This window comes from Amblyomma americanum, chromosome 6, assembly GCF_052857255.1.
Source record: "Amblyomma americanum isolate KBUSLIRL-KWMA chromosome 6, ASM5285725v1, whole genome shotgun sequence".
Lineage (NCBI taxonomy): Eukaryota > Metazoa > Arthropoda > Arachnida > Ixodida > Ixodidae > Amblyomma > Amblyomma americanum.
The window spans coordinates 88,871,795-89,015,973 of NC_135502.1; the positions used below are offsets into that span (position 1 = coordinate 88,871,795).

General features: G+C 45.9%; 1 protein-coding gene across 1 annotated transcript; it reads left to right on the forward strand.

Moving 5' to 3' along the window:
• The first annotated feature begins 22,423 nt into the window (after window positions 1-22,423).
• LOC144093832 (uncharacterized) lies at window positions 22,424-93,462 on the forward strand. Its single transcript, XM_077627549.1, has 3 exons — window positions 22,424-23,371; window positions 89,936-90,013; window positions 91,975-93,462. Exons 1-3 carry the CDS (start codon window positions 22,930-22,932, stop codon window positions 92,520-92,522), a joined length of 1,068 nt encoding a protein of 355 aa, XP_077483675.1. The 5' UTR covers window positions 22,424-22,929; the 3' UTR covers window positions 92,523-93,462.
• Window positions 93,463-144,179: the final 50,717 nt, after the last annotated feature.

A 144,179-nucleotide genomic window follows, 5' to 3' on the forward strand; every position in this document is an offset into this window, starting at 1 on the left:
CAGTACATCTGGCCTCCTTTTGACCCAGTAGCATTTTTTTTCGTTTGACGAAGGATTCCACACTAATTACGCAATTGCAGAAGTGGTAATTATACTTATGCTCATGACGCTGCAAATGCAACCCATTAGAAAACAATGTTATTATTCACTCCATTTTAGTGTCATTAACATTATTTAATTATATTTTACAATTATACAAATTTTTACCAGCAAACTTGAGGAGAAACGAGAGGTAGTGATATATTAGTTGGTGCAGATTTTTACTAGCTCCCCTGAAAGCGCAACGAAGTAGTAAAGAATAATCGAAGTCGGGAAGCAGCTGCAATAACTAACTTCTCACTTTTTACAGAGATGCAGTTTTCTTCATCCTGTTCGAAACACGTGTTGAACACAAACGAAAACAGTGGAAATCATGGCGAACACGCAAGAAACTTCAATGGTGTACATTTTTATTCGCTGCGCTCACCTCTGAATTTGGGTATCCATTAGCAGGTCACTCCACGAAACGTGGTACTTCCATGAGCAAACACAAACCGCACACCACAAGCACATTTGCACGCGCGAACACCAACGACAGGACAGAGCGGCTGGTTGTGTTCCCCACCTGCACAAAAAAAAAAAAAAAGATATCAGAGACAACATTCATCCCCTCCCGAAGCTTTTTTGACTGCGCGTAGTGGCCACAATTTAGTTCTCAGCCATGCAATTGCTGGTATGCTTGCATCAGGAGCCGCTACAAATTTATCATTGCTGTTTTTTAACTCTTCTCATAGTCAATGACATCGTATGTAATGGTCACTTTACTAAGCAAGGAAATAATTTTAAATGTTGATCTGATAATTGGTGCGTTAAGCTTATGTGCTTATCTTGTAATTTCCCATATCGTTATTGACCTTTTCGCATTCGATCTGAATGGCAGCGCAACTTTTTTTATTGTGCATTATTATACGCACTTTTTCGTTGAAACAGAACTGATGGGGCATTTTATTTTGGGGTACTAAATTTTTGCGTTGTATATTTTTACTGCCTTCATGGCACAGTGCCTTCCTGGAAGCCTATAAGGCACATCGAAATGGATAAGCGCAGAATTGCACGTGTATTGCCTCAATACTTAAAGTATCAATCCCATAAAAATCCGTTTAGTTCGAGTAGATGTTTTTACTGATGAATGTTGTGCTAAGAAAAACTATTTCTGATGTATTGCTACATCCACGTCGCATGCCCTAGTAAGCATAAGGACGCAACTAATAGCTTGTTTTCTTCCCATTTTCAATGACATCTCAAACTAATATCTCCGTAAACGTGGTCACGGAACTATCTCTTTTTAATATCTCGTTTTCCTAACGCAAGTAAAGAATTTGTTTAACTAGTGTAAGTTCTTCCACGCATGATATTTCCGTTCACAACAATGTATCTCAGCGGTGAAGCAATTAAACTCGATCAACTAGCGCCAAACTGACATATTTAAGAATACTTGTCGGGGCTAGTTGGTTGATCATAATGCAAAAAAGACGAACTGCGCAACAAGAACACGGACGAAAGGGAGGCAGACGTTAGTGTGTGTCTGCCTCCCTTTCGTCCGTGTTCTTGTTGCGCAGTTCGTCTTTTTTGCATTAAGAATGGGACTTTTTTCCATTGTTTTTGCCATTTCTCCTCTCCAGGACACTTTATTTTACTACCCCTTTTCAGTACGGGGGAGAATAAGAAATGGGGTTAAGAAACGTCTGGTGGTGCAATTTCTTTTCTTCAACTGCCGAGCGCCGGTGACAAATTGTGGCTAGTTAGGACTCTCGGAAGGACTTGAAACACGCCACCAATCATTTTCTTATCTCCGGGCTATCACTTCTGTGATACCTGAAAGGAAACTCCAACAGATTGCCAAAAGTAAGAATTCAGTGAAGATGTGTATTTAAGCTCGAAGCTAGATGAGAACCAACCATCTGGCAAGTTCGTTGCTCAGTTTGTTTTACTCGCTTTAGTTTTGCGAAACTGGTACCTGGGAGCCTTGACATCAATGTTTATTATTCTCTTTATCTACCAAACGTCTAAAGAGTTGGAGGCTGTCATTTCGTAATATTCTTGCACGCTTTCTGGCTTCGGAATTCTGGTGCCGGCACTCTTAACGGTGTACAGCCGCTCCATTCACTACCTCGCATCAAGTTCAGGCCGCCACCGCAAGGGGCGCGCCGGCATACCGGTCTCTCCACCCACCCCTCTTTCCTGTTGCAGTTCAGGAGTTCTCCGCTGCTGCCGCCAGCGCTGCTGCAGCGTTTACCCGGCCCAGACCGCTGACGTTTCCGGGATGCGGTGGCGCGCGATATTCAAGTGCTCCTTTCCTGTGCTGCGGCCTACCTTTCCTGCCATCAGAGACAAGCCGCCGTGAGCTAGGTAAGCCGATAATTGAACATCATGCGAGAATTTCGCAACGATTTACAAACTTTTTTTTACTATAAAACAAGCAATTGTTTCCAGAGTCTAATATTTAGCGGGTGAATTTTGCAAACGTTGAAGAATTAATTTTTGTTTTCAACGCGAACGCGAGCGAGTGTAATCGTGCTTTTGAAAAAAATATGTTTTGTTTATGCTGGATATACGAAGGGCCAAGCAAGGTCGTTTAAACTGCACGTTTCTTCAAATGACAAGAATGAAAGAAGGGGGTACTTTTTTTGCCTAATTTACAATCAAATATATGATTTTGGTCCTCTCATATAACGGGGTAATAATTACTACCTTTTCGACAAGGCGTCGGAAAGATAAGCTTCCCGAAGCTGGACACGTTGTCATAGTATTAATCATTGTAATAGTAGCAGCAGCAGCAACAGCAATACTAGAGCTAGTAGCGTCAGTATATGGAATGTATCTCGCAACACAAAGCTCACCGACGTCAGCTTGTCGGAAACTCGTCACTTGTTGGCCAATCAAAACGTGTCATCTGTGGGCAATTGATCATGCAGGTCTGTGATCCTTAGAATGGCCCTTCCCGGAATGAATGTTCCATAGAGTTGTTTGCTTAAATTCGTTGCGCTTGGCCGGTAAAAGTTTTGTACTTTGTTTATTTGCTTTTCTTTTTAAGTTTTGAAAACGTACTCTCAACTTTGTGTGTGAACGGAAAATTGCAAAGAAGGTTAACTTACGATACTCGGGAAGAACAGGCACGGATTTATGGGTCATTCCTAGAGGGTTTGGAAGGAGAGAGAGGGGGTTTAATTTTAACCTTGTAAATCTTAGGCTGTTCTCGTTGAAAACAAGGTGTTCGATATGGTTTGTATTATCCCAAATTTTCTCTCTTGATGGAAGGCGGGTTGCGTCCTCTGGACCACAATGTCTCAGTGAGTAGTTACCGCATTCAAAGGGGCTGTCACAATAAAATTTACACTCAAATCCCTTTTAATGTGCTGAACAGTACCAAGTGATTCTTGTAACGCTTTCATATCTTGTTTGTGAACGAGTAGTAGTAAGCTACTCTATTCAAGGTGGTTAAGTTTACGTCGATGTAGATGTCGGGAATGACTCAATTATAAAACATGACTCTCATGAGGTAGCTGCTGTCTTTTACTGGTATCGATGAAATTGTTGTTACGGTTTACATTATTTTCTCTTGCTGAAATGGATGCCACTATCTGCCTTTATTTTGACTGGCCTGAACATCGAAGATAAGCAACTTCAGCAAACGGTGGAGGATGGTCCGTGAAATGTTTATTTCCAGCAATGAAGTTCGCGGTCCCCCTGCACAAGGCAAACCATTTAAAACTGACAGAAGGCTTTTGGTGATAGTTTTATTTCGCGTATGTCAACGTTCGAGTGGAATGCAATCTATCAAGGTGGACTCTCTTGACACTATGCAAGGCGTCCTGCGTGCAAGGCACCTGTCACGTCTCCAACAAAAGAAAACGACAGCACAATTTAGACTGTAATAAGCGTAAATCCACAAGAACAGCGGGAGAACAGAAGATCACCGATACAATGCAGTTTTCCTGTGATTCCTCAAGAAATTGTTTGAAAACTAGCTAGGTTGCAGCAAAGTGGTAACTCAGTAGCTATGGCGCTCGGCTGCTGACCCGAAAGACCCGGGTTTCGATCCCCGCCGCGGCGGTCGAATTTCAATGGAGGCGAAATTCTAGAGACCCGTGTTCTGTGCGATGTCCGTGCACGTTAAAGAAACCCCGGTGGTCGAAATTTCCGGAGACCTTCACTACGGCGTCCCTCATAGCATGAGTCGCTTTGGGACGTTAAACCCCCATAAGCCAAACCAAGCCTTAGTCTTCCTTCATTAGTTGCCAACATAACTAAATGCCTTCAAATGCACTTCAGTGAACATCTCGTTCACCACAGCACGTAAGAGTTTTCGTGAAGTTTTCACCAATACTGCTCGCGACGCTTGCATTACGTATGTCAAAAACAGAGAGACTGACAAAACCTTCCATGTGAATGCTGAGCTTTACGCCCTTTTAGATCGTAAAAGCTGGATGCCTATTTGAGCTGAAGTCGCAAACAATGTAGCAATACGACCCTCAGCCCGCGTCATTTGAGCCCATGTTACATTATCGTATTTTCCTTCATAACAGGTGTGGAAGTCCCTGGAAAAGGGGAAGTCCTCGATCCATATTCACCGCATCTCCTTGCCGAGCCAAAGCCCCATGCTCTGCCACGGGAGCCACGTACTGGAAGTTACTGGAGGGGAGGCAGCGGCTTCTACACGCGTTCTCTGCTCACGAAGTCGCAGGCAACCTGACATGCCTTCGCGTTGTCTCTTGAGGGTAAGCAAATGCCCCTTGAAGCCTTGCAGCCAAAACATTTTGCTGATCTTCTCAGGCACCAATCAATTATTTTTTGTTTTCACCTTAACGCTACGTTTGCTGCTGCCGCTTCTGTTTCCGCGTAATATTAGAAGATCGTATTTCGAAGAACGGGCACTGAGGGATAGACCAAGGAGCAGCTTTAGCTAGCGGTATGTAGTGGTAGACATTTGCCGATTGCTATCTCTGTTAGTCTCCTTCCAGCATGTTTTCATAGCATTACAGTGATATAACATCACACTTTACAATTATTAGCGGCGTGAGGGATTTTCTCCGATGTATTTGATGTTGCAGTACATAATGAAAAAGTGGGCCCGCTTACCTTTTGCCTAAGGAGAATGTAAATTTAAACAGCTTACTCAGTGGATAACTGCGAGTCATCGGAAGCGGGGGGGGGGGGGGGGGGGGTGGCGAGGAGGATGGAGATTAGGATTCGTGCTTTATACGTATTATAAAAGATATCATGTCCATTATATGAACGGGATAGAAGCTGCGGACAGCACTGAGATGCTTCAGAACGCTATGAGCCCAGAAAAAGCAACGAAAGGTGGCTTGAGCAGTGCAGTGGAAACGAGTGGAACAGGTGGACAATTAGCATGTGAAAATAGAGCGCCTATTATCATACACTCTCCGTATGCGACAAATTTTGAAGTTACATTCAGCCAGTGTTAGACATCGTCCTGCTGTACCATAAAAGAACTTACACAGTGAAGAGTCAAAATATATGCTAAAATACCCCTCCCAGTCCTTGCCTCGTTTCCTGTTTTGGCATTCAGTGCAAGCTTCAGGCAATCAGCTTCAACACTCTCTTAAGTCGAGGAAGGGCGTATGATGGGTTTCAGGTCACAAATTATGCCTTGTGATGGCGCTGATGGCTTAGAGTTTATTTCGGGCTTGTCTTACTACACTGAAGTTTTATTCTCATGTGGCTTAGATGAAACCAGTCCACTGTACCAAGGGTGATGTATTCTTGTAAGTCATATGAGCCTTAATGGAGCTATCATCACCAAAATTCCTATTTTTGATTTCCAATTTCTCTCTCGAAGGTATTTTGATCATTACAGTACCAATGTCTCCTTAGAATATCCCCTCGCAATGTCACTCGGTGGAGGAAGCACTTTTAAACTACATGAACTTCAAAAATTGTGTAATTGTGTGTTTTTGGATGCATATTGAGTACACTGCTGAATGATGATAATTTTCTATTGCCTTTCATGTGCGTCGTACGGTTGTTTCCTCGATCTTATATTTATAGCACGCCCTTTTGCGCGCTTCATAGACACCATGTTTTTAACGGATCTCTGTTTTGTCTGTCACGAGTAGTCTCATGCAAGATTTGTTGTTCTGCTTGTTTCTGTTCCAACTTGGTCAGGTTAAAGCAATGGATTTTCTCATTTCACAAATTCGTCTTGAATTTATAAGTACCCATACACATGTAGTTTATATGTTTCGAATAATCAAATAATTTTGGCAGTTACAAAGGACTCATTGAATATGTGACAAAACAGCCACTAGCTCTTTCCTATTAATTTCCACACAGAATTAAACTAGGTGGTTGGTAAATATTGAAAACACTTCCTGACATGGTGTATGACACTTCCTAAGTAATTCGTGAAGGTTGCAGGACATGTTAAAACACTCATTGCATGAGTATCTTCATGTCAATAAATAACAACTTTTATTAGTGCTAAAGTCTCAGCCGTAGACACCACCATGCGTCAGGGACGCTAAGTAGTTGGCAGTTCCCATGCACATGTTTACGCAAGTCACCATGCTGCTCGCAGAGAACAATATTTCTGCGCTCGTTCATGTCTGTTTAGCTCATATTGCTTAAAGAAAATATTTTTGTGCTACCTGGTCAGATTTGCCACCTTTATATAAGACATAATTTGACAAGCGAGGCAGTATAACCTGCACTAAAGATCTCTTTCCTTGCCATTTGTTTGTAATGTATTGCACTTTATTCCCATTTGAAAAAAAAAAATGGTGCAATTTGAAGTAACAGTTGCATTGAGCAGCTAGAAAGTCCTCAACCCCAGGAAAGCGACAGCAGAGCAGAGCATATATGTACCAATGTGTTCCAGTTTTTACACACTCCGTGATACAAAAATAGATAGATCAGCTATTAAATACTCGTATTAAAATAAGTGCACTTAGTGTAAATTCTTCTATTTACACAAATATTCGAACATGTCACACTTCTGAAGATTTGCACAGAGGTCATGAACGTCTAAGATAGCACATTATTAACTACACGACTCATGGGAAAGATTATGGTTATTGACAAGAAATAACGGATTTTTTTAATCCTGCAGTTGTAAGGTCCATAACATATAACATTTAAGCCTTGTGTGAGGTATGAATTCAATAATCAAGGAAAGGTATTCAAGAGCACCTGATAGCCTTTGTTATTCGGGAATGAGGGACACCATACAATACACGAGAACGAGTTCCATACCCTGCAGCATTTTCCCGCAGATTTGCTGTTTAAGGTGGGCATAGGGAATGTTCGACGCACAATTATTTACCGCTCGTTTGTATACTTGGCCTATGAGGCCTCTTTCCCTACCACAATCACACAGGACCCCTAGATGGTGCGAATCTGCCACCATTTTTTATTATTATTTTCTGCAGCCGCTGCAACAAAAGAAACATTATTTCACATATAATTCTCTCTCCTTAATAGTCCGTCATAAGCATCCGCGATGCTGAACTGGTCATTTTCGGAAGGAAAGCCTCAAATTTTTGGTTTGACTTTGGGTGCCCGTATTATTAGGCCACTGTGTAGGGTGGCATTGCTATAAGATGAGCACGAAAAGAGCACAATATGTTTCGGCGATTTTCCAAGATTATGTGGGAGGTTCTTTTCTCCATATGTGCGTGCTTGTGTGCGATTTCGACATGAAAATACTCACTCAGCGTTCTATTTTGTCGACAGAAGCTGAGCATACAGCAACAAAAGACACCTACCCAAAGGCAAGCTGCGTGGAACTCTGAATCAAAGGTGAGTAGTGAAGCGAAAGTTTTCCACCATTACCGGGGCTTGTAATGTTGTTTGCTACCCCCCCCCCCCCCCCCCCCCACCCGGTGCGTCGGGCCAGGCACTAGTATTGTGAGGGTCCACTCAAAAAGAGAGAAAGATGAAATTAGTGTTAACATAGTTTGTGTGCTGGCTGATATGCTTTGTGTCTATAACTAGTGTGTGAAGAAAAAGATGGCAACGACAAAGTAGATGACTTGTGACAACGAAGAAGAAGGTCCTGAAGCAAGCCTTCAGCACCTTTTGACCTGCCTCTCTGACGCTGGCCTGCAGCTCAACTTGAAGAAATGCCATTTTGCTGCGCGTCAACTGACAATTTTAGGCCACGTTGTCCCTAAGCAAGTCGTTTGTCCCGACCCAGCCAAACTTCACGCTGTCGCTGCCTTTCCCAAACCTACTTCCATCAAAGACCTGCGCAGCTTCTTAGCTCTGTGCTCTTACTTTCGGAGGTTTATTCGCAACTTTGCTTCTATTGCTGCGCCTTTAACACAACTGTCCGGCAGTTCCGACTTATCGATGTGGTCTCCGGCGTGCGACGATCCGTATAACACCTTGCGCCGCCTCCTCACAGCGCCGCCCATACTGCGCCATTTCGACTCGACCGCTCCTATCGAGGTCCACACGGACGCCAGTGGTGTCGGCCTCGGCGCCGTACTCGCCCAGCACATCTGCGGTTTTGATGAATACGTTGTTGCCTACGCAAGCCGCACACTTACGAAGGCTGAAACTAATTACTCCGTCAGTGAAGAAGAGTGTTTGGCCATCGTATGGGCCCTTGCCAAATTCCGCCCGAACCTCTATGGCCGCTCTTTTGACGTTGTGACGGACCACCATGCGCTTTATTGGCTTTCCTCCTTGAAAGAACCATCCGGCCGCCTTGCCAGGTGGGCTCTTCGTCTGCAAGAATATGACATCCGCGTGGTCTATCGCTCTGGCCGCAAGCATCAAGACGCTGATGCCCTGTCCCGCTGCCCACTTCCAGCTAAAATCGCCAGCCTTTCCGCCTCTGACGTCTCCCCGTCGTCGCTTCACATCAGCGACATGCCCTCAGCGCAAGGTAGCGACCCCTGGATCGCTCCTCTTCTCGACTTTCTCTCGAACCCCACGGCTGCTTCTCCATCCCGTGCTCTCCGCCGCCATGCTTCCGACTTCGTGATTCGCGATAACCTCCTCTATCGCCGGAACTCCAGCCCGGACGGCCGCAAGTGGTTACTCGTTATTCCTCGCCACCTGCGCACGCACATATGCGCCTATTTCCACGCTGACCGACAATGCGGTCACGTGGGAGTTTTCAAGACATACACCCGCATCCGGCTGCGCTATTACTGGCTCGGCATGTACTCGTTCGTACTTAAATGCGTACGCTCCTGTCTCGCCTGTCAACGTCCCAAGGCATCTCCTCATCGTTCTGCTGGAGAGTTGCAGCCGATCCCTTGCTCAGCACGCCTTTTCGACCGTATCGGAATTGATTTCTACGGCCCGCTTCCGTACACTGCGGCCGGCAACCGTTGGGCTATCGTTGGGGGTGATCATCTCACGAGGTATGCCGAAACTGTCGCCCTTCCGTCTGCCACAGCGACAGACGTTGCCTCCTCTTTTTTTTTGCAACGTTTCGTCCTCCGTCACGGTGCACCTCGTGAACTGCTTAGCGACCGCGGACGCGCCTTTTTGTCCGATGTCGTGACAGCCCTGCTCCGCCAGTGCAACATAATACATCGAACCACCTCAGCTTATCATCCGCAGACCAACGGCCTCACCGAGCGATTTAACCGCACCCTCGGGGACATGCGCTCTATGTATGTCGCATCCAACCACTCGAATTGGGATCTCGTCCTTCCTTATGTGACTTTTGCCTACAACACAGCCCAGCAGTCCACCACTGGCTTCTCTCTCTTCTTTCTTCTTTACGGCCGTCATCCATCTGCTACAATAGACACCATTCTGCCTTACCACCCAGTTAACTTCTTGCCCTCCTACTGATGGCATGGCCGGATTGGGCTAGTAGGTTGCTTCTCGCGAGCGGTGAATGATGATGGCACGCTGGCCGGTGATCGAATATACGGCGGTTAGCGGTACGAAGAGCACTTCGGGTCTTCGTCCGCTCGTCCGGCGACACGTTGCCGGTTGGGGCAGCAATTCCAGCTTCTTAAGACAAAACTTATTTATTAAAGACGGCACTGACATAAAAAGGCAGGTGAGCAAAAAGGGAGTTTAAACAGGGCAGTTTAAAAAAGGCTGTTTTAAAAAACGGCTGTTAAAAACGGCCCAGCTTGAGACTCGGCGCGCTCGTCCAGTCATTGTTTCCCTCTGGTTTTAACCCCTTCGATAATTGGGCGGAGCTTTAGTAAACCAGCTCTCGACCAATTTGAACCAATAGCAATGCAATAGCACCGTATGTACAAGTAGGCGAGCCCAGGGCTCACCAGTCCGAGCCCAGTGGACGAGTGCAGGTCGCATGACTCCGCGTACGCAGCTCGCTGCATGCGCATTCCATCGATTGCCACGCATCGGATTTTGCCGTCTCCGTTGACAGCAAAGGAATGTCTTCCGCGGGACAAGGTTGACTCGGCGCCAGAACAGAAAAGGATTAGTTCCGTAGCTGGCATCGAGGCACCCTAAGCGCGGGTGTCACGCCTCAACATACATTCCTCTATTTCTCCCGGGCATGACCGCTCCTGGGAACCGGGGGGGGGGGGGGGGGGACCATCGACGCCGTGGACTTCCAACACACCCTGACGCCTGCAAATATACCCCTGCTTCCGAAGCCGTGCAACACGCAGAAGATTGCCGCCAAATCGCCCGGTCAGACACCAAGTGTCGCCAGAAATTCCGCCACGACAACGCTCACACCACATCGCACTCCTCTCCTGGTACGCTTGTGCGGCAGTAGATACCGTAAAGTACTCCTGGACTGTCCTCGAAATTTCTCGCCAAGTATCACGGCCCCTACCTCGTCCTGGAGCGCACATCTCCTGTTAATTACGTCGTCGAACCCCTCATGCCATCTCCCGATCTCCGCCGCCGCGGCCGCGAGGCAGTTCACATTCAGCGTCTCAAGCCTTACTACAACCCCTCCATATTGCAGTCGCCGTAAGTCGCCAGGATGGCTCCTCTTCGCCCTGGGGTGATTGTGAAGAAGATGATGACAACGACAAAGCAGATGACTCGTGAAAACGAAGAAGATGGCCCTGCGCATCAGCCGCATTGCTATCGCCACAAGTGTGTCTGTGCCCTACATGGTTGCCCTCGGATTGTTCCCGCCGCTGCTCCCTTCCTCCCAGCTTTTTTCGATAAACCCCCGCCTTACAAGTGTAGAACCCAGCATATTTTGTATTTCGTCCAAGATATACGGATAGGTGTCCACTGCAGCACATTTCAAGAGTAGAATGTTTTTTAGCTTGCGAATGTCGGGAATGTATGCTGCAATGTTCAGTGAAAAACTCTTTTCATACTTTATTTCGAAACACGCGTAAGTATTACATCCGCTTTTTCATTAAACCAGCTTTGAGCTTCGTGTTTGAAACCGTTCTGTACGTCAGGGCGATATGTCTTAGGTCTTGATAACCACTTTACACATTTTCTAATGAGTAAAACGGCGTATAAACGGACCGATAGTTCGTAGAAGCTAGCAGAAGCCAGTTTCTCCGAATTTTTCGAAGCATGTATCGTCGTATGCAATTTCCTAAATCAACGAGAGAACTTAATATCGTTGCGTGCTCGTTGAGACACACACAAAAAAAAAATGCCATTATTCGGATAGAAAGACAACGAGTGAGGTGATGTATACATCACCTCACCTCACCTCAGCGTAAAGTACCACCGCTGAGGGACGTCAGTGATGGAAAGTATGTCAGTGGTGCAGTATGATCGTCATAGCAGCCAGCGAACAATCATGCCCAGTGTTCCTGAACTTTACCAACTAGCGCCACCTGTCTGCCATCACTTGCGAACATCGCTTACCTCAATGACAATATTTAATTTTTAATCAAAAGAAAATTAGAGAGTGTGAGATCGTGCGCGAAGGTGCTCATACCGATGCCCTACACTCTTTCTGTGCGCTGCACAATCTGTCTTGTAAATTGGTTCCTGCGTTCGCATCGACTATAGTTCTCGCCATCATAGGAAATCAATGGACTGTACCAAGGATTCGAAATTCCCGTGGTAATTTTTTATCTTTATTTCCATGCAGCACGTGTTGGCAGCCGCGAAAACTCAAAGGCTTTGTCCTGACTTAGGTGTGCTTGGATCCACATGAAACTCACATGGCCCTCTATACGTAACTCCATTCTCTAAGTGCGCTGCGTTCTAGTAGACAAGATTTCGATCAGAATTGTCCCGATGAGACCCCCACGGGGAGATTTATAGGAACTAGGGACGACCACCCCCCATCCTCCCAACCAATAGAAAAAATTTACATAAGCAAACCAAAGTGATCCCCATTTTCTCGTACATGGTTCCAACCTGAACTTCCCAGCCAAGAGTGGCCCTTAAATCCGTCCCTGGGGCCACCATGCCGTGTTGCCTTTGTACAGTGATCTGCAGCGGGTTGGGTAATGTCTTAGCAAGCGTTTTCAATTCCTGAGCTTTTCTGACGGCAATACAGGTGTGTGTTAGGCGTTAATCGGGCCGGGTCGCTTTTAGGTCACCCTCAACTGCGTACAACAAAAATTTTCCTCGGGGAGGTTGGGGGGGGGGGGGGATGATGCTATAGGGCTACAATGCTTCTGCTCGCAGGCGCATGTGTATGTTCTTGTTCCGCATACGAATACTGGAAAATAAAAATTTATAAGCCCAAGTTTATTAAATCTCACGATAAATAAGTTTCGCATCAAGCATCCATCCTGATTCGGTAAGGACAGTGAGGTGTGAAATAAAACAACGTTGCTATTTATTGCGCGAAAGAAAAAAATGAAAGAACTTTCCTTCAGCCTCATGCGTAATACGCTAAAACATTATTTCATTTAAAAGTCGTGAGACAGGGTCCTTTTATAGGGAAGAACTTTGACAATGACGTAACACAATAAACTCGTCGTTTCATGGCATTAGTCGCCGTCAGGAAGTGCTTGCTGAAAAGAAATAAACGTCTGCCGAACGACGCTGCGGACAACGCAAGCGTAGAAAAAGCCTCGGAGATCCGCGCGCTGTGCTGAGCTCACGTCTCGGTTCTGATGGCATTCTGGCCAGGGTGATGCGGCGTTTCGTCACTGCGGAGGCCATTGCGTGGAGGAGCAACAAACGAGGAACGCCCTTTCGGGAGAGGGGCGCCGCGTTTGGTTTTAATGCGCGACGCTTATCGCAACGCACTCCCCGGCGTCGCCGAGTGGTGTCCTGCGCAATACCGGGGGGCTGAATGCCGCCGAAATGTGTACGTGAAACCATGCGCCGTATATATAAGCGGCGTGAGCCGGAAAACAAGCTAAAGGAAAAAAAATGATATTAAGAAGCACAAATCTCCTTCTCGGTCCCAAAATGGAAATGCAACATCTTTTTTATGGTGTGCAATGCGAGGAATTCATATTTGGCTAGTTGAAAAAATTATTCAGTCACATGGATGTAATTAAGCTACTTCTTTATTTTTTTTTGCTCAAATTGTGGCTGTGTGATGCAGATAAGTTGCATACGACAAAATTGTACTATAGAACAGACACATGTTTATAAAGCCCATAACTACAAAGAATACCTGCCAATAGCATCTGTTCTTGCGCGAATTTCAAGTTGGACGTAATGTTATTATATTATCATGGACGACTTATTGATCGCGTTAGCTACAGTATACTGATGTTGCCAAATATATAGCTGCCATCCTGCTCGCTAAGGCTAACTTGGCGGATTTTGGCGAAGCGATACTGCCTTTATCGCCACCTGGAACTCGCCCAGCATCATTATGACATCACAAATCTCGTAAAAGTGAAGAAATTTTTTTTTGATACTCACAAGATAAAGGAAACCTGCTGTTATTGATGTTATAGCGTACAATATAAACTTATTGGTAGCACCCTATCTAACGTCGCTTGATTATACAAGTGCAGTGATGTGCTTGCCTGACGTCGGAGAAATCAGTGCCTTGTACACCGAAAGAAATAAAAAAGAGGAGATACAAGCTTAATTTATGCCGGAAATGGTCGATTTTGCAGGACATTTATTGCTCCCGCAAAACTGGTAATGTTCGGTATTTAAAAAAAAAAAAGCTGAAAGTGGAAAGTAATTAATTATTCCTCTTATTTTGAACTGCAGGTTTTTATTGTAAGGAAGCCCTGAAAACGGAAGTCCAGGCCTGCCGTACCGACTGGTTGTGCAGAATAGTCTTGAGGTAAGCCACGCTCCGGCAGTGACCGCATACTACGAAATTAGCCTCCTGCCATATCACTATGAAATCATTTGTTTTTGTTTTTTTTTGCACTATATTACGAAAATGTTCGAGTACTGTAATCACCAGTTAAAGTGTAGTCAGCTCTGCAATACGCATGTCAGATATGTCATGTGAATTCTGACACGATAATTCTTCATTGAGAACGAAGAAATTTTGGCGGACTGCAAAGTTCAATCTCCAAGCACCATCACTAGACATAAAGAAGGAAAAAAATATAGCGAACTTAACATTGTTTTCTTGCATTCGATTGTTTTATTAACATGTATATTGATCCCTCCGGGCCTTTTTATCTCAGCTATAACGCTGTGAGAATACTCCTTGCACGAACTGTGCTCACTCTTAGCAATATGCGGTAAGTCTCCTGGCATACACTTGAAGAACGTGAGAGCTTGTCAACAGTTAGTAACTTAGTAACGCCACGGTTTTTGCGGGTCTTGAGATTCAACATCTAATTAGATCGAAGTTGCAGTAATGAAGTGACTGTTTGAACCTGGTTTTTGGCCACGGCCGTACAAGAGGCGGCGAAGAATTTTGAGGCACCATGACCTTCTCCTTTTGGCTCATGGTGAACGGTAGCGCGAAAAGAACAAGGACCAAAGGAAAAAGCAAGACACGACACGAGCGCGTTTTCGCAACTAAAACTTTATTGGAAAGAACACAAAACATATACCCACCTCGTAAAAAGATAACCAAAAGGATAACATCATGAAAAGCGCAGGGCAAAAAAATTCAAAAGCGTTAATCAGCATTGCTATCTTTTGAAATTTTTGCCCTGCGTTTTTCATGGTGTTATCCTTTTGGTTATCTTTTTACCAGGTATATATAGGTCTACATTCAAAGGTAGGGAGAAGACAGGAAGATGGGATTCTTGACAGCATAAAACAAAATGAACAAGAGCCGAGGGAAAACCCCTTTTGTAGCGATAGCTACATTACGGTAGCATTCCGAGCCTTCGGCGTGACGGCGCCGTGGCGGTGGTGGCGCCGCCACCCTGTGGCTGCGCGGCCACGCTTTCACGTGGTTGGTCACGGGATGCGGAGCAGCTGCCGCGGCGCGGCGCCGTGGCTGATCACATGGTTCGCCACGTGGTTGGTCACGTGACCAAATTCCACTCCGCCAGCTGTAGCTATCGCGTCACTCCAGGTTTAACCAGAGCTAAACCACCGCCAATTTTTTTGCTAGCCAACGTTTCGACATGAGGATTTTTTTTTTGCCTGTCTTTCAAATATAGCCCAACGACCCACCGCGGTGGCTTAGTCGCGGTTTCAGTCCTGTTCGCAGCTGCAGTATTTCGATGCAGACGAAATACAAGTTCGCCTGCGTGCTGTATGGTGTAAGTGCACGTTTAAGAGCCCCGGGTGGTCTAAATTAATTCAGAGCCCTCCCATGCATCGTGACTTCTAGCCTCAGTGTTGTTTCTGGACGTTAAACCATATAATTTCATGTGGCTCTTTCGTTGCTATTTTCATTTGAAACTAGAAATAGTTTAAAGGAACCGAAGTTCGTAAAAGGAAATTAGACAATAAAAAAAACGTATCCTGTAACTTTAAGCCAAAGCTTGCCAACATTTCGGCTAAATTTTACAACATGAAAAAAAAAGCCCTTGTGAAGGACCTTCCTAATTTCTGTCTTGTGATGCTAACCAGAGCCGAATGCTATATAAAATAGAAGACCATTCTACGTATATTTTATGACCTTGGCTGCGCAGTTATCGTCTGAATTTCAAACTCAGCTTTCGTTTGCAGCAAGTACATACAGAGTTATCATTTCCATAAGGTGAAACTGTGAAATCGGTTTACCCAAAAAGAGCAGCTTCATGAAAAAGCAGGAAAAGCACTCAGTATCCTCCAGTGCAAGCAAAACATGGACTTCAGAAAGCAATACACAGGACCGATTATCTTTAGGTAGGCTGCTAAGTCCAATGCCTTTTCACTACACTTCAGTAAGGTGCTACACTAATGTTGTAACCAGCCGCGCGCGGTGACAAGTGTCTCATCGCTAAGTCATGTAAGGGCCTAATTAGGCTTACAGTATGCTTAAATAAATAAAAATAAAATAAATACACATGTTTAGTACATCGAACTTTGCTTGAACGTTGTGGTGACGAATTTTCTTTTTTCTCTGTGTCAAAAATTGTGCAAATTTACTTAACGAAAGGACTAGTCGCCTTACAGTATATTCGGGCCCACCCCTTGACGGCAGAGGCGCATGTCTTTAAGAGTGCTGAAAACTGAACAGGATCATGTAATTAAATGCGCATGACACATGCAACAGAAAAGTTGAGGCCACATAGTTGTTACGTGGCCTGACGCTGCAGTGAACATGATGGAAATTCATGTAGCGAAACATTATAAGAAATACAAAAACAATCGGGGATGGCTGCATTATTCGTACGTTAAAATTTTAGTCGATGGCCTGCGTACGCGTTGTGCCCCTCTTCCTTTCTACCAGGTTTAAGCCTTAACTCACTCATGGTCTTTCATTTAGGGCAACGTACACCACTTTATGTATTTTACCACTCGTTGCTGTTCACTGGATGCGACCTTTTGGAGCACAGTAAGATTAACATTACAAAGAAATTAGTCGTAGATGTGGCTTTTAATCAACGAATGGCTCTGACCTTCGGTCTTGTTGCACTAACTCTTAAAGGTGCAGTTTAATTTTTTTTTCGGAACTTTTGTAAGCGGTCATGACCTTGGACATAAATTGCGAAGGGAAATTATGACCGCTTTTTTTCTGGTAATCCTGCAAACTGAAGGTCCTAGCAAAATTAAGTCAAGCACTCGCCTTGAAGACAGAGTTATGTTTAATATAATGAAAGGTAACACATTATTTAGACATGCTTCTTCGTTCAATTCTACGCGGACATAGTGTTTTGTCATAAAATTTTGCAGAGACACTGCCCAAGCCGAATTGCTATTCAACTTCTTCACAAGGATGCCATGTTCGCATAAAATGTAAAAAAAAGAAAAGCACTTTAATCACGTACAAATTTCACTCGAGAATCTTCCTTCTTTCTTCGTTTGCCTTTATGGGATTTGTTTCTATGAGTCCCGCACATTCTGCAGCACTAGAGAAGCGTTATGCCTTGTTGGTTCTATGCAAACGTTGTATTTTTGCGCGCATGGATGCATGCAAAGGCCTCATCCAGACAGATAAAAGTCGTCATCAGCGCACCATACATAGTACCCATGAACGAAGTAAACATGCTTTATGCTGTCTGTATGGGCCTCTCAAGCGTACATTGACTCGAAACTGTTGCTTCGCTATTCCTAGAAAAACAAAAATAATTGGATACCTGAGAGTGCAATGGACCTCTATAATTACTTGTCAAGGAACATTATACAGTCACCCGAAATCTATTTTATACAGCTGAACATTGTGGCTCAAAGGTTAACGAACCAATTCGCGTCAGCTATTATGTGCTACAAAACAAGTGACTCATCATGACGACATTTCGATAGAACACATACATTGCGCTGCGGGTGAAAAGTACTGTACCGGTCACTGTAATATTGAATTGAAACTTAGTATTTTATCACACTGTTGGATTGATCATTCGCAAGGTGTGATTTGAAAATATTTTGTGAGGTCAGAATCAGTCAAAGTTTTGTGCCTGACGGAAGCATTCAAAGCATGTTAATAACACATGGAGACTATGCTATCTACCGATTCGATGTGTATACTCTTTCCCTTTCCACTACGCTAAGAGGAAAAAAATGGGAGGGTGGGGCGTAACTTTTCATTTCAGTGCATCATCACAGTTAACTAGAGAAATTAACGAAAAGCTAAAATTTTTCGGATAAGTGGAGCAGTGCCCACATTGGTATTAGAAATCTTTTTCCCCCGCATATTTTCAGGGGAACAGAACATGTTGTGTACATATTTCTACATACTCTGCTTCAAGAGTCGTAGTTAGAAAAGTTTCTTGTATTTCCTTCATGTCATTCATTCACCCCTTGCTTTCAAATAACTATACGTGACGAGTTATGCGCCGATTACTTGCGAAACTTCCAGGAGAACGGATTGGCTTGCAAGAAATACAAGCTTGAAAACATGTCCCCAGTTCATGTGCTCAACCCTTTCCAGTTTTTGCATCAGACATCGAGAATAACAGGGCTAAGCCTCGACTAAACCGGCGTTGACAATTGCGCCTAGGCATATAAGGATGCTAATCTTTCTCGTGTTTCAGAGTCCCCTCCCCCTGTTCAGGCGCAAATTTGATATTAGTTCATGACCTGCGTTTTTCCTTGTGTCGCAACTTTGCATACGATGTTTCATCAAGTTTTCAGCGATTATCAAGGAGCGATTTTATTCCTTTAAGACGCGCATGGCGGACAAGTTCAAGCAGTGGCGCAATCATTAGCCATCTGAGTTCTCTCCTTTTTCCTTCTTTCCGGCGCAACCGGAGATTTTAGCTTTCACCAGGTCGATAGTTTGTGAGCATTTCAATTTTTACCTGCTGAGAAAAAAAAGTATTGTACATCTATTTCAACGAACATGAGCTGTATATAGGCGTAGTTAAAAGGTTTTTCTTGAAAATAAGGGATAACTAGGTTGATTTCTCTTGTTTACACGAACACTTCCTGTTTCAAACACACTTGCTTCTTTCATACATGAAAACAATTCGGATGTATCCAAGCCACCTAAGGTGTAATTTGAATATTTTTTTTTGCTTGTAACAAGGAGAAAGAAGAACGCTTCAGCAGAACTTAGGAACCTTAGCAGGAGCCTAAGCTCTGTTTAAGCGTTCGTCTTTCTCCTTGTTGTGTAACGTCTTGGGCTAATGTTCTTAGATCCTTCTATGTTATTTTGATTCAAACTGCATTTCCGCATGTGTGCTAAAAACGTCGTTGACCTTTTTATCGTTTATGAAACAATTCTGTTTCGAAATATCACCTAGAAACTCTAGAATATGCACCGGTGTCATATGGGATGCAAATTCAGATAAAAAGTAGGGCGAATGTGTCATTAGTTTTTCTGGACAACCGCAGCAGCGCTAATACTGGCACATCTTGTTTAACTTAAAACAAGCAAACCAAATTAATTGAATAAAATTTTTGGAAGCAGAAACGTGAGCGTAGATTGATTAAAACGCCTTAAATTTGGAGTTGAAGGAAATAACTATACGTTGATATTTGGAACTCTACCTGTGCACACCCATCAGGTTGCGTCTTGTTTTGCTGGCATGCTGTATGTTTCGCAATTCACCAAGCAGTATAGGTGTCCATCTGCATTTTTTTTTTCTGCGGTCTACACCTTCAAGACAATTCCACACAATCAGGTCATTTATGTGCTGCATGAATAATATTTCTTGTTCATGATAGATTCGTGGTACCTCTGTACAAGCGCTAATTCAGTTATCTGCAGCGGACATGCTGTTTATTGAGAAGACTGAACCAAAAAGTATATATTCAGAAAACAACAGCCGGACAGGTGAATGCATTGCCAGAGCGAATAGAACGACGCTACGGCTGGCCACGGGCACTTGGCGACAGCCATGCATGCGTTTCAAATAGTCGACCTCCGACAGTGTGCGACATTGTCTCTCGCAACGGTGGAACGCCGGACTGTGTGTTATAGTGTTACATATTTCGTACATACGTGAAGAACGCACACTACGCCTCCACCGTCCATTGACAGACGTATATTCATAGTATGATAATAAACTATCCATACGACTGCGGTTTAATGAAGGAATGGTTTCAGGCCACGCTGGAAGGTGTCAAAGCTGGTTTGTGCACACTGAGAATTCCGTTGCAATGAAACAATAAAAGAAGTTGTTTGGGATGTATTGCTAGTGTCTACTCTGCTCAAGGTGTCGTTAAATATCAGGCGTTTTCTGTCATTTTATCAGCAGGAATCATTATGAAACATGATGCTACACAGAAAGGTAGAGAACACTGATGCAACAAATTGAACGGGCTGTGTTTGCTTTGATGACATGTAGTGACCAAATGATACAACTAGCGAACCAGTTATTTTTGGGCACGCACATAATAAGAAGATGGCGGGCACAAGCCACCCACATGGTAAAGTCACACCATGAACTTGCTCTCTGTAGAAATAATTTACGTATTTGGGGGAGCACCCGTGCTCAAGCAGAGGTTACTTTAACTGTCATTTCCATATAGCACCGCATGATTCAAACTGCATCGAAAGATTGGACTGGTGCCGCATGACCAAAAAAAAAAACAGCATATTAATGCAATAACATCCTATTTTTTTAATTACACTTAGCGAATGCGGAACCCCACCGTTGAGGACAGTTATTTTTTTGTTTAGATACATGAGCGCGTGGTGCATTTTTGGAAACTCCCACACATCAACTGCACTTGACCAAGCTTTTGCTTGCGTGGCCTACAGCGTTTAAAAGGCTTTTCCTTCCGTGCATATCAAGCATGTCCAACCTCTCTGTTCACATCTGCGGTTCTCCAGATTAAGAAGGTAAAATATATCCCCGTGACCGCTATATAGTAGCCCATCTCTTTCAGCACTCTGATATTGTGTTCAGGAAATTAAAAGAAAGTGTAAGACCCATCTACCATGATGCAGCATTTATAACTGTAAAGCCAAAACGAAAACAGCGATAGATAAAAGAAATAGGAACGAAAATAAGTGTGCTTATTATGGACGCTGCTGTAAATCTGAAAAGCATGGTGCAATTGAAGTGTACTTAAGTGTTGTTTCATCTTAGTGCTGCATTTCGTGTGGTATAGGAACTTTCCATGGAAGGCCGTAAATGGAAGCACCATTGGTGAGCAGCTGATCATCTCCCGTAAGTCTGTAAACATGAAAAATTGAATGCAAAATGAAGTACGCAAAAAAAAAAATCTAGACAGTCATACCTTTTGTTTCTAGAGAGAGGAAAAGAAAAACGTGTTGTTTTATGGATACTTGAACCAGTAATGCTCTTACTCAAACTCGTGTTTATTTTTTATTATTTAAAGCTTAACTCGATGATATTTGACCGAAACAAATCGCTAATCATTATATCTGAGTAAGAACACGATTTTTTCTCGGTTTTCGTGATAACGTAACGAACTCAACGTTGCGCAAACAAAAAGTCCCCTTACTTATGAAACCCCAGAAACAAGAGAAACAAATAAAGAATGCACAGATACCACCTCGAATTTTCACGAAACCGCCGTGGAGTCCTTCAATCCACAATAATGAGCTCAAAATTTTCACCGCGGAACATCATTTATGCTTTTGCCAAAGCATAACTTTGACACAGTCGTTTCGTTACGGACGTCACTACCTGCCAAGAAGCTTCGAGAAAAGAAGGCACAATAAAACCACGAGCAGAAGCAAGTTGAAAGCTCCGAGCCAAATCAGGGTTTCTTGTGTTATAGGCACGCAGACCTACAGAATCCCGCTTGCACCTTAAACAGCTCCTGAAGGGTACGCAATCACCTGCGACTCAGATAAGAAAAGGGTAAAACAAGCTCTCCGGCACTTTTCACATTACGTTCATATAGAACAGGAAGCTACTGAGCGTTCGAATCCTTGGGTGCAGCGAGATGCTGATTTCGTTTATTCAGTTGTGCTCCTTTTTTTAGCTATGACGTAAGTGTGTCTCCCCAGGGAAAAGAAAGAGGGGGATATGCAGATAATGCGAGGAGCGAAAAAAAAGGGTAAGAGTAAATCCTTATAAGAGGAAAGAAGGATGGAAGAAAGAAGGAGCTGTTCACTTCGCCTACAGGGGGCGCCAGTAAAGAACCAGTGACGGACAGTTGTTTGGCTGCCGGTTAAGCGGGCCCTATCGACTTAGCCAGCGATGGCAAACAAGGCTGCGGACGGGATCGACAGCAGGTAGGGGGTGGGCGTAAATCAGGCCCCGCTGGAGGCGATCAATTTGCGAGACATGAGCGCGCTCGCTCGCCGAGCGACAGATTGGCGCGCCTTTTTCCCGCTAAAGAAACGCGCGCGCAGGAGGAGCGGAGAGCGCGCCAAGCTATCGTGATGGCGCGCCCGCGCTCGCTCCCTTTCGACCAGCAGCTGCTAACGCGATCGAACGCCGATGGCAGCGCTCCGATCATTCTCGCGCATTAGGCGCGTCAGAATAAAGACTAATGAGGCATTCAGGCGAGGTGTTGCTCTCGCCACAAACTTTCTCTCCACCCTTCCTTCGTTCGCTCGCGGGGAAAAGACGACGTCTTTGGAGGCGAGTGAGAGCGGGTGAAAGAGGTGGGTCGGTCGAGATCTGGCGCGCCTCGACGGAGAGGCAGGCATATACGCGCGCGCACACGCTCGCATGACGAAGAGCGCGTAATTAACGAGCGGCGCGCGCGGAAGGCAACCGAACAGCCGCGGGCAGCCTGGTGCAGGCAGCGGCAGCGGAACGGGCTGTCACGTGACCACGCGATTCCCCGCCGAGCGCTCGGGCGCGCGCGCGTGTCTGTGTGTCGCGCTTGTTTCACGTCCGGCGTGAATGGGCGGCCCATTGGCTGCCGTGGAAAGCGGGACCTGGCCGGTTTCTGCCATTGGCGTGCCTTGTTTACCCTCGCACAGCTGATGCCTGCCTGCCCGGCTGCGAGGAGGGGGCGAGGGTAGCCCGTCGCCGCGAGGGGGCGATCCCGCGAGTGCGAGCACGCTGGCGGCGGCGACGGCGGCGGGTTTTTTTTCATCGCGCGCGCGTGTGCGTGCGTGTGCGTGTGCCGGGGCGACGAGGACGACGACGACGGGGAACGGCGAGCCTACCGCTGCCAACATAATGAGCCATGAGCGTCAATTTTATGGACGGCCTGTTGGGGAGTGGTAGTAAGCCGCCGGACCCGGCGGCGGCGACGGCCGCTCCGGTGCCCTTCCGTCCGTACCAGACGAGCCGCGCCGCGGACATGTACCCGTTCGTGCACGCCCCGCAGCCGGCGACGTCCTCGGCGTCGCCTCTGGGCTACTTCGCCGCCTCGGTGGACTTGGCCAAGTCGGACGCGATGGCAGCTGCCGCGGCGGGCTACGCGGCAGCCGCGTTGGGACTGAGTCCGCACGCGGCGGCGGCCGCCGGAGGCGCGGCCGCGGGGTCGCCCACCACGGCTTCGCTGATGGCCTCGCAGCAGTTCCTGGCCGCGGCCGAGCTCGCCTACCCGCTGCCCAGGCTGGGAATGATGAGGCCCGAGGACGCACTGGCCGACGTGCCGCGCTACCCGTGGATGGCGCTCGCAGGTGAGGATCTGTCTGTCACTGAGAGTCGCCTTCCCCGCACGCTGCGCGGCGACGCCAGAGGACGTGTCCCAGGCTGCCACTGCGCCGCTCATAGGGGACAGCGTAAAGGGGGAAGCACTGTGACGCGCAAAGAGGCGAGGTGCCTGAAGCCTTGGCCATATAGAAGGCTTGATTCGCGACTGTATACTGGGAGATTGTGTTTGGGGCGAAAAGAAGCCCTCAGCAATAGGGACAGGGACTGGCTCTTGACTGGACGCGTTAAAGGATGCTGAAGGAAAAAGAAAGAAGCAATGCTGGGTGAAAATTGTTGGCTGAACTGACGTTAAACGTGAACTAAAGGTGCATAACACAGTCACAACTATTGCTTTGCGATTGGTGAAGGTAAGTCTGAAGAAGACAGTGTTGCTTGCAGCTGAACTGACCTGTACTGAAGCAGGTAAAGTTGAGCTCCCTATTACGCTTGTCTAGCCGTCTTTGTTCTTGATTAGTGTAAGCATGACACCCATCCTATGTAACCAACTGTATATATCTGGTCTTACTAGTTATCATGCATACTCCCTATCCCTGTCCTGCTTGAATATACACGTCGGCAGTATCTCATAAATAAATATAAATAATACAGAGATTTGAACCCCTCTTGTCCTGTTCAGCAAGAAACAATGTGTCGGGACTGCAGTGGGAACAAGCCACCTCATGTCATTCCTGATATGCGTATGTCTTTGAAACTCTTCTCAGCTTATCCCTACAGCGGAGACAACACATGGCCAAATTCTTTCAAAATTAACTCGCATATAGATGTCGTCAGAGGTAGGTCTAAGACATTTTAGTTGTTTAACAGCACTGAGATGTTTATAGCATACAATTCCTAAACCTAGAGTTTTGCAATTTTTTTTACGCCCGTTTTGCATAAAAGTGTTGCTACTCTATCAAAAGTATTTCAGATATCTCGAACCAATGATTACCTGTCGTATTTTCATCTATGTATTTGCTATGCTCTAAAGAACATGCGAAAATAAATGTAAGCGAAGTGCGAAAAATTTCCTTCTAATCATACTCCTCGAAATCATCTCGCAATGCAAACGCTACAAAATACAGAGTGCTAAATTACTGCTTCGTGGATTACACGCTTCTATTACTATTTCCATGCAGCCTTCACTGTAGTACTTTAAGTTGAGCTGGCATCTAGTGTGGCATTCTCATCTATTCACAGTAAACTAACCTCTCATCGCACGTTGCGATGGCTCCCTGAGTGATACACGGCTTCGCTATCTTCTCGATCTGTGTCACCCGTTGTGCCGGCTTAGTAAGTGAGTCTGTCGTTCCAGTAGCTTCCTTCAAAGCTCTCCAACTACAATTAAACTGAATAGGCAGCTTATAACATTTGGCTTGCGCTTTTTCTGTGTTGAGTGTGCAACATGTTGCCACCATGTTGAAGGTGACTAAACGACATAACGTGTGTGCATTTCGCGCCTTTATTTGCATCAGCTTGAGGGACATAAACAAGCGGAGTCCTTCGTCTTTTACCTGCTTAAGTCTCCTTATCTTCCTCACGCACTAAAATAAACTGCACATGTCAGTATGCATGTGCACTTGTATAATGCGTGCTGTTCTAGATCCTGACCGCACGATAGAGACTTTCGTGCACGTAAGGGACCCCTCTTTTAGTGCTAATAAATTTATATGGCTTCATATTAGTATAAATTGCACGTAAGTTAATTTTGCGATTCAGTTAGCCATTACTGCAATGCACTAATAAAGTAAATTTATTGAGGTTATTTCGCTCCACGAACAAATGAGAGGCAGCTATTTTATTACGATGATGGAATTAAAGGGGATTTTTCGAGAGTATATACCTTGAGCAGTAATCGCTTTTCGGTTCTATGTATATCTGCGTACACAGAGCACAGGTTACACACAGTTGTCATGCTTATCGAACTCGCTTAGCCTTTTCCTCTTTTTGCTCTTTAAAGACAACCTGATTTGTTTCAGTCATGTGGTCCATAAAATGTATGCAAGTTCATCTTGACCTCGTGGAAGAGAAATTCCATACTGCTAGAGTGCACCGTGTGCCTGTGGGACACATGTGCATTGAATGCATAGCTCCATCTGCCGAAGTATTTATGTGGACTCGAGAGTACTGAGTGAGGTGCTGCTCGCGAAGATACATGTAACTCATGAGCAGTGAAAAGCGGAGTTTAAAGAGCCCTTATTTGCCTTACTTCTGTAAATGATTTAACTAATAATATTATGCATGCACTGACATTTTCGAACAGTTGAAGCAGAAAGATGTAATGAGGGATTAATTACGCGTTAGCATCCTCCCATGCAGAGCAATAAGGCTACAAACGAAACCCATGTTGCTTGCACAGAAACTCCGTAGTTGAGTGAAAATTCGCCCTGGTCCGAGCTTCGAACCCCGCACCACTGCCTCACCGGAGAAGTCGCTCTATCCACTTTGTTACCCGGGCGGCAAAGAGCCCTACAAATTTCCACCTTGGGCGCTTCCTTAAACCTTAGACAAACCAGGAAGATGGAAAACATTCTCTCGATACAGCAAGATGTTGCCTTTAGCTGTGCCCCTGAGCCATAGTTCAGTCTTTAAACGATCGTTGCAGGCATTTGGAAGTGCCTTATAAAGCATTTGTCGCGCATTTGTTTCCCATCGTATCGGCGCGATCAGCGGGGTTAATAATTTCACCAAGCTTTTTTCTACACGCAGCACTTTATTTTAAAGGCTGTCAGCTTGCCCTTGGTGGCTGTCGTTTGGTTGAGTGCATTTTATTCAAAACGTTGAGACACACGCAACCTCCCATCTGAAACCTTGAATAATAATATTAAAAAAAACATTATATAAAAGAACCATGGGGCGCAATTCAATAGACGCACTCACAAAGGCTAAACGTGCTCGAGGCAACTACTGCAAGCGCGCTTGAGGTGAAGGACGCTCTGCGCATGCACGAGCCCCGCTTCCGGCCTGCAATCATTCTACGCGCGAGATCCTAAAATGCTCGCTGTATACATGCTCATAATTTACGATCCTTTGTTTCAACGATTACCGCGTAAGCCGAAACCCATCATGTAAAAAAAAACGACTAAAGTTACCTATAATCATTTTGATTATTTTAATTGCCCACCTATTTCTCGCCATAAACCGCCATAAAATGTCGGCGTTGTTGCTCGGAAGGCCCATTGCGGGGTTTTGCACCGAGGGGTGAATGGCACGAAATAAATGTGCCCGTAACTTGATACACTTTGGAAACTTCCTTCTTGAACGTAATTAGAATTCTTGACCCAGCAATTAGCGGTAGCATATTTGAATATCCGTGGCTGGAACAAAGCAACGTGCCTTCAGCGAATGAAAGACGCTGTAATGTGGTTTAATAAACTCCGCGTGGCCCCTTTCTTTCTTTCTTTTTTCTTCTTGCTTTATATGGCAGTAATAGAGCGAAACAATCGCGCTCCGTTTACTGTCGGCGCTGCCATCTTTCAGATCTCTGCCTTGCAACCTGCAGCGGAACTGTCGTGCTTTTCGGTCGAGCCGAATGACAAAGGGCGCAAAATATGTCCAATAGCCGGCTGCCAGTAATATATTGAATTGAGTGCATAGTGGCAGTTGATGTCTTATCTGATCGTGACAGCGTTTCGAAGAATGCACTACACGTGCACATTTTCCGTTTTTCTTCTCGCTGCGCCGAATACTTTGGCAGAAGCAGACCCTCTGCAAACACGCATACATGGAGGGTAGTGAGGGCAGTGACCTTTCATGACTTATCGTTTTTCGCCATCGACATGGCTCCGCGAACGGACACTATACACAGAGAACGATCAATGAACTCGGGCCGGGTTTGTGGCAGCCGAATACCACAGCATCACGTTTGACGTACAAGTTCCAGTTAAGCTGCTTGTCAGTTTGGATACTCCCAAGAGCACACGCAGACTAAGCGGCAGTTAATTTAGGTGGACATTTCGCGCAGCCCGGGTGTTTTGACGGCGCGCATGAGTCAGCGCCCAGACGGCGTTTTAATCATGTCCTTCGTTTAATTCCACTGCCATCGTTTTTAGCTGAGTTGGTTACAATAACCCGCGAAACGAGGCTCTACGGAGGTAGAAAAATCAACATTCTTGTCTAAATCGCACGGCATAACTTATTTCTTTTTGTACGAGAGCAGAAGTAAAATTTGTCGGGACACTTGTTCACGAACCGTCGTGGCTCGTTAGATCTCAAACGTTCCCATCATGGCGCGCAGGTGGGTTCCGAGCCTTCAAATAGGTTTTAATATGATGCGAGCTTTTGCTTTCATTTAAGATTTTTTTCATGCCTCCCCCTCCCAAATGCGTTTGTGCCCATTTGCGTCAGTGCACGTGAAGAATTCCAGAACTGAATTTTTCCGAGCAAAGTCAACGACAGTACCGTTAGGTAGCTCTAACAGCGATATTGCTTGTTCAGGCCCGAGCCATTCGGTTAACAGCAGGAAACAGCCTGGAAGCCTGGGGCTCTCGTAATAATAATTGGTTAATAATTGGTTTTTTGGGGGGAAAGGAAATGGCGCAGTATCTGTCTCATATATCGTTGGACACCTGAACCGCGCCGTAAGGGAAGGGATAAGGGAGGGAGTGATAGAAGAAAGGAAGAGAGAGGTGCCGTAGTGGAGGGCTCCGGAATAATTTCGACCACCTGGGGATCTTTAATGTGCACTGACATCGCACAGCACACGGGCGCCTTAGCGTTTTTCCTCCATAAAAACGCAGCCGCCGCGGTCGGGTTCGAACCCGGGAACTCCGGATCAGTAGTCGAGCGCCCTAACCACTGAGCCACCGCGGCGGGGCGGCTCTCGTAGTGCATCTCCATTTTCCGGAGTATTTTGTTCACGTGGTTACCTCTGCATCAGAACACGTGGTGACTGTAAGGATATCCCCTCAAAAGCAAAAAAGGCTCGTATCGTGCTGTTTACACGTGAACGTCAGTGCAGTGTGTTCTAACCGTTCGGCTGCGGCACGTGGCTGCATGGATGTGAGCATATGGCGCAGAAAATGCTTTCTCTTCCAGACTCTCGCTCCGGACAGACACCGTTAGAGTGCGACTTCCTGTCGTTGCTACAGGGGCGAGGTTATAATACTTCAGACGTGCAACAATAATAAAAAAAAAATGACGGTAGATTTGCGTATACTCCAGTTAGGCCAAATGCGAATGAGGTGTGCAAGTACTTCGATTTACACTTCGGTTCAGGTTTTCAGACTGCGATAATGGGTTAATGTCCATATATGCGGAATTGGTCATTCTCTACTTTGAATTCATACATCCTTGGGACTCCTCATACCGCTCCTGGAGCAGTGGTGCAGCGGTTAAGCAATGTGCCACGGCCCTGCGATGGCAGGTGCTGCTACCGGTGGGGCTTGTGAGACCCAAGTTGCTCTTCTCGAGCAGTCTCTCGTGATCAATCATTAATTGAACTGCCACGGTGGACATGTTGTGATGACGCCACGGGGAGGTTGTCAGGTGTGTATACACACACACACGCCCAGCGCCCGGTGGGCAGCCTGCCACAAAGCGAGCTTCAGACAAACAAACACACAACAGCTAAATGAGGGGAATGGCCAGTATATAAGCGCTAACGCACTAAAGAACGGTGCCTTGCTCTCTGGGATAATCGATCGGTCAATATTTCATTGGATTTATTGCTTCGTTCTAACAATACGCCTGAAGATTACACTGCCTGGTTGGAAAGAACCTAGCAACATGTTTTCGTACCGGCATCCCTTGCTCAGGATTCCTACGGCAGCTGAGCGCATTCTCCGAGGGAAGCCTTTGAAAGCAGTTGACAGAGTGGGCTGTAAACTGATATTTTCCCTTTACGTGTTAGGCGCAGAATTCCTGAGCGGACGAGGAGACTTAACGCTAAATTTGATTTTACGTTGGGATGACACAAAAACAACAAAAATATCTTTTTCAGTGGGAAAGACAAGCAGGGGTCTTTTACTGTGAATTTTTTTTATATGGCAGCCCCAAACCAATTAATGTCTTAGTTTGCTTTGGTACTGACAGAGAGTAAGAGAGAGAAGTGGCAGAGGAAAGGCAGGGAGGTTAACCATGCAGTAAAATGCTCCGGTTGGCTACCCTGCACTAAGGGAGAGGGATGAAAGGGGCGTAAAAGAATAAGAAGTATAGCAATGCGGTCCGTAGCACGCACGACAGACAATGACACACGCACTGTAAGTCGCAGGCCACCGCAGCTGTAGCCTGCACACCTTGAGGGCGGCGACCTGAGTAGAAGAGGTCGAGGGCCCTCCGTCACAAGACAGCGCAGACATTCCAGTGTCAAGAAAGGCTGCTTGCCGCTGCGGCTGATAATGTTGATGACAACGTTAGCATCGAACTTCTTCTCGGAAGGATGAGGCTGGAGGATGCGTTGTACCAGCTATTGGGCAGCTGCAAGCACTGGATTCAACAAATCCAGCCTCTGCAGTGCATTCTGTGTAGCTCGCGCGTGCAAGCTGAAAAGCAGCACACGAAATGCATTCACGATTGGCTTAAGCATTGCGATCACTTGCTAGTCTGTGACCTGGGCCGGTTTCTGACCTACTACCCGACCAGCAGTAGGCTCGACACACTGGGTGCGCGGTGACTGTTCTATCACTGAGGGTGTGCAGTGCTTCGGGAGCGATGGCCAAGTCACTTGCCGGTCCCGGTTTTGGACCGGAGTTGGGCCATGTGCTTGATTAGCAATGGGCTCAGGACTTTGAGTACGCAATACCTGCTTGGTCACTGCTGTTGTGTGTAGTTCAGGCAGGGATGGCCAAGGCCCGTCCGCGACAACGTCAGGTACTGACAGCGCATACACTAGATGCAGGTGAACGGGCCGCTCAAGTGAGAATGTTGCGACTTTATCTCTGTTTTAGTGCGTTGTCGGAAAACAAGAAAAGGAGGTTGAAGAGCGTACCGATCGTCACCTGTCATCAAAATTTAGAAATCACCGCTGAACATGCTCATGAGCTTCCTGGGAAGAAATGTGCGGTTATCCTTGATTCCATGGGCATTCATATCGCAAACGCAGAAGTATGCCGCTCTGTAAACATATACAATATAGCAGCAATTATTTAGCCCATGACATTTCCACGTTTCATAGGACATCGTGCCGCCTACGTCACCAAGGAACCATCATGAATCCGTTACTCAGAACATCTTTGGATCGCAATGACGCAGCAGGTATTATGATGCATGCGGTATTGTAAAGAGAGGCAGAGGAAGGCGAAATACCCGTATCTTGATCACTCTTCGCCTGATCCTCATTCATGCACGGTTTGACAAGAAATTCTAGGCTGATTGCATACGGTACGCAGGCGATGCGGTACAAACACTGCAGCTTCAGGAATAGGGAATTAGCCGAACACAGCTTGCATGTCCACAGCAGTATAAGACACCACAGTCGCTTGAAATTTTATACGTAACGCACTAAACATTTATGAAATATAGCCTGGTTCAAAGGCGTAACCAATGATGTTCCAGAAGTGGGAACAGTATTTCTGGAACTTGCGAACACATCGTGTAGCTGTTTAGGATGTTAAGCCCTTCTAACTGCAAATCTCTTTCGAGCTCCCAGTGTTTTCCCCTTAATCAGCAATTCCCAAACTATTGATTTTGTTTCAAGACAGTGCACAGAAGTCTATAGCCCAACAGCGTTATGCGTATCACGCGTTTAAGCGCGCGCAAACGAATGGGTGTCGACTGCATTTCGTTTGAGGTGTGTATAGCATCGTAAAGCTACTTTGACGCCAGTTCTCAAATTTATAAGCGCATTAACGAGAAGCGTACGCAGCTGAGGCGAGTCTTTACGACTCCGTTCGTGGCACCGTTTCATTTCGCGGATAACTATCCTGCGCGTAATGAGGAAATTCGCAGTTTACGCCACGCCTCGATGTGAACGCGAAGGCGGAAAATAAAACCTCGTCTCGGCGGAAAAATGGCGGTTTTCCCATTAGAGGCACTTAAGCTGAGTTTTGCCGCTACGTTCGCAAACATGACGAGTTTGATCGGTGACGTTATCGCGTCGGCACTCAACTCAGCGCCGATATCTTCGTAATAATAAGTGGGCTGCCTGGAAAAGACGCCAATGCGCTGAGCGCAGGGCAATCAAACGGCGTAAATGCATCGAAGAAGGCGGTGTGCGTCGTATCATTCTCGAGGACTTTTCTCACTCGAAATTGATTGCTTTTCAGCGCTATCCTTCGGACTTCTACTATAAGGCGGTTTGAGCGGGATCTGATCGGACTTTCGAGCAGTTTGAGGGGACGAAATGAAGTAATAACGTTGATTTTTAAATATTGAATTTACTATCTCACCTGGATTTAAATTTACGTGCCCGAGAACCGTCAACGATATTTTTTTTGTAGGGAGCAATATGAAACTATGCATTATAATATCGTCCAGCGCATTATAAATCAAGGGGTCAACGCAGTCAGATACAAAACACAGCGAAGCATAAATCAGTAATGAATTTATTTCAGAAAGCAAGGGAATGAAAGAAGAATGGCAAAAAAAATCAGTAGCATTCGAGGTGCAGCCACATGAACTGTGGCAGCAAGACCTTGGATGCAGATGTTATAAAAAAAATGCAGCCTTGTTCCTATTTTCTTTTTTTACTCGACAAGAGACAAAATACAAAAAAGGTGCAGCTCTGCTTAGGTGCTCATTTTCCTCCCATTTTAAACAGCCAATGTTCTTTGCACAAAATTCGCAAGCAAAATTCTTCCCCCTGTGTTGGAAAACAGAGCGGGGAAAACTGCGTTTGTGAATTGTCTGTGTACAATTTTGCCTGCTTAAAATGGTTAACGAAATGAGTACTGACTAGAAAATTCACCCACCTTATCAGGACATATTTTTGGCGAAATTTCCTTTTTGGCCAATCTCTCCCTTTCAGTTCATTGATTTAGATGAAACAAAACGACAGGAAAGAAGCAATAACATGTTTGTTTTAGTCGTTTTCTATGACGAGCAGTTTATGTATAATAGCCTCGTTTTGTTACAGGTAGTTCTAGAACACTCTAAGTACTCTCTTTAACCACTATGAACGCGATGTTTGCCGATCATGCTCAGCGACTGATGCTATTGATGCTTAACTTCATGTCGTACCGAATAAGAAAGTAACGTGCCACTTTGATTTTGCAAAACGATGGGCTTTTTTTTTTTAGTTATCCAAACATGTCCGATCACTTGGACCTCCATATTTAGCTACAATTACACACAACTAGAAACGAACGAAGAATATGAAGCCAACGAAGAATCTTAAATATTCTCGTCTAGAGCTCTTGTGGGCATAACTTTAACTGCGCTACAACAGGTGTCGTCATTATATTTCGAGCATTGCATCTACCGGGCTTCGTACAGGTTCGCACAGATGTGCACAAATTCTAGTCTCTATGCATGAATCTGAAAATTCGTGCTATCTTGTGCCCCTACGCCCCCTGAGGTGTCAGATACTTGTGGTACGAGGTTAAGGTTTTGGTCACTGACAACTCAAGACTTAACTGCTTAACGACATTATTTTCGGAATAAGAGCCACAAGGCCACGTGTAATACATTTAAGTGTAATCAATCAATGAATGGATCAATCAATCAATCAATCAATCAATCAATCAATCAATCAATCAATATTTTTTATTTTGCAGACACAAAAAAAAGGTGGCGGGAGAAAAATCTGGTTTGTTTGCAGCTTAATCAGGCTCCAGACACCCGCGATGATAAGCCATGCATTTTTAAGATTGAATGCATTCTCTGTAATACAAAAATCGTGAACGGAGACATTTGCCACTTGGGCTATGCAACAAATGGCTGCTGCATTGATGGGGTAGCTTCTTGAACGGGCGCAGCCTGTAGGGCAGTGCTCATGTTTCATTTCACAAGTCGCTATCTTTTCATGAGTGCCGACACGAGGAAGGGCCCGTCTACACACTAAATAGCACCTATCTGCATTAAGCATTGAAGTGGCGCTTGAGATATGGAGAGATACTTCACCGATACCGGAGTCTTGACATCGCTTGATGACAAACGAGTTCGCAGCTACTTTGGTCGGAATATATAAAGCACAATCGCATCGAATTTACATCTTTAGCAGCAATAAAAACGCCTTAATGGCTTTAATTTTGAATGTGTGGCACAGTTATTACATTATATTTCCTTTACATCAGCGCACCTCTTGGCGCCACAAGTTTGTAGATGCTTTTACTGTACAGGTGTGTTGTCTCAGGAGTGATGCTTTGCATGTTCAGCTTAACTACCGTGGCTGACCGCTAATGCGGGCGTTTTTTCGTCTTTCCAACATTTGAATTGTGAGGACTGCAGCTACGAATTCTAGACATTAATTTCTCTTTTCGCCTTTTTTTTTTGTACACTAACTGTTGGGTTCGATGCCGAATGCTTGACTCCGTACGCAGGCGTCACTATGTCGAACGGCTCAAGAGCACTAGCGTGAAAGATTTACCTCTCATGTCTCTCTTTCCGTGAACTTAGCCTAAGCTCATGTATTTATGTTTAAAAACTGCCGTCACTGCTGTGCGCTCGTGATGCATAAGAAAGCTCCGCAGCGTATATTAACGAAGCAATCCCAATACGCGCTACAGCTATAAGTTTCTAGAGCTACTATTTATGCGCACAACGCATTTAGCAATAAACACTGGGCACTGTTTGGAATTACTGATACTCCGAGTGTTTTTTTTTTCTTTCTAAAGAAATATCCATATATTGTTGTGGAAGAGAAAAGGAGAAGCTGCTTGTGTTCCGTACCTTTTGTTTTGACCTCCCATTTCAAATTGTCCTGCAGGGAACGTAACGAGAACACGGGACAAAGCTTCTCTGTTTGTAATAAGCAACGAACAAAACTAAAACAAAAAGTTATAATCAAAACGATAACTGTTATGATCAAAGTGAACAAAAAAAAGACAACAGAAGGGTAGTCGCCGTGTTCTCGAACCTCCCGCTGCACTGCGTATAGGTGCGCAAAGGTTCATTTCGGGCCGCTCGCTCGCAATATCGCGGCGGACCGCCCGTTGGGACCTCATTTGCCGCGCCGTTTCGCAGCGAATGGCTGGCGCATGACTCTTTTCTATATCCCCATTCTTTGTCTCTTTTATTTGTCACTCCGCGCACATCGTCCCCGCTGAGTCTAGCGTCAGACACCGTGGCCTGAAACGTCACGGACCGCCACCGCGTGTTTCTCACACCCGCTTCACAAGCCGCCAACCTGCGACGCCCCCTCTCCTTCTTTCATCCTTGCAGCCACCCCCACTCGCTGTAGGGGCTCAGTCTAGAGCGAGAGAGAGAGAGACGTTCGGCGTTTTCAAGTGACTCATTACGGGTGCACTATACTAATACGCAGAAAGACAAACGTCTACACGCCGCCTCCCTCCGCCCCGATATTGGGTTTGTATTTTATTCGAGCATCCCTGCATAGTCTAGCCTATGTGCTGCTGCTATGGCCTGCGGCCACATGGGAACACCTTTAGCCTTTTTTTCCGGGGGATTTATGCCCGTTCGGCGCGTCAGGCTGGCTGAAGAACCAGGAACGCTCGGGAGCTGTATGTCATAAATCACGCGCGACTTAACCCCCCCCCCCCTTTCAATTCTCTTACTTCCCCCAACGCCCCCTCCCGGCGCCCTCGCACACACACGACACCTCCTTTATCCCTCCATTTTTTATTTATCTTCTTAACGGCGACCTTGAAATTCCTGGCCACGCCGTTCCCTCTGCTGTACTCAGTACTCGAGGCGTGTGCAGCCCTGGTGGCCGCATGCCGCGAAACAACCTCGAACTCTTTTGTCCCACGACGCCGTTTCGGGAACGAACGACGCACAGTGTTCGTGTTCGTCGCTGCGTATGTGCGCGCGGACGCCAGCAGAGCAGTGCGTCCCGCCTGCTATGCGTGCTCCGTGGACCGAGCGGTGGCGAATGCAGTGAAACCATTGTCTCCTTTAGCCAGACGGGGGCTTGTTTTATGCCTGCAGCTACGCCCCCCCCCCTTCATCCACCCGCTGTTTTTTTCGCGCCATCTCAATTCCAGTACACGCGCGAAACCTGCCGCAACGCGCACGCAACGTGAAGAAGCCGACCGTTGCTCCTGCCGCTTAGTCGGCGCCGCGTTGGAGAAAGGATAACAAGAGGCTTTTTTTTTTTTTGATGGCCGCACTTTATCGAATTTTTGTTTAGTGCACGCAAGGCCGGTTTCGTGCGTCGCGTGAGCTGCTTTTTTGTTGTGGCCTGTGGAAGGCTGAAAGCCAGAACGGCATTCTCGATATATTTACACTCTGTATGTGTATACACATACTGAGATATATCGATAAGGTGTCGTTGCGACAAGCTAACGTCCTTACTGGGATTCTTTTTTTCGTGGCTGTCATTCGGTCCTGATTTTGTTTTATGTAAAGGCCGTGACGTGCGGAGCCCATGATTTTGATTTGATTTACGATTTGAATTCTACAGCGTACAGATTCTTTTTTATTTATCTAAACAGCGTCAGCTTAATGCAAGGGGCTGGCGCTTGCTGGTACTGATTGCGCCGCGTAGGTGTTTTACTGCGTCGCTTTGCTTAGTTCCGGCATAGTCTCGTTTAATTTGTCCCTATTCGAGGCTTAAAAGTGTTCCCATTGTTGGACGGAGCGTATGCCGGTGTTGTCACGAGCAGTATTTACGATTTGAGATAAGCCAGTAGCGCGCAAAGTATGAACACAAGTAGATCCGAAATTTTATGACCGCGCTATGCAACGCTTTCGGGATCTACAGGTGTCTGTACAGTCGCGAAAATACCTTTGCGAAATGCATCCAGTTAAATTCCCCTTTGTTTGTTTGTCCTCCTCCTCTTATAAATTTTCTTTTTCGTTATTGGCTGAGCGCAAAGAAGTCTGGTTTGTCCGTGTTCTGTTATTACCCGGGAATCGTTTCGCGGCGTTTCGCGGAGTCGGGGCTTCGCTGTGCAGGGGCGACTGGAATGCGCCCCAAAAGCAACTCGGGCATGACGACTAAGAGCTCAGCGCTTGTCGTTACCTGTGCGCTGCTTCGGGTGCGGCCATTAGAGCAGCTGTGTACCACGGCCTAAAACGGCCTGACAAGCGCGAGACAAAAAAACTGCTTGCGCAGAGACGCATCGAGCACGTATAAATTTTCCCGAACAACGGCAGCCATTCGATAGCAGCACTGGTCGTTCGCACGATTTCCTGATTGGAAAGTTAATTACCCGAGACGATCGATATATTCCACTGCCTCTACGACCACCTGGAAGCATTGAAGTGAAAAATTTTTGTGCGGCGTACAAGCTGTCTACAGCGGGACATCACTATGATTACAAAACCACTATCATGGGCCGGTTTCACGGTAGCTCACCGAGTCACCTGTTGTGGATCCTGATTTCTCAGCTCGTGCAGGTTTGTTTGGGGACGGTGTTAGTGTTTCCTTCTTTAAGCGACTATCAAAGCCATTAGGCCTAACATAGGCTTAGTTGGACGGTGCCAGGCCTTGTAATCAGACATAGCATCCCCTAAACCCGTTCCAAGGCAATGCATTCAATTACTAACCGGACACAAATTTCTACAGAAGCAAAAGCACATCCACCAAAGATTAATTATGTGCTCTTAGTGTATTACGAAGGAGCAGTGTAATGCTACGCTGGTTTTAACCTATTTCTATCTTCAATTTACGCGTTCTTTCACCTCTTTGCTCGCTCAGACATGTAACACATGGTAAGGGAGTCACCTTTGATGCCAAGCTTAATTACTTATACCATGGCCATGTCCATGGAATTAATAACAACCACAAAGCACCACCCAAGCGACCTCGCCGAATCGATTTGGTTGTTCCTGCAGTCATCACTGCACTTTTTTCTTATTTTCTTATCTTGTCGTTCTCACGTTACTGACAATTTTACCGATTGAAATCCGTAAATTACATTACCAGAATTTCTGGGCAGGTGCATTTTCAGCCGGAAATAATTTATGGGCGCAATTTTTTTCATATATCGTAAGATTTCATTATAGCAGTAAATACATTTTTATATTTATATATAAACAGTAATATAAACAATTAATATACCCGCAGATCTTCGCTCGGCACGCTTGCGTTTTTTAGCCATTCGCGTTTTTCCTATCGTTAAAAAAATGTTCCGCATTGGTTTTCTCTGGCAGTCTTAACTGCTTGATGCGAGCGATGAACAAACTAGAAACGAAAGATTTTGCTACCTATTGGAAGAATGGACGATTAAGTACTTTCATAACAGCAGCTAACGATATCGCAATGTTCAAAATAGATTTCCAAGATTCCTGGACTACGTGAGTTCAGTGGATTTTCCACTAACATATGTATTTGGCATCTCTGTATGCCTTATAAAATTTTTATGGTTTGCGCTTTTGATACTCAATATTTGTGACTGGTCTGTAACGCTCAACTCATCTAAAAACAAAAAAGAAAGTAAACCTGCTTCTGTGCTTCCGTCTATGTGGCTATATTTGTGGCGCTACAAAAAAGTAAATGTGGTCTTGGCCCTCTATTCTCCGTAGGCTACTGATTCTTCTTTTTTTCTTCCACCCCGAAATTTACTTCTCGAATATAAGCATTCTGTAGTTACACTCAAACAAGAATAAAATGGAGTAAAATAAGGCATTATATAGCTCAATATTAATCTCTTCTTACAACCAGCCTTATAATCAGGGACCGAGTTCTCTTGTACCAGGTATTTGCTGCGTTTTCTGACATTTTTTTTTCAAGATTTCGATGGCTTATCGAAACATTACCTATAGGTATGCAACGGAGGTCATTCCAGACACGCTGTATACCCTCCGTTCTTGCTCGTCGTACGTTCGACAGTAGCTGCTACAGGAGCATATATACGCCCTCTGGACATTCGTGCACGGTTCCAACTTCGCGCAGCCTGTATCTGCTCACTGCCATCGACTCGTAATCCCGAGCAAAGCAGGGCGCGTCTGAGTGCCTATATAGCCGCTCCGTGCCGCCTGTACATGCACAGCCGCACAATGCCTCGCATCACTGCGTGTATGCATTCCGTGCTCGCGAGCGCTACTGAAACAGTGGCGCGGCGACACGTAATCCAACCCCCCCCCCCCTTCCCCTTTCTCATCCTCTCCACCCTTATTCTCCAGCACTGTTGGCGTCGGGGAACTCCCACCCTCCTCTATACAGCTGCTCAAGGAATTATTCCGCGGCCCGAGATTCCAGCGCCAGATTAAAAAGCGAAAAATAAGACAAATAAATTCTCCAAAGCCACCCCATTCCAGTGCGCGTTAAGCGTGCCTTTTCTGCTTCTCTTTATTCCGTGCAGATTCCTGCTTTTAGCGTTTATTTCCTTCTATAATCCCAACTGGCGTGTATACGTGAGCTCCCTTATTTCGGCGACTAATCTCCGCCTATTTATTGGGAACCGCAGATACGTATATACCTGCTTCTTTATGGCTTTCGCGATTGCCGATGCCTCGCGGCTACAATAAGTCTATAGCGTGTGTATACACTCCTCTCTTTTCCAAACTTTTCTCGCGTCGAACGTCTTCTTACTCGCCGAAGGCAGTTCGCCTCTGTCTATGGCAGGCATTGCGCTCAAGTCTTCGTCTCCGGGAGTATATATAAATTCGGGGAGTCGCGGCAACGACGGCGGCAACGCATACGCAGCGAGCGTGCGCGCGCTGGCTATCGGCGACGTCGATCGCGCGGCGCGCAGCTTGACGTTGCGTAATCCGCAGTGCGGCCCGGCCCGACGATAGCGGCGCGAAAACGAGGCGCTCGCTCCTCACATGAAAGGATAAATGGCGCCACGGACCGCTAATGTGACTCTTTGTAAGGTAATCACGGCCACCGACACGTTGCACGCGAGATCGCTCGACGCAGCGGCTTCTATATACCGTGGCATCTGAGTGCTGCTCCATGCCGGCCCGCCGCCGATCGCTCCGCTCGCTCGGTCGGTCGCTCGGCTTGCGATCGCCGTCGCGCCAACTAAGTGGATGCCCCGTGTGGTCGCAAACATACGCACGCACGCACGCACGAACTTAGTCGCTGCTACATAGCGGCCGCGCGAATGTGTGTTCTTTATTTCTCCCGCAAACGAGCGATAAAGCACGCTTTACAAACGTTATGTGTTTCGCGGAGGATAACCGGAGCGCTCCCTTGCGGCGTCCTCTGTTCATTATTGGTCCCTTTTTTATGTGCGTGCGTGCGTGCCTGCGAGATCTCTCTCGTCTTCGACGTCGTGCTTTCCGCTGAGAGCGGGTTCCCGCGTTGGGGCCGCAAGCTGTCGCGCGGGAGCGTGAAGATACCACGCGGCACAACCGCCGCCGTCGCCACCAGCGCCACCGGGCGACCTCCGGGCGCTTCGGTTCGTTTCTTTGTGTTTTTTTTTTCTGCGTGCGTCCTCCGAGCCGTCGTCTTTAGCAGCTCGGTCACGCGTCTTGTATGGCGGCTGGGCGCGCACGTATTGTACGAATAACCTGACCCGTACACGGCGCGCCAGGCGGAAATGGGAGGACTTTTATGTTATCTTATTTTTTTTCCTATTCCTAATGGCGGGGTTCCTCCTGCTCTGGTGGCTCTCTTACGCGGCACTTAATTGCCAACGAAGACACCACGCTGAGAGAGAGAGACAGAGAGACCTCAATTCCGGCTTTTCTTCTTCTTGTTCTCTTTCTTTCTGTTAGCTTCGCATCTCTTTTTTATTCTTTTTTATTATAATGGCGGAAATTGCGCCCGTCCTTCGTCGGGGGACGAAAAATCGCGACACTGGCGTTTTTTCCTGTCCCCCCCGAGCTTCGTTCGGGACGAAAGCGACGCGTGTGCAGCTCAGGTTACACGAACGCGGAGTGGTGCCTCCGGCTGATCCGTCTTGCTTCAATTTTACATGATTTTAATTCCTCTTCGATGCAGCTGCTGACAGTCTTGTATCTCTTTTCGTATCATTGCCTTATAAACTCTTAATTTCTACTGAATTTATCTGCAAGTAGTTTTCTGTTAGTTCACGGATCAAATGACGTCAAAAGGTGGCGCTTCATTTGGTGTCTGCAGCGCTTTTACATGCTCCTTGTACTTGTATATGTGAAGAGAAACGGCAAGGTTTGGCAATTTGATCTTGTACCGCAAGAAGCAGAACCACTGAGGGCCGAGAGAGACAAAGGAATGGAAAGTGTAGTAAATCGGAAGAGCAGGAAGAGAGATTTGAGTTCCACTGCGATGACCTCCTGTGGAAAGCCCCTTCGCCATGTTTTTTTTTCTTTGAATGACGTTCTTTTCGCGCGATCTACAGAAGTGCCCTTTCAGACTGCTACCTCACAGAAGTAATGTTGAAAGAGAAGGTTATAACTGTTCAGCCATTAAACCAGAATCGCGATCTCGTTGCCGTCTTTTTTTTTTTTTTCGACTTGTGATTGTTTGGCTTTGATTGGACACCTATTCGAGGAACAGATCTAGGTGCAAATAGAAATGCTCTCAGACGTAGCTGTATCTGCTGCCATAATTTACTTCAGCATATTGTACTAGTAAAACTGGTTTGCGTAATGCAGCGAGGGGCGCCATCAATGCAGCTACACGGTTAAAGCACACACGTGGAATCTGTTCGTGCAGCCTATAATTATTCTTCGCTCAGGCCTGCTCTTTATATAGCGTTGCGCTCTAATTTAAGGGCATATCAGGCGTAAGGGGGCGATCACATCTTATATGCCGAGTAGCCGAATGAGGTAAGCGATACTTTACGGTTCTTTAATAAGGGTCCCTTTGACCCCGACGTCACGACACTGTTTTCTTCCGTGAACGATGCTTTCAAAGCAGCCTATTTTTCACATCGTATACTGAAACGCTTGATGGCGCAAGAAACTTACCTTGACAAGCCAGCATCAACACTTTCCGCAGTGATATACAACCCACTCATGCAGATGGCGACGGCTGTTTGCGCTTATTTTTTTTTCTCGTTTCTTTATTGAGAAAACTGGGTGCGCCATATGGTTTTACACACCTGCGTCGCCGGCGCTTCCCGTTCGTGCGTTTTATTGTGCGGATGTCACATGTACGCCAGGTCCTCCACGCAGTCGAGTCCGCAACCGTTTCGAGTCGTGTTCGAACCTGGAGGGTGCTCGAAGATAGAGAACACCTTCTCTATCGTAGCGTATATCGGGCAATCGAACGCCGGAGCTCAACTGCTCCGGAGTTCAGAAAAGACAGCAGTGCATGCAAAAGCTGCAAGTGTTCAAACGTGGAAGCCTGTGCTGTGGCGTCGGGAAGGCTTCAATCAAGCTACGGCAGAGTAAGTGAAGTATGTCTCATAAATGGTATGTCACAGGCCAGGCAGAGATGATGGTGTTGACGGTGACTGTAGTGTTGACGATGATGCACAGAAATTTATTACGTCTCAAGGCGACAAAAGAGGCTGGTTGGTATTGCATTCCACTCAGCGCATTCAAGCAAGAGAGCAAGATATCTCACTGATATATTTTTGCGAATAGCTGAATGCACGGATATGTTAGCAGGAGAGACATACACTGGCCAAATCGGCGACCATCCTCAGAGATATGCAGGGGTGATCAAATGACAAATGGTGAGTTGGGTCAGAGTGAGCGCGAAGCACATTTTCGGCCTTTCGGGTAAGTAATGATTCTGTTTCTTTTTATTTAGTCGTTAGCAGCGAAAAGCAACGCACTAGTAAATCGCACATGCATTGCGGAATGTAATAACAAGGCAGTCTTAAGGAAGTTTTTCTTCGGCAGATCGGCCAGAGCTGAACTGCGCGTGTAACCACGGCGGAAACGTTGATCACCGCTGATTAATTTATTCGTTGCAGAGAAACCTTCCAAGTTTTCTTTTATACGCATTTTTATAACACCACAATGTTAATGCTGCCAAGGAAGGAAACATCAAATTCTGAAAGTTTGTTGGTCATTATCCTGTAATATGTGTGTTTGTTCATGCTCATTGTGTGCTCGATTCTTTCTTTGCTTTGTAACATCCCAATTTACAAAGATGTATCCCTGTACCACTGCTACCTTGGCTACCAAAAGGTGGCTCACAGTATTAAATGAATGATTAAATAAATAAATAAATAAATAAATAAATAAATAAATAAATAAATAAATAAATAAATAAATAAATAAATAAATGAAATGAAACTTGAGCTAGCTAAGTCAGCCAGAGCTTGTGTTGCCGGTGTGCAGCCACACCGTGTAATTTTACCGTCGTCCTGATAGTTGCTGTCAAGAGATGTTTACGCTTGATGCAGCATGCACGTCAATGGTGCCTACTGACGCCGTCATCGCTCCCTGTGAACTGTATTTGTTCGAAAATCCATTATCAGTTTATTTCATTCATCATTTCTATGTCCTGAGGCAATAACAACTGCTAAATAAAAGAAATAAAGAAAAAAATGAGCCAATTCGGCTTTTGAACAGAGCGGCTGGCATCAGTAGGATTGAATGGAAGAAGAACTACGGCAGAGGGCAAGTGTGGAGTAGTTCGCGTGCGTACACGTAATACGCACTCGGGCCGGTGGTCTGCGGGCTGCTTTCAAGCACGCTTTAGCACCTCTCGGAGGCCATCGTCATCATCGGCGCCGTTTATGCGGCCGCAGGAGGGCCTCCGAAACACATGGTCTCCAGAAAGTATCCGCCGACGATGGACCCCAGAATAGGGGGGGGGGGGGGGGGGGAGGGGTCGCCCCGTCGCCCCTTCCGGTGTTTATGGAAGGCGGCTCCTCTCTAACGAACGTGCGGCACCGCGAACTCGCTCGCTGATGCCGCTCGGAGCCCGCGCGGCTCTTCTTGCCAAAACGGGAAGAGGCAAACCTGACGAGCGCCATTCATTACAAACGCCGCGCCGCCTTGGCTGCCTCCGCCCCAGGAGCAAGAGCAGGAGCAGCGGGGGCTGTTGCGAACGCCCCTCGTCGCATCTTTCCTCCTCCCTTATTATTTGTTTATTTACTCGCGCTCCTTTATGGGGGCGAAAGTTCGTCGTCGCCGCCACTCGTGCCGAGGGCTTCCCAAACGGAGACCGAATGGTTGGGCGGCTGCCGCGATGCTGCGCAGCCTTCGTGCGTCGCCTGCACAGGGGAAGACCCTCCGTGCTCGAGGCTTGAGACAAAGTATAAGAGGAGAGGCGGAAGATGCGGGGAGGAGGAGGGCACTGGGGGGAAAAGGAGCAATAGTTGGCGTGCACGGCGAGGGGCAATCTGACACCGCGGTGTGAGCAGCCGAGTGAGCGGCCGATCCGGGCGCTCAGCCGACTCGCGAGGATCGCGCTGGCTTGCCCGGCGCAGCCAGCCCAGGGGCCGTAACTCGTCGCCGCTATTTGATACCCAGATGAGGCTTCGCAGCTGCCTGCTCGGTCCCCCCCTCTTCTTCATCTACTCTGCCTCTCCGGCCTAGGAGCCCAGCCAAGCGGTTTGGCGTGCTTTGCTCGTCTCTCTTTCAAGCACGTCGTCTCGCCGTGGCGTCTATGGGTCCCGGCAGACTTCGACGACGGCCTTCCGCCGGAGTACGACGGCCGTGGTCGTTCCAGAAGCCGGGCGGGTAGGCGAAGGTTAGAAGAATGTCTTTTCAACACGCCTGTGCCTTCTCTGCAATTATTTTATTTCTTCTTTCCTGCTCGGTCGTCCTTCTTACCCTCACACTCGTCCCTCTCCTGGCGTCGACTAGGCAGGGCCTTCTTCGCTGGGAGAGGAATGGCCGCAGTTGCTGCCGATGTAGCAGCGGCAGCTGGCCTCGGTACGCGTGCGAGCCCAGCCGCCGCGAGGTACGTGGCACGCCTTTGGAGAGAGAGAGAGAGGGGGGGGGGGGGGGGGGGGGGGGACGAGTCTGCCTTCGTGAGCTGTTTATGAGGGGCGAAATGCGGCGTGACTCTTCCGCTGGACGGCTGAACTCGGCTTCCGCGTGCATGGGATTTCAGGCGGTGGGCTTTGGTGGTGCCAGCTAGATCACAGCTCCTGCCTTTTCTCGCTCTGGGAGAAAATCATCGCTTCTGGAGGACATCCACTGGACTTCCTTTTTTTTTTATTAGACCATTATTTTGTTTTCTCAGAAGTGGCCTTTTTATTTGTTTCTAATGGACACATTTTTCGACAGAAACTAGGATTTCGAAAAAATATTTTTCCCCGGAATTTTGCTATTCGCTTTACTGACGGGGTTGTTCCTCTTTTTGAAGAGATAGGCCAGTGTTCTCCGAATAATTCTCTTTGTTTCCAGGGCCCGCATTAATTTTACTTCAACAGCGAAGATTCCGAGAGACATGTGTAGCGTTCCTTTTGTAGCCGCTTGGCTGCGCTCACGTTACTGTTAACTAGTAGCCATTCCTTTAATTAGTAAAGGCGTATCTGCTCCTATTAACGGTTTCAGTCCTGAATTTATTGTGGAATACTCGAATCTTTGCATTTGCTTAATTGTCCTCTTTACCACTCATGTAACTGATAACGATGAAGATAGCACTCACATGCGCGGGACATGTCACATGTGACAATGTGACAAGTGACTATATGGGGACGCCACAGAGCCTAGTGGTCGCAATAGACGTGAATTCGGCACATGACCTTTTACGCATGACCCTCGGCGCGCACATATTTTTATGTGATAAAAATATCGTTTTATCCAGCTGAGCATAACCGAAGCTTAGGACAGAAATTAGCGTTCACGAAAGTCTTTGAAGCAGTTTTTTTATATATATCAGTCACTCAAGCATTTATCTCTACGTTGCCTCCGCCTGATCCTGGGTACTCGGGTACAACCTCCTAGCTTGCACCGTTTCTGTTTCGGGGCCGCAAATACAAATACACAAGGCAACATGGCCGCCTTCCACTTATTCTGATTTGACAAATGCGGCTAATTGTTTCTAATTTGTCTGCTACACTCTAGTTGAATATAAACAAGACCAGCTTTCGAATGTTCCCTGTTATACCACTTCTACCTTTGAGTCTTATTCTTCTCTTACCCCTGCTTCCTCTTCTCTATCTACAACTTCTACGAATCCTCCATGCATGCTCTGCAACTTCTGCTTTCGCAAAACCGCTGTACAACATTTTTAAACAGAGAAAGAGATCTGAGGAGCAGTTTCAGTGCAATAAAAAAAATTGGTAAAGGAATTTCTTGCGCAACCTTTTCCGCGGTAACCAACCAGCTCTGACGTCCTCGTATGAGGACATTGGTGGACGTGTACAGAATTGAGCATGGCATTCACTGCTATTCTCAAGGCAAAAAGGCTGTATTTGGATTATTCTATTTGTTTAAGGTGAAAAAAAATGTGCAAAGTTATCAGCGCCGCCAAGCAACAAAGAATATGAGAACTTGCACATCCCATGACGTCCTTGATTTATGTTGGGCGTCCTCTTGCACCTCATTTTCAAGCCTAACGGAGGGCACGCAATTGTGTTAAGTGGAGCCCATATCAATACGCGGACTTTCGCGTGGCAGTTTCACTTTCGGTCCCAATGAATTTAATAAACATATTGCTTAAAAATACTGTATATTTGTCCTATTTTGAGGACACCAGGGTTGAAAGGGTTAAAGGTCTCACTACTTACTCCTTCATTCGGTCCATAAAAGTGACATTCATTTCTCTCCTTACTGTACAGGCATATGTAGTGTAAGGCACTTTAATGCTCGCTATTTAGAGGTTGTGCAGTACGGCTGTGATAGTTAATGCGGCGAAGTGGGAGTGAACACAGTTTAAGAAAAATCACACAGCGCCAAAAAAAAAAATGAAAACTAGATGACGAACCAAGAGACAAGGACAAGAACTGAATTTTCGATTCTTTGCCTGCCAACCTATTTTTCGCGTTGCTGTAATATTCATGTGAGGGTCCATATCGTACTGGAATATGCATGCCTAAATGCAGTAAATTCTACGGTATTAAATCCTATATTTCCATCGTCCTAAAGGTATACACTTCTCTGTGCATGCGATAAAAATTATTAAGGAACGAGAAATACAACAATATCGATCCTGATACCTCTTCTCCGCGCCTAATGCGCCACGTCGCCTTGTCGAAATAATAATAATAAAAAACAAAACAAAATCTACCATCGCCGCGATGGCCGTCCTTCGATACTTGGCTATTCTGCGCGCGAGATACGAGTATCCCCGATTTTTATGTCCGCCCCGTTACACGAATAAAAACTCGGCGAATACCCTTGCCCCGTTCCTTGCGGAAGCCTTATCTGGCGAGCGCTAAAACGCACGCAATATCCACACTTGTCCGCAAGCAGGTACATTAACGGAACAGATTGTGTCGTGCGTGCGTACTGTGTGCGTACTACGTACGCCCTTTAGGCTGCAGCGCTGTCGCAGCTTCCTCGTTGGGCTCGCTATCAAAAACGCTGTTTGCATACATTCAGAGAGAATGTCGCGCGGGGTGTCCGGGTGGCGGCTACGAGGTGCTCAAATGTAGGGCGACTGCCTGCAATCGCGCTCGCTCTACACTACACGCTCTTCTATACGCATTACCTCTCCCTCGCATCCTCCCCGGCTCTCTTTTTTTACCGCCGCCGTCGGCGGCTGTAGCGCCGCAGAAGCAGCAACGTCGGCCGCCAGCGCAGTTTGCGACGCAATAACAGCCGCGTCGAACATCGCAGATCGCTGTTCGACAAGCGGGCATACACGGGAGGCGCTCCGCGGCACCCGGCGACGGAGAGACCGACGCGTGCGACGAATCAATAACGCGACCAGAAAATCGGAAATTCGCCCCTGTATATATATACCGGCACAGGTATACAACGGCAGCACCTTGCGTGGCCTGCACCTTGTACGAACCGATCTGAACGCACATACAGACACGCGATGGGAGTCGCGTATAGATGGGCCCTTTATCGGGACCTCTTCGTGCTTTTATATCGGGTGCGCGAAAGCGCGCGAAGTTGAACACGATTGGAGGCGAGGAGGACTGAGGAAAAGGGAGAGAGAGAGGCAGAACCTTGGGTGCTGTCCAAAGATCGTCTTCGTCTCACGTCGTCACGCGGGCGACGAACGCTCGCCTTGCGCGGGCGTATTTTATGTACTTGGCCCCGGCAATTCACGGCTCTTTCTCTGCTCTTGGCCGCTGCTCTTCCTCGTTTCTTTGCCGTCCGCGCGAAAAAAAAAAAAGGAAGAACGACGTGTGTAAGGGAAGCTCCGAGACGGAGACGAGACCGCGCGCACGGGCCGCCGCTAGGCTTCATTCGACGGCGAGAAAAGGAGTTGGAAGGCAACATCTCAATGGAAACGCCATCTGTCGGGAGGCGCTACCGCTAGCGCCACGGACGCAGCTGAGCAGTATTTTGCTTCCGCCGGGGTGAAAAGAACGGCGGGGGGGGGGGGGCGGTAGAGAGAGAGTGACAACGTTCCTTTATGCCCCGATGCTGCCTCTTCACGAACGCCTCCGTTTACGCGCGCGCGCGGCCGTCGTCGGTCGTGAGCTCGGGCGCTGGTTTTTCGTGAGGAACGATCGCGCCGCTTCTTTAATGCACCTCCGAATGAGCATCGCGCTGGTCTGAAGGCCGATATTAATTCGCTTGTACATACTGTCGCGCCACATTATTTGTGTCGTTGAGCAAACTGGGCCTTTATGATTGAAAACGCAGGGACGAGTGCTATTGGTTAGTTCTGCGCAGACGCGCCGCTGAAATGGTTCTTCACGCGTGCATACAGGCGCGGACATAGAGAAGGAGCTCTTCGTGCGAGAGATATGTAAATGCTCGGCAGGTGCTGTATCGGTGTGTCTGCGCCCGTAAGAGCCATTCACGGCACGAACACGCCGATGGCTATTGAGGCCAGAATGAAAACGCCGTTGGGAGCACCATATGGACAGGGCGCTATTTCGATTGATCTTTTCGCTCTGACAGGAATTCGCCGAAAGGTATTCGAAAACTTGGTCTCGCAGAGGTTTTCGGAATTCAGCACCCCGCGCGATGTGTAGAGTACTAAATATTTCACCTTCTCCGTTTGTATGTGATCGTCCTTCGTGCGGCAGCAATTGAAGCTTTTATATCGTCGAGCTCGCCCTTGGGCTGTTTTAAAAAAAAAATGCACGTTATTTACGCGGGCGCTAAACTGCAAATGGAGAGCACATGTGTGCTGCTGACATGCTTTTGGGTTTGGGCGCCGTCGTGAACGATAAGGAAGCACGTGTATGTACAGCGCGACCTTTTGTGCTTGCGAAATGCTGGCTGTGTACACCTGTGCACAATAACGACGGCTGCCTCGCGGAAATTAAACACGCCGCGAGAACCATGCTTCACAATATGCGAGCAGGTATGGGCGGACAGATTGCTCTTTGCGGTGATTACTTTCTCGAAGTATTACTTTATCCGTAGTAGCTCTGCTGAACGGTCGCTGGAACATTGAATTCTGCTTGGTCTAGAGAAGCTCCTCATTAGCTGCGTTTACATGAATGCGACAGAAGTCGACTTCAGTCCACTTTTTGAGGGAAAGTGCAAAAACATCGAGGAAGAGAGTAGAGGACAGTATCGCTCTTCCTTCTCAATGCCTGCTCTTTCCGTCAAAAAGTTGGAGTCGACTTCTGTCGCATTCACGTAACCGAGGCTTTTTTTGTACGTAAGGTTGAAAGTTATAGCGTCACGGGCCGACCTGATCAAATGAAAGTTTGTCTCACTTTGCATTTATGTTTGTGCGGGGACAAATGGCATCTTCGCCCCTACTATAAAAAAAAAAGAAGAAAAATCGAGCTTAGGAAAACGAGGAAGTCATGTGGTTTTCTTTATCGTTCAGGAAGCCACGTTGCCTTGACAGTGCATTGCAATGGTCTTGCACTAATAGACAGGGCGGGGGTACTTGAAGCGCAGGTAAGCAGAACTAGAAAATTTCAGGCGCGATAACACGCTGACTGCGGAAGGCGGCGGCTCGGCGGCTTCCATCTGCGTACGAAGTGACGTCTCGGACTGTTTGTAGCTTGGAGGAAAGATAAACAGTGAGAGAAGTTTACTAAACGGTAGCGATAGCTGGTCGCGAAAAGCAAGGGCAAGCATGGCCGCCTGATTCCTGACTGCGTCACATGGGAGAGAGAGTGACGATGAACGTGCAGCCTGCAATCTGCCGCTAGCCCCATAGAGTCGTGGGAAGCGTTGGCAGGGTCACGTTCTGGACAGTATTCGGAGCCACAAGAAGGACAACCAAGAAAGGCTTTTAACAATGGTTGCCTTGCGAGGGTTGAGTGTTCGTCAGCTTGCTTCCTTCAAGTTTCTTTTTTTTTCTTTCATGAATGATCCTAACCTCTGTATGTATCCTCTCTGCTCGGGTCGTGAGGTTTACTTGGAGTGGGACAGCCATGTTACACGCCGAGAAATACGGGCTAAAATAGAAAAGAATAACTCAGTGATACAGATTGACCAAAGCTGGTACCCTAAACTATGTAATAATCTGCACTGTACATCCTTGCTTATTGCTCTACACTGTTCATCCTCTTATTTTTGCGCTAACATTTGTACATAGAACTATGCACCAACTAGCGCCGCAACAAGTGTTACTTGAGTACATTTCCTTGCCCAAGGCAGACAAGCCCAGAAAGGAACTGTCTAAAGTTGTCTTGAGTGGTCTGGGTGTACCCCCCCCCCCCCCCCCCCCCGCCCCCTGTCTATCTCAAATAGCAGCCATGTTGTTAAACGGGTTCCAGGACATATATGGAGCTCCACTTTGCTGCTACGGCATTCTGAGTCGTCCTCCAACCAAGTGTCCGAAGCAGTCAGTGAGACACAGGACAAGGAAAGGTCCACCAGATGGTGGCCGGTTGGCTATACCGCATACAAGTGACCAGTGAAGTTTTACGCACCAATGCGGCACCATTGCAACGAGACAGGCTTTCGTAGTGAAAGAGTCGATGCTAATTTTGATCGCAGATGCTGTCTGCTAGCCCTCAGATATGTTCTTGACTCGTGCGAGCAAGTCCATAGTGTAATCACGTACGTGTACAGCGAAAGCCGCAGTTCCGCACATCTGCCACGGCCATTGGCCTGGGAACGTGACGTGTAAATGTGGACTGTGCCTACCATGTATCTTTCTGCCGGTAACTAAGTGTGTGAAAATGTTCCTATCGCAGGTATAGTTCCGACAAACTTCCTGGCCAGCGTTGTCTCGGCAGAAGGGGATGAGGTGGTGGCGGGATTGCGAAGATAGTTATAGCGCCTATCAGAAGTAACTAAGTACTGTTTATGCTCGCTTATCTACAGGGAACGCCATTTGTTGCTACCACGAAAACGCGATTTAGCCAAGGGACCAGGGCTTGTGAAGGAACCGTGTGCGTTAACTTTGCCTCGAAAAATAACGGCTTGCTAACGTTACGTGAGCAGAGCGGGTTTTTCGCGCGTTCCCATGGCTCACAGTTCGTAAGCTATCTGCGGCCTTTCTTCAACCTCCCGTCCCCCGTTCTCCAGCCACCTTTGTTTAACTAGAACTGGCCAAAAAAATAACAAAAACTGTCGCGGAAATGAGATAATCGCGACCATTGCCACAGCATACCCGAAGAAGCAATGCAAAAAGGAGGGCAAAGTGTCTGAAAAGACACGTCGAAAGATGGAGGACGTGCCGAGATTAACGTTAAACGTGCCTGATAAGCGGCTCCGAGCAACAGGGACAGCAGAGAGAGATAAGGGGGTAAACGTTCCTTTCTATATTACTCTTTTGTCCTCCGTTTTGTCGCAAACGTAACTAACTACCTGTCTCCGGTGCGTCTATCACGAAGCGCAGGGTAGAGGAACAGATATAGGAAGGGCTGTGCAAGGTACACAGAGAAGAGATTCGTGCAACAAGAACGAGCGGGCTCTCTTGTCTCTCTGCATGCATCGTGGCATGTTGCTGCGGAGGGACAGCGGACTTGGCGCGCTCGCAGTCACGTCCGGAGAGCGGAAGTTGTTTCACTCTCCCCTACGGCGCTCGACAGCGGGGGGTCCCCAGCGGCGGCGGCAATTGAAACCACCATTGTCGCCGCGGCCGCCGGACCAGCGTCGGATATAAGCGGCCCTCCTCATTCGCGCCGTATCGCACATACATTGTTTCGGCGGCGACAACCTTGCGAGTGGTGGTCCATAGAAACCAGCGGGGGGTGCCCGCGGTGCGTGGCGCTACGGACGGTGCGTGTGTGAGTCTACGCGTCGCCTAGACAGAGTACGCGGCGTCACGCGACGCGTTTGTGAGTCGTCGTCGTTCCTATGCGCGGTCTAAGCGTGTATAGGTGTCTGTGTGTTCTGCGAGGTTGCGGCAGCTGAACCGGCGGCGGCGCCAAAGTCGGATACGCAGCGACGCGTGGTCTGCGTGACCGTTTTCGACAATTTGCGCGGTGTTTAATCTCGCGGCGTCGTTTTGCGGCGCTCGTTAAGGCACTGGAAAAAGATCTGTTAACGAGCGGCTGCCGGTTCTACCCCGCTTCCACCCCCCCTCCTACTCCGCTCTCACTCCATACTCGTGTTTGTATTGGCAGCCAAGGTTTCTGTTGCGGATAGGAAGGAATCCGGCGGTCTGTTTCTGCGGCGTGCATGCATGGTTGTACGCTGCTAAGGACGAACCTTTTCGTCGTCATACCACGTGGAAGAAGCTGTTGCGGGTGAAAGGGGCCAGTTGCGCGTTTTATGTTTCCGCTTGTGTATTTGCGGGTTCAGCCTTGAGAAGGCGGAAGTATGGGAATTTCAATAAACCTAGTTTTGGTTTTGAGTGATGACTGCCGGCCGCGGCAGACGCAAACGGGGAACTGGTTCTCGACGGTTAACGAAAACTGTACACAAACTCTCGAGCCGTACGGGTTAACAGCCTTCAAAAGCGTCTTCCGTGTAAGACTAACAAAAACGACGCTTCGTTTATGTTCTCTCCATTGCCAATTAATTTCGTGCTATTGCAGCCTAGTACCGGCATTTTAGTTTCAAGTCTATCATGTCGGTCTGCGCCAAAGTTCTGGAGTTGAGAAGGCTAGAACTTTCTTTTTTACTTTTTATCTGTTCTTCTACTTCTCTCTTTTGATTCTTATCAATTACTTCTCAGACATAGCGTGATTACGCTACTAATTGGCCATTAATCAACACTAAAATTAAAAAAAAAACACGTTTACTTATGCTTTTCTTTGTTTCGATTATTGCTGGCTGCAGGCGAAAGTTTGTTAGGCGAGGAGAAAGTCTTTCCTTCTCCATATTCGCGTTTCCATCTTCACCAAGCTTCAGTCAGCGTGTATGCTCACGTATACCAAGCGGAGTTGAATACCATTCAACGTCGTCACCAATGGCATCTTGCTTAAAGAAGAGACCATTTTCTACGCTTGATTAGTGCAGCGCCTAATTAATTACCCCCGCAGAGGCGAAATGGAAGCGAGTGGTATGGCTGCGATGAAAGGTTCGTCAAAGGAACGCTCCTATTTGCCTGTCTGAGCGAGAAGTGTTCACAAAGGGACGTCTTCATCAGGGCGTAAGCATATATGACGCGGGTCACGCCAGCCAGGATATAAATCTGGCAAAGCAAAAGCACCATTAGGTTCTTTCGCAGAGGCTTCTCAGCCCTGCAGTGAGGACAAGATGGTCCTCTGGCGAATGTATACGTAGCTTCTAATGAAATTCAGAAGCCCGAATCACGCAAACTAGCTCTGCGAATACCCTGCTTCCCCCTTCATTCCCGTCGTTTCTGTAACCTAAGCAAGCGAATTGCCATAAAAGAGGTGAAGAATAGAGCTCAAGAAAAAAAAAAACTCTTCCACTAAGTGTTCCACATGGCCAATGATACTTGTGGCACGTTTATTAGGAACCGAAACGTGAGTTGTTAGATTATAGACGTCCTTTACAAAAAGTTACCGAGTCGGTTCCTAAAGCTAAGTTTTAAAAATGATTTCACAGTCTGCTCTGCATGCTAAACATGCTTGCATTACACGCAATGTATAGGTGCAATTTTCGTAGCCCAATAAACCGACAACTGCAGTCTATCCCGCGTCGTCGGAAATAGTATGAGGTATTTGTCTACGGAGATATTTGGCTGGCGGAGATTTTGCATTTCTACGTAGAAATCGTCTACAGTGCTCTCACTGCTCTCATCATCGACTCTTCGTCGGTAACCGAACCGAACAACTTCCTCGTACCTGGAATTTTACTGCCCGCTTCGGCAGCAGATTACGTATACGCCATGCTATGGCCGTCGCGGTTTCAATGGCCAGATTTTTTTTGGCATGAAGGCTTTGGTGGCTCGACTGCCGACCCAATCAGCGGTTCAGGATTTTCTTCACTACTTATTTAGTGACAGACTGCGTTTCACCAAATATCTCTAAGACTATGCAGCGGTTCAGGATTTCCTTGACTATACTTCAGTGATAGGCGGCGTTTCAGAGAAGATTTGTGAGACTGCAGAAGCATAGCCAAGAGGCCGGCATAAGATGGAATTTCAGATTTTTTTTTTGTCGTTCCTGTCAGCTCATGATGACTCCGAAAGATTGCTAGTGAAAAGATGGCGTTTTGTTTTGCCGAAAAGAAAAGCGAATGATATTTTTTTTTTATTCCTAGTGCTCACTGATCGTGCTGCGATAGCTCCAGTGATGCGGGGTGAAGTGCCCCACCCTAATTCCCGACGCCCTTACGCGTAATTCTGCACCTCTGTGAAAGCCGTGCACTCCAAACAGAAAGGAGTCAAAAGGGAGTGAGCTTTGTTCTAACGCACCCCCTCAAGCTCAAGGGAGTAAGCTTGAAGACAGCCGACCCCCTTTTTATGTATGCAGTGTATTATGTATGTAGTGCATTAGTGCTTAGATTGTGGCTGCTTTCGCGGCCGCAAATGATTTCCGAACGCCTGCTTTAATAAAACTGCGCGATCACCATTCCCTGCGTCAGAGCCTTCGCTTTAAAACCCGACTTTAAGCTTGCGCTTAAAAGTGTTTCCTGGATTATTTTTATGTGCAAATGAGTGCAGCATTGCTGTTAATGCCGCTAACTAACTCTGCTCGGTGAGTCTCTATGGATTCTGCTCTTCCCATTTGAGCGCTTAAGTATTTCGCACAAGATCTCAGCAATGACATTTTATCAAGGGCTTCTTCCGGAAACTGCAGAGAAATAGCGTATTCACCAGGACGCCCGTATAGAGGTTTTTGCGGTTTAGAAAGCAGACATGAGTTGCCTATATTTGGCTCTTACACGCTATATAGATTTAAATAGAATGCACTGCAAACAGACGCATATTTCATATGAAAGGCAGGTCAGAGCAGCATGGGTTGCCAATAAATTTGTATTCTAGCCGCCTGCGAGAAGTGAAAATTTTTTTTATTTAAACGCCAATTATGGCTCCTGCCAGGACAGAAATCGTAATTAAGAGTACGTGGTAAGCTCCTCAGCGTTACGACTTTTCACACACTATTGTCACGTAGTGGTGACGGCAGTCCGGAAGTCAGGGGCACGGCGAAAGGGGCTTCCAAAAGAAACTATTTATGGGGCTAGCCTGCGCCCACCAAAACTGAATGGCTCTGTGGCGGCGTAGCATCAAGCGTGCTCGTCGCTCGTCGGACAGAACGCCTGTCGCTCTCTGCCGCTTTCATTATAAAGCTGGCAAGCCAGCATCGATATAATGTCACCGAGCAACTACAACAATCTGGAACACAGTGGAAGCAGTTGCCCGTGTCTGCGATCATTCGAGACAAGTCTGGTCGCATCTTGCGTCACGAGTAAACGGTAGAGCCGAGTGCGGGCGGCTTTGAGCGTGAACAAACAATGTACAAAGATTCGTGGCAATAGCAAGGTCTCTTGTCATTTTAAAAATCGAAACCTAATTAGCATAGCATCTAACTAGACCCGACGGTCGTATCGCATGAAATGAAATATCATCTTACGTAGACGAGGCAATGTCATAGTGTACGAGTATATGTTTAAGAACCAATACTCACAGCCTGTGTTGATGCTCCGAATTGTGCCCTTTTTATTTGTATGTGTGTCGAAAAGCAATTCCCGTTTTAGAGACTAGATTTCAGGTAGGTTGAAAAGTGACCTAAATCAGTGGCAGCGTTGCACGAAGTTGCACCAGCACGCCAATTGGTGGCTTATATCTAGGCTGCATACCGGCAATAACATGTGTCTCTGTCGGGCGTTTTAATTGCCGAGTCAAAAAGCTTCGATGCGGGGAATTGAGCAGGCCATTTGCGCGCTTGTGTCAACCTGAATGCGCTATTAAAGCAGGCTGTCACTCAACGTTGTTTCATTGCGGCAGGACACTTCCCCGTCACGCTTATAATTGTACTTTCCCTTTCCTCTGTTCTTGTTCTTTTTAAATGTTCGCTGTCGAGCGAAGAGGCAAGCGGGCGTATGTGCACAAATGTGTACACCCTTTTCGCACACGTGGAATGATAACGAAGGCATGCGTATTTTGACATGAAAACGGAGAACCAGATTGGTGCAAGGCTTCCACAAGTGCAAAAAGAAAGGGAAGAAAAAGTAAGGGCAATAAAAGAAACGAGAACACCGTAGAAGACGGGTCGCGTACAACTCCGCGGCGCCCATATAGCACATCCGGCTCCTCTGTGGCGCGAATGGAAAGCCAATCAGCCCCCTTTCCATCCTGCTCTTACGGCGCTTAGAATCCATAAAACATGGCGTGATGCTCGGCTCTCCAACGGCAGCTGCTGTGATGCGTGTCTACATAGCCAGATGAGACCAGTTCTGAGGCGCGACCTAAATGCTTGCGAGCCTCGGCTTTCGCACCTCGTTTCCCGCCTGAACGGCTTGTTTCGGTTCTCGCGCATGCGCACTAGGTTTTCGCGTACGCATCCCGCCCCTGGTGTTCCGTTGTTATCGGGGCGTTGCCTTTCGTTCAACCCTGCTCACTTTTCTTTCTGTTAGCATTGTCTGACTTAATGGGGAACCTGCTCTGCCAAGGTGGCACTGCAGTTGTTCCATTCTGTGACTCAAAACTGCTTTTGTCAGCTGCTTGGGCCGCTGCATTTACCTGCATTTGGCTGACAGCATTCATTGCCTAGCTTCTCTCGTCGTAGCCGAGGTAGCTGACGCACGGCACGTGCGCCTTCGAAAGAGCGCGGAGGCTCACGCCAATAAGCGCCTGAAGGTGGCGCGGAAAAGTACTAATAGTACTACCCAAAACTGCTTGCTCTTCTCGCTAGGCAGTGTGTTATGGCGCTGTAATCGGCACCGAAAACTTCAGCGCAAGTTCCCCATATCTGCTATTTCGGTATTCGCCCTTTACAAGTTCGTAAGGGAATTCGATATCTCGTCTTTTACTTTCCGAACGTCGTGCAAGAGTTTGGACAATTACAACAAAAGAGCGAAAAGATTACGGGAATCGAGATTCGGATTCCTTATCTGAGCGAAGCTGCGTAACGGTTCCTATAGTGGTTCCGTCGAATGTTTCATTACTCTTTTTTCGTATACGTATGTGTGTCGGAAGCTTTTCCCGCGCAATTCCTGCAGCCTGCCAACAAACGCCACTTAGTGCAGCTTAGTAGCAGTTCAGGTCTAACACCGTGGACTTGTCTTTGATGATGATTTGTACAAAAGGCATCGCTTTACTTCTGTTTGCAATTTCGTGCCTTATGGTGATGATAGCTTGCTGTATGTGGCATAGGGCAGCCATTCATTCGGTAGTATAGCCGCGAGACGTGTTTTTTTAACAAACATTAATGTGTTAATTTTACTTGCGATTTGTTGCTATGCAGCAGTTGTGTGCAATAAAAACCGTTGCCTGTTGCAGTCTAATTTCAGCGCAGATTTGAATCCTTGAAGTTATGCAGGACATCTGATAACAGCAGATAACTGCTGCACCTGATGACGTGAAAGGAAACACTTGAACTGACTCACACGGCTAGTAGCCATGTAGCGCGCTATAAAGTGCTCGAAAGTGAGGCAAAGAGCTGTTTTATATTACTGCAAACGCAGATAAAGCCATAAACGCACTTGTAGCTAGTAGAATTTTTATGTTTTTGTTGTGTTTCTATCGTGATTTGTTTTCATATTTCCCATTGCAAGTGCATGGCATAGTGCATGACAGTGAGCCAACTGTACACGATCTATGCTTTAACACTGCCATCTTTGCATGTAGTGGCATGCGAAGCATGGAATTCTACTTTCGAGTGGGTCGCCGCTTGACGCCGTAATACTAGTCAGTCTAGTACTAAATGCACATGCTTCACAATTCGTTCCCACATATCTATGTTCTTTACATGTTGTTTTTGTTCACACCAAAGAAAAGTCCGTAGACGCGATGGAAGTGTTACCGTGCGAGCAAATACCACGATGACTCTGCGCACTTTGACGAAACTTTAAGATCATTTCAGGCTTAAAAAACTCAATCCAAAATGACTTAGCGCAGTTTATTTTTTCCTATATGGCTAAGCACAGTAATGAGCTTAGGTAACCACTTGTTTCCTTTGTACCGCGCCGTCACTTCTATTCGACTGTAAGCATGCATCATGCCGGGAAAACATTGCTTATAGGCTAAGTTTACGCGAGAGTGCTCCGGCGCAACGGTTGTGTTGGCATTCGTCAGCTATTTCAAGCTGTAACTAGTGGTCACGAAGTTTCGCCATGTTTGCCGACCACTGTAGGGTAAGGGTTCTCAGTAACGGACCATGCATTTTCCTATTCTTATGTGCGAGCTGGGCATAAGATATCCTGGTTGCTAAGTGCTCAAGAAACGAATACTGCCGCGTCTCAATCGGTTTCAGAGATTTTTTTGTGACATGTAAATTTATGTCTTCACCATTTTTTTTTATTTTTTTCCGGGGGCGGTGCTTTCGTTAGTACTTCACGCCGCACTCTTGTTGAAATCACGGCTTACCGAGCGTAAACATCTTTCGCGTAATAACGGTCGTGACAGATTCGTAGATGATGGCACAGTGTTTCCAATTTCAAACCAACCGACCCCAATATTGCTTCATTTGCTTGTTAACTGCAGGGCTACCTGTTTCGTTGTAATAATTGGTTTTGGGGGGAAAGGAAATGGCGCAGTATCTGTCTCATATCGTTGGACACCTGAACCGCGCCGTAAGGGAAGGGTAAAGGAGGGAGTGAAAGAAGAAAGGAAGGGAGAGGTGCCGTAGTGGAGGGCTCCGGAATAATTTCGACCACCTGGGGATCTTTAACGTGCACTGACATCGCACAGCACACGGGCGCTTAGCGTTTTTCCTCCATAAAAACGCAGCCGCCGCGGTCGGGTTCGACTGCGTTTTTATGGAGGAAAAACGCTAAGGCGCCCGTGTGCTGTGCGATGTTAGTGCACGTTAAAGATCCCCAGGGGGTCGAAATTATTCCGGAGCCCTCCACTACGGCACCTCTCCCTTCCTTTCTTCTTTCACTCCCTCCTTTACCCTTCCCTTACGGCGCGGTTCAGGTGTCCAACGATATATGAGACAGATACTGCGCCATTTCCTTTCCTTTACGACTTTAGGTTTGGAAATCAGGTGTCCAGAGTCGCTCAGGGCTGCCTCCATTAGACATTCGAAGGCGCCGGCTAAAACATCTCTCTTTGTGAGGCAGAGATGAAGCGGGGAAGTAATTTGGTAAACTGGTCCCTGTGCATCGCATCGCCTCTTTTATAGATTGTAATTATAATGGTGTTAATTGCATAGTAGTAGTAGTAGTGGTGGCTTATTTAAAGATACGAGTAAATAAATACAAAAGAGGAGTTCCCGGGTTCGAACCCGACCGTGGCGGCTGCGTTTCGATGGAGGTGAAACGCTGTGGCGCCCGTGTGCTGTGCGATGTCAGTGCACGTTAAAGATTCCCAGATGGTCGAAATAATTCCGGAGCCCACCACCGCGACACATCTTTCTTCCTTTCTTCTCTTAATTCCTCCTTTATCACTTTCCTTACGGAGCGGTTCAGGCGTCCGCCGATATGCGAGACAGATACTGCGCCATTTCCTTTCCCTAAAAACCAATTTTCGGTTTTCAAGGGAAGGATAAGAATATTGCCGGCCGCGGCAATTGCTATCTAATATATTAAGCAACCGAGCTGCAGCAGGCGGAGGTGAAAGGGAAAGGGAGAGAATAGCGAGAAGTATAGAGGGAAGCGATAGCAAGACAGGAAAGGGGATAACTGTGTACACTATTTACAAAATACATAAAGCAATCAAATTCGCGCCGCTCGCACCCTAAAGCGGGGGCTACATGGGGCGTTTTTCTCCTGCGATTATCGCACGTAGACAAAAAAACGCGCCAGAGGGACGCTGGCCAGGCTACATGAGGCGTACAAGCGGCGAACGCCGCCGCAGTATGGCCATTCAAGGCAAAAATGTTTTGACCACCACTAAATGAACGATCAATGCTTATATGTTGTTTGCTTGTGTTATAATTATTAAATTAGGCAACAAATATCCTACAGTTATGTCTATACACATTTTCAGGTATGTTTAGTATTGTCTCGATATTTTTGTGGATGTTCAGCGGAGAGAGTTGGCCAGAACTGTTTCGTCTGGCGACCCTGTGCGACTGAAATGGCGGTGCGGATTGGGCAGACACTATATGTGAGCTTTGTTCTGTGCACTGCTTGTAGCTCTCGTTGCTGAAAACCAGTTTTGAAAAGAGTTTTCATTTACTTCGAGCGGACGGCAAGCAGGGAGATAACTGCGAGGGAGAACACGCCGCTTCTATTCTTGTGACCAAGGCCAGTGTCCATGGGGGCACATCGGCGTCTTCTGTTGTTAAAGAAAAGATTATTGCTCATGAAGATGAGGGACATAGAAGACAAGCAGAAAATAAAGAGGAAAATCTAGGTGCACCCCATCTGGCAAGTAAGAAAGGAGGAGGGTGAATAACGCGCGCGAAGTGCTCAAGGGACGCTGAGACGGCTGGCCGCTGCCGCCGAATACAGACGGAAGTAAGTCCGGCAGGCACTTCCGGTAGCGTCTGACGCGCGCACGCCGCGTCAAAATCTAGCCGTTCCTGATCGGCGGCGGCGGGCGTTTTTCTTGACGCCGGGCGTCAAATCTGCGCCGTCGGGCGAAAATCGCCTCAAAAACGCTCCATGTATTCCGGGCTTAATGTCCAGGCTCTGTTCGAAAATAAGTGCGCGCGATAGGCCATTGTGCACAATTCATTGTATGCCACCGTGCAGTTCTGGAAAGACGTTCAACTGCCTCGAACGGCACAGTATACTATGCAGCTGGAAAGTACGTTTCCCAGATTACGAATAAAATGCTTCGGTCCCTAAATTACGAGACGTGCTATACTATGCCGCAGAAAATGCACATGCTGATCTCTCTACAGCTTCTCAGGGCCGCTTCACTTTACCGATTCTCACGAATGTATGTAGCCTGTAAGCCCATGGAGGAGCATTAGGAACTAGCCGGGAGGCTCGACGGAGTGCACCTCTTTATTAGTTACTGCGCAGGTATCGAGGCTGATACACCATAAAGTATTAGCAGACAATCAACGAAATGACAGGATGCCTATAGTTTACCGCCTGTTTTGCATTTTCTCGGCTTTTGCTATCGCTGTCTTCCAAATTAAAGTGGTCCCGACCTGTGGACGTGTCATTTTTCAGAACATTTCTCCTGCCATTTAAAGCGCACGCGCTCCCTTTGCGAAGGCTTAAACCGCTGCAGCAGAGTGTGTATTTAGTGCTCTAAATGTTCAGTGATAAAAAGCTTAGATGGCGAGTGCTTTAATTCTGCCGATACTTTGTAGTCGGTGGACGTGGAGCCGCAGTTAAATGCAGTCAGGAATGTATTCAAGAAAGGGAACCGTTACGCGGAAGCCATGCGACTGGCGCAGTTGCAGCATTGCGGCGCTGCAAATGTCAAGAGATGAACGCACGAACTAGCTTAAACTTCGCGTTTCGTAACCTTGACCACTAACTTTTAATAAAATGTAAGCTGCGGCGCTGCAAATGTCAAGAGATGAACGCACGAACTAGCTTAAACATCGCGTTTCGTAACCTTGACCACTAACTTTTAATAAAATGTAAGCTACCCATAGAATACCATCTCAGAAATTTGCAAGGTCGCACGCAAGTTTGCTTATGCATAGATCACGAATACTGCTGCGAAGCCTTACACGGCATGCACAACTAGGAAAAAAAATTGTAAATAATTTGAGAACTGTTCTTTTTAAATGACAGTTCCGCTCCATTGGGTGGCCATTGAATGTTAAGGACAGATTCAAACTTATATATCGCTTAAAAGGCGTGTTGCGATTGGCGAAATAAACAATATCTGTGACTATATGCCAAGCGTACGTAGCTTATGCACCGGCGATATCTTACGGTGTCGTCGCTACTGCAGAATATCTTATCAAATTTCGTGAAATCAGCTTTACAGCTATGCACGCAATGTTCATATTTTTGAAAGCCGGCAGTCTTTAAACCTCCGATAAAAAAAATGTCTATAGAGAGTCTATACACTTCTTATAGACTCTATTGCCTTTCTATGGATATTTCTTTTTGTCGATTCATACTCTATACACTGCGTATAGACAAAAGTCTAGTAAAAGTGTATGACCATAAGTCTATAAACAGTCTATAGGATTTGTATTGCCTATAGACTGCTGTCTGAGGTTTGTCTGTGGAATGTCTATAGACATTATAGACAGAAGTCTATGGACAGTGTATAGACTGTCTAAAGGAAATTTTTGTAAGTGCTATATATGCTTGCACATGCCTGACCCAGGATGCTGCGTTCAGCAAGAGGCCGAAGAAATTAATATTTTCTGCGTGCTTCAACCCGCACAGTTATTCTGCGGTCGCGGCATACCATGCAGGGCGTGCGCACTAACATACGAACGTGTCCCTTATTGTTTACGATGTTTTGCGCGCCTGAAGCTATGGAATGAGGGAGGCGAGCATACAATAGCGGGGTTTTAAGCGCACAGTGGGCGACACAAAAGTTCGGAATTAGCGCCAGGCTTTCTCAGAATCTTCGAAATCTGGAGCGCTATACTGCTCACCGAAAAGGTACCAGAGCGCGAGCACTGAGCGAAGCGCGCACCCTCGCTTGCAATGTTCAACATGACCTGGAGGCACACAATGTCTCATCAAGACGGCTTCTTATGTAAGGCGCGGTGCCCTGATTGCGTACGCTTGCCTTGTTTTTCAAGGTGATTTTTTTTTTATCCGCTTCCGCCTCCCCCATCCCACCTCCGCTTTCCTTTTATTTCTTGCCTAACGCTTTGTTTGTGTTGCCATGCTTGGTGGAGCTTCCTCAGCATGTTCCAGGTGTTTCTGGACATAGACTTGTTATGGCAAAGTAGCACGATGTGAAAACCACGAGACATAATGTGCAGATAAGGGAATAGAAATGAGTGGCTCGTTATGGCACGCACATGAAGGAAGCCAACAACCATCGAAACCAAGTGTCAAAGTACGTTCCACCCTTGATTGTCTCTGAGCGTATACGTATTCGTGTCCGCGACCGTCCTTATTGACCGATATTTCCAAACGCATATGATGAGAACATGACGTCTGAAGGCAGAAAGGCAATGGTATGGAAACAGAATGACGCACAAGCGTTGCGCACAGCCTTTCACTAGACACTACACTGAAATTCAGCAATTGCGTTTTGAGAATCAAAATGCACTTTGATGAATTTTCCTGACGCTGCTACAAAACGACAAGAGAAAGACGAGCAAGAGAGTTGCCACCGTGAGATCTCATAGCTGAAAGGTGGTCAAAGGGTAGGTGTGCAACACGTCCGGGAGTAAATATGCCACCCTTGGCCTTTCTGTCCCGTGAACGGCACAAGTAACAAATATAGGCTACTTATACTAAGCCCGTTTGTGACAGTTTTTTTTTTTTTCACTTATAGCGTACTGAAGTCCATGCATGCATTCTTGCGCATTACCTAAACATTTTAGGGCATGGAGGTAGCGGCAATAACGTTCAAACGGCTAGCGAACATGCTCACCCGCTCTCAGAAATTTATGTATACGTAGAGCTCTTAAGATGTTTTTGCGTCACTCAAATGATGCGGCAAAAAAAGGATGGCCTTCTTAATCACTATGGTAAATTTAAGAAGCTCATACACAGGCTCTGGGCAAGCCCATTTTCCAATGGGAAGTTGTTTAGGAATGTATATCGTAAGAATGCTCCATAACAATCAATATATGTGCAGATCCTCCTTCGGGACCCCTGTATTTTCTCCTATTTATTGCCAAAAAGGCATCCCATCGATTTTCTACGTTAGTCTTAGCTACTCGGTGCAAAGGCAAGACAAACTTCAAAAGCAAAATTTTGCCATCAATGTTCAGTACGTTCATAGCAGTATATTACAATATTACACAGTTGCCTAACAGTTAAAAGTGGTGTCCAAGAAGGCTTGACTTGTATCTGGCGCACAAAAAGAAAAGCTACTTTTCGCCACTTTAGGCAACAATGAGATTTTAGCTAAAAATGAGAGTAGATGGAACTTTGGAAAACATATCATGCGCAGAGCTAGCAACCAGTGTTCTGTTGGGTAACGGAATTTACTTCAAAGGAAAAGGAGAACTGTATTGGCTGTCAAATAATTAACGGCAGTTATCAAGCAAAGAAATCTAGCTGTGCGGTATATTTGATAGCCGCTACTGTCCACAAACAAGCCTTGCCCTGGACCAGACTGAAGTAAAAGGGACTATGGTGCTATTCTGCTGCTACAACCACCGCCGCTTTGCTGTCAAAAAATGTAGAACAAAAATTCCGATATACTTCGTTACTCATGTGGCTGTAAATTGTAAAGCTTTTGCTCTGAGGCGTGTATGTATACTCCGGCACATAGTATAACATACACACAACCTTCACGCATTTAGTGGGGCCAAGACAAGGGCCCAATGGGTCGGCCACATTTCTGCACTTGGTCGATAGGGCCATATGAGGAATAACACTCGGCGTAACCGTCAGCATATATTTACATAATGCCGTCATTTCTACTGCGTAGCGGTCAGATCGTATTCGAGCGGACCGTCTCACTTTCTGCGTTTTGTCATTCTGTGCTCTTAATGCTTTCTTTTAGTCTCTTGAACCGCTTCCAAACTGAGGAAATGCGCTGAACTAAAGAAACAATCGAAGGCGCAATATTACCTTTTCGTGAAACAAGTTTTCGAGTTCCCAACAAGACTTGTGTTGGTAACTTTGATATCCTTTAATAGAAAACTTGGGCTCACATTAGCACGAGTTCCCCTTTGCGTAAGGTCGAATTCAGCCGGGTATAGTTAACCACCGTGCAGTTGATAACTTGGTATAAAAATGTTGCCCTTGCCTGTGAGCAACTTAAGATCATTATTTTTCGACTGTGGCTAACGGAATTCGGTGCAAACTTCTTCTTAGCTTCCATTCTCTAAGAGCGGGTGTTTTATGCTACAGGTGGATAGCTCTCCGCAATGCACAGAACTGCTGCTTTTCACGCTTAACACTGCGCATGATTTCGAGAAGACTCCGCTTTCGAAAAATCAAACCAGCGCGCACGCAGAGACGCGCCGTTTTCGTGGCATTCTGCCGCGACTCCCCGCGGCTGAAAATCTCCTTGTTCCCCCTTCAGTTACTCGAATCGGAACCTATTAAAAGTCCGGCCTTGCGCACAGTTCGAACGCGCGTCCCCCGATCCCTTCGCGCCTGACTGGCTCTGCCGAAACCTGGCGCGCGGGCTGCCTCCGTGTACAGCGCCCGCGAAGGGCCCTTTAGAAATAATAATCCGCCGCGGCGTTTGCCTTTGAACTGGCGGCCCGCTGAGACAAAAAGCTCCGGGCAGTGTGCGTGCGCAAGGCTGGCCACAATAGGGGCTGCCTTGTGCATCGCCAAGTATCGTGTCCGTGCTCGGCTTGACGCCGATGTGCGCGGTTTATTTTGGCCTGGCCCCGATTTCGGTCGGGACGCCGCTGGACGCCCGGAGAAAACGCGGCCCCGGCCGAAAAACGCCACTGTGCTGAGGACGGCCCCCTCTTGTTTCCACGAAATGTGCTTGATAGTTGGACGCAAATAGGAAGAGTGCGAGAGGGGGAACTCGATGTGCAGCGCGGCCTTATTTGCCGTGGACAACTTTCTTGCTGCCATTTACCGGCTGGATATTTATGTTTGCAGTCAGATTTTACAATCTCTTATTTTCTTCTGCGTATGGTTCCCTGTAGTAACCAAGGTGATTTGAGCTGCAGGTATTGTCTGACTCTAGAGTGTCCACACCAGTTCGAGGTTACGGGGCTTCATGCTGAAGGGGTACTAAGACCGAAAAAAAAAAGCTTTTTCAGAACGCCTCGTATGATCTATATGCCATAACTTTTTTTTTTTTCTGAATGTGCTGTTTCTTTTCCCACTTTTGTCGTGCGTTGCTTCTTTGATATATCAACTACTGTACGTTTTGTGACGTATTCCCCCACATAATTTCTAAACAGAGGGGAGGTCTTCTGTTAACTGCGCAAAATATTCTAGATGAACTCTCTCAAGGATTAATAGCAGCCTGCAATGCTCTATGTAAATACTTTGTTGAAGGCAATGTTGCCTCCCCAACTTGTAAAACTGTTATCAAAACAATGAATCTAACGATGCCTGCTTAAGGCTGACTGCACGGCATCCGTCTCTTTACCAATTAGGTAATTTTCGAACTGATTCATTGAATTATTTTTTCATTATGTTTTTCCCAAAGTTTTACTGCTTTCTCAAGTCGATGATGATTTTATTCATTAGCTGTACTTAGCTTATATCTCTTAGCGCAATGTTTTTTTGCATGCAGTTTAGAAATCTGATGTGTGTGTTTTAGTTCCACCCATAATGTCACTCATAGCTACGGTTGCAAACTTCCTCTGTGTTAAAATAACAGTGTCATTTTACGTTCGACGTTGTCAACGTCAAGATTTTCCTCCAAGTTAGTTGAGACCAGTTGACAACATGATTGGGTCCCTGATATTGTGGTTTTATACTATGGCTGAGATGCGGATAAAGAATACACATACAAAAATAGCAGTTGGCGTGAGTAAATATGTTATCTATTAGGGGAACTGCATGTAGATACGCGGTGAAAGTTGATCTACATTAACATTGATTAGCAAAATGATAAAATTCAAGAAAAACGTTTTCAGGATCATATATCAAGGACAGTGACTTGAAGAGCACTGGGAGAATAAATCAAGAACGCTGAGCTAATTTCTCGTAAGGGGCTGAAGATGTAAAATTAACGGTGTCCGCTTCTTTTGTGTTTTTTGGTTGCATTGTGACAAATGGGAAATAGAGATAAGTTCTTCGAATTCGGTCGACAGCGTGGTGTTCGTAAAACTGTGCAGTGAATCAAGAACGATGTGTCGATTGAATGCAGAATCAAATTAGGTTGTTTTTTTTTGTGAGCCAAATGCACATGCTTAAACTAAGTGACACTGAGCTGTAATGTTGGGTGGATCTATAGATCATTCGTTTGCAAAAACTATCTTAACGAAATAGACCAAATAACTTCCATTTTAAAGCAGAGCATAGAGCGGCTTGAATAGCTTTACGGTCCCTGCGGATAATAAACGTTCATGTGTTTACCGGTATCTCTCAAGGTGAACTTGACTCATTAAACAAAATCTCTTATCACGCTGCGTTTCTTGGAAAATTTTCTGAATAAATGTTTTCTCATGGAATTTGTTAGTAGCCGATAATCTTCAAAAATTAAAACTACGAAGGGGGCGGGAGTACGGCCGTTGTAACTGGAAGCAATAGGTCTCGAGTGAGTACTCTGAGTGCAGTTTTGACAGTAACACTCGTGTTTTGACAGTAACCGTGTAGTTTTGACAATAACACTGTTGATTGGGTGAGATGCAAACACGTCCACATTATGCAGCGCTTACTGCAAGCACCCGTGGTGTCAACTATGACACACAAATATCCCTCACAGTCATGGCTGATGGCAAGATAATATGCTTAAGCTCGGCGATTATGGTGTTCCGCTGATAACTGAACGCAAATTTTTTAATTAATATCCAGCCGTGGCGACCGCGTTTCGATGGCATTGAAATATTAAAGTGGTTGTATATTTGGACCTATTCCTGCAAGCAGCGAAAAAACACCATATTGGCGCCCAACGAAAGAATACCCTGCGAGTACAACTGAGAGGCACATTATTGTTCTTGTTTCTTCCAAATGAGTTTCTCCCATGCGAATGAACCCCTATCACATACGTTAGGATCTATTCAAAAGTAAGAATGAATAGGGCTCTTGAGTAAAAACTAACGTTTTTTTTTTTTTAAAATATTGCTTGCACCTACCTGTTCAGAGGGAAATACGTTTGTCTAGAACACGTTCTGGGCTTGTTTTCGGCTGAACACACGATATCTGGCGAATACATTTGGTTAAAAATGGTGTAGATGTAAGCTTGTGCAGTTAAACTCATAGGAGTTCATCGCCATTTCTTGCCTTCCTGATCGCAGTTGCTTTGAGAGCTGCGGAACACACAGTTCGTTTATTTTAGACATGTTTTGCCCTCTGCACATGCGCTTAAATGGAATTTGTGGGATCGCACTTATTCCGCGGACTTCGGACGTAAAACTGATTTTTTTTTTTACATTTTCTTTCATAACACACTTTGTGACTCTAGCTGGATGTCTCAGAGGATGGGTTTTTCAGTTTGGCATTTAACTGGTCCCATGTCCCTGTTAGCACGAGCTATAATTGTGGCAATAATTAGAATAAACCTTTGTAACATGTGTCAATTAAAATGTTAACGATGCCGCTGCTTTTTGCACCTGTGTCAGATTAGAGGTGCTATACTAGCAGAATCACTGTGAAATACGTTCTAATTGTTATTTTTCTACGTCTGTTTAAATGTACCCAGCCTTCTATTTTCGGAGCCTCTCGACTAGTTTGATAAGGACTATACGGGACATCACGACGGTGTGGTCGGCATTTTGTATCACTCGTCTGTTTCGCTTAGCCCATCACGGCGAGCACTATTTCAGTCGCGTTCTATGCTGCATACCTAGCCCACATGCTGTTCGCCGCATTGGAAACGGGCTGGTTATTTCTGCCCTCAGACGCGTACAGTAGAGGCTCGTGACAGGCCGCCAAGGTAATGTGAACAGCGGTAAAACGCATTGCTGGAACGTTTTCTGTATAGGCAATTTGATTTCAATCTCGCGTCCTTGCACATGTGTGACAGCAAACTGCCATCGTTAAGCGCAGGGCACGTTGAGCAAACGCACATTGTTCCGGCCAGCTGAGCTACGGTGTCTCTAGTTAGTCGTTCCGGGAATTTGGTCTGGCGTTCCGCGCAACTACGTTTCCAATTAGGTCATGTCTCGGCACTCGGAAACAGCGCTGTTGTTGGAACGTTGCGCTGTATTTTCTTGCTATCGCATTTCTCAGTGTTCGGCGCTCGCGCCGCCTGTCCCGGTGCGATTTATATTTCAGCCGTGATAGTTTTATCCGACGCATTAAAACCTTGGTGGAGTGATAACCATGCAGGAAACATCTGGCAAGCAGAATAGCAGTGTTCTTGCAACCCGCCCGAACAGGACATTGAATGTGACTATTACACTCGGCACAAGATAGGTGTTTGCATGTGGTATGATACCGTTCTTGTGCTTAATTGTCGACCATCTTATATGAACTGCATACGGCTATGCTCCATGTAGCGAACTGTTGTGCACTGTGCGCAACGCATTGCGAGGGCGAACCGTGTCCATGTGGTAACTAGCCTATTGTCGCTTCCGGGTTTTGAGATGCCGACTCCCCGCTTGGACCATCTTTCCTGAAATGATGCTTCGTATTGCCACAAGTATCGGTCTTTGTACTCATGTTGAAACATGCGGGTATCTTTTTGCTCGTCTCCATTTACGCAGAAATGTATGCTTCTATTACAACGCGCACAAAACCTTTGCCACCATAACGAAAAAGAAAAGGGAAAAAATGAGCGCTGTGGTGGCAAGCAGCCAGGACGGTATAAAACAGAACGATTCATTATGTGATACTGTCATCTCCTCTAATTTCGCGTGGCCGATCCCAGCGATAGCAGAGGTGCAGGGGGGACGTAGCGGTACTTGTACCACTGCAGTAATAAATGATTTTGCAATGGAAGCGCTGCATTATTCCGGCCCATGTGAGATGTGTTTCATAGACTTTGTAACTAGATATAAAGGACGCTATCCCGAAGCACGTCATATGCTAGAAACGGCAACAACGCAGGATGAGTGCCTGCCTTTATAAATAACTTGTGTGTGACAAGTAAAAATATTTTAAGTCTTCCTTGTGACAAATTTCAGATCTGAGATTTCGTTGTAGTACAGATGAAAGTGATTATATCGGCGTTATGATTTAAGGCATGGTGTAGACTACTGTAATTAGTAGAACGTTCGTTTATTACAGGTAGCGGCGGCAGAATTTCGAAAGGGACGAAAAGCGAAAATGCGAAAATGCCTGTGTACTGAAATTTTGGTACATTTTAAAAAGCATGAGGTGGTTAAAGTCCTCCACCACCAGGCCAAGGCCCAGAAGGCTCGTTAGGGGAGTAAAAAAATCACAAATAATGATTGTTATTATAACTTGCATTACATCTGATGGATGGACGTACTCGTAGTTTGAGTGAACGCAACCATGCAACCTTGAAGGCACATCACGGTTGCATCTTTGCACTTGCTGCCTTGCTACTTTCCGTTCCACCATGGGCATCTTTCACTATATCTAATAAACAACTTTGATGTAAATCACCTTAAATTTGTGGTACTAACAGGTGTTAGTCGCAGCCGATGTGAGTGTCGAAGCCAGGTCTTGCAATTGCTTAAGAGTTATACGAAATTGCAATAAATTCTTGGGAAAATTTGCTCATAAGTTTCCGTGTTAAAGGCTCCAGCTGTGGAAGATAGTGTGAGACGTTCCAATACCATGTGACGGCTTTACTTGCGCTGTCGCCTTTATCTAATACTAGCAGTTGTGGACTCCCCCTGGCTTTCACTTTGAATAAACTCTTTTTCTCTTTCCAATGCTTTGTCTTAGTTTCCAGAGAAGGTTCTGTTTTCAAATAGAAGCGTTGACCACGAAGTCACGTTTATAAGTGCCTAAGCGCTCTGATATGCCATTCTAACCACGACGAGTTTTGGCTAGCTGACAAGAACTTTGGTTATTTCACCTTTTTTTACGCGTTCCACTCATTTACATTCGAAAATGTTGTTCAACACCTTCAAAATCACCGTTTCCTTGCTTTTTCACATTACGAAGTATCACATTCCGAGGAACTCGAGCGGTGGAAATAAAAATGTTATACGCAGAGTTGCGAAATAGAAATGAAGCAAAGTTTAACTAACACAAAGCTTACAGTTTTAAACCTAATATATACAGAGAGGCTCAGATTTTGGCAGAATATGTAAATCACAAAGCAGGAAGTTGTTGGCGCATTCGAGTATCAGCAAGGATACTAAGGGAGAAATATTTTTTGGAAGACAGAGAGTTAGGTCAAAGCCATGAGGTTAGGAAATTTGCAGGTACATGTTGATGTATTTATTGCAAGGCGTGGCTAATACACTTTTCGCTTGTCTCTGCCTCGGCGTGGGCTTCATACGGTTACTGGCGTTATTGTGAACGTTAGTGGTGATGCGTGTCATCATATTCTTACTTTCTGTCGTTAAGCAATTTAGCTCGAGAACAATGTTTCTTTCAGTTCCTACAACGGCCATATATTGTAACCTGTACTTCTACACCAGCATGTACTGATTTTTGCATATCTTTTCGTTAAACTAGAAGTGGAAATAATATGTGCAGCACTATCTGCAGCCTCACTGAAAGCAGTGTTCTAATGTGCTGTCTGTACCAAAAGTAACCGTGCTGTACGGCTCGCTTCTGACTCGAATAGCGGAGCCCTTTCGTCAACCCTAAAAGTTAAAAGGTCTTGAAAGGTGAAAATGAAGATTTTTCTTTCCTTACAGAGACTTAGAGCTTGATGAGTGGCGTAACTGCTCCACTATAGGACTGAGAAATACACCGTGTAGCCTAGCTACTTTTCGCAAAGACAGTACATGCGTTCATGGCTAACATATCCAATGGCGGCTCGAGTGGTATAGCACTGCAACGACTCTTGCGGCTGACATATGTAGAGGTATTAAGCGCCCATACGATGCATTTTGATGGCTGCCCTAAATTCTTTCCACGTGTCCTCGCGCAGCTTTTATCCGCCTTCCTCCCGCAGCAAAATGGCTTTTACACAATATACATAACAAACGATTCGCGGAGCAGGCCCAACTTGAAACACTCATTTCCCCTGTCGCATGGAGAGTGAAATAAAGAAAGCAGCATTTGTAACCTGTACCCGCGATGTTTCACTTTATTTCCCTTTGGCCTCGCAGTTAGGAATTAATAGTTGTCCCAACGACCTTACTCGGAGCCCCCCATCACCTGCGCACGCCAATCTACGGGGCGATGCTTTTCATCCGATGTTGCCATGTGCTGTTCCGCGCGGAGAAATTGGCTTCAAATGGACTCGTTAGAGTCCCGTCATTTGCGAAACCCGTCGTGCCTCAGGAGGCCCTATAAAATAGCGCTATAAAACAAGAGCTCCAACCTGTTGTGCACGCAGCGAGCTGTATACGGCGGCGGCCGTCATTTTCACCGTGACACGCGCGCGCGTTTGATTAGTTCTCGCAGGAATCCGCGCCGTCGTTTCGAAATCGGGCGGGCCTGAGATTCTCGGACGACTGCTTGTGGTACTGACTCACACACCTGTACATACAGACGGCTTCCGGTTAAGTGCCGAGTATGCTAACCGGGGTGATACGGCATCCGTGGTATGTGGACAGTCGAAAGAAGTGGGAATGTTAGTCACGCAAGCTTTCTTTTGCGCGCTTGTTCTTCTGACGTTGAGAGCGAGGATCTTGGTTCGAAACCCAACCGCAGCGGCGTTCGTATCGATCGAAGCGAAAATTGAAACTCGCCCGTCTTTACTGTGATCGAGTGAAAAGCAGCTTGAACAACGCCGGGAAGTTCAGAGCGGTCACAGTGTTGCCTTCGATGCTCTTTGTTCCCCATAGATTTCGTGTGTTAAACATACTTTTTTTCCTTTTCATGAACTATACAGTTATGTGGCCGCTTTTTAAATAAACAACATCACTAACACATCTGACAGGACTCAGTTCTACGTGCAGCTTAATTTTGGTGTCCTAGTTCTTCAATCGTCACTGAAAGTCAGGTTTCTGGTATAAGTGCAGATCGGCTTCTAAATGTGTCGTCGGTTATTTCAAAGAAAATAAGAGCGATTTCTGCTGGACGAGCTGTTGAGAATGCCAGAGCTAGTGTTACTAAAAAAAATTGCAAACTTACTACTAAAGGATCGTAGCTCCGAGGTTGCAATAGAAACGAAACTAGGAACCGTATTCAATGGCAATCCTTTCATTTTTTCCCTGAAAAGTTGCTCCGAAAACGTAGCACTGAATTCTCGCGACAAATCGCTTCGTGTGATTTGGTCGTCGACAAAAAAAGCGACTTCTGGGGGAAGACCTCATTTGCCTTTATTATTTAGTTCCTTATTGTCATTCTGACTGCAATATGCATCTAACGGCGTACTCGCTGCGTGATGTCCGACTTTCTGCCTGAAATTATTTCTGATTAGGAAGGAAAATGCAAACTTATTTTTATTTTATTCCTTTTCGGCTTTCCTCGGCGAATCTATGTTCAAGCAGTTATAATGATCGTTCAGGGCTCAATTTTTTAAAACTACAACCATTTACGCATGCAAAGTTATCTTGTGTTGGCGGAACGCAGTAATCTGTAGCATCATCGTCAAGGTGGCCACTGTTACAGGGCGCATATCTTGTCGGTTTTTAGATTGTGGCTAGCGGCCAGTTCCGTGGCTATATCACAGTCAGTCGAAATTTCTACCTGAGTTCGGCTGAGACCAATGCCATGCATCGATCGCTTATATGCTGCCCGGAGCAGGAGGTTTTCATTTCCTTCAGGGCATAAACAGCGTAGAATTGCATCAAGAATAATAATCCGAAATGCTTACGCTGGCTATGCTTTCCTCTCTTATCTATCATAAATAAACAAGAATTTTTAGGAATTCGATAGTTGAAAAGGGTTTTAGCGGAATGTGCGCTTCCGATTTCATTCGAAGGCATCACTGTTCCCAATTATTACATTACATAGAAAAAAAAATAACTTTCCCGACGTACACGGAATTGAATTCTGGGTGACTGACCTAACTGAAGAAATATGGGACTGCGTCACGGCAGCTTATTGTCCTGAAGGCTCTTCTGCGCGACCTTTGCCACTGTTTACCCTGGAATGTCCCGCTTACCACGTTACGGTGCACACGGTACACATGTTTGAATTTTTTCGCTTCTATTTGCGGAAAATTGCGCAAAATTCTCGCGGTATTACACAAATCTTGCTTCACAACATATTCCTCAAACCGAAGTGGCAGCCACCAGGTATTCTGAAGGCTTGCTTGTATTTGTGCAAACATTTATTGTTTTTAAAGTTTAGAAATTGATTTGATTTGCTCATTTTACTTACACTTAATACTTATCGGAATAAAGCTACCTGTTTTGTATTTCGGCATTACTGGGATCAGTGACAACGAACGTAAGAGGTTTAAGGATGTTGATCTGGCATTCTTATTGCCTAAACGCGACAGCGATTTCACGAGAGCATTGCGTCACTGAAGGAATGCATGGAGAATAAGTTACTTGCAATATTTTCTTTACGATTTGTATTTTTTAGCCTCTAACGAAGCCCGGCAGCTAATATCAAGTTTCGATCTTGGAATTAGCCTCACACCCACTCGGGGAACATGAAGGTTGCTCTCGATGATACCCGAAACAAGCCGCTTTGACGAGTAGTTAGTGTACGCAGTGCATCGAATGCGAAACTTGCAGCTGCATGCCAGTAAAACACATGGTAATAGCGCAGTGTGTTATATGAGAACACTGCATTAGGTATTAATGCATATCGAAAAATCATATCGCAATCTGTCGACTACAGGCATAATCAGTCTTTGCAAGGTATTGAAACACGCTTTGCAATCCCGTGCCACAGTCGTGAGGCATATGGTAATCGTGCTGCATAGATGCGCGCGTTGCACATCGTACCATGTCGCATCGCAGTCATGCAGCAGCTGGTCGATCATTTCGAAGTGCGTATGGTTAGCCTGTTGAAGGTATTGAGACACGCCTTGCACTCACGGCGCCACGATCGCACGACACATTACATGGCGTGTTGCATATCATAAGCATACGCTGCATACCGTAACCATATCGCACGGTATAGCGGCATTGCAATCGCTAGGCAATCGTTGTACAGGTGCGCGCCAATTCCTCGAGGCGTAGAGCAGCGAATCACATGTATAAAATCATAATTGATAATAGTGGATTGTTAATAGTTCAGTGGTTAGTATGAAGGTTAATAGAATTTCACGGCTCCGTAATGTAAAATTTCACACCTAGAAGCGTAACATGAAGGCGTAGGTTATTACGTGTTATAAACGCTATTTGCTTATTGCATAACTAGACAATGCGTATTTATGCATGTCAACCAGTTGCTGCTGTTTATTGAAGATTAGAAGTATCGTAGTTATAATTTTATATATACACGGTGTGCTGTATTTATCTGTTCGGGTTTAAAAAGTATTCCTGCGCAATCTACTAGCCTATTAGTGCTCAACTACAGACCACAAGGTAGTTTAAGATAGTCTGTTTTTTTTTTATAAGTAATTTGCTATTTGTAGTTGCCTGGATTGTTCGCGATCGGCGAATAACTGCAGTAGTCTGCGCGCAAAAGTTTCGTCGAGGCTAGCAGAGTAGCAGATTTGACAGACTGCGCCATCTGGGGTACTGCGATACCTACCCAAGCTCCAAGCAGTTTTTTCCCTGATTCCGTGCAGTCCAGGCAAGTTTCGATGTTAAATTATTTGAAAAAAAACGCAGAAGAAATAAGCAACCCTGTGGTCTGTGCTTCAGCCGAAATAGACGACTGGTTTGCGCAGGAAAATTTTTTAGAACCCGGACAGATAAATGCGGACCATCCTGTATGCACACTAGCCTATTAGGCATCACCAACGTTTTAAAAAGTGTAAAAATGAGCAGTTCCAACAAAGAAAAAGCATGTGCAGATGGGAGGGAGCGAATGTCGATATCCACGTACGCAGCATAAACCGGATCGTAAAGCTCCCGTAATACGAAGAACGGCGAGCAAATGAAACAAAGCACATCTTCGTGAGCGCATTTGCCGTGTTCGCGTACGACGCTCACGCAGGCGGCAGCAGCTTTTTCTGCTGCTGCTGCTGTCGCGAGTGTTAACGGCGTCACAGGCCATTAGCGCGGCTTCAGGGCACGCATTTATGCAAGCTTTTTCTCCCTTCGGCTGCCGCGTCATGATCACTAACAAGGGCATTCGCTGTCGATGTCGCAATCACGGAACCCGCTACGCGCGCTTGTCCCGAGCCCGCTTCGAGAATGGAGGGGAAATTTCGCACTGTCATTCGAGCCGCACCGGCTTTCGTTGTACACATGCATCGTACAGCCGCGGTACGCGGGTTTTTTCTTCGGGCCATATTCGTTTGGCTGGAGCGCGTGTCTAGCGCAGATAACGATCATTTTTACGCCGATAAAGATTTGTTTGTTTTTAATTGTGTTCTTTCTTTTTCAGGACGTGGTACAGGAATGTAGCACCCCCTGAATTTTAATTACTTGATACTAAGTGAGTTTAGTGATTGGGTGCTGTAATGCTCAAACTCGTTTTTATGCCTTCGAGATGCCGTTTACCCAAATGGCGACTTATGTGGAAATTCTGCTTCATTTTTAAAACGAAGCCTGCAAAGTGCGCATCTATTTGTTTTTCAGCAATATTATGTATATACTTTACAATCACCATGTCTATAAAATCGTGCGCCCTTTCAGTCGCCCGAAGGTGAAACAAACCTGAGAGTAACCCAGAACTACACACCAAAACAAAGCTTCCGCATGAGCAAAACACATTTCCTTGCAAAGCCCTTCGGACAACGACATGTCGGAAACATGGGCGGAAAACACTCATGCTATATTAGCTGAGTTGGTGGCTTCCACAGCGGTGATAGGTGCAGAAACAACAGCACTGTGGAACGTGCGGATTTGGTCGCGATTACGTTTTCAGACCATCCGAACGATAACTCTGGCGTCTCATGCATTTACCTTTACCATACGGTGTACGAAATACAAAAATACATGGCTCGCTAAATTTCAACGCACATACCTCCCAACACGACGCCTTCAGTCCGCCGGGGTCCGCTGTCTTGAGTAACCGCGAGCTCCGTCACTACAGGCGCTAGTACCGTACGTAGCGCGTAGGTTACCGGCTTCAGGGAACGGACTCAGCGCGAGCAGGAGAGGCGAAAGACACATCACAGAGCGTCGTGCTATAACTTTCTATCGCGGATCGACTTCGGAAGGAGCGAGCTACTACATCGACAAACACGCCGCCGTGGAGCAGCTCGTACAAGTGAACGTACATGTGGCTTTTGGAAATGCAGCGGTAGGCTGCAGTAAATGGCTGACCTCTGAACTCATTGGCTTTCGATGTTGGCAGAGAAGGCAGCCTTCGGCGCCATTATTGGGCTTGCTGGCCTACTGCGTGTAAATCACTCGCCCTTGGTGTGTTCGCTGCAAAGCCCTCTCTCCACGCGTGGATCTCCTTAGCGCCTGCTTTTGCTGCGTGCGAGGTTGACTTGTCCAGAAGGAAGGAACAGAATGGCCAGCTGTAAATGGGCAGAGAGTGAGGGGGAGAGGCGACCCGACAAAAAGGCACTTTCGCTCTTACTCGTCCGATTCGTCGCCTTTCACTATCTCGTTTTCGAATTTTCTTGCTTGCTTTGCTGTCGAGCAAGAAGCAACGTGTGTGTGTGCTACCGCGCCGAAAGGAACGTCACTTTGCAGAAAGCACTTCGCTTTCTGCTTTTGACGACCAATGGGCTCACTAGACGTTCCTTTGGTCCTGGTCCTGGCTAGTGCTGCTCGCTAGTATGACTGTTCCTGCCCTGAACTCTCTCTCTCTCTTTCCCTTTACTGCTCATCGCCTCACTTCGCAGCAGCTTTCAAGAACTATAAACTGGCCAAGGGAGACGATATTAGCGAAGCCCTTATTAAGCTGTGTCAGAGCGTCTTGCAGCTCTTCCTGAGTTCGAAACTGATTTACTCGGCATATGAACGTGCTTGTAGGAACGTTATGTACTGTTTGTGCATATTTTTCCGCTTCTTTTAGTACGATACGAAATTAATTTATCAAGCATATGCACCGGTCGGGCTATGAATAATACTGTTCTGTTTAAAAGTCGAAACTGCTACACTGGATGCCATCCGGAGAACCTAGCTAAGTATTGTTTTGAAAGACGTCTTAGTCCCTTGTTGGCTACCTTACGCAAGCAAGTGGCGTTAGTAATAGTGTAAAATGTTTTAGATTTGCGCCGATGGTCTATATTACTTCGCACTTGTTCTTTACAGCTTCGGCCCATAATACTCAATGGAGTTACAATGTCGCGTCTCGCGTAAATGTGAGGAGAGCTGCTACTCCGTTGCCGACAAAGCTGAAGAGCAGTGCCCGGAACCACCTGAAGAAAAGGCAGAGCAGAAAAAAACATGGGTTAAAACATTCTTGCACGATTTGGTGGAACCAGTTGTGCAGGCATATTGTGGCGGACAACTGTTTCGAAAGGATGAATTTGTTTGTGCTGAGCGACGGTCGTTATGGGTAACAGTCTTCAAATTGAGTTCATGTACCATCTTACAACCGCGGAAATCATTTACGTCTTGGTCCCATTTTTATACGATATCTCTGATCCTGGTGAATACGACCAAGGATATTAATAGTGGTGATACTAGCCAAAGACTGCCCGCCGGGAATGACTATAAGAGCAAGTAAGGGACCCCTGAACAAAGCACGCAGATTAACAAATTATAAGAACGCGTATATAAGCTAATCAGAAGCGACAGCTGCAATGACCTTCTCGGGCACCCTCAGGGTGTTCACGTTGAGCCTTTGCGAGCCTTGCAATGTCCCCGTCAATTAGCAGCAGTGGCCTCAGCTCCCGCCCGTTATGGCGCCGTAGCTGCTTTCCGTTCTCGGGGCGCATATAACGAGTACCACATGGCGGCGCCATCGCAGCTGGTGTTCCCCTTTATTTTCCGCCCGAGCTCTGCAAGTCACCAGAGACAATGAGCTTCACGCAGAGTCCGCCGGGGGCCACCAGCTGCGATATGTCAGGAATACGGAGTAACGCGGCGCATACGCGGATAATAAGGCTGGCCTGCCCGCTATGGCAGTGGTTGCTACCTGCCAAGGCCTGGCGCAGGCAAAAGAGTGGATGCAATTAAAGCAGCTGTGCGCCCTGCTAACAATGCTTGAGGCTGTTTGCATGTGCCGGTATACTCTGCCTGAGGCCACGGATAATGCGAGAGTGTTAGTGGTCGTATAGTTATAAACCATCGCATTGTTTTGTCCCCTGCGATGATAGCTTTGTTTTAGATTTGTCGCTCGCTTAAGACATTTAATGAACAGGAAGAACAGATAAACGAAGATTAGGAGCATCCTTGTATGTTATGGTAATTTTTCTCTCTCTCTCTCACTTTTGAAGTGAGTTTATGTATTTTGTACAAGTTATTCTTGTTGCGAGAGATAAAAGTGAAATTTCTTTAGCTCGGAAGAGCCATCTGCATATCTCTAAATCTGCACCGCTTAACAATGACGTCGGCGAGGAAAGAAACCTTCTGTGCTCCTCCCTTCCCCTCAGTCGTGTCGTTCTCAGTCCAGGAAATGAGCCGCTCTAGAGAGCGTTATTTCAAACAGGCGCAAAGTGTTTCTATACATATACTTGTATGGTCACTTGAAACAACTGGGGAACTAAATGAGGAAGAATATATTAATGATAAACTAGATAATGAGCTTAGCACAGTGAGATATCACACGTTTCAAGACCTGCTTTTAATATTTGCCGCCATGAAAAGTTCTTAAATGTTTTCGCTTTCCATGATTTTTCCGTTGTCCCGAGCCATGGCAGACTCAACAAGTATAAGCATATATGTTATTTGGCAGTGCAAGGTAATCTGTCCTCGCTTCAGCTTATTAAGGATTACACTTCAAATCCTGGCCGAAATTCAATCGCCGTTTATGAAAAAAACTGCCCTTCAGCTGCTCGTACAAAGCTTTGGGCGATAGGTTAATAAAGATGAAAAAAAAAAGTAGCCCTCGGTTCACATCACCTGTGTTTCCCCACAGCTCCACGTGTTCCAGCTTCGGATCAGCACAATGAAAGGCGCGTCGTTCAATTTCTTTTGAATCGCTTCATCGCCTAATGAACCTGAGCGCGTCTCGAAGTGTGCGATCTGGCGACTCGACTTGTTCCCCTGAAAAAGCGATTTCTGTGAAACACCTTTCTATGCCAGAAAAACAGCGGCGACGGGTGTAAGGCGGTTGACAAGGCGAACAACTAGTACCCCCTTCCCCAGCCCCTCGTCGAAGGCCCTCCGGCAGCTTAGCTTCGCTGGCACCACGTGTACTAGTAGTACACCCGCGCGCACTTATAACGGGTCTTGACACCTGAAAAGGAAACAAGAAGACAGCGAGTTACTCAACGTTTGCTCGCTCGCGCGCTGTTTCTTCGGGCAAGTGAGCTGTATAAAGCATAGGCTACACGGCGTGAGCAAAAAAAAAAAAAACCGCCGATTCCGGTAATCGCTCACGTGGGAACAATCACTCACTAAGGGCGCGGTCACAAAGAAACGCCAGCAGCGCGTGTATATGGGCTCCGTGAATGCTTATTAGATTGACAGGCGCGCCTATATACGCGAGCGTGGATTGTACGCCGGAAACCGGTCCCGGCCTCGGCTCGGATCGAGTACACATTACACCCGCTGTCAGCCTCATTAGGAGTAGCTTCATTGCAAACGTGATTCATATAAGCGGTTGTTTCGAGCTTGTGCGCGCCGGGCACAACCCGCGTTGAATAAGGATTGAGGGGCTAAGAAAGAAAAAGAAAGGCGGTAGAAAAAAAAAATAAGTCCTCGCTGAAACAGAAACAGGCAGCAACAGGCGAGTATCTGGCAGAGGAAGACGGCTGCGGGCAGGCTTCCCGATGGCTGTGTGTATGCCGGCGTGAGCACACGTACACACACGGAGAGAAGCGTGTGCTGCAAGCGACGTGTGTGTTCAGCGAAGCGTGTATCACAATGCGGGCGGATACATGCACATTTGATTGGGTTCTATGCTAATAGAGACGCCGCGGCGGCGGTGATCGGCGGCGACGTCTCTGACTTACATGCAATTCGCAGCTGGAAGTGGCTGCGATGAATTCTCGGCAGTCACAAGCTCGTGACGCGTGGCGTCCTCTTCTTCCAGGCATCTTCGGGACGTCCGTCAGGCGCCGCGGTGGCTGCGAGGAATGAGGAAAAGAAATGAGAGCTGAACGAGAGGGTTATAGACGGGGTTGCGGTGGGTACGCGTTGTATGCGCAGTCTGGGCGCTTCTGGCTCTTTTATGGCGGACGCTAATGTCGAATCAGAATGAAGAAACTAATCAGCTTATTGCCAGCGATTGTATAGGAAGATCGGGTTGATTAAAATCTTCCTACGAAGCTTCACAGTCCCCAAATGGAAGCGAAGACACGTGTTGCCTGTGACGTGTCTATACCATCGAAAGCTTTAAAATTTTTCTCATGATACTTCTGACGGTATATATTTGTCATTACCACATCGAAAACAAACCGGAATTAGTTATTTCTGCGCTGCTGAATCTCTGTGCGAGTGATGGTTGAGCGCTTATTTGTGTGCAGAGAATTCATACATTTGTATGGAACATTGATTTAACTGTTGATGTAAAGCAAACAAATGCATATTTACGGGAAAACATGGCGGTGAATGCTTTTTGCTTTAGGCGTGCAGAGTACATTTGCCCGACTTTAAGCGGTCAGTGGCCTTAATTAAGTCTTAACGTAGTTTGCTATTCTGCCTGCAGAATGCGCTGGCACTTGGACGTAACCTTGACTGCGTCTAAGCTAACACACAGTGCGGAACGAGACTCGCCGAATATTTACCTGACGTCTCATTTTAAGACAGGCAGCCCTGAAACTTCTGTTTTGAAATCTGACAGAACCGGGAATACATTGGCATGTGCTTTTTGTACCCAGAAGGCGAATGTTTGCTCAGTTCATTCATGCAATTTGATGCAACGTGTACACGATGATTTTATTCAGGAGAAAGTATGCTCGAAGTAGGACGAGGTAAAGCTGCATGTCTCTGCAATTGCTAGAGGATAGTGGGATTAACTGGTTACGAATACTGAAAATATAAAGACATCTTAATTTGACTAAGAGTTTCAGAGATTTGTTTTTTCCACGGAATGTATAAAAATCTACTTCGGAAGAGACTTTCAATTCACAGTGACAATTTGTGTCCTGTGCCCTTTTTTATTCTGTCGAAGTTTCATAAAAAAGCGCGAACATGCAAGAGTGTTCAAATAACCAACTAGCGCAATTTGAAGCGCAATTACAAATAAAAAAGATGCCGCCACCGTCTGCAAGACGTTGAAATAACGAGCGTTAGCTGTTTGGTTTACTAGAATTGATATGAATGAGATTAAAGTGAGGTCCGCCAATGAAAATATGAATTTGACATCTTGGATTTATAATTGACGTCACCAATCAATCACCAATTGGATATATCAGTGACTTCAGGAATCAGTCACCAATTGGGTTGCTATATCGATTTACTATGGGGGCCGCAATATTGAATTCCTCGGAAAATTTCACACCGAAGGAAGGTGGCAGCAGACCCCAAGAAATCGAGAAACATAATGAGTAAGATCTAGCGCTCTTAAAACTGGTGGATGACGTATGTAGATTGATGCGCATGATCTGTGCATGCAACGAGAGCAAATAATCAAGAATCTGGAAAACTGACTTTTTTTTTTCTAATAGGCACGAATACCACAAGTGGTTCAAAGCCACGTCCGCCGACGACAGCCTTCCTCTTGCTTAATCGCCTCAGCAAAGATTAGTGCGTGGCTTCCTGTTACCTGTTTCACAGGTGCTTTCAAAAAACAGCAGTGTACGTAGAACTTAACGAACTCAATTTGTCGCCCGCACGTCGCGTCTCTTATATTTTTGTTGTATACGAGCAGGTGCTCTGAGAGATTTCTTCTGCCGTGTGTACAGATGGGGCAGGTTAACGGCACCGCTCTTGCATGTGCCCTGCCGGGCTTCCTTTTGTTTTTGTCTCTTCCTTTTTCCGCTTGTGTATACGTATCTTATTTTTAACTCGCGCATCACGCTGTTCCTGTTTTTTTCATGTCAAACCGATAGCCATCTTCACGCTGTGCGATTTCCGGTCTCCGCAGGCGGTCTCCGCGAAATTCGGAATGCAGACGGGCCCTCTATATGCTTGAGTTGAGGTGTGTATAGATAGGATGAAAATACCCGGATGAGAGCTCACGCGATCGTCCCGCCGTATCTGAACTGCCAGTGAGACGCCAAACGCGCGCGTGTATTTCCACAGTTGCTTTGATATAGCGCACATCTTACTCGCGAGCAGTCTCGTTAGTGCGCAGACAACTCAGCGCGACTCTACGACGCCTTGCGCAGCCCATGTTGGTAGCGGCATAAAGACAAAGTTGACGGATTTTATGATGACATGAAAAGTGTAGCGTTTTCTGTCTGTAATCATGTCTTACTCATTCACGTAGATGGAATGAGGTGTCATCGTGGAAGTATATAGCAGTTAGAAAAGTGGAAGCTTTTGGTGGCAGTGTGTTTTGACGGGTACACCATGTATGAGTGACCCCCCCCCCCCCCCCCCTTTTTTTTCAGTGTGGAGTGGAAGTTAAGTACTCGGAAAAAAGTATAGCAAAACTTGAAATTATACCACTGTAACAAATTAAATGACATTTCACATGTCCGTTACTGTCTTGATAGCGCAAATATATTAAGGACGCCAAATGCCATCAAAACCAAGGACAGCATAGGAGATTGTTTCTTTTTTAAATTTTTGTGGTTGATCATTTGGAAATTAGCATCGCAACAAAACCAAGGACAGCATAGGAGATTGTTTCTTTTTTAAATTTTTGTGGTTGATCATTTGGAGATTAGCATCGTAATCATTTTATGGCTGAAAAATAATTGATTACAAAGAAGGAATTCGAAACACTACATGCCGCCAGTGGGATACGAACCCACGACCTCCCTATGTCGCGTATGGGGCTCTACCAACTGAGCTAAGGCGGCGGCTGTCTAGTCGGAGTATCTATGTGGCGTTTAACCTGACCTTGAAAGTGCTCACCAGCGCCACCCTCGTCCATAGTGGCGTATATTGAACGTCCTGTATTAACGCGAGTGCCACATGGAACGTGATCGAGCGGTGTGGGCTGCAACTGTGCGAGAACCCTTTTATACTGCCTAAAGCATCAAAGAGTGCCAGAACCGTGTCCCTCGTTAAGCTGTTGAGCAGACAAGGCTAGTGAAATAAAGGCTTCGTTATGGCATACTTATTAAGGAAGCCAACAGTCACAGCTGCATTAAAACACTATTTCCGGCATACGTTTCCGAAGTTATCCCCTTTTTTATCCACTATTAAAGTATTGACAGGGGCTCTGAAAAGAAAACCCATAATTGAACTTCACCTTCCGCCATAATTTATTATTTCTGGGCTTGTTATTAAATTGCTGTGATTTTTTATATATCATTTCGTTTTAAGCGGTGTTTCTGGCTATATTAACGCGCAGTTTACGTTTATTTGGTACTAAATATAACCTGCTTCTGAAAGTAATATTTATTTTGACTTTTTTTTTCGCTGTTATAATATTAATTTATTTGATGCTGTCCACCACTATAAGGATCATAGCAGAGCACAGCTAGAAAATGATGTAATGACATATAATGACAGAATGAGTGAAGCATTAAAATGCATATCATAACAAAATAAACAATACGTTAGTAATGTAGGAGGTAACTGAGGTAACAACGGCTAACAGTTAGGCACGATCCAAAAACTCAGATCCAGACATTCATCAAAACATAGTGCTAACAATAAAAATTTGGAGATAAAAATTATTTCTGGAATTTATAACACAAATTATAACACAAGAAGGCCAGCTTTCTTGGACGCCACTTTTAATTGTGAAGCAACGGTGAAATATTGTAAGATATTGCTATGAACGTATTCATGGGAATTTTATCTTTTCGATGAGTAGCAAAATTTTGTTTTTAAAGCTTGTGCAGTGCTCGCACTGGGTAGTAAAGACTGCCATAGAAAACCAATATGTCCCGTTTTTTTTTGCAATAAATATCAGAAAACTGCTAACGTTTCAAGTGGGATCTGCGCATATTTTGAATCTGACGGTAGGATCTTAGGATGTGCGAAAAAATTGCGTTCATAAAGAAATTCCAGCTGAGAAATTGCGCTTGCCCAGGATTTGGGGGTATGTGACATTCACATATCCCTTTTTTATGGAATGGGTAGGAGTCAGGCATTCAGTGATGAATTTCAAGCAACAATTTCGTTGCTTGCATTGCGTAATCAGGGTGTAGAAGAGTCTTATGACAAAATACTGGAAGATATATAAGGCAACTGCACAGCTACCATAGTCCTCCGTAAAGTCAGCAATACGATTCCAATAAAGAAGGGTGTCAGGCAAGGAGACGCGATCTCGCCAATGCTGTTCACTGCCTGTTTACAGGAGGTATTCCGAGGCCTGAAATTTCTGAATAGTTGTGGGTAAGAGGAAATTGAGAATACCTAAATAATTTGCGATTTGCTGATGACATTGTCTTGCTGAGTCACTCAGAGGAGGTGAACTACAAGTCATGATCAATGAGTTAGACAGACAGAGCTGAACGCTGGGTCTAAAAATTAACATGCAGAAAACCAAAGTAATGTTCGACAGTCTAGCAAGGGAACAGCAGTTCATAATTGGAAGCGAGGTGCTGGAAGGGGTTCTACTTAGGGCAGGTAGTGACAGCTAATCCGGGTCATGAGAGGGAAATAACTAGAAGGATAGAATGGGGTGGAGCGCATATGACAGGTTCTCTCAGATCATGAATAGCAGGTTACCAATATCCCCTCAAGAGAAAAGTGTACAACAGCTGTATCTTACCGGCACTCACCTACGCGGAAGAAACGTGGAGGCTAACGAAAAGGTTTCAGCTTAAACTGAGGACAACGCAGCGATCTATGGAAGGGAAAACGATAGGTGTAACGTTAAGAGACCGGAAGCGGGCAGAGTGGGTGAGGGAACAAACGCGGATTAATGATATCCTAGTGGAAACCAAGAGGAAGAAATGGGCTTGGGCAGGGCATGTAATGCGAAGGCAAGATAACCGCTGGTCCTGAAGGGTAACGGAGTGAATTCCAAGAGAAAAGTAAGCGTAGCAGGGGGCGGCAGAAGGTTAGGTGTGAGGATGAGATTGGGAAGTTTGCAGGCATAGGGTGGGCGCAGCTGGCAAAGGACAGGGTTAATTGGAGAGAGATGAGAGAGGCTTTTGCCCTGCAGTGGGTGTAGTCAGGCTGATAATGATGATGACGATGAGATTTAATTGAATTTACGCAAGTTTATACAGCATTATAATTTGCCGAAGCGTGGGGCTTAACAGCAGGGTGAGGATTCGACCGTATTTCAGTCATTCTGTAGATGAGTCAAATGGCGTTTGCTAAGTTTGCATTAGAGTGGCTTTCTGTATATCTAAGTTCTCAAGAAAATTGTTTGTAAAAGGAAATGAAATGGCATTAAGGTACTTAAGGACAAGTTTGACAAAAGTTTTGCAAGGAAAGAATTTTGGTTCAGGTGGTTTTAGTCAGAAGTTGACATTATGTTCTGGTGCTTGTGCTTACGATTACATTTAAGTGGAATATTTTTAGGGCAGACCATGTTTATTTCTTGTTACAGATGAAAATAGGTTTTTTTTTTCACGTTAAGATTCATGTTCCATTCTTTGCACCACCTGGAGACTGTTGTAGCTTTATTTGAAAGCTACATGAACATGGGAAAAATGTTTTAATTATAGGGCGCTCATTTTCAGGTGAAAAGTGCAATGTTGGCGGAAATTAGCAGGGAATTTTCAAAAAATTTTCAAATTACACGGGGCTAGGGCAGCTCTTTGTGGTACACCCAGTGTAGCTTTAGCTGTCACGTACTCCTCGTTGTCTGTTTCCACACGCTGAGTGCGGTTAGGAAGGTAGTCGGATTCACTCTGCAGAGGGTCATTATTTTTAATCGCCTTCTTACACGTCAAGTGGTAGAGGGCTTTTGAAAAATCCAAAAATACGACGTCTACCTTTTTTGGTTGAGTGGCAGTGGAGAAAATTTCGCTGAACCTGTGCCTCGAAAGTGCTGGTATTCTGTTTTTCTCCCAGATTCCTGGATAGATTGCTTTGTTGTAGTTAGTTAGACAATGCACTGACTTTGTTTGCATAATCTGCTGGTTGGTGAGATTGGTCTCACGTAAAGGGTCGTTAATTAATTCCTGATTAGGGTTTAGATATTACTTCAGCTCTTCATTATCTTGCAAGGGCGCAGGACATTGAGGAGTCGTTCAAGACTTATTCTTAGAACATTACTTCCCTTTCTCCTTAGTATCGCAGAAATATGTAAGGTATATTATCAGGCCCAGGTCTCTTATTTGCGTCCTAATCAAGAAAGAGGCTCAATGGTCCTGCAATGTACGTTAGCATGTTCTTATCTTGGCATACTTTTGGATCTTTTAGTGTTTTTGTTTCCTCATCTCTCGAGTCCTGATAGGCGCGCAATATTGTCGGTTTACACGCATAAAGCGTCTTCACTACTAACTATATCTCATTTAGGTTGGTCGCCCCTCGTGTGGATACTGAGTGCAGTGTCGAAAAGAGAAAATGATACATTCAATATAAGGATATCGTTGGGAATCTCTGGAATGGAGGAGACACTATTTGATGTCTTCCTGTTGCCGTGCGCAAAATACACCATGTGTATTGTAAGTTGTCTTCCAGTGTGGTCACCGAAGTGAGTTGCCGGATCGTTTACCCATCTGTTGCTCGAGTTGCCCCTATTGTATACCCATACGCGCTACACTTAACGTAAGGTGATATGCACAGATCTTCGCTTTTCCGCTTGTATCGTAGGCTATATATATGCTACACATATATTGCTTAAGTAGTACATGCACAGTGATGAAAAATTATGAATATAGAATATCGGTTGGTCGGTAAAGTACTGCCTTTTTAGTTAACATAGAATGAAGTTTGTGCCCCCTTCATTTCTCTCCTCATGTCCGGCTTCCTCGGGCAAATAAGACACTGTTATGGAAATATTGAAGGTAATAGTGCATTATTCTGAAATGTAGAAAAATCTTCCTTTGACGGAGTTTCTATCGAACGCATCGAACAGTTAAGACTGCCATAGAAAACCAATGGGGAACGCTTTTGACGACAGCAAAAACGTGAATAGAAAAAGAAACACAAGACTGCCGTCGGTTGATTTGCAGATATATTGACTGTGGTAGTGAAAGCCTACATTGTACGAAAAAATTGCGTTCCTAAACGGTTTCCCGCTCAAAAACGTTTTTGCCCAGAATTGCTGGGTATGTCCGTCTTCTTTGAAAGTGGGCTAACTTATTGATAGATTGCAATATGTGAAGCTCTACGTTTCAGTGGCAGTATCCTGTTCATCATATTCTTCTGATGCTATTAGTAATGGCTCTTCATTCCTGTCGGCTTCAGGCAATTGCTTTTAAAAATGCTTACAGCATCTCTCTGGCGAGTCAGTAATTTTTGTAGCGACAAAGGAAAAGACCACTGTAGACGTATTGTATCTCTCTTTATGATTTCAATTTGTGCCCTTACCGGTATTTTTAACCGGAATGCTCGAAAAAAAAAACTAATTGCCTTCAGGTATTAAAATTTGCAATTTGTCGCGCGCCGCCTAGGTATAAAAAAAAGGAAATCAATTTAGAAGACACCAGCACTGAAACTGTTTTTATAGCTCTCCTTTAAAGAGAGTAGTATCCTTTATAAATTGTGATAAATTAAACGTCTCTTGGTCCCTACGCATTTGAAATTCTCAGTTATGACCACCAATCAGAAATTTGCTGGACAGAAAGCTCTGAGAAACAGAGGGAATAAAATAAAGGGGACTACGCGGCACGCAATATATGCAGCCGCGTCATGTGCGACTGTACTGAATAAAAGTTTTACGACTGACAGCGGTATATCGCATCATCAAAACAAAAAAAAAGAGCCCACACGTAATGAAAATAGTTGTGCCGGCCACAGGGAACCGCTATCGAAGGACTTCGAAAAGAAAATATATTCACATCTCGAAAAGGCAAAATGATAGCTAACTACTACCTTCTTGTTATGAGTCCACTTGTGATTAGATGCTCAAAAGCGTTCAAGGACTCCTACTTCCGTGCACACCAAGATATATTTATTTCTAATTCATTTTTTTTGTGAAAGGACTTCACGCATCAAAACAAGGGTGCGGTAATGAAATTCTTGTCTGATAAACTGACATTACGAAGTGTGGCCATGTTTGCTGGTTAAGCACTTCTAACTTTTGCTCACAGCTCACTTGGTACGCGCTGCTAAGTGCTTTATAGCGCCAAGGATGCTTGTGCAGCATGAAAACCGCTAATAGGAGCAAATATAAAATCTCTAGGACAATAACGTAGCTCATGCCAATGATGAGGTTGCCTTCTTTATTCATTATACTCTGAACTATGACTCAACCGCACCACGAAATTATCATCTCTGCACGTAATAATTGATCAAAGTTGAAAACCAGTCAGTCGCGAACACAGAAAGTATATGAATCGAATACAAAAAGAAAAAGAGTAAAGGCTCGAATCATGCTCAAAACTTAGATCTTTGGTACAAACATCCCTAATCTATAAGTTGATGTCCGATAAGCTGTGGGAAAGCTATTGAATGTCAAGGCCTAATCAGCCGTGGTGTAATTAGTAATAGTGGCTATGACCCTGGCGACCGAATTTCATAGGAGGCAGAATGAAAAAAAAAAAAAAACTCCCGTGTGCTTGTGCGATATTAGTGCAGTTTAAAGTGCCCCACGTGATTTAGATTAATCTGGAGCATTCCACTACGTCGGCTCTCATAACTCATGAGCAGATTTTTGGAGTTCAAACTCCACATACCATTTAAATTCACTGTCTGCGTGCATATAGTGCAGCCGCCTGAAACAACTTGTATTGCCCTCTTTGACGCGCTTTCATTAGAAAGCCACAATGTAGCCTGTGTTTACCTTAGTGGCGCTTGATGCGTACTTCCTTTACGTTGATATCCTATGGCATACTTTTATTTAAGATAACGTTTGAAACCTTGAAGCAGAACGATTGCTCTCAATCCGCAGTCGCTAGAAACATCAAGCTTTTCCATTCAAATTCAAGATTCTACTGCTCGGACTTTATATTCGTATTTGCAGTTCACGCATATGCAAAAAAAAAATTGACAGAATCCACGTGGAAGCTTTCGGTTGGGATTCTGTTTTTTTTTTAAATGACGTCTGAAAAAATGAAAATTGTTTTTTTAGGAAAGGAAATGGCGCAGTAACTGTCTCGCATATCTCGGTGGACACCCGAACCGCGCCGCAATGGAAGGGGTAAAGAAGGGACTGTCTGCAAAATTTTCTTCCAGCATTGTTCTTTTCTATTGTTTTCATCTCGACTCTGTGCACCCGAAGTTATGTGACATTATAAACTAATCACGCAGACCCTTCTGTGAAGATTTCTTTCCCCCCAAATGTTCTTATTTTGCCTATCGCAGGATCAGCGTTCCGTGCGGCCGCCCACAAGCTGCATCACCGGGTGGAAGAATACCCGCACTCGTTCCACCTGTTCTCAGGTACTGAATGCCTTCTTTCACTCCTCGTTGTGGGTCACTGATGCATTCTTTGAACACGAGGCCACACTCCATTGAAAGGGTGCACGCAAGAGCAACGAAACCTCGCAAGAACTTATGGCCCATAAACATGGGCGAAGAATTGGTGCCGTTGCGTTGAAGAGGTGGCGAACAAACGTTCCCCTTCCATGTATAATTCTATCCGCGTGAACGGAGTCATGCTGGTATGTAGAGCGCCTACACAAAGCGCGTGCGGGTATAAATGCGCGTTATACCCGACGAATGACCGCATTTTATTTCGTTATTAATTTCGGGTCACACAAGCGTCGTACCTATGTGCGCATGCTGAACGATGTGTGCATGCGTGTCCCTATGTATACATATAATACATGCACGCTTTCGCGTTCCATTTTCAGGTCGCAATGTAAGCACTTGCGAGCGCGCTCATCAGCCTGAGAACGGTTGCCATTAATGCTCAAGCGAGCTAACGACCCGGAGCGCTCCCTTTCATTAGAATAACGAACCGTAGTTGTTATTTACGGCCCTTTCGTGAATGGAAAGCGCCGATTGCTTCGCGGAACCGACGATTGCCTCGCTGAATGCGGAATTGTTCTTACAGTGGCGGCAAGTGCTCGGTTTAAATATTCGCGTGCATGCCGGATTGTCCGCGAAACCGAACGCTCGAATGTACGAGCGAAACGCGCATTCACTCTATAGCAGTTTGTATCACGGGCCCTGAATGCTGGGCAGTTCCGCGCAAGTAATGGTAATGTCGATTGTGTGTAAAAAATGCGCTTACGATAAAGAAGCGCGGACAAGAATTTTGCACGGAGCACAAAAGCTTGTGTGAGACGAAAGTTCGGGTGCTTGGAGAAAACGCTGTTAGTTATAGGACTGCAGATGAAAGTTTTACGTAATGTTTTCGGTGCATGGTGCTTTCAAAGAGAAATAAATATTTATAAGCAGAACTCCAACATCTTTCTATGGCGGCAATTATGGAGGCGTTAATCTAAAGGCAGCCGGAAAGTAGTCACAGGGGCTAATATTTTTGCAAAATTTGGAAAAAATCTTAGGTTATTCATTTTATAACCTTGCTGATGCGCGATTGACTGGGAGATGCATCGAATATGCTGACTTGGTGAGAAGTATGATTATGGCGAGGAGAAATGTGATCGTAGGAGGTGAAATACATTCCAAAAACAACTAACAACCTGGTATGCGATTTCTCTTTCATGCTGCATATTTTTGGAGGCGTGCAGACGAGAGCCCACGACATCAGGGGTTCTTTCGCTCGATGCAGCATTCTGGTGACCGTGTACAAAACAAAGAAGGTTAATAACTCCTGTAGATCGCGTTCTTGTGAACCTCTCTTAAAATCGAATTTCTAAGCTACTTTAAAGGGCATATAAAGTCGCTGACGCGCTGCATTTACTCTTCGTATATCAAGCAATAGATTTCCATAGTCATGTGCAGAGTAGGCTTACTTCCGCAACAGTGCGCCAATTCCGTCGGAATAAACGTTTGCTGTTACCCTGCTAAAATCAGCGTAATCACCATTAACACATCTCTAAACACACCAGAGCTTTAAAGCACGAATTAGGATCGCTTAGACGTTTCACATCGGTTCTTCCTGTCGGCACTGACCAAGAAAGGACGTCTGTCGAAGCATATTACTTTGCTTGCATCAAGATCGTCCGGTAGCTGTGTCCTCAGCACCCTTAATCTCCCCTTGTGTGGAAACACACGGCGTCGACAGAACAAGACTTGCGAAATTCCTTTTCTCTCTTTTTTTTTCGAATTACTATGACGACGCTATAGAACTTCGCACAGTCTGAGGAACGCACTGGAGCATTTCGCGTTCGTTAAAGTTTGGCGGACTCGCGACTTTTGCGCGAGTGCGCGTTGCCATTTCTCATGTCCCGCTCACTCGCGCCCCCTATAGTCTCTCACAAACCCTCTCGCAGGTCCTAATGGCTGTCCACGGCGGCGTGGCAGACAGACGTACACGCGCTACCAGACGCTGGAACTGGAGAAGGAGTTCCACTTCAACCACTACCTGACCCGGCGGCGGCGCATCGAGATTGCGCACGCCCTGTGTCTCACCGAGCGTCAGATCAAGATCTGGTTCCAGAACCGGCGCATGAAGCTCAAGAAAGAGTTGCGCGCCGTCAAGGAGATCAACGAGCAAGCGCGCCTGGAGGCCAAGCACACCGGCAAGCAGTCCTCGAGCGGCGTGGACTCTGGTCTCCTGCCGCAGTCTTCTTCGTCGGCCACCTCGGGGCCGGCCTCTGCTGCCAAGTCCTCGTCGGACGCTTCGGGAGTCGAACACAGGGATAGCGACGACAGCGACAAGGACGACGACGTCATTCTGAACCCCGACGAGCCGTACGACGACCTCTCGCCGGACGCCGCTTCGACGCCGACGCCGCAGCGGCCGTCGGCACCGCTCGCGCTCGGCCTGGACGTCAAGAGTCCGGCGTCATCGGCGTGCGGAGCGCTGCCCCGTGCGTGACGTTCCGGAGAACCTGTAGTTTCGCCGCCACGGCGAGGCCCGCGTGAAAGTGTGTGCTTCGAAGTGCATGCATCGCCTACACGTGGACGCGTGACGCGTGAGTCGTGCGCAACAGCCACCGTGGGTTCCTCCTGCTTCGAGTCAAGTACCTTTCTGGTAGAAGAGTTCATTCTGGACAAAACGTACAAGGTCGCGAAGTCCGTCCAGTGATCACATCATTCGTATGTCATCATCAGATCTCCTGTTCCCCTTTCACGTCGAGCTCATGTACATACAGAGTCCCGATGTGCCTTTGTAGTAGTGCGGCTATTTAAATGTTAGTGTGTGCCTTCGACGTTAACACGATGCCTTCTGTAGCGTGCATTGGCCGGTCAGTGCGTCTCTTGTGGAAGCCACCGCGACCGCTTGCAATACGACTTATAATCAAAATAGCTTCTAAGACTGTATTTTGTTTTGTTTTTTCTAGCTAATTTTTTTGTGCAATCTTGTGTTGTTCCAAGCGTGTCCGTCCCTTTTTTATTTGTTTGAATTCACTCTGCCCGAAAGCCGAGTGGCGAGAGCCCTCAGGGAGCTATGATCACGGCATCACCAAAGTGACGTAATGTACCGTTTGCTTTCAAATCGTGCCATGCTCCTTGGAGTTTCACTCGGACGACGTAGGGATGTAGCTCGTCTTTTGTTCGGCCTACCTATGCAGATAAAAAAAGAAAGAAAAACGCTACGCGAATATTTGCAACGGGCATTTAGTGTCATAATCTCTCATGCTTTCCTATAGATGGCTGCGTCTTTCTATGTAGTTCAGTCGCGTTGATTTTACGGAGCAGAATGAGAGAGAGTTTATTTTAAATGTCGTCACCTATTTAGAGTCCGTTTTCGCTATACCTTGCAGCCTTGTCGGCACATATACGTATCACCCCGCAAAAGAAAGTTATTAAACGAAGTGACCGCTGTCCACCTCCACCCTGCTAATGTATACGTACAATGTGTTTTCTCAGATTTCCCTTGTCGTTCTCTTTCTCTTTTCGTCTGCTGCCACCTGTTCTCTGATCTAATCAAAGAGTGCACGGAGCATAACTCTGAACAAGCTTGAAGAAGAGCGTCCCTTTTGCTGTTGTTTTCTGTTTTTTTTTTATTTAGTTAATGCGCTGTGATTAATGACGTGGGGAAGTCAGTGACGGCTGCTTGCCGAAAAGATACTCCACATGCAGCAATACAGGTATTCTTCAGGATATTACAGCCCACACTTCCACTAGTTTTTGTTGATCAATTACAGATGTGAATTTCTGTCCACTGGAGTACGTTTTGTATGGCTCATGTTTGTGTGTATAAGGTTACACTAGGCTAAAAGAAGGGAGGGTTATCTCCACCTGTTCCCTTTGAAGAAGCTGTCTTTTTGAGAACTTAGAGCTGCGTTTGTCGTGCTTGCAGAGCAATCAGGTGATTAGGCAATAAGCAAGAAAGCAGGGGAAACCGGTCAGCAGTGGGTAACCGCTTTCGAAGAAACATTGATAAGATGGTAGATTCTGTTTTAATTACATGCTTTGGACTGACTATCCGCCCATGCTGTCGGAGCCAAGTTAAATAAATGTAGCCGAGGTAGCGCGCAGACGACTTCCGCGCTACTGAGCGCTTCTTAACAAGAGCAACGCAAACCACTTTTCGCCTTGACACCGCGTCACGTCCTGTGTACGCGGGGACGTTGCACAGAATGTATACATTCTCGAAAACAAACAGCCCCCTTTTACGTCCCGCAACCAGGCGCCTGACACAGCCCCGCGAGAGTCGCACTCAAAGGCGCCTCAGCTCTGCTCGTTAGTCTATTCAAATGAGCCACCCTAGTGGCACTTCCGGCTAATGGCGCGGTATGCGCACAAAGCAACAACGCCGCGCAGCTGGGAGAGCCCATTCGCGCTGGCCGATAAGCGGCCCACTGTCGCACGCACACAACACGGCCCGAGCGCGCAGTCGCCGAGCGCGCGCTTGCCACCGACAGCAAACAGCACGGGGTCATTGGGATCGCAGGCACGCATGGATGCGTGGAAGGCGCATTACCATAACTGCACCCTGTTCATACGCCGCTATCCTCTTTTTTTTTCTTTCCGCTGCCCTCTTATTACGGTTATCGCCAGCCAAACATGGCGAGAACGCCCCAAACAGAAGCAGCAGCATAGGCGCCAACGGTGTGGAGAACTCAAGCGCGCACGAATATGCATACGTCCGTGAGGGCCGTAGAACGAGAGAGGGAAGGGGTGAGAGCAAGCTCGCTTGATTCGGGGAAATGAGACGTCCGTCTCGCTCGTGCCAAGCCTTTGCTTTTTTTTTTATCTAGCGCAGATAGCGGAGGCGCCCTAAACGCGAAAGAAAACAGGGAACAAACGAACACTATCGGACGTTGGAAATTCCGGGCCGAGCAGGACGCGTCCTCATAGACAAGAGTCTTTGAACGTTGCCGAGAACGAGCCAAGGCAGGAGCAGGGCTATAAGCTAAATGCTTTTGGGAGCACCGCGAACACAAAGAGTGCTGGCGGCTGAGAGCGGCCGTTTGGCGCCTGTCTGGGGTAGAGTAAAGGGGCGTAGAGGTGGCGGTGGCTAGAAGGAGCACGGCGCGCAGTTCGTCATAACAAACGGTCTCCACGGCGTGCTGCGAGTCCTTTGTGGAGCGCGACGTGCGGATGTTTCGTCCGGGGCGCCGGCGGCGGCCACGGCTGCGCGCCTCCGGGCGCCCTGAATAACGGCACCGCCGGCGCCACCGTGTCTGGGTCTCGTCGGCCCGCGGTTCGAACCCGAGAGAGAGTTGGCTTGCAAATCGGCCCCAACTCTGGCGGGGTCCTTGCGTCTTCGTAAACAAATCGCCTCTCGCAACGACGACAGTGGGCAATCGCATAGGTGGCGCTGCAGACAGAAGGCCCTTGCGCTGTCTTCCGCTTGGTCTCCCCGGGCACAAAGCGCGAGCCTGTGTTCTCCTTGGGCTGTCGGTTGGTGACCACGAACGGGATGTTATTTGCGGCGGAAAACTCGGTGAACCGAAGGGGAGAGAACGCGCCGAAGGGGGGCTTTTGCGTCTCGGGCTTTCTTACGCTCGTACCCACTCTTTCTTTCTAAATCGTTAGCGGCGCAGCGACCTCAGAGAACTTGTCTTGTCTTGGCAAAGCCCGGATATCAGTATACAATCGTCAGTCCTCTAAGACATTTGCGGTTACGCTATCACGGACACGAAAACGGTCATCTTCGGTCATATTGCTAAATTCGGCGTTGCTCACCTATATTCGAGTACATTATTAATCAACAAGGTTGTTACTTCATAACCCTTACGTAGACCTTTAAACTCCGGACGAGACGCTTCTGTTGACTACGTGCTCTTTCGCTTGGACCGACAACCCGGATGCACATATAACACGAAGAAAAAAGAAACAGCCCATTCTTTGACGCTTGTTGAAATGACCAGTCTTCTCACTTCCTTCGCATGCTTTCAAAGCTCGTGCCTCATTGGCTTGAGCAGTGTGTGACGTGATCTTTTGCCACTGTGTTGCTCCGTCGCTGTTTCATATCACGCTTCTGCCGCTGTGAGTCTGCCTTTTTATACGTGGTACTTTAGTCTGTCGTATAGGGTACGTATGCAATGTGGTGATTGTCTCCGGCGAGATACATTGATATTTATGAAGAAAGCTATATGATCCGCCCGTCCCATATTTCACGACGTCTGTGTATGAGTGAAGTGGTTTCTCCCTTATTTTTTTTTATTTCACTTTTTGTTTTGTGTGCTCAGGAAGATGCGCCGTGCAATACAACTGTTCAGAGTGCCTTGATTTCTTCCTTTGTTTGCAATTTTTGTTCATCAAGTGCCTTTATTCAGTCGTGCCCTTTCGAACGTTGGTGAAATGTGAAGGTGTAAAACGCGAGATGCTGGAAACGCACTCATGCGAGTTGTGGCGTAATGCAAGTGCAAGAGTCTAGACTGACTTGGTAAACCACAAGTATTGACTTGCAAGTTGGGGGGGGGGGGGGGGGGATTTGAAAGGGCAGGTAACTCATCTCGATCAATAGTTTGTTCGGAATTCGAAATTGGCTTGTAACCTGCTTATATATATATATATATATATATATATATATATATATATATATAAAGAGAGAGAGAGAGAGAGAGAGAGAGAGAGAGAGAGAGAGAGAGAGAGACAATATCTTGTTTACGCCCAGGCCAGTACCTTCTGTGGACTAATATGAAGAATATGGCCAAACAAACTAAATTTGAAAGATAAGAGTAGTGTATAGAGTACATCCAGAGGTGAGCCATGCCCCCTTGAAAAGCCGAGCTCGCACGCATACCATAAAACTTTCGGCCATGGCTAAGTGAGTGAATGAGTGAACGTAAGAAGTACATTGAAAGAAAAGAAGGCGGTAGACATAAGAATAATTTCAACCAGCGCGACGAGCAACAAAAAAATGTCGAGTGATATGTTCAGGTCAAAGAGAAATATTCAGTATGCAAATATGCAGTTCGAGTTTTCCTAATTGCCTTAGTGATAAGTACGACTACCAGAGTAGTGGGTGGGCTCAAAACCTACTGAGGCTAGAACCTGAATGCTACCCTTCATTCATGAACATCATCAAAATTGAGGTGCCTTTATTGACTCGTGCCAGGGGGCATTGCAATGTATTTGCATATGAGCAAAGACACTTGTCAAGCCCTGGATTCCCTCACACTGCCTCACGTCGGTGCATGGGAGCAGTGTAGGAAAAAGCAAAGACAGGCAGAAATTCGGTTCTAACTGCCAACAAGAGACCCGGAATGCTAGTAAACATGCAGCTTTGTAACTTGTCTTGACATATCTCCGCCTTCAACTCACGGTTACTGAGGCGTGCGTAATCTAAAAACTCTGAGCTATTTTCTCCATATGTATGAAGAAAAAAACTGGGAAATAGCAAATAGCAATTTTTTCTGTGCTGGGAATAGTAGTGATAATTTTGCTACATTAGGAGATGTCTCTGTTTTCATGCATATTTAGGTGATGTTTAAAATACGAAAGCTGGCAAATTGCCGATGGCGAATAATAATAATAATTGGTTTTTGGGGAAGCAAATGGCGCAGTATCTGTCTCATATATCGTTGGACACCTGAACCACAAGTTCAGTTTCAATATAACTATATGCATACATGCCTTCAAAATGTCTTGCTCATACTAAATTGCTTGTGCACGTTTAAATATTAGAACCTGTTTGTTCCTAGCCACCTAAAGTTGTCGTTGTGTATGCCCAGGGGTCCGCGCTTCGCTCCGTAATGATGGTCATACGTTTTCGGGGCGCAAAACGCTGAAAATGTTGATGACTTGATGCTTGAGTTTCATGACTGAAGAAAAAGGAACGCCGACCAAAAGGTTGTTGTTTAAAACAAAGACGTTTCGGCTTCCATACGGAAGCCTTGATCAGCCTTGAGTGATCAAGGCTTCCGTATGGAAGCCGAAACGTCTTCGTTTTAAACAACAACCTTTTGGTCGGCGTTCCTTTTTCTTCCGTCATGAATCTTCTACCCGACCAGACGAGATTTCGTCAGACCTTAGATTTCATGATGCTTGAGTTTCTGTTTGCTTGAAAGCGTACGAATTTCTTTTCAAGAATAAAGTGCCTATTTGGGACATTTTTTACGAGTAGTTTACTGATTAAGCACTGTTCGTTGTGATGAGGCCTGAATGGTGTCGTGTACACAGTTTAAGAAGAATGAAACATATGATAGAAAATATTGACATGCCTCGCGCGACGATTTTAACACTGCTTTCGTGTAGTAAGCAGAAACATGTTTATACAGCGCTTTCGTGGCGATTTCCAAAGTCGAGTGCAATAGATGTACTCGATTTGCCAGCTTTGTTTATTACAAAATGTTCGCATAAGCAGAAAGGCAAAGGGAAAATGAAAGGACGTGCGTCATAAAAACTCACTTTTCCTTCCCTCCTGTGAGCTTGCATTCACCGGCCCTGCGGCCATTCTTACTCCAACTGTTGGTAGCCCCTACCAATTGTTTCCTCAGGCAGGTTTTCTTAGCAGCCTGTAACGTGAAATCAAAGTTAGACCTACCGTTAGAAAGTATTTTCACCAGTAAATAATCCAGCACTTTCATGGGCTCTATTTGGCAGCGTATAATTTTATTACATTTTTAGGCCACTGATATACGGTCGTTACTTGTAATCCCTGAAGGGCACTGAAACTTTTCTGAAATCTTCTAATTTGATTCCTGAAGACCAGCTCCTTTACGCCATGACTATTCTTCGTTCAGTTGTAACCTTTTGTACATTATCTGGAAGAGCTAGCGTTCGTTCGTTCTCTGCATGCATTAGAGAAACTGACGCTGAAGAAAAACAGAAAGCCACACAATTTGGTAACTCATAGCAACAACAACAACAACAACAAAGAAACAGCTACCCGCAACACCCACAACTCATTTTCTTCTCCGGGAACGGGGCAAAAAACGCAACTTTTCTTTCCACTCCGGCAATTGCCTCCGCGCGTAATCTAAAGAGCCTGCGAAAACTCGCGATTCACTCGAAGCAGCATCTCTTTCCCGTCATCTGGCGGTGCATAAAAATTTTGCGCTCCGTACAGGGACGAGTTTTTCCTGGAAAAGCCATTAAAGGAAGACCTCGCGTGCTGGGCGCACTACGAAAGTGGCTGTGTGGTTGTGGAGGGAGGCGTCTGCATATGGCCTCACCGTAAATTGAAACAATGGGCTCGCACTAAAACGTGTCACAAGCCAGGCACCTCCGCGCCACATCGCACGCTGCAGCAGCCACATGGGGAGGGGGCATCTGAGTGCAGAGGGGGATGCTCGACAGCGGCAATGGCGGAAGGGAAGAGACACAAGAAGTCGTTGTGCGGGATGCAAACGACGCAGCGGCATCGTGACTGCGGCGTAACGATCGTCGCCTGAAATTCTCATTGTTTCAGGCCAGTTGACACTGCTGAAGAAGTGCCGCGCATGGCAGTCTAAATCTCCCAGCCAAAGGGACGCATCGTTATTTACGCCAGACTTGCGACTGCAGTCGTGGGCTCTGCATGAGTATACACTCGCCCACACGACTTCTCCTGCCATGGAGACACGCGCTAGGAGACAGGTAAGGCCGCGACAAGAGCGGTTTGGAAGAGTTAAGACGCCGAGAGAAACTGCGTAATTCTACGAGAGAAAGTTTCTTCTATTATTCGCGCCTAACAATATAACGCCGGAGTGATTGCCCAAAATTAAACCAGGTGTCGGGAAGCAATATAACTCAACCAGCAGTATCGTGCGAAGTAGAAAGAAGGGGGATGGAGGCTTGGGGGAGTCGGGAGGAGGAGAGTGTTGTGCGTGTAGCGTATAGTATACTATGGTAACCTCACGTTTAGTACAAACTTTTGTACGAAATGTGTATCTAATGCAGTGCATAGTTTCACCATAGTGTCGTAAGACATTTACGGTGTTGGAACCGCAATAAGGCCTTTTTACATGACTTTTCTAAAGGTCCAAAGAATAGCAGCAGTATTAGATGAAGTTGCAAGCACGACGCATGCCAGCCCAGGAAGGGCTATACGTACCGATGCGTGGCAGAGCACCAGGATGTGCACTTTATTGTCTTCGTAAATTGCAGCAACCGTAAGCTCCAACCCTGCACACCATACACGGCGTCATCACATCACAATATCGTGAGCCCTTGCAAAAAGACTATTCGTTATTGCTATAGGGGCCTTAAATACGATAGCATGTGATTGCACCAAAAGCGGAGTGAATTGGCGAGCCTGAAATAGAAGATGGAAATATAAAGACAAATAAATCTTTTAAAATGGGTGGCGCACTCTGTTGTGTTTGTTTATATCGTGTGCTGCTTTTCTGAAAATAAATATTATCACAACGTATGGCGCTGGCGCTTTCAGTTGCCGGCACTGAAGCCTTCCAAGTCTTCTGTCTGCGTCCGGCAGTTCATGAGAGTCAACACGACCCACTTTTTTGTTACAGTAAGCAGATCAACATATAAGGTTTGGCACACAGCTTCTGCGCGTAACAAAATGCCGCAGCCACTGCAAATAAAAGAATTTATTAATAATTTTGAAATTCATGTGGGATCCATGATCACTGGCTGCTCTTGGGTTTTTTTCCGACAAAATTATGTTTGACTCGTGCCTATCTAAACAAGCGTCATGCCTTTAATGGGCAGATTTATTTTACACGGGACATATTCCACGAAATGGCTAGCCAAGGAGGAATTAGTTCTTGCTCTTCTTTTGAAGGAAACAAAGTGAAAGTCTGCTCACAAAGCCAATCAAAATGAGCCCACAAGACAAAAAATAATACGAGAGATACATGGCGATATGTTCAACCGTAGTGTGTAGGGGAACGTCGCGAAGTCGATTCCCCGATGCAACCCGACAATCAGTGATGAGCCACAGGTTGGCCTTCCGCTACATAGGAACGCTTAAACCGGTTTGAAACCTGCCAACCGTCTGGAGTAAGTTTTCCTAGTCACAGCGACGACGTCACCGATGACGCTGACAACAGCTGAGGTAAAACAGTACAAGCCTACGGCACAAGAGCCTCGTTGTGCACCGAGGCCACTTTAGTTTCGTGCCAACAAAACTCAGCTTTCCTTTCCCCTCATGCCTTCTCCCATTCTGCGGCCCTTTAGTGCCATGCACTGAAGTTGGGCGTTACCACAGTGCCAGCTTTCTTGATTCCGGTGAGTGGGCTGGACGAAAACAGAAGCACCTTCGCATCGACCGCGCAGTGGTCCCTGTCGCGGTGGCCTCAAGTTTCCTCCGCAAGAGTCATCCCGCGCAGCTGGCAAAAAGCGGCACAAGGCAGCAGCAAGGAATTAGGTGAGAGCAGGTTTGGTGTGCCCTTCTTACCACGCAATGCCCTTGACTATTAACTGCAAGAAGAAGAAGAAAGAGGAAAACAACTCGTGCGATAGAAAGAAACCAGATCTCAACATGAGCTGTGTCTCGGGGTGTTTGCGGAGGCGACGTCGCTCGTATCTCGCCCCGTTCAAGCGCGCGCGCTCGAGCCTAACGCGAACTTAACAATGCGTGGTTTGGTTGCACTTAACCCCCCTCCATTCCTGTCGCTGACGCCTTGAAGTAGTGCCGAGCTACAGCGCTGTCGATATCGGTGAGGCGGCCCATATTTCTTCTTAAATTATTATAAGCTAACGCGAAAGGCGCGACTGGCCAAGCGCTAATTAAACACGCTCTAAAGGTCCATTCAGATTACAAGTTTTCCGCGCCATTAGTCCGTATCTGTCGGCGCGGAAAAAAACTTTCCTCAAGGTAAGGCTATAGCTGTACAGGCAGATAAAGTCGGGGCGAAGGAAAACAGCGCCCCGAAACTATTCCTACGCTCTATCGTCTTGCATGAGTTGTTTCTGCGGAGCGTGATTTGCATACCTGAACGGCGACACGGAGATTGCACCTGGGTCGGCCCCTTATCGGAAGGGCGACGCCGACGAAGCTTGTCGAAGCCGTAAACATGGATGTTGCAGCGCGAAATGCCGCCGCCGACGAATTGGCGACAGCGCGTGTGTGCGGCCGGCCGTGTATTTTATTTATTTTGCAATACTGCCGCTCTCAGCCGAGAGCCTAGCAGAAGGGCATGAACAATGATTTCTTGTACGCGTACAAGTATACGTGTGGGTGACACAAATCACTGAGAAACGACATAATTCATCAAAATACAAGCGACAAGGTAATAGAAACATACAATAGAAAACAACGTAGTAATGAAATGTGAAGAAATGAAATGTGAAGAAAAAATGTGTTGGTTAAGTGATATTCCGATAGCAATAAGCCGTATCAATCGCGCAGTGGCTCTGCGCAGCGGAGTGTTCATATCTGTGCTTGCATATACGCGCTAAAAAATTTTGTTTTTCATTTTCATCGACGAACCCAAGTCATTGCAGAGATGCTTGAAAAAAAAAAACGGATGGTCATATAATACATGGCGGTAAAATGCTATCGGAAAAATAAATTACCAATGGTTTTAGTGGGACCACTGCACAGACTGAGAGGCTTTCTTTAATTGGAGTCATTAGTGTTGCCGGTCCCACAGTTCCATTTTAGGCGTTTGTCGTTAAAGATCCCCAGGTGGTCGAAATTGTTCCGGAGCCCTCCACTACGGCACCTCTTCTTCCTTTCTTCTTTCACTCCCTCCTTTATCCCTTCCCTTACGGCGTGGTTCAGGTGTCCAACGATATATGAGACAGATACTGCGCCATTTCCTTTCCCCCCAAAACCAATTATTATTACGATTATAATACCAGTTTTGTTCGGGTTATCTGAAAACAATTTTCTTTTGTTTTTACCCATTTTATAGGACCATTGCATGGAGACTGAAGTAGTCATAAAAATGTCGAACGCAAGTTGTATAGTTATAACAGCCCAGCTAAACGTGAACGCTAGTGGACCTGTTTCATGGCGTAAGAAGAGAGAGAAAGATTATTTCTGAAAGGGAACTTATGGTAAGGTACGTGGGTTCAACATCACCAAGCTGCGCATGTGATGTGGACGATGCCGTGGTGTAGGGCTCCGGATTAATTTTCCTCCACTCATGGTCATTTGTCATGCACTTACATCGCCGAGCACACGGCCTGTTTTGCATTTTTCCTCCACCGAAACGCCTCCACTGTGGCGAAGGTTTCGAACCCGCCACATTTGGTACAGGATCCAGACTTGGGAATCTAGTGCAGCGAGCTGTCGAGTGAATGCTGCCTACTGCTTAGTACAGGGGAAAGAAATAGGATATAAATCGAAGGGAAGGTTGATGGCGATGGCGATGAGCAGAAAGATGACGTTTCCAATATACACGAAAAAGAAACTCTCTTCTAGCACTCGAAGCACAGTCCAGACCATTTAGAGGCCCCAATGTCTCCCGTTGACCTTTCAGTAGAATGGATGGGTGTCATGTTCTCGCGTTCATCGTCAAACTCTATATGTTAGAGGCGAAATGGCGACAAAATAATCTCGCGCATCGCGCACACACGGTTCGACGACGGAAGCGGGTCGGTCGTTCCGTGCTGTTCCCGTCCGCAGCGACGCCAACATGCGCCACCGTCGAGATAGCAGTGCTCGGCGCGTCCACGCACACCGCGGCGGCCCCATGGGAATGGCGCGGGCCCCCTTCTCACGGCGCCAAGAGAGTATTTCACACGCGACCGCTTACACGGCCATACATCACGGAGGCGTGCTTCTAAACTGCGCTGCGGCGGCGTTATCTCGCGTTTCCTTGCCAGCGCGCTGCAGCTCGGCGCCAAAAAGGAAGGAAGGGTGGAACCTCCAAGACGTGTGTGCGCCCGAAATCTCCTTCGTGTATACATATCTCGCTTCGCGCCTCCGGTGCTGCCGCCCGCGGCAGCGCCAACAACTAAAACAAGAAAGGGGCAAGTAAGAAACAGCCGAGTGCATGACGACGACTACGACCACGTATACATCTTTTGCCCCCAAGCCCACGCTGCTTGCATAGCTGCTGCGGTAGAGAGAGGACGGGGGGGGGGGGACAGACGCAAATCGTGTTTTTCCGAAAGCCAAAATAGATTCCGATTCCTGCTTCGTGTGTGTGTTTGCTTCGCTTCCACGCTTCGGCAGGGCTCGGCGGAGTTGGTGTGCGTGGGTGGTGGCGGCGTGTCGCGGCGGGCAATAAAATAATTCTGGAGACGGCGACGACAAAATGGCCGATTTGCAAGTCAATTTGTCGCCAGGCAGCGTCGAAGAGGCAGAGCTCTGGCGCGCGCGCGTGCCGGCGCGATACGACGCGTTATTTCTTGCAAATCGCGTCTAGTCGTCGACTTCGGCGACGCTGACGGCATGCGTGCGTGTCAGATGTATGCGTGCAGTGGAAGGGAGGGAGCACGACACGGACTGGCGTAATCGTCGATGGGCGAGCGAGCTAGCGATCTTGCGTGTAGTGTGTACGCGCGGCTAAAGGGTGCTCCGGCAGTCGTACAGGGTATACCCTGTATGTCCCTGGCCTATCAGATAGTAGATGGGCGCAGGAAGTCGAGTGCCTTCCTTCGCGCACGCATTTCGATTGTTGGCACAGATTCGCTGAGGTACTTTAAAAGCGTGTCGAACTCACCTTTCTTTTACTTTTTTTTTATACTCCTACGACTTTAAAAGCAGAGTTGGCTCGAGTCCCTGCTGACTTCAAGTAGCATTTTTTTTTTCCTCTCTGGGCTCTTCGAGTAAGAAATTATTGCACCCACTTGTATGACGAACGCATAGCTCCTATGGGCCTGTAATCTCGAATATATATACACACGTAAATGTGACGAAATCTTGCACTTTGTGGAATGGGGCAGTTCAATGTGTGATTCCCGAGATTTCGTTATCGTCATAGAATGTTGCTTTCCTCGAAATGGTCGCATTTCGAAAAACCCCTCTTCCGGCTTCAGGGCTGATTCTAAGAGGTGATATCGGCGACGAATGAAAGGGATAAATCGCACGGACAAGCTAATTTGGAAGTCGCTTTTTATTTATGATATGCACAATACGGAATTCTGGCACCCCTTCGACAGGAAGGTTTGGCCTTTTATAAGTCAAATTGTTGCAACATTGTCTGTCTGTTTTTTTAAGAATGGAGCAGCTCGGTGAATACAGGAAAAAATTATGCGACGGAAAAAAATTATTGTCAGCAGCGTGATTTAAACGAAACCTTAGTTCGGGGATGAAGGATGGTCTCTAATTTGTTTAGGCTGCATTGCGTAGAGATTACTTTTGTGAAGCCTTCTTAAATTGTTGATGTAAAAGTTATATGCAATCATTTCTCACACATTGTAGTATTTTGTTTTCAGTTACATTTTGCGACAATGCGAAGTTTGAAAGAAATAGCATGAGGAATGTCATGAAGGCGAAAACAGTCCTGCGGCGGCGTCAGCGTCTGTTTAAGCCGCCGCCTACCAACAATGGCAGGTGGTGTCATGGGAGGTAACGACCCAATGAAAATGTCTGAGAATGACTCAGCAAAACAGATTAAACCAACCGATTACGAATCAGAATACAATCATAATTTGAGCATAATTAGAGCTTAATTATATTGGTGAGTGGAAGAAAAACGATATCGCATTTCCTCCGCATCATTCCAATTGATCACCCCAACATTTTTTTTTTATGGAAATGCCGCATTGGCAACTATTTTATCGGCGAAGAATGCTCACAACATGCATGATCTGAACAAGAGCCTGATCTCCCTTCCAGCAGTGGCCCACAATCCGCCCCGCAGTTTAGACAGAAATGAGTAAAAAAGGAGTAATCCCTTGCACAAAAGGGAGTGAACTAGAGGACAGCTTACTCCCTTTCTTACTCCTATACTGGCATACTCGTGTTTAAAGTGTGGCTTTAGGAACGTTTTAGCGCAGCGACCAAATACAATACGGCAGAGACAAACGGATGGCAGCCTAACGGGTCGGAAATAATGCTTCTACTCATTGTGAGCGAAACAAGATGCTCTCGTGTATGCGTGCAAGGTTACTGCTGAATAGCAATTTGCAATTGGTCTCGGAACTAGCAGCTCATTATTCGAGTTCTGAAACGTGTTCTGTAACTTTCACTGCACTGACAGCGACGCAACAAAACCTGCCCGGAACCAAGCATCTTGCTTCTACTGCGTTATCAGCACTAGCCACGTTCCCCAAAGCAGCTGTGTGTGAATCACCGGCGAGGGAAGGCTCCACCCTCCTAGAGCGCCATCCACGACGTACCTCCCCATCCCACCCCACTTCCCTAGCCAGGGAGCAGCCCATTTTACTACAAGCAGTTATTAGGTGAGGCATCAGGTTGTGCAATGACTGGTGCCATGCATTCCGGAGGTACCGAGTTCAATCTCCAGTGCTGCGGCCAAACCACCAGTGATACAACGGGTACAAGCTTTCCCCTAGCGTGGTGCTCGGCTTCTTTGGGGTGAAATGCTTGCAAAATGGATCTCTTGCGCCACCTTGTGTAAAGAAAGACACCTTGTGCCATGGAGCTTTTCTGCCAAAGCTACCCCTGAGCCATTTAAATTCAACATCATAATCAATCACTGGTGCCATCAATATTTATCACTGACTGGCGACTGTATGTGTGTGCATGCCGGTAATGTTACCCAAGTGAAAGTTTAATCGAACCCATCACCCTTGATTAAACACTGTTTCAATGCTACACTGAAATACGAATATGAATATAAATCGAATAAATGTTGCTATAAAATTGATCAGTACTTAATAAGAAGCCTTCCAGCCTCTTACATGAAATAATATTAGCATTAATGAGCAACCCTTAACTAAATTTCGCATGCGAGCTTAAAACATGTCAGAAACGAGCTTAGAAATCCCGCCCTTTAGCCGTAGCAACATACGATTGCACTCAGGTAACGGAATGCAGCGAAGCTGAAGCGCAACATTTCTTCAACCTAGAGCCGAATCTTATACCTCCAGCGCTCTTCAGAGCAGCACCTCCAGCGCTCCAGCACCGTCGCAATTGCGCCTTGAAAAACAATGTGAACATTTTTCACTTAGAGTACGGGTATGACATACAGACTGTGATCCAACTGCACAGAATTATGTAGCGTCTGCCGAAAGGCAATGCTCTCGGCTGTCCAGGGTGCAGGGCTAACTGCCTTCCAGGTGAATATGTTGAATGCAGCAATGTTTTGGCTACTCCGCTTCACTTATGTGCTAATTGCGGAGTAAAGGAAGGGCGTACTTTTTTCTAGTATGAACATGCTATTAGACGCCATAATTGCAACGCGGCAACATAGAAAGATATAACTCTTTCCTTGTTGCCCATTGTGAAAATTACGTGGGGGAAAACAATTTTCATTCCTCCATTTCACACTTACTTCGCATTAACACAATTGCGCAAACACTGAGGAGGTAGCTTGCTGCCTGATCTTTAAGTGCAGTTTTAAGCGAGGCAGTCACACAGTCAGTTTTAGTTCATTAGTTGTACTTTAATGAACGCTTATATCACAGAGTACCAGCCAAACACAGCTCTTGGTTTACAGCGCATTGTTTGCAGGCCAACAAACTATGAAGGAGGAAAGCAAAGAGCCAACATTTATGTTTATTTCGGCTCCAACCCACAACATGGTTTTGGTTTCGGTGTGCGGAGGATTGAGGGAGAGACAGAAACAATGCAGAGGCGCCTTATAAATTGGTGGAGGCAGTTAAGCTCCACCTTAAGGGTATGACGCAATAGCGTAATGCGTTAACTTCCATACCTATATGCGGAATTGATCATTCTCGTTCGTAGATCCCTGGTAGTCCTCATACCTATCATGGCACAGTGGTGCAGCAGTTAAGCGATGGCCCTGCGATGCTGCCATGGATGGGGCTCGTGCGACCCAGGTTGCTCCTCATGCGCAACTTCTCGTGACCAATCATTAATTCAACTGCCACCGTCCACGGTGGTCAGTTCGCTCACAATCCGATGGGCAGGTTGTGATGACGCCACGAGGTCGCGCGAGCTAGGTCACCTGGGTTGCTTTTCCGGGGGTTTCCGCTCACAACGCTGACGACGCCGGCGCCAGATTTTTCACTCAACCGAAGCGTTAACGTTATCGCCTTATAAAGGCTAAGCCTGTATACTAGTCTCAAAGAAAGCTATGAGAGGATTTTGGCGTACGCTGTGACCGAGATGTCAGATCTTCACAGTTCTGCCGCGAAGCTCATCGATCGGGCCAGCATTCAGGCCAGCCAAGACGAACCTCGCGAACCTTGCGGCGCGTAGCGTCGTCGCAGCGCCACGGTCCATGTGCGACGGCAGCGGTGGCACCTCTTCTCTCCTATTTAATCCACGACGCAGCGGTTGAGCCGGCCTGGTGGCTGCGCTCGGAGCGAGGAGGGAGGCTCCAGCAGCGGAAGGCGAGGACCGGCCGAGATCGTTGGCGCGGCTTAGCGTCCATTCGTATGCGCCGCGGTGTCTGGGCGCCGTTTCATTTCCGATCGTTCGTATTCGTCGCACGCGGCCGGCTCGCAGCCCAGGCTTCCTTTCGTCCCGCGGACGGGGCTCGCCTAGGCGGCGTACATAATGGCCACGGCTCAATTTCCAGCCCAGCCACCGGCCCGGTTGGCTTTGTTGTCCGCGCAGCGCCGCGATAGATCTGCCGGCCGGTCTGTTAGCGGCACGCGGTGCCTTCGTCGCGACGCGGATGGCGCCGCAATGGTGTGGCGCAACGTTCGGGTATTGGCGAGTGTAGCGGATGTGACGTGCAAAAGAGAGCTGGCTTTGGATGTGTCTTTTAGCGCCTAACGAGAATAGCGGGACGTCGCGAGGCTTGACGTTGATATGGGCGGACCTGGTTTCCTCAATGCGTATGCAGGTCTGAGATTGTGGCGATGTCATTCATTTGTTCGCGCATATATATATATATATATATATATATATATATATATATATATATATATATATATATATATATATATATATATATATATATATATATATATATATATATATATATATATATATATATATATATATATATATATATATATATATATATAGTGAACACTCTCAAGGTTCGCTTGCACGCTAAACATAAATACCCACACCCACGAAAAGCAGCAGATTGGACAGCCGTCGCCGTAGCTCAGTTGGTAAGAAAGAGCACCGGACGCGATACTCGGAGGTCGTGGGTTCGGATCCCAACGGCGGCATGGTTGTTTTTTCTGCTGCTTGATAAGTAATTTTCTTTAAAAACTAATTGATTGGCACTAGATATTAAAAAAAATAGAAACATTCCTCTATGCACCTTGGTTTCGGTGACTGTTGGCTTCCTTAATATGTTTGTCAAACGAGCCCTTCACTTCATTTGCCTTGTCTGTATATATATATATATATATATATATATATATATATATATATATATATATATATATATATATATATATATATATATATATATATATATGTGCATCGGAATCATCTGTATTTCCGGTTCACACACATGCAGTCACCGTCAGGCTTAATGCTAACACAGCTGGATAGGTTTTGTATTTTCCATATCCACACACATTCAATTTTCTAGAGGTAACGCCAGGGGAGGATTTATAAGCCACTCTTGGAGAGGGCGGCCAGTGGGAGGAGACCCATTTGAACCATGCATATCACGCACTTTCGCCGAAAACAATGAGGTTCAGCGAGGTTTTATATGTAACAGCTGATTGTAGGGTGATTGGTCTTTTTGCAAGCGTCGACATTCACTTTTCGCAGCGCGTGTACCTTGACGATCTCGACTAGGAAAACACCATGCTTGTTGTGCTTAACAATAGAACAATATTTACGCACGCTGTGTGATGGCCAGGCAGAGGCAGCAATTCTCCAGTTCAGTTTAGGTTTACGCATTTATGTGGCATGCCAGTAGATCAGAGTAATTTCTCAGTGTACTACACACAGACCTTTATATTTACTTCAAAGCAGATCCCACGGAAACGACCCTGCTACCACGCAGCTTTTGCGCCGTACTTCCTTTCTGCACTTCCGCTGAGAACATATTGCATTAAACAAGTAGAAAAATGCATAAATTATACTTTATGAATGTCACGTATACTATGCATTGCGACAGATAGTCCGTACGTCCTCTATGCACGTTTATACATCTACAGTCTTCGCCCAAAGTAGCCAAGCAGCGTTTTTTGTTTTTTAGTCGTTCAGAGAAGCATTGATGGCACCTCTTAAGCCCGAAATCTCTTTAAGCAAAGAAGAATCATTGTCCTCCCCTTTCGAGACCTTTTGGTTTTTAGGGGGGCCGCAAAGGCTCCACAATACGGCTGATAAGCGATCCCCGTTGTTTGGTTACTTCTGGTAAAGACGGTACATGAGAAACGGAACAGTCACCAAAAGTCTATTTGACATCCAGGAAGTTAGTTGCAAGGAACGTCTTATACTCTTACCTTATACTGACATTTCTTCCCCTGTTTATTCTGTTTCTCTCTCCTCATTACATGTATTACGCCCTTGCCTAATGGACGGAGTATACTGTTGGGAAAGAGCGCAGTAGGCTAGCTCTGTTCGAATGGACGACTTAGAGCGTACTGCATGCTGTGGAGCATGCCTGAATTTTCGCACTTTGTTTTCAAAGTTTAAAGTGGATGGTAAAGAGTAGACCACACAGTTATCTGGTGACCTGACTTGAGACAAAGGCAAACCAGCACATTTGCTACACGACATTCCGTGGTTTAGACTAGTGACTTTCTCTCCCGTGTATACATAAAAATTTGCATGTATACATGAAGCTTTTCGGCTGTGCATGTACAGTTTTGGTGAAAAGGCTTCAGTTTATAGTCCGAAGCCGTACAGTCAAGAACTAATGGCATCCCTAAAGCTCGATATGTCCGTGCGGATGATGATAAGAATCGTGCTCCTCTTCCAAAATTATGGAATCTCGGTTGCCGCGTAATTGCTCAGTTATAAGCTATTCAAATCAGGCCCTGTGGTCTGAAACTTTGGGCGTGGCTACAATTAAGAAGCCCTTCTTACAAGCACGGCATATTTATTTGTTGCTTGCAACGTCTTCTCAGCGATGTGGAAATCTAGGCTAGCTGGTGGTCCATCAAGCTCTCATCCAGATAAGCAGAAGATAAGAATTTTCAGCAATGCATATACACGGGACAGACACGACCGAGAGAGAATTTTCGCAATTTCGTAACTGGCGCCTTGAGGCGTCGGTACTGGGCACATGTCTCATACTCCGGCAGCAAGATTCACTAAACGCTGCAACGACGCCTAAGGCACGCCCCGTCCTTTCGTAGTGCTTCATGCAGATTAGGGGCCGTTCCCAATGTTAACCTCATTCAACATCCTACACTCCGCATGCCTAATGTGCTCTAGAGAATGAGCTAAAGTAAGACCTCACGCTTATGTGGCGCAACTCAATACATATGCACTGGCTGTTTCAGCGAAAGTGAACTGGAAATTTTAAAAATAGTCTCTCTGAGGTATGAAGGCAGCATCTGTGGCACAATAATACCTGCGTTGGTGGAGATCAGAAATCAGATTAGTAAAGTTAGCTTGTTAGCCGGTTAATTATTTTTTTAATAATTAACGTTTAACTATAACAGTTAGACGCTTGGCTGCAATTACAGATTTGTAGCGGGTCGTTAGTAATACACATATCAGTTTTTATAATATTGAAAAGCGATTACCCCCGGCGCTGTGGTCGAACAAATTTTGACTATATCACGCCAAAATACATGCGCTTTCGAGAAGCATGCTGGCGAAGCAACCCCCCCAAGTGTATGAAGTGTATGTAACTAGTCGAAGTACCCAAATTTTGTTGAGCTACACCACTAACGATAATCATGTTTTCTAAATCCTAAAAACAGATATGGCTATTACTAACGACCAGCTACAAATCCCCAATTGCAACCAGGTGTCTAACTGGAACAGTTAGAAAGATAATTAACTGAAATTAGTTAAGCGGCTAATTAGATAATATTATTGACCTGTTTGCTGATGTCCTACAACGCAGGTATTATTGTGCCGCAGAAGCCGCCTTCATACCTCAAAATGCCTATATTTAAAGATTTTGGTTCCCCCACACTGAAACACTTGGTATAGCTTTGAAAAGAAACCCCAGGCACCATGGGCGCTTTATTGCTTGGACGAACAAGGAACGTTAAGCTGCTGGACAATTTATAACGCTTATTTTCTTGGCAAGACAGCTCGTGTACATTAAGACATCTGATTAAAGCGTTGAAGGTAAGGTCGCTGATATAAGGCGGAAAGCTGAAAGATATATATAGGGTGCATGCATAAATTCGCGTTAAGTGCCTACTGCCCTTTCAATTACGCATTCACCACGGCGGCGACTAGTATATATTTAGACAGTTTAGGACAAACGATAACCGCATAAAATGAATGGTTCTATTAAAAGTTTTGTTGCCTAACGCTCTGTCTTTCCGCATGCCTAGGTGGGCGCTGGTTTTTCCCTGTATTCAATGGACTGCGAGCTATGCGTGTCGAGAGGCTTCTGAGATATACGAGTCTGTCCTTCACTGCGTAAAAGGGGTTTTATTCCCTGTTTTGGCGCTTGTTATTGCTGCAGATTCAGATACATTAGTAGGTCGTCTAATCCTGATGGCTAGTGCTCTCTGATCCTAGTGGCACTCGGTGAAAACTCTTTTTCGGAATCTGATTACCAATCAGTAAATATTGCATTTAACCGACACCGTATACTTTGTACGTTACGTGTTCTTCCCCTGTTCGCGGGGGAAATGAGGGTTAGGAGGCAGTGGGATTTCTAAGATGGACACACAGACAAGTCCAATGTATGAGAAAAGGAAAGAAAGATGACGAAAAGTGTGGTCAGTATCTCAAAACAGCAACCACCGATTACCCAGTTTGCTTTAAAAAATACTATCCGGGAGGGACTCATACTTAAGCAGCATTGTCTTGCAGTCTTCTTTGATTCGGCGAAGGCCTACGAAACCACATGAAAGTTCGGTATCTAACGTGACCTAGGAGATTTAGGCGTTCGCGACAGAATGCGCAACTACTTGAGCAACTTCCTAGCCGACCGTTTGTTTTAAGTACGATTGGGTTGAACTCGAACAATCTCAGGTCTAAGAATTTCTGTCTAAGAATTTCTCAGGGGCTCATTTTAAGTACTACTCACTTTTTAGTAAAACTCAATACCATAGCCATAATAATTTCGAAGTCCACTATGTATTCAGTTCATGTGGATGGCCTCCAAACTGCGTGCACCTCCTCCAGCATATCAGCGTGCAAGAGACAAATCCAAATGAGAATAAACTTTCTATTTGAGCATACAGAAGGGGATTTACGGTTTCCCAACAAAAAACAATCTCTCCCCTGTTCTCGTTAAGAAAAGGGCCGCTCACGGACGCCAATCTACACCTAAATTAAACCGATTAACCAATAAAACAAGAACACAGATTTTTAGGCATAACTTTTGACGAAAAACTCCCGTTCCTATCCCACGTAAACAACCTAAAGAAGAACGCTTCCCTAATCCTCAATGTCCTAAATGTGCTTTCACGAAAACGCTGGGGATTCCGTAGGAGCTGTCTTTGAACATTTATCCCGCTACAGTGCGCTCTGGTCAAATGTTTAGGAGAATACCCCAAGGCGGAGTAGATTTTTAATAAGGGAGTAATTACTCATTGCCATCCATGAAGCGCAGCCGTACAGCTACAAAGGTAAGCTATAGAGGTTCTTCAGAAACTTCGCAGTTAAAGAAAAGTTCTTCCTGGTCCCGGGCTCGAATCCAGTACCACCGCTTCACCGTAGCAGTCACACTACCAACTGAGCTAACCGGGACGGCAAGCAGCTCATGGTAGGGCGAGAGAGAGCTGTCTTCTACAATGAACTTATCCCTTTTTCACTCACTGTTGCTCTTAAGTGAAAATGCACTTGTTGATTTTTCATGAGGTTTAGAATTCTCAAAGAGGTGAATGTTTTAAACACGGTAAAGGTTTAAAAAACTCAGTCCATTTAACACAATGAACAGAATTTTAACCCTGTTTTTTCACATGATAGCCTTTGCTGCTTATGTGCCATAAGACCCATTATTCCTCACTAGTATAAATAGAATCGCGTTATGTAGTGGCGCCAATGTGCTCTTGTCATACACACTACTCTTTACTTAAATTCAGTACGTACCACTTCTGAATTTATGTTTAGTGCTTAAGGGCGAAAACGTTCTGCATTGATAGGCACATTCATCTTCCTTAAAGCAGAGCGAAATATCAGATTTTGAGAAGCAGCCACACCAAGGAAAGCAGTGCGAACACAACTCTGCATGTAAAAGGCGTAGCGGCGGCTGGCGTGTGAGAAACACGATGACAACTGCTGACTAATTTGTACAGTAGCCTGCTTTGGCAAAAGTGGCAAAGAAAAAGAAGCAGTTCGGCCTCAATAGCCTTACCGGTCTCAGTATAGACGCTGACAGAGCCCCACTCGAGCAACGACCGTGCGCGCTGCATCCGTGACCTTGGCGCTCATAAAATTTTATGGACGAGTCCCTGATATAGCTGTAGCCAAACGTGCTGCTGCCCCTCGGGGCGCACCAGGCGCGGAGTAGACGCGACCTTCTGCCGCTTTCTTTCTGTACCGAAATGAGCTCTTATTCCACCAAGCAGCTGGCATAGCTTTGGCAAGCGTTTTGTTGCTCCTGAGGCTGCTGTTTGTGGGCGCTGATTTTGCTGGGACACTTATCTTCAGGAAAGCCATTTTGCGGGATGCGAGACGAGGAGTTTTCTGCATCGGTAGCACTTTGAGGTTTGTTGGCCATTGCTTGGAAACAAGAAGAAAAAAAAATTGGTAATGGAAGGCGGAAATTCGAGCAGTTTGAACTTAGTTTGCGCTCTTCTGTCCGCGCACTGAAAAAAAAAAATGAAGCGTCCAGATAGTTCGGTCTGAAAGAGCAGAATTCGAGCTTTCGGAAGCTGGCATATATGGAGACAAAAAAAAAAAAGGAGGGGGGGAGAAGATTTTACGACCCTCCTTCTTTTCGATTGCAGAAGAATGGCGCACACTGATATTTTTGTTGTTCTTTGTGGTTGAACAGGAAACTCGGCAAACTTATTACATTTCCTGTTTTGCAGTCGACTGTACAGTAGCTCATTAAATAAAGCGTTTCGTTTTGCTGACGAAATATGCCTCGTTTATGAACGTAAGTGCGCAATTTTCGGAATTAAACCTTTTATAAAGATAAGGTAGGCGCCGATGTGCTACAGTACTACAGAATTAATAAACCTGTAGACGTTTCAAGGGGTTATTATTGCAAGACACTCATTCGTAAAGCTATTTATGCTCAGGTTTTCTACTCCCAAGACAATTGTCCTCTTAATCAGGAGATGTATAGAACTCCTTTCAGAATGAAGTATGCTATTGGCTCACCAGCGTGCGCTGATTGCATTAGCACTGGAATACATGTGTTGTTTTCGGCGAGAAATCAGAGTTCACGACTTTACTCACGGCGACAAAAAAAAAAAAAGCGCTTGAACATTTCGCTTTCCAATCGACAGTTGCAATTTTCGGGACCTGAGCAGTGTGGATGAGCTTCCCCCTGCACCCTCTCTTATTTAAGACATCAGTTAAACCCAATTACAACATCTAGTTCTTGCAACAGGTTACTTGAAGTGCTTCTATATAGCCTTTTGGTTTATTCCGCTTGCCTTAGTGAAAAACGATTGCGGCAACAAAACATCAACTATAGCTGAAGCCGTGCCGCGTGCTTCCAAGTCATCTGGAGACACTAGCACACTGATGCTTTTTAACGGTGCCATTTCGCTGTTTTCAAATTATATATTAAAAAGAGCGAAATTTCCTAAAAGGTAACAGTTACCAGGTTGAAATAGTTTCCTACTCTGTCATCCTCTTCGAACTCCCTGGTAATGATTAACGTATATACCTATAGTTCAAGTCGTTTGAATTTACACTGATGCATTTGGACGTTCCTGCCAAATGTCCCAGGCACGTCAGCTGCCGGCGGTAAAAAGAACGTTGCACATGTGAGGTGCAGGTTTCAACATTACATCTCGAACTGGATACTTGCGCTTCTCTGGAGCTCCCGATTACAAGATACACCAACCATAAGGAAGTGAGGCCTGCTTGTGACGTCATCTTATTTTTGGCCCGAGACGAGCGTAGTGATGCGATTCATGCTGGTTCCCGCTCTTTGAAACAGCCTCCGTCATTTCTGAAAGTGCAATGAGTTAAGGTCACTTAGCTAGCGAAATGGCGATAACTGGTAGGCTAGTGCTTTTAACATTTTACCCTCGCGCGATTGGACGTCGGCCAGCTTTCTGCGGCAATTAAGTGTATTAATAAACAAGGCACTTAAGTAGTTTGCGTAATCAATGCGCCCAGAATCTAAGGCCGTGAGCGTTTCGCAATTCGTTTCTATTGTGGCATTTTCGTACAACTAACAAACAAAACACTTTTGGGGGGATGGAGCGCTTTTGACTAGACAACGTTTGTGACGGCGCTCTTTGAAAGCCACTTTTGGAAACATTTAGCACGTTCGCAAACAGATCTCGAGCAAAAAATACAGAAAAATCAAGCAGTTCATGCAACAAAGCAGTCGATTTCTAAGCGACTTCATGCAAACGTCGTCCTAATGACCGAGTAATAACGCCCGCAATCATGCATCGCCACGAAGGCTGTGCTGTAGGGGCTGCGGCCCGGGAAAACACAAAAAAAATTATATGCATGTTACATCCGCAGCACTACAAGTACAGGTGCGACTGCGCGAACGACGTCGCCCTTTCCACTTGCACTTGTCTATGCAAAAGACACCTTTTATAGTTTATTAATAAGCGTTGCCTGCACAATTTATTAGGATATTTATGCGTACTTACATCGAGCAAAGACGTTGTTCGTATAACGACTTGTAGTCACGGCACGATGAAAGCCTGGCCCTGAATGCAAAGTGGCTTGTTAGTTGGCACTGCGGGAAAACAGGTTCCCGCCCGTCGAAGGCGCCTCCGATCCGCTCCGGCTTGTCTCCGTGCAGGCGGAAATCGCGTTCCTGCAGAATAGAGACGTTGGAGACAAGCAGAATTAGGAGCCTCCTTGAGATAGGCGACACCCGTTTGTAGTCCGGCTCTCCCGGATAGCGACACGTACGCGAGAACGATTATGTAGAGCCGATTAAAGAGTAATCCTTGCATCATGTGTACAAGGCACGATTATGCGCTGAACAGGTTTTGAAGGAATCGACTTTATTTTTCCGTTGTATTTTTGGTCGCCTTACGTATACGAATCTCGTCGGGTCCTAGAGATACTTGGCGTCGATCTGCTTATCTTGAGTTGCAAGTATTAAAGAAGCGCCCTGAAACTTCGGCTCTGCTTAGGTAAGGCATGCTTGCAGCGTACAGTGCATGAAACATTGCCGAGGTATTTTGCAAACACAGTTTTACTTCTACTGACATGCCAGAATGGCGAGGCATCCTACGGCGTGGGCGTGACTGAAATTGACAGCCACCTCCACACAGTCATTTACGACTGCTAAGAATGTTGCGAAGCTTTAGCTTATCTGATGTCTTGATGTCCACGTGACCTAATGATCCATCAGGTCATGTGAAGTTAATATTTCAGCCGCCCGAGAATTCTTCGTTCGTCCTTTATATACGTTTTTATTACCTTATCACGTAAATTTGATGTATTATATGTATGTGCAAAAAGAATATCGGGATGAATGAAGCCAAAGACGGATCGATAATGGGTCCCTTCGTGTTGATGAACGACGCTGTCCCGCCCTGCCATCTGCTAGCGGTTTTTGTCGGCTCAAATTGAACGTCGACTCTTTAATTACATGCTCTTTCATGTCGAATACGCCCTCGACATTGTTTGAATATCAGTTGGCCAGTGCAAGATAGCGCGCGCTTATTTTCCGAAGCAAATGTTCACTAAGCCCAAACTTTCCAGCTGACGCAAGCTGTGAAAGAATTTTCTTGCTAACTATTAGTCATCAAAAGAAGGCTTCACCGTAATTTTCACGATGTTAAAGATTTAGAAGTATATTTCCCCAATGTTGCATTACACTTTTAATTACTTCTCACCATTTTGTTGTTGCTTCAAGCAGCATATTGTCGTAGCATTTGCTTTTTTTACTGCTGTTTTAAAGATTCTTTAGAGTACTCTAGTGCTGAGTTCATGCTGATACATTCTGGGCCTGTTCTGTCGGGGTCTTCGATCCTTTATTAGAGAAACTGCATTGCCTTTCTGTTTCGATTGCGTTTTCAAGTAATCTCTGTTATTGTTTCTTTCTGTTAGTTTTGTTTTTAAGGTTTCCCGGCCTTTAATCTAACTTCTTGATTACTTTCTATTTTAATTGATTTATTAAAAGAATCCTAGTTCCGCGATGGTACCAGATAAAATTCCCGAGCAGCGCAATTTCTCCCCCAGCAGAAGCGTCAAATGACACCCCTGTTTGCTTAGCCAGCTGGCAGCGTCACATTTGGGGCTGGCTGTAAGCTCTTCAGGAGCAAAACGAAGGGAGAGTGGATGGGGAAGAACGCGACGTGGGTCAATATGCCTCAATTTATTACTTGGCGCCCCCTAATTTTTTTATATGCAATCAATTCAACAGCCACATGTCAGCTACAAACGAATTAAAGGTTGCTCAGATTAGCCCCACATAAGCAGAAATAAAACTTGCGAAGCGAGCCTTCGTTAACGAGAAATCTGTCGAAAAGCCTAGGAATTCTACACGCCAAATTTTTCAAAACTGTGCAGCTCAGTCAACCTGCAGTGTGAGATTATCCCAAGTGTTTACTTATTACATTTGTTTATTTTTCTCATATTATGCAAACTTCAGTAACTTTAGCGCCTAATAATTTTAGCGGGTTCTTAAGAGTTAATTATTTGAACAGTACGCGACATAGTGATGTTCCAGAGGGTCTGAAGTAAATGTAATGGTTTTATTGCTTGCTCTTAAGCTCTACCCGTGTTTTTGCCTCCTATATGGTGGTCTGAACGTGCAAAAAAAAAAAAGACAGTGAATGCCGACTAACGTGCAGAAGACATAAAGAAAGCCCTGGAGAGACTCAAGCAGCGTCGGTGCCATCCAGTGCTTTAGTGTTCCCGAAGGCACCCACCACACAATCGTATGAAAATGAAAGGATATTAAAGGCAAGACTGAGCAAAAGGCCTTGAGAACCTCTGTGTCACACTGTGTCCGGTGTGCTATAGAACAGCTATTGCTACTACACATTCTAACAATGAAGCAAGGCTTACAATCAGATTCAAAACCTCGCGTTTACGCGTCTAGTCTCAAAACATATCGCATGTCCATTCAACAGCAGCTGCCGCGGTGGCTCATTGGTTGCGATGCTCGATTGCTGACTCGAAACACGCGGGTTCGATACCGACCGTGGCGGTCGCATTTCGATGGAGGCGAAATTCTAGAGGCCCGTGTACTGTGCGATGAAAGTGCACGTTAAATAACACGGGTGGTCAAAATTATCCGGAGTCCTCCACTAAGGTGTTCGTCATAACCTGAGTCGCTTTGGGACGTTAAACGCCGTAAATCCAAACTCAACCATTCAGCAGAACTTAGCGAAATAGCAACAACTGTGACATTAAAACTAAAGCAGAGAAATATTGCGACGAAGGCAGGAAAGTAAAAAAAAAAGACATCGCGTATCCAGGCTACACGCAGAGCCTCGCAGTAGAACTGCGTGGACTGTTTAGTGGGCCATAGAACAGAACAATGTCGAGTTTGGTCTGGGGCAGTGCGTCCATCAGTTGAATGAGGTCCCAAAATTGAATAGACTTTCATGGCGCCAACATCGCGTGAATTCATTTCAAGGAGGAGTACCTAATATGCGGATTTTGTAAGCGTATGTCAATTTGCATCGTGCACTATTTCATATTGTCAGCAGAGTCGGAATTATTTTGGCAGGATTCGGTTTTCGATGCCTCCGAATACAAAAAAAAAATCGCGACGATTTGCAAATTTCTGTACCGTTTTACGCCAATATCCCCTAAGAGAGAAATATATCTGACTAAGCTTGCAGTAAAACAAACATTTCCATCAGTTTGCATAGGATGCTCTGCAATATATGGACGTGCAAATTAGCAAAAATTTGCTCTGTGCAGTGCCCGTCGAAATGTTATTTAATTTACAGGTATCTGGAAAGCAGACCTGACCTTTCGAAGTCTCTTGATCTCGAAGGAAGCGGCAATCGTCATGTGGACGGCGAGGTTGGGTTAATTGAAAGAAAACTATAACTTATACAAGTCTACAAGTACAGTCGATAAATAAAAGTACAGTTGCCGAATACAAGTACAGTCGCCGAATAATCTTCGGACACAGGAGTCAGTAAAGCAGTGTGTTAAAACTTTCAAATAATAAACCCGAGCACATCGCATTCACCTTCAAAACAGGTTCTTCACTGAGGGAGGATCCTGATGCGTTGTTCCTTCACTCAGACTCCGAGGGATAGTTGACGGCCAAGAATGTGAATGACCCTTCTAGGTGTCTCTGGAAAAGAGCGAAATAAACTGATTGTTAGGTTTTAAAATAAATTACGGCGAACAATGTGACATAAGGTGCCATGAGTGGGGCATCTCTTGTTAATAAAACGCAAGCTTGACAGGCACGCCGTGTTCTTGTATGCCATACCAAATCAAAGCACGAGACGGATATGCAGTACCTGTCAAAAGTTGCGGGGACATTTAAAGTAAAATAACAAGTCTGAAAACGATGCTGTGTGGTCGCTATTGCACCCCTGGCGTCCGGTCTTCTTTTAACGGCGTCACCTATTTCTCTTGCTTTCCTAGGCATGCAATACGTACCATGCACGCACAAGAAAAGGGACAAGCAGGCACAACGCTCAGTTCGGCGACTTTTTTTAGCCGCAGGCTAAGTAGGCTTGCAGCTTCTGAAAAGCAGTACTGCTCTCAAAAAGTACGTGAGATATCTGCACACACAGTGGGCGAATCCATTCATGGACTGCGGAGTCCTTAGAACTGTCTTGAAACTGGCCTGCTCATATCTCGATATGTATGTGATTACATCGCCCATATAAGCGCAGCGAGGAATCATCGCTAAGACTACATGAATACGGTTCGGATGAGAAGCACATTTATATTCGGATTCTATGCGAACTCTCTGATACTCCTACCCTTTACAGCGAAGGCATTCAGGTACAGTGTAAAATGGTTTAGTATTCATCTTTTTACTTCTACATTCTCGGTATGTCGAGTGAGAATGAGTGGAAACACTTTTATTGTCCACCTTGTTGGCTATGCTTGCCGCTGTGGACGCGAAGGGCATATTAACAGAGCAGAAGGGATGAAAAAGAGGCAGAAAGGGAAACACATTCTGCATACGCCGATCATAATTATTATTCAAAGTAGCATCTACGCTGACCGTAACGTTTTCGCCTGTGTATAACTCCCATCATCAGCCGACTTAACCCCAATGCGAACAAAGGCCCTGTTTTAATAACACACCCAACCAAACGATCTCAGTATGTTTACTATAAGCTCGACAGTTCACTTCCCTATACCCAAGAATTTTCGACAAAAGCATTTTTGATTGGGATACCGTGGATGAAAGCAATTTTTTCACACAATTTAAGATTTCAGTATAACAATCAATATATTCGCAGATCACCCGAAGGCAGTCCTGCATTTTTTTTCCTATTAAACTTTTAGCTATTATCAAAAGCTTTCCCATTGGCTTTCTTGGCAGTCTTAACTGTTCGATGCAATTGATGAAAACACGTTAAAGTAAAATTTTGCTACATATCAGAAGACTGGAGCATTTCCTTCAATATTTGGATGAGAGTATCTTCCAATTTCTTACTTTTCAAAATTTTTGCTCGAGAATATTGGGCATCATCTACTCGGCTGCACTCAATTATGTTGCCTTTCCACGGAATCCCATCTGTAACTCAATTAGCATCTTCAAGTTCTGGACATTTCGACGTTATATAAGCTCCATACCAATGTTCATTTCATTTCCTTAATTTGAGCGACAATATCGTCTACTCGTGTTTCGTATGTAAACCACGTTGCCTTTTGTCTCCTAATGTGCTACATATCAAGATATTTTCCATCACCAGCAAATTAATACTCGCACCTAAGTACTATAGATTAATATATCTGTTATATATTCTCCTTGCCAAGAGTATCGTTGAGCTTCTGTTTATAATTAAGGAATTAAAGGTAAATTTCCTTCGCCCATATCAATTTTTCGTTCTTTAATTCGCCCACGTTTATTGTGTTTAAAGCCAGTGCGAAATGTTCAGCACTTTCCATATCATACGTTGCTACATAATCTGATTAACTGCTGCGGCTCACAGGAAGTCGAAACACATGACTCTAAGTGATGTCTTCAGAGCATGCCGCGCCACCACCTGCGCTGGGAGCGGGGAATGCATGCGAGCAAGGTATCTTCGCCATATTATATTAAGCTTTTAGTTTGGGAGCATGCACTCGCTTGCTGCATGTTCGAATGACTGACGACAATAAATCGGTTGCTTCTGTCTACTTTAAAAAGGTAATATTTTCCGGGAAGCAATGTTCGTTTACCAACACTGCGTAACGATCAGATAATACCTAGTAGTCAATTTGGACGTCAAAAATATACTTGCAAGCGCATTTTCATAAGTAGATACGACTTTCGGGTGCGCTACACGGGCCTCCGATGGCCTAAAACACTGGCAGAGTTGAACACAATGACTGCGTCTATTGAAAGGAACACATAGCGCTTACTACGTGCTTTGCGGGTTAGCTAATTCAGCTGCCTCACTTTTCTACCTATCATCACTGACTTTTTCATTGTCCCTGAATCTAGTGCTGAGCTCGTCTTTATAGAGTTCCTCTCATGATTTAAAAGCATTCACGCTATCTATTCCAGACTGAGGGTTGACGCAGTTTTGAGCTCGCACTCTACTCCCTTCTTTCCCCTCTACAACGCACTTCCAACTTTCAGAAAAACGAGAGGACGAAACTATAGCAGCTTTGCACACTTGCCGTTCTGATGCGAATGCGAAGAAAGAACTGTGGAAAAGGATAAAAAGGCATAACGAACGCCAGGCAGAAGTAGAAAGACGCAAGTGCAGAACGAAATATTGCCGGCCCTGCCTGGAGCGTCGAGTAATCACATTTTGCTCGCCGAGTAGAGAATTGCTCAGCGCTAGCAGCTCGCAAGAAGGGGGTATAGAAAGTATATAAGGGAGACACGCCACCGCTTTTTCCTTTTTTCTATGGGCATTTAGCTGACTCGCGTCTGTTTTCCATTTGCCGGCGTCTGTGTCGCGAGCTCCCTTCCATCCCGATTTCCTGCTGGCTCCTCCTCCCCCTCGTTCCTTCTGAACCTTCTTCTTTTTCTCTCTATCCCTTCGCTTCACTCGAATCCTTCCTTTTTTATATTTTTCATCCCAATTTCTGTTTCTCTTTATGTCCGGGGAGCGCGTCGCTCCCGTCTTCCCTCCTCTTTCGATGTCGCCGCGGCTTCCTCTTTTTATGACGCGGCAGCCAATGGCGTGGCCGGGTTTCCATGGGTTCCGGTTGCGAGTCGATCAGGCCCGCAGCAGAGCCCGCCGGCCGCTTCGCTCACCCGGCTTCCCTTCCAGGGCGCTCACTTCTTTGATGCATTCATGCTTTTTTGTTTTCTGTCTTCGCGCAAAGGAGACGCCGTCCCAACTTCCCTTCTTTGTTCCCTCTTACTTTGTGACGCCACTTTCTTTATCTTTTGCTGCTTTGACTTCATTTTTTCCTTTTTCTTCCCACGGCTCCGTATCTTACGTTGACACTTTCTGGGAAGCGACCAAGACTGAATTCGCATCCAATATCGGCGAAGCGAGGGACCTACACCTCGCCGGTGAAGCGAACGTTGCAGGCATACGAAGTGAGTGATGCGAAAGAAAGAAAAAAAAAGAGAAAGGTATACTGTAGTGAAACGCACGAGTATGGAAAATTTTCGAAGGGAGCTAAATAGAGTTGGGGAAACTGAGCGAAAACTAGTTTCTCTTGAAGCCCTTGGAAGCGTCTTTCTGCTTGACTGTTCTGTCCGGAATTCACTTCAATCTTCGGCTTTACAATTTTCTTGCGGCTGTTTGCATCCTTATAGTCTCGTGTTAGGTGTGAAAGCTCCGTAGTATATATTTATCCATGAAGCCGAAGTCAGATTTTTTGTGGCTAAAATAAAGCTACTTATTGTTCGCAGGTTAAAATTAGCAAACATTTGTACCTACGAACCTACGGTCTTGATCTTGCAGGATTCGTTTGCAGTAAATAATAATTTGTCTTCATCTTGATTTAGTTTGTTAGTTCACACAGGACAGCCTCAAAAGGATTGCATCATGTTTCGTCACTTCCAATAAGTTCTTAAGAAATGCAGTTCGTGCAATGCTTTCGATTTTTTCTATTCGCGTTTTTCTAGAAAAGAGGATCTCGCACAACGCGAGAAATACAGTAAAGGTCTGGGCAGGTGGGATTCGAATGTGTACAATACCGCGTTGATGAGGCTTTTATTGCCAACAACTGCGGTTTGCGGCGTTCTTATGCTACAATTCTGAACGAACCGCCTTCGAAATGGCAATAACCCAGCCCGCTTTTCCTCCACACTAAAGCATCGATTTTCTTTGCCTAGAATTGACCACTCAGCGGTCGAGTTTTTATGAATCAATTTGGGATAAAGAGTCTGGCACCATAACGTAGGAGCCCATTTACGGGCACGGGTATTTTTTTTTCTTGCAAGTAAGCTCTAAACGGCGCTTTCAAGAAGCGCGCAGGAAGTCCATACATCTACTGGCCCGCGTGGCAGCTACTATTACGCAGAAGAGGGGTAAAAAAGTCAGCAGTTTCCTAAATGTGTCACGACTATACGGGCCCTGGAAAGCTCCGAGCGTGGTCGTATAATTCACATTTTCTGTTGTGCGCTTGACACATTTGGGCACAACGTGGTCACACGCTCGCTTCCACAACAGCCTTTCCTTTTTCCCGCAGAGATCTTTTTTTGTCTGTATTTCTGGAATGCTTTCTCCGTTCCCCGTGCTCTTCTTGAGTGCATTATACTGGCTCTCCGCACCACGGCGTCCATTGGGGGTATACTTGAAATACGGGCGGCCGTATGGTGTCAACACAGCCGGCGTGCGTGCGCGTGCGCTAGGCCTAACCGCGGAAAGTCCCGCTCCTCCTCGAGTTCCCACGCAAGTCGAAGGAGAGGGCCGCTGGTTCCTTCCCGTAAAAGCCCCAACCGCATTCGTCGCCTCTGTCCTTTAGTGTCCAACGCAGAAGTGTATTTCGGAGCGAAATGCGGAAATAAAGGCGTGGTACCGATGGGCTGGGCAACCACTGGTGTGCGTACACTTAACTCGGGTCATCTTTCCCTATTTTCTTCTATATAGCTGATGTATGCGCGCTCATGAGGGCACTGAAGCGAGGCCGGATATATCTATCTATATATACGCCATCGGCCGCTGTAAAGGCCAGTTTACGGTTTCCGTCCTCGATATAAATTCCGCTCGGCCGCCCGCCAGCTCTATTAGGGCCAGGTCACGTGACAGATCACGTCGCATCAGCGGTGCATGCGTTCGCATTGGCTCATCTCCACAGTCCTCTGGTATCTTTATATATTTATTTTGGCTCGTTTGGGTTTGGTTTTGTTTCTGTTGGTTTTCGTAGTTTTTTTTTCTCCTTCGTCATGCTGATGGCTTTGACTCGAAGATTTACGTTCATGTGAGGCACCCAACCTTGGCCGGTCTCTACCCAATGTGGGCTGCGCTAAAGATTCAAGGGAAGAGGGTGATGTTATGATAGCGCCCTCAACATCTGCGAATAGCAGTGTCGCGTGGACATTTCTCTTCCACCTTCCTTTTTTGCTCATTTAGAATTTTAGAACTGAAAGCTTTCCGCTTCCTAATTTGCACAGGACAAAACTCAAAGGGTAGGAGAACGCGGGGAGCATTTTAGTAATACCCCAATTTCGTGCAGTCTTCAGTGGTAGAAACACGCAAAAATTCGATCCCCTAGCCCCATATTTTATACAAGGTGAAAATTTGGGCCGGTTTCTGCATGAAATTGAAGCCAGAAGCAGCATTTCCACAAGAAAGAGGAGAGTGGGGAAAACGGGACACCCCGTCTTGTCCCCATTTCCCTAATCTGTCTCGTGTAAGCACTGTTTTGCCGTCGCAAAAACTGGATGTCTTATGCTCTTTCACTACAGGTTTTCACGTCAAGAATTTGCTTTTCAAAACTTGAGGGTTGGTAATTTGTGCAGGTTTCTTATTTTTGTTGAATATTGTGCAGCCTTTCTCAAAAATTTACGGCCGAACTAGTACTGCTTCAGGCTCAAGAAATCTTTTTCGTTTTGAATTGGAACACTTCCCTACATCTCAGTCAGGAGCCCTTCGTCTTCAGCCTTCAGGATCTTGAGGATTATACGGGTTCTAAAAAAGCCACTGTATGTCTATTCCTTCCTGCGTGGAGTCTGTCTGTTGGCTGTAGTTCTCTAGCATGAAGCACCATCTAGCTCAGAAACTTAATCCGCGTATGAGCGATTTAAAAAAAAATGTGACAAAAGGCTGTGATGAATGCTTTTTTTTGCAATGCCAAATTTCGGGCTTTGTGGTTTACTTTTACAATTCAATTTAGTACGCGCCATCATTTTTTTAGTGCACATATATAATTATATTTTTATTCCTTTCACAAACAAGCCATAAATGAAACACTGAAAAAGAACATGTTTACTCAATCTCTCTCATTTTGTGAGTGTGTCGCAATTACTGGATCACGTACACGACTATAATCAACCGCAGCATTCCTGTGTCATCCTATTTACACCTGCCCAAGTTGGCATGTGCGCCGTCCTGTGGCAACATTTCAGAACGAGGTCAGGCTAGAAAAAAAAGGATTTTTTAATGCATGGTACAGCCCTTGATTAAACAATATACCTGCATCCTGGTGACTGGCTTTAGGACCTAATCTCTCCAATTATCCGGACGGAAAGCCACGCCTTCGATATCAAAGGTTACAGCTCCAATCTCCATAAATAAACTAGACATATATCTCAGAAATGGTTTATCGTTCTCTTGCAAGGGAACTGTATGTTCGGAAAGACAATTTATGGCTTTAAAACCTGGCATAGTTTGATTTTTATGGAATAATTTTCTGGCGAACAAAATGGGGAAAAATAATTGTGTTTTATAATGAAGCGAAGGGTATTCTATGATTAAGCCTTGAGATATCTATGAATCAAGTTGGATATCAATGCACTTCATCATTTCATGGTCGCACATGCCGTTTTAACTGATCGAGCCATTGCGATGATTCGTGAATATAGAGAAAAGGATTTATTTTTAGCGATATACATATTCGGCCATCAGCTTGTCTGGGTTGGTGATGTTAAGTTCACCAGGAACCCCGAAATATATCATCACCGCGGCGGCTACGTTAACAGTTAACAGGCTATGTTAACAGGCCATGTTAACAGGCCATGTTAACAGGCCATGTTAACAGACCATGTTAACACTAGTTGCTGTCCCTCCGTACTGTATGCACTGGTATGCACCGCACACACTTCTAAGTAAACTAAAAAAACACCCACAGTTAAAAAACTACTTAAGAGGCCTTCGAAAGTCAACGAGCCTTAAGGAACCGAATGCGTAAAACTGGCAAGTAATGTATGCGAAGCCCTTGTGCTAGCATTTCAAATTGTTACGTAATCGCCGACTAAAACAGCGAGTTTGCTCAGGGTTCTCCGCAGCGAACACCACCGGGTGCGGTGCCTGGTGATGACGTCATGCGCCTACGGCATGACGAGGTGCCTGATGACGTCATGCACCTACGGTGGCGGTAGGAATTTGGTCTAAGTCTCCAAAACCGCTTGAGCTTCCCTTTCAATCATCGAAGAAGCATACCCCGCCCTCTGCAGACGCTATCACCAACCTCTGCACGGCCATAGCCAAGCACATCAAGGCCACCCACTGGGAACAAGAAACACCAACGCCATTCCTCATGGATGTATCAAATATACTTATGTTAGAAACGGAGCATTTTGCTATTTCGCAGTGATGGCCATGAAAAAACGAAGCTTATTCTTCTGAATTATATCTCTTGAAGCATATATATATATATATATATATATATATATATATATATATATATATATATATATATATATATATATATATATATATATATATATATATATGTGTGTGTGTGTGTGTGTGTGTGAGGAAAACCCGCTCACCATTATAGCAAACACCGAGAAATGAACACTGAGCACGATAAAGAGGCAAAAATTGCAAAGGAAGAGAGGCATGGTTAAGGTGGAGCACGGCAGCTTTACCACTAGCTACTGTCAGCTTTACCAGCAGCTTGTACTCATTAGACACGAGCTGCAGCGACTATACATCAGCGTTAGTGCCACCACATATGTGCATGAAATCGAGAACTTTGACGACAAGAACCTTCGTCGCCACGTTGATGGCGATGAAGAGATGCCAAAGACAACGACACGTAGGCTGCCTCGGATCATGCATGTGCTGGTAGCGAGCAAAATAAGAAACGCCTAAAGCAATTTTCGGGGCGTAAGAAAGAAGCGAGCAGTGAACACTTTTTAGAGCTTTTGCTTGGAGGCCGCAAGGAAGGCAAAATAATTCACTGATTCTGTGCAGAAAAATTGTTATTTCTTCGAGACAGTTTCGTGTTTCTGGTTCTTAGAAATTTGATTTGTTCGAAGTTTTGGCAGACTTTGTTGACTTCTTAAAGCATGGCTTTTTACTCTACATGTGTGACTGGCGCAAGTGAAAACGTTTCAGAAAAAGGAACAGCTTTAGCTTCGGGACAGGAGCTCGGAATGCGGTGCACATACATTGGGCGTTTCTGCTGGTTACCGACTGCAAGCATTGGAGAAAGAAATGGGACAGGCTAAGTCAGAAACACATTTTCAAGCATTGTGGAGAACGAGATCAGAATAACGATGCTTTATTTTATAAATCCAAGAAAAAAGAAATAACCCTTTCTTCGTACTCTGAGACTTCTGGCAAGCTGTTAGAAAATTAGTGGGAATGGCCATTATTAACACGAAAATTTACCTGCGTAAGCCTCTATATTTTTCCTCATGTCCTCAGGTGGTCCGTCTTTTGAACGTTCATGCTTCGTCGTAACAATATTACAAACAAGTGTCCGGAGTTCCGCCTAGGTGACACGCCAAATACATTGATGTTGGCATTCCCTTTTCTATATCTGTCAATAATCGATCAAGGGAGGGGAAGCATGAGGGTGTTTGCCAACGGTTCGACAAGAGGTCTTGGCTTCGTCTGGGCAAAGCGTTCATCATTGGCGGGGTATGAATAAGGTTTTCACTCCGATGAGAAAGGCCTGGGGTGTGTGAGAGGCGGGCGTGAAACGTGAAGGTTGTTAGGATGGGGAGCGTGAACCTTGTCGAGGCATGATGGCTGCTAAAGAGGATTAACTAGTTAACTTGCAACCATGCATAACCATCTCAAGATAAAGTCTATTACCGCCTCTATATTTCTAGGTCAGTGCCTCAGTACGTTTTATATGCAGCGCAGAAAGCATCGTGATGGAAATTGTGTATCATGGCTGCGTTTCAGACACTATGTCAACATTCACGTCGATCCATCAAGCTATGCACCCATGCCGTTGTAGTTTGAGGCCAGTGACTCAATAAAGTGATGACAGCACTGTTACGCGAACTTTGCAATATTGCCGTTTTTTTTTTTAGCCGCAATAGGAGAATATCGAATCTAAGTGCTCATTGGGCGGATAAGCTGTTTCTATGCTGTTGGCTGTTCAGCAACGACTACATAACGACTACTTCCAATCGAGTGCAAAAACTATTCGTGCGGGGCCAATAGCAGACACCAATTACATATCTTCCCGAAAGCATATTAATGATGTATCGTATCACTGAAAACCAACTCTGCCAACCATAGCGGTGACAATCCGTTTTATCCCAGACACCGTTGCTAGATCGTATTCAGTGCTCAGAGGTCAAAAGCCAGTCATGCATTCAAGCTCGACTGTTTTCGTATACCTCAGGGGTCACCACAAGGGTGCAGCTGCGGCCCATTCTTTTGCGGTCTTTATACAATAAACAAAGAAAAACAAAAACGAGCACATTTACTGCTATTCCGTGCATGAAACGTCTGACACCCCTGAGCCTGCACGAAAAATGCCTCTTCCCATTTGCATGCAAAGAAATCAGGGTGAACCTGTGCGGGAAGGCGGATGAGTGATTTGTGCGCATATAGCCGTATATAAACGACGAGAGTATTCTCAACCATGTGCTCTACCTTTACGAAGTACCAATCTAATGGCGAAGTTGGCCGGTCATTTCGAAAAAAAAAAGTGATTGATTTTGTTGCTCTTTTCTTTGCTGCAGACGCCAATGCAGGGTCGCAAATCTGTCAGCACGTTCTCGTTGCATCCGCCATTTTCTTCGATAACTTACGAGACGGAACGAGAATGCCCAATCTCCTCCCACCTCAATAAGTGTCAGTGTTCTTCCCGCACTACTTCTTTCTGCTCGGAGAAGTAGCGAGTTATATAGACAAGGCCGAACATCTGTCTTTCTGCTGGGTCCCGCGGAGAAGCGCCCGGGGCATTCCTTTCAGCTTGCACTCCCGCTGTTTGGCCATACTATGTGAAATGCCGGTGCAAGGCGGCTCTTTTGTGCACCGCCACGAATTATTAATCCCTTTTGACGTCCCGCTGGTGCAGGTACCATGACAGGGCATAACCTCTGCGGTGGCATCGCGCACAGGTTTTGAGGTCACCTTCAGGATTACCTGCGAACCTGAGCCTCGGTGTGCTTACAGTTATGGAAAGCAGTCCTGAAAAGAAGGAACACCACCGCCGAGCTTCGCTTAGGCAGTTGGCGAAAGAAAGAACGGAGCCACGCCGAGGCTTGACTCACGAAACGAAAATTATGAACCGTTAGGTGGCGTGGGGTCACCTTGGGTTCCCTCCCACTAAGCCACAATAGATAGCGGGGACCTTGGGAGGGGGGTGGGGGAGGGGGGGGGGGGGGGGGGGGCTCGTCCTGTTCTTTGCTCTCTTATGTCCTTCGCGTTCATCTTTTTTTTTCTTTTCTTATCGTTCGTTTGAGTCGCTGTGCTCAGTCTAGTTTCATTTTTCACGAGGGGTACGTCCCTTTTCTTCGGAGGGGCTTCGGTGCGGACCGCATAGGGAGACGCCATTGGATGAAGGAGCGCCGTAAGCTGAGGGGATCTGTGTATGGAGCAGCACGTCCAGTGTTTCCTTACGAGTAGCTGATGCTCATGCAAGGGCAGAGCTGCTTTGGAGGTGGCTCCTCCCGAGGCGGACCTGTTTCGAGGCCGCAAATCTGGGTTCCTTGCTCAAGGTGCCGCGTTATTGAACGTAATCCGACACCCCTCCAGAGCAGCTTTGCAGCCATGTTTGGCGTTGCTTCAAAACGTATTCAGGAGTTTGTCGTGGCACCAATGTGAACGTGTTCTGGGGCACCTGCGAGGTCGTTTACGTTGAATGTACTGTTGGAATTTTTATACATTTTGTAGCCTTGGCTTACTGAAATCAATCCATGAGGCTGGTTCCATGCAGCAACAGATTGTATCCATTTTTGCGGGTGAGGTCAGAAGGCAGCTGGTGCGGCTTACAGAGTGAACGGTCAAAAGTCAGGCTGCTGCCTCGCGGCTCCTTCCATTCCAGTTAATTTGCATATGCAAGTGGCGAAGATACATAAACTATAACGAAGTCAAACCGCATGACTTCTAAGGGGACGTCACTAACTTTCACTGTAACTTTTCACAGTTCCATAAGATGTTAGTTGGGACACATTCACTTTCTGAAGGCAATAGCATATCCAATGAGTCGCTTTCCGCAAGACGTATAGTAAGCAGTCTTCGCAACTCTCGAAAGCATCTCCTGTGCAAACCCTCTATATACTATATAATCGTCATTCCTACTCCCCTAGAACTAAGCAGAAAACGACGGCCAATGATAGCTCGCCGTTCCCATGTGGACGTCCCAGTTGGCAATTTCTAAAACGAGCAGGTATGCGAGACGAATTTCGGCAGTTTTAGTAAGTTGTGATAGCCTCCAACACGCTACTTTAAGAATATCACGTCTTACGTTAAGTGCCCTAAAGAGCACTTCCAAGAACAGCACCTACACAACGAACAAGCTAAGACCTCCATGACAGACCATTTTTAATTCATCCCAATGATAATGTGAAAAGAGTCGAAGGACGTAGGATCGAATCCCGATAGCGGCGGCCAGACTTCGGTTGAGGCTAGACGTAAAAGCTAGTCCGCTGTCCGATGTCAGTGCACGTTAAAGAACACCAGGTGGTCAAAATTAGTAGAGCACTCCAGTATACGGCATTCTTCATTGCCCGTGTGAAGATTCGGTACGTCGAACCCGGTGCACACACCACCTAACAATGATACGAAAAACAAAAGGCCATGGCTTATTTTTTATTTTCATTACACATTCCCGCACTTAGCACACTTATAAACCAAAAAGATTTTCGTGCCAAAACAACACAAACAAGAGAGACGACGACACCACGAGCGCCCGTGGTGTCGGCGTCTCTCTTGTTTCTGTTGTTTTCGTGCAAAAGTCTTTTAGTATGCATGATCACTAACTAGCCCAGCAGTTAACACCTATAAACCGATGGAAAAACGCGGATGAATGACATTCAAAAAAGGGTCGCAGAGGACAAAAAAGTACAATTAAACAAATATATATCACGGTCTTGAGACGTGTTTGAAGGATGAATTTTGCAGTTTTTATTACACTGTCGCTTCCCAAAAAGTCATAAAAGGCTGCAGTAATGGGTGTGCCGTAGCATGCTCATGTTAAGTGACCGGTCGTTTCTATAGCAGTGATGCAGTGTATTACACTTCAGGGCAATGGAAGTTAGTTGGTGCGACTACGTCTCTCCAAACAGGTGTAATAACCCAGCCATTTTTCTAGGATTACCTGTGTTGGGTTAGTTTTCATCTTGCAGTTGTGACAAGTATCAGTTGCTTATTATTGCATTTTGTGAAACAGGAGGTTTCACTTGTAGAAAGTATTAATATAATTATTTTAGTGCTGCTTCAGTTCTCATTTGTTAAGCCTGTACGAAAAACTGCTTAAATTATTCAGTAACGAACGCATCATTGCGTTCAATTACTGCGCTCCAGCCACTAATGCCTCTCTCCGGCTCCCTGTGTTCCTCAAGCTTGCCACACAGCCTTTGAAGCGAAAGCTTCACTATACGCTACGTTTTCAAGAGGGTAGCATCAGTGCAGTTTATCCTTGAACTTCCCAGGTTGGTTGAGAGAGGTCATGTGACATACTGACCTCATCACAATCTGCCCACCGTGGCAGGAGGCAACTACCCCATCGGACTTTGAGCAACCTCCCTACCGTAGCAGGTGGAGATTAAATTGATGATTGGCCGAGAGGACCCGTGACCTTTTAACTAACCAGCGATGCAGAGTAGGAGGTTTCTTCAACTTCGGCACTGGACGCGGAGATGGTTTCAAGTGAGAAGGAGCGCCAGAAGACTGACTTTGTGATCAAACTCAGCGAGTCTGACTCGTGCATTTCATCGACGCTTTACAAACAATCCGTTCGGCAGTGTGTGCGGCGTTTGTGAACGTTTATATGCATAGGAAGCTTTCGCTTATCATCAGGGTTAACCAAAGTTTAAACCACAGCTATATTTTGTCACGGAGTCCGTCAACACTGCAGATGTTAAAGACAAAATGAACTTAACTGCTTAACTTGGCGCACACGGGCAAGCCGCAGTTACTGACTGGCTACTTTTGGCTAATTCTGCCGCTGTGCACATTTTCTCGGGTTCTATCCGTGACAGAGACGCCGTATTGTTATTGGGGCCAAAGGAAACAAAAAGAATGCATCCTGTGCCAGAGAATTTGATGCCGGGAAACTTTATGACGATTTTTTGAAGAATTATTTGTTTTGACTAGTTCACTGCTGTTCCTTGCCTTCGGTATACCATAACCAGGGAACTTATTATCCTTAGGCTATCAACCATGACATCGCATTTGGCAGATGCGAATGTTATTAAGCATCCAGAAGAAAGAACCGAGAAAAAAGTTTTACAAAATATGACCGCTACTTTCATAAACTCACCCCAAATTCCCCACCACGCTGTGCCTCCTAGCCTGCATATGAATATTTGGCATGTAAGTTTTGTTAAGATGCATTGTATGCAGGGCGAACATTCGTGTTTTACTGCCGACGCCAAGACAGTAAGTCTACAATATAAAAGAGCAAATATTTTGAACCATTGAGCATGCTCAAGTTTGTGCTCCGCATGACGGCGAGTTGTTTTCTAAAAAAATTCAACTGCTATACAATAGCTCAGATCGCCGGGCACAGTTTCTTCCCTTTAGATAGCTATAAGTTCAAAGCGCACTTCAGTTGTGCAAGGTTTTTGTGGAATTCAGAATGAACGCAAACTTGCACGGCTCCATTACAGACCTTTAGCATACATACATACATACATACATACATACAAGTTTTATTCTCCACAAAGAAGTGGAAGGAGGCGGAGGGAAAAGCCGTACATTTGCGGCTTGAAAAATCCTCCGCCCCCTTACAGTGCATACAGCAGCAGAGCGGGACAATAGACAGTCACATTTTTTTTTTTGTTGCAAAGAGGCAAAAAAATAATAAAAAAAAAATAAACAGCACTATATCGCATCACAAAATAAAATAAGCCTAAATAAGAGTTTCAATAGAACACTGGGTTTGGACTCCTGGAAAAACATTTTTTGTTTTTGAAAAGTAAACAATGCAATGTAATTGACCATAAAGATAGACCTGTGCGTTCATTCACAAAAAAGAGTATGAGTAGCAAAATATTTGTACATATTGGGAAGAGACATATTGGATACATCAGCGCCTTCTTTTTCTGCAGCATTCAGTAATCGCGGAAGGTTATACCGGAGTGTTTGTTGTCCATAGGCAGTACGACATTTTGGAACTTTCCATCGTTCTGGAGTTCTGGTGCTGTAGATGGGATAATTGGGTTTTAGTTCTGCCATTTCAGTAAAAACTGTACTCTCCCGTTGGACACTTAAACGGTACTGCCTGCATAATTTGTATTCGTAAATATTTCTTACTTTCAATAAATTAAGCGAAGCAAATATATCTGAAGAAGGCGCTGTGTATTCAACGTTTTCAATTATTCGTACTATTTTTTTCTGTAGCCTTTCAAGCTTCAACAGATTAGTTTTTGTTGATGTTCCCCAGACTAAATGAGAGTAGTTTAGGTGGGAAACAAAGAGAGCGTTATAGACCATTAGTTTAACTTTTTTTGGAAGAGTATAGCGGTTGCGATTTAAAATTCCAGTTATGCAGCTCAGTTTGCTGATTAGACTGTTTACATGATCATTCCATTGTAAAGTTGAAGTAAAATATACCCCTAACACCTTGACAGTATCTACCACATCAATGGCTGCGGATCTAAACATTACGGTTCCTTGTAACGAAATTTGTTTACTTTTTGGTCGGAAAATTACCCCCTTTGTTTTGTTTGCGTTAAGTTTTAATTGATTGCTGGAAATCCACGAGTCCAATTTGCGCAGAAAAATATTTGCTTTAGTAATTCCTTCAGCTTCAGAACGTGATGAGAGGTATAGGGGAGAGGTATAGGGGCGCGGCCAGGCGAATCGTCTCAGCTTGCGCAGCAGGGGTCCGGTAAACTGGTACACGTCTACGCTATATAGTAGCTCTCCGTTATCCAAATGGTCTCTATTATGTGCCGTTTACATCTGGCCCCGTTCTACTGATGACGTCAGCGATTTCGTATATTTACACAATCCGTCAAACTGCCCATCACTAACTCCGAATACAGCTTTTTGGCGTGTATGGCTATATAAACTAATCCACTCGCCCAATTCAACAGCATGTAATGTCTAATATGGTAGCCTCGGTCAAAGTTGGACGTGGTAGTGTTAAAGAGCATGTGTCGCAGAAAAGCCGGCGCCGTCGTCGGCGTCGTTGGCCGTGAGCGAAAAATCCACGAAAAGATCCACAAAAAATGCAGATTAAGCACCAGGTGGGTCGCTTAGGTCACGTGACTTTGTGGCATCATCACAGCCTGGCCGCAAAATTGTAAGCAAACTGCCCACCGTGGCAGGTGGTAGTTAAATTAATGATTCATGAGCCACCGCGGTGGCTTAGTTCTTATGGCGGTCGGCTGCTCACCCGAAAGACGTGGGTTCGATCCCGGCCGCGGCGGTCGAATTTCGATGGAGGCGAAATTCTAGGCAGTGTACTGTGTGATGTCAGTGCACGTTAAACAACCCCAGATGGTCGAAATTTCCGGCGCCCTCCACTACGGCGTATACCTCATCGTCTGAGTCGCTTTGGGACGTTAGACCTTCGTGAACCGATATTAATGGTTTGGCCACGATAGGTTGCTCGGGAAGAGCAGCCTGGGTCGCACAAGTTCTACCGGTGGCAGCACCTGCTACTGCAGAGCTGTGGCGAATCGTTTAACGCTTCACCACTACACTGCGAAAGGTATGATGATTCCCAATCTAAGAATGCAAAGTAGAGAAGGGCCAATTCCGCATATATGGTCATTAACCTTTTAACGCTATCGCATCATACCCTTAAGGCGGAGCTTAAGTGTTTCCTAAGATTTCTGCTCTTCGAACTGCGGTTCATTGTCAGTTGTGATAATGCTGTTATGTGCGTATTAGTCAGTTCGCGGATAATTTTGTTTGCTGCTCAGTAAGCAGTTAATCAGCGATAACTTTGTGGACCCTGCTGCAATCTGCACACCACCCGATTATTACACCAGCGACGATTCATCTCAGAACACATGTAAGAGGGTGTGTTGAAGCAGCCCAAAACGATCCGTGAAAGTTATCGAGGGGCGCTTATAAAGTGAATGCGTCTTGTGATATTCAATCCTCCTTGATCTTGCGTCATTTTTAGTAACTATTCTCAGAAATGCTGGCCCGTAGTTAATGCGACGTTCCCCATACTAAGATGTGATATGGCCAAAAGATGTGCGTGACTGCACTCGTAAAACACAAAGGGGGCATCTTCAAGTTAGTATACGCTACGCCAACTTTTACTCATTTCAATGGGACACCTGTTGGACATTATACGCATACGGTCTGCTTAACAGCCACTAATGGACATTCATGCGTAACGGATGCCTGATGGGTGCTTGTGAAACGAAGGCGTACCACGATATGTAATCGCAGTTATGCTTGCATAGTTTTGAAAACTCGTTTTAGAACTGGACTACTGGTCCCGTAGCTGGGGCAATGTTTGTAATGGATAGATACGTGACTGGCATCAACACGTACTTGTCGCTAGTGAGGTTACGTACTAAAAGGATTTGTAGTGAACGCACCGAAGTTTTGCTCCTTTTATCGGAGCATCACTTGGACATCTCTGTTACTACGGTCGACAGCGGCTAATGGATCTCTCAGAAGCAAGCTGATGGGAATCCGTAAAGGCTACGAAAGATGCTTGCGAAACGGATGCATAGCATGAGATCTGACCATGATTACGCTTCCACAATTTATGGGATAAGGTTCAAGGCGGACGGATTTGGTACAGACGGAGCACGTGACTGAGTTCGTGTATAAAAGAGAAAAAAAGGGGCGCCTTGGGGTTAGTATACAAAGCCATATATCGTTCAGCTGTCAAGCGAAGGGAAATGAGAGGCTCGTTAAGACATACGTACATATGAAGGAAGCCAACAGTCACTGAAACGTAGAGGAATGTCTAGATATTTTTATTTTAGAAATTTGCGATGTAGAATTTTGTGGAGTAGAAGAAAAGCAACCGCATGCCGCCAGTTGGATCCGAACCCGCTACCTCCGAATTTCGCGTCCGGGGCTCTACCAACTGAGCTACAGCGGCGGCTGTCTAATCTTATGCTTTTGGGGGTATTTATGTTGCGTGTAACTTTGAGAATGTTCATCAAAGTCGTCCTCGTGCATAGAAACGGACGCAGTATGTTCCGTATTACTGTGAGTGTCAGGTGGAACGCGGGCCATCATGCGCAACTGCCGTGGATAACAGCAATGAAACTATCCTAAACGACCTCATGGAGGTCCATGCCGGATTTCCGAGGGCTGCTGATGAAGCGATTTCGCAGAGTGATAACTAATCATCGCTATTCATGAAGACTTTCTGAACTCAAGTCAGATGCGCTTTCGCATATAGTAAGGGCGAGACTTGCGGCAGGTGGAGATGTGCCTGACAAGAACACGCGGCTACATGACGCCATCGCGACGGCATACTCGTAAAGAAACAAATTGTTATCCTTCCTCAGTTCGAGACCTCAGTCAATTGTATATTTTACGTTCTGCAAACTGGAAGGAGAAAGGCCAGGTTAAAACAGTTGCTTTACTTTCACCACCAGATGCAGGCTGACTCTGGGAGAACAACTGTTTGGAACGTCTAAACTGCCTGCGATGTTAAATGTCGCGCTTACGAACTATTGCTTCGCCAGAAGAACAGCACTCCGCTTCGAACAAACTGAGTTGGACATTTGTTCTATACCACCTCAGGCAGTGAATATATCCGAGCTTCGGTCTCCTGTCACCTGCATCTGTAAACAGAATTCATTCACTGATTCAGCCGAATATGGATAACAGGGAGTTTGTTTTGAGCGGCAGCATGCAACGAATTTATCTCGTCAAACGCGCTTTATTATAAGTACGCCTTTTAAAGGGACACTGAGGAGAAATTGAAGTTGGCTTGCATCGATAGAATACCAGCTCCTGATCACAAAAACGCCGCTCTTACTGAAAACAAAGCTCTTGTAAGGTAGAAAATAGCAAGAACCAAAATACAGGTATCGCCACCACAGGCCAATCTCGCAAGTACAAGCGTGGTGACGCCATAGAACAAGAGACGCCACCTTGGAGGAATTTTCCATCCTAATTGGTGTCGCGAATCTCTGAGGCTGACAAAGGTAGGTTGCGCAGATCAATATTGAAGTAAGCTTTGTTTTAAAACCAATAGTGCACTTTTATCACACAAGGAAGGCAGGCAAAAGACAACCTGAATGTTGGAAGCAAAGAAAACGGATGCTTGGCGGCGCCACAGGCGGCCAGGAGAGTTTCGATTTGTTATGGCGCTTCGCGTCTATGAGCTTTGCGTGCCCTGCGGTTTTGTTTTTGACGCGCTTCGATTTACAAGCGCCGAACGGCAGAGGAACTCCAAGTGCCACTTCAGTGCTAGTTAACCTTTGAAGGAGCCTGTTAAGGCTTGTCAGATGATCGCCACGGTCGATGAAAAGCTATGATGGCACGATGGTCGGTGATCGTACAAGGCAGCACTTGTGTATTTGCACGCTTGCCCGGCGAAACATTCCCGGCTGTGCCAGTCAACTTCAAACTACTTAACGGAAATCGTTTATTAGGGACGGGAGACAAGGTACAAGGCAGTTCAGAAATATTGCTGATGGCCTAGCTCTGTTAGGCTAGGATATACCTAGCGAAAGCGCGGAGATTTCTGCATCAGAAGAGTGCATTCACTAGATGCGCCTTTATTGACGGCTGTCGTGGCGGAGTGGTAGCGTTTCCGCCTCAACACTGAAGGCCCATGTTCGATTCCGAACCTCGGCACCGGACTTCTTTTCTTTTATTCAGTGAGTGGGCGGGGGGCTTCAGTGGCTCCCATGGATGCCGCCGCCGAATACGTTGGTTAGCGGTTAAGCGCAGGCACTGTTAAGGCGCGTTTATGCTGCGGCGAGGCGCGCGCGCGCTCTGCACGGCGAAGTCACGTCGGTCAAAGCGAGACCCTCAACTGCGCTTGACCGCCGACGCGTTCGGCGGCTGCGGCTCACTCTGACCGCACTGGCGGGGAGATTGATGCATGTATCTATTTCGCGCCGAGTGCGCCAGCCGCCGCCGGCCCGGCCAGACTGATTTGGCTCCGCGGCGAGGTGCGCGTTATATTCAATAGCTGCGGAAGTTGGGCGGAGCTGTTCTTTCCGAGCTCGGCTATTTTAATCCATTCACAGTACACATCTGAAGGTACATGCAAGTTGGCGAGAGAGCCAGATCCAGTGAACCCGTTGGATCTAGCGGAAAGCCGTTGAAGCGTCGTGCGCCGGGTTTGGTTTCAAGCCGCCGACTTTAAATGCGACCGCCCTGGAGCACCCATTTGTTTTTTGTGGAAAAAAAATAAATAAATAACTTGGCCCTTGCAACCGTGGGAGACCTCGACGCCGCCTGCTGCGCCGTGCAACCGCGCCGTTCAAGGAATCACAATCCGTTGGCCCCAAAGCCCCGGCCAGCCTCCGATGGACGCAAGGCGCCGACCTTGTCCTGGCCCCTCGCGACTCCCCGCACTGGGGTTATGATATTTAGTTTGCAACGGCTGCTGTCTGAGGAAGGGAAAAACCACCCGTCGGCGCCTAACGTAACCGTGCTCCCTCAAAAACATCGCACGCTCTGTGGGGCTGAGGTCGCTGAAATGCAGGCTAGAGTTTTTGCTAGAACTACGTCGTCGGGTTCGGGAACGGGATCCATCGTAACGCTGGCAAGACGCCGGTGAAAACGTAAACGAAGCGACGGTAGCGACCCCCGATAGATGCCTTCGACTTGCGGCGACGGTAGCTTTCATTTCGGCAGCTGCTAGACCGCACCGCTAGCCACCAGAAATCACGGAGTCTGCGTTTACGTCGCGTTTCATGTCACTCCGTTCTGTGTCGTCATAAGAGTTCTCCGTGTCGTCATAAGAGTTCTCGAGTTTGTATCGGAGCGGCGGGAAAAAAATTTTCAACTTCGAATCCAAATTTCTTTGAAATAAATGCATCTTTCGCTCCCGCACAAGCGGCAACAAAGCCATGAAATGCCGAACTATCAGATATTGCTAACAAAGAAATTTGATAGGGTTCTCCTCAGTGTCCCTTTAAGGAAGGGATGTATGCGTGCGTAGTTTGAACAAAACCGTTTGCTAGTCGGAGATAATTTTGTGGACCAACTGCAGCCGTGCACATTAGAGAAGTGCACATCAGGGCATGCATAAAATTTTCGTTCACATTTTAAAATATATTCTTGTTTCAAAACAGCGAAAGTTTAGAAAGAAAAACATTCCTACAAAATTTTTCGGCTCAAGCAAAGCACTTTTTATTAAACTAACGTGCATTATAAAGGTGTATACCGCGAAACTTCGTAAGGAAGACCTGACATTGCTAAGCATATCGGTATGAATGCTCGCTGGGGCCATGAGTGCACTGCATTATCTTTCTTGTGGTTCGTATTACTTCGCGATACATTGCCAGTGCTTTCCGTTCTCGAGGGACACGCTCAACAAGCTCAAGGTATTATTTTCTGAAGGCGGTTATCTTTCGGAAGCGTACAGGTTTTCCTTGAATATTTCTTCACCTCTCCAGCTGGTCAACTACTCATGCAGCGACGATCTTTGAATGACTGCTTATTTGCATCGTTGGAGTGGACAGAATGCATTAAGAAGAAACTGGGCCTTCAGTGCGATCGGCAAACTGCAGCATATACAGCTATTTGAAAGCACGGGCAAGCGTTCCAAGAGTAGTCGGGAGGTAACATGTGTTTGTTCTTGTTTAAAAACTGTTTCACGGTAACAATCCAGATTATCCAGGATGGAAGCCGAGGCGAGTTAATGTCCTCAATGACCTGAAAAGAACCACCAAAACGTGGTCCCCGTAGTGCATTCAGTGCCTCTTCCATGCATATATGCTAAACCGTCTCTACGACGTTATTCATAGTATACTGGTAGTGTTCTGTTTTATTGCGCAACTAAGAAATAACAAAAAAAACTACACACGATTACGATAGTCATCGGAAATACGAAATTTGAGCCCAGCTCGTCACATGACACCTGTCACCGTTGGCAGGTGGCGTGTTACGCTGCTGGCCACCTTCCAGGATCTTCCCGCGGCATAAACCTTCCAGCTGTCCATTCCTCCTCTCTCGCCGTGACAGGTGGCGTCTCTCTCTGCTACTACCTGCCACGGTTGTCAGGTGGCGTGTTACGTCGACTACGCCGACGACAACTGTGGCGCAGGATCCACAAACGAGCGCCGAATAGCTGGGCTCTAAAATAGCAGGCAACATAAACTCCAGGTCATGGAAGAAAGTTCTTCACCTTAGTGATCTACTTTCCAGTTTTGTTGTTAGTGCTTTTTCTGAGGCCCGACTGTTGACGAAGCACTTCTACTCCTGTAGGGAAAGTACGTCGCTGAATTACTCCGGATCAGAAGGAATACTTCAATCCTTGGAAAAGGGTTTAAACGATATGCAGTGGTGAATCAGTTGCGCCAAAAAAATATAAAAAATATGCAACAGGTATGCTTTAAACGGATGGATCTTACGACTGCTTCGACATTCAATGCCTTATCCATTCAATGCCTTATCCAGGACCATAATAACCTCTTGCACATGTTCGTAGCTGGCACCATCACCAGAGCTCTCTGACTGCTCACATTATCTTCGTCGCACCTTGAGCGGGCCGGCTGGGGACAATACTGGCGCGCATAATTCTGATAAAAAGAATGTCGCAAGAGCTTTGTGGAGAAAGTTCGTCCCCTGAATTTTGCAAAAAAAAAAAGAATGCGTCGATGGGGCGGTTAAGAGCACGTACTGGGCCTTAATAAGTGACAAGCATTTGCGCGCTCGAAAGGGATGCCAGGAGCATCAATACTTCTAAGATTATAGTAGTCAACAGGGGCAAGTGGAGTGCCTGCAGGTTATAACGTGAAAGCGACTACGGAATTATGAGCGTTGGACTTACTAGGAGGGTCTAATGTGCTTCGGTATTTAAAGTGATGTTATGGACCTTTTTCAAACGTTTAAATTTCGTTATCCCGTGTTTCACATCGGCCGAGAAATAGTTGCGCATGCCGACAGTCAGAAAAAAGTATTCAAAGTGCTTGCAAAAACGCTTGGTAGCAGCGTGTGGGGTGGTGTATTGACAGGAACACCTCAACGTCTTCTAAAATGCACGAATTGTACGGGTATTTTCTGGGTTAAATTTTGACTCTTTCATTCTCTTCTAATGAACCAGAATTGCTATGAAGCTGACTTAACGTTAACGTAAGAATTTAGCGCCACATAAATAAGGTAAAGCCGAAGACGCGCGAATATCGCACCGATTTCCATTACATTCTATGAATTGAATATACGTTAGCTAGTAATGATATCTATTTTTATTGAAAATTGCAACAGTTCATTTTAAAATGATTTCGAAATAGATTTCAATCATGAATGTATATTATGAAGTAAACTTCATGCGATATCACCAGACCTTTTTATTTTGGTCCAGATATTTAATTTCTGTTATGAATCACAGAATTGCAGATGGCTTGTGGCGTCTCGACCAGAGCTAGCACGAACAGGTTACGTGATGTAATGATTAATAGCGTGTTATTTGACCGCATTGTCATTTGTGCGTCCGCTAAACCAGTCGACCATGCTGTTAGGAAATAACTGCTCACAGTGGCAGTAAATATAAGCCAAAGCTTACGCGCAAAGGTTTCTGTCTTGACGCCACATACAGCAGCAATGTCTCTGTTCAGAGGGCGGGAAATCCAAACAGCCTCGTTCAACGCTCGTTTTTTTTTTCCTGAAACACAAATAAAAAGATAAAGAATAACATGTAAAAACGCATGCGGAGCCGAACCGTAGCATAAACTGAATATGAGCTGTAGTTTAGTTCGCCATCCACTGGTCTATATTTTTATTGTTGCTAAACGATGAGTGTACTTTAGCAACGAAAAAAGTCACTATGTTTAAATTGTATATTTAGAACAATTAATTAAGGGATTCCCGTTTCTAAACAGAAAAATATTCCCTTTGATGTGAGGTTTTGAAAACTACCGGAACTCGGAGCCTGCACACGCACTGGCGCGACAGCGCTAATATTATGAACATTCAAGTTTGTTACTACCACAAGGCAGTGGGCATCGCATTACATGCAAATCTGGAAAGATTAGTCCCTGTCAGTCAGTCAGCCCACTAATAAAAAGAAATCAATGGAGGCAAGGGCATCTTATCCGACGCAGCGAACAAGAATTTGCTGGGCCATGATTACTCCTGGCTGCCTCTGGACTCCATGTTGATGGTGTTGTCGAGCGTCTCTTCATATGCGCGACTTACCAGCGGCTTCCCATTAGCGTCGGCGCCGTATAACGCGTGACGACATGTCGTCAGCGTCGTTTACAACCGCGGGCTCTGCCCTCACTTACAGTGCACCATA

What these genes read in the sequence shown, in the direction of transcription:
- LOC144093832 (XM_077627549.1), top strand. Translation starts at nt 22,930, where the DNA reads ATGAGCGTCAATTTTATGGACGGCCTGTTGGGGAGTGGTAGTAAGCCG. An exon ending in CCCGTGGATGGCGCTCGCAG is followed by an intron (nt 23,372 to 89,935) that starts GTGAGGATCTGT and finishes TGCCTATCGCAG; the next exon opens with GATCAGCGTTCCGTGCGGCC. An exon ending in CTCGTTCCACCTGTTCTCAG is followed by an intron (nt 90,014 to 91,974) that starts GTACTGAATGCC and finishes ACCCTCTCGCAG; the next exon opens with GTCCTAATGGCTGTCCACGG.